This window comes from Diadema setosum, chromosome 16 (genome assembly GCF_964275005.1).
Source record: "Diadema setosum chromosome 16, eeDiaSeto1, whole genome shotgun sequence".
Taxonomy (NCBI): Eukaryota; Metazoa; Echinodermata; class Echinoidea; order Diadematoida; family Diadematidae; genus Diadema; species Diadema setosum.
The window spans coordinates 29,004,308-29,148,486 of NC_092700.1; the positions used below are offsets into that span (position 1 = coordinate 29,004,308).

The following is a 144,179-nucleotide window of genomic DNA, read 5'->3' on the forward strand; positions in this document are numbered from 1 at the left end:
AGAGCATTTTTGGTGCGACCTGTGATATGTTTAAGCCTTTTTTATGATCACCCCGGGGATCAAATGTTGGCAGTTAGATGATGATAACCAACCACTGAGTCAAAGAACAAACCAAAACAAAACAAAACAAAATAAAACAAACTGATACCTTGACAAAGCAACAGTGCAATGAACCAGGAAAAAAAGAAAGAAAGAATGCCAAAACAGGAGAATGAAATAAAGATGGAAAATGAGAAAGGCAATCCCAAAACATTTATGACAACAACAAAAAAAAAAAAAAAATGAAGAAAAAACACAAAGTTATGAAAGTGGAAAAGTGGTGGTTCTCATTTGCAAAGTGTTTATGGGAGGAACCATCATACAGACTGTGAAAAAGGCGTTAGAAAACTTTGTTAACCCATTGAGGGCGGACTGATTTTGTTACAACACGCATTTCCCATAGACGCTTGCCCGAGTATACTCGGGACTTGTTCTTAATGGGTTAACATTCATTTTTTGTGAAAGCTGCTCCACACCCCTGAGCCTGCCACTCCTTCATATGGCACACTGTGCCTGGGTGATGCTGGTTGCTAACTATCGCTATAATATACTCACACAAGAGGTCATTATCATTCGCCCGCCTTTCCTGACAAAAAAAAAAAAAAAAGATGTCAAGGTCGAAATGAACATGTGCATGTAGCTGATTCAAAGTGCCTCCTTTTATCTCTCGTAGCCCCACTTTCCCTTGTGGTTAATAACATTCAAGAGAAAAAAAAGACATTTACAGAAAAAAAAGTGTGATATGATCAAAAGGGCTTTTTACACTTGTGTTTCTTAACCCCGGACTTTCTCTGACCCAGGACTATCGTTAGTCCCGTACCAATTTTTTCAGCTTTTTACACTCGCCAATTAGTCCCGTACTATCTCTTGTCCGGGGCTAAGGAGAAAACTGACCTTTTTACACTCGTCTTTCTTAGCCCCGGACTTTCCAAACCACATGAATATTCATAATTACGCTGTGTACTGTACACGTACACGCACGCACCGGCAGCACTTGATTACCTCGTTTCTGATTGGTCAGTGAGGGTCGCACTTCGTCTCCGTCGCTTAGCCCAGGATTATTTTTTCGTTCTGTTTACACTCACTTGCTTGGCACCGCAATTGCGGTGCTAGCACGGCAATTGCGGTGCTAACCCCTGCTATTTTGCAGGGCCAGATAGTACCGTACTATCGGTGGGGCTAGCCCACTTTGGCAAAAACGAGTGTAAACAGAAAGTGGGCTAAGGATAGTCCCGTACTGTCGGTGGGGCTAAGGCCCCCCCTTAGCCCCACCGATAGTCCGGGGCTAAGCAAAAATTTACAAGTGTAAAAAGCCCTAAAGTGTCTCCTTTTATCTCTTGTAGCCCCACTTTCCCTTGTGGTTAATAACATTCAAGAGAAAAAAAGACAGTTACAGAAAAAAAAGTGTGATATGACAGAAGAATTACAGAATTGCTTTCCTATCTCACAGCCAAGAGCTTCTCTCAATCAATAGTCATTTAACTCTTTATTGTGCCACGTTCGCAAGTTCGGCTCAGTCGACGGCGTGCCGCAACTTTGCATATTCTGCTCAAATGCAGAAATCCGGCCAATCCAGTCGGTAAATCGCCAAACGCCGCAGTACAATGACAGTTTTTCTTGTGCTTTCGTTCCTCTCACATGTAGCTTGCATTTTATGTGGTGATTGACTATCAAGCAATGTTCCGTACTGGATTTGCATGTAAATTGTTAGTCTCTGTCGCTGATCTGTCCAAAAGGCATGCCTTTATGGTAATGTACATTGTAGCTACTGGTCAATTGAAAGAAAAGCAATCATAGATTTGTCATTACAATTCACATCAAAGCAAAGCTTGGCATTTTCTCAACAACTTAACTCACTATTTGTCCAGCTTAACAGAATTTTGTAGAAGTTAGGTCCTACATAGACTTGAAAAACTGAATGTTTATCAAAGCATAACTACATTTTAGTGTCTCAGAATAATGTGGCACACAGGGGGTTTCCACTATGGTACATAAAGAGTTAAAAATGGCTATTCCTCTTATAGGCCAAATATCATCTTTTAACTTGACAGCATTGAAAATAGACAGAACCTGCTGTAGAGAGAGAGAGGCTTGCATCCTTCGATGCCAACTGCAGGATTCGTTTTCTTCTTGTCGTCTGGCCACATTTTGTTTTCCACTTCAGCAGACGTCCAAATGTCACAGACATGGTCGTGAATATCGCTTGTTTTCATGATGTTCTATTTTTTGTTTTCTTTATCCTTCCATGTTTCCTCGAATCTTGTTATGTCTGTGAAAAATAGAAACATAGATCTACAGTACCTAATACTTTTTTCCCTTTTTTGTGTGTGTCTTCATCTTGTTTTATGTTTCTTTGATACTGTAAACCCCGTTCAGGACGAGTCCCCGAGTATGATACTTGGGCATGTGTCTATGGGAAATGTGTGTTGTAGCAAAATCATACCATCTTAAATGGGTTAAGTGTGTTCCATACATGAAATGGAATACAAAGGGACTGTTAAGCCATTGAGTGTCTGGTCATAGAAGTCAATACCTTTGCAACTTTTACATGCTCAACCCATTGAGGAGAATCTGACCTTGCCATAACACACGTTTCCCAAACGCATCTGTCAGACTATGCTTGGGGCTACTCTTCAATAGGTTTATTAGACAAATTCCCAGCCACCTCTACACAGTGATTTCTATTTTCTTGTGATTCAATGCAGGGTATAACTTTTTCCTCTGATACAGGGGCATAGAGAGTTTGAAATAGTTAAACTTAACTATGTCAAGTCATATAGATGCTCTGTTAATGTGCCATCCACACAATATCCACACATGGACTTTCATTAGGCAAAAAAGACTGCATTCCAGAAATCAAAGATGGAAGAACATTTTTTTTAATTATTTCAAGAAGGAACTTATGAATAACCCAAAGAAAAACAGGAACTTCACTTTGTATAAACCAGATAAAGATGGCTGTAAAATCCAATCCACTGGTTGTTCCCCCACATTTTTGTGCCAGTGTACATCAGCAGCACTGCAACAATATCAATGTACAAAGTCTTACGGATATTGGTGTGATCTTCAATCTGCATTTAGTATCAATGTAGATCAAGATTCATGCTGCTACTGAGATTGAACTGTCAGTATGCTGCAGGAAAAGAAGAAAAAGTGGGGAGGGGGGATATTTTTGACTTACCGCCCTCTGTCTCACATTTAGATTTGCCTTGTCTCTTCTTCTCAAAACTTTGGCGCTTGAGATGCGAGAGTGACGACGAGCTCTATCCCATCTACCCGTCTTCGTTCCTAACAAGATCTGAGAGAAGAGATTTGCCAGAATGAGCAGAGACAGATTTAGATCACTGTCCTCATTTTCCATGGACCTGTCTAGATCAGAAATGTGGTGCATGTTTGTTATGCCTATTAAGTTTATTCAATCAGTATGATTTTCTGTACCTACACGTAGGATCTCGTACCAGCTCTGCAAGCGCTTCTGAGGACTAGACAGTATGCATTACAATGTTGCTATCTTCACACTGGTATATATTATCAGGGACAGTGTTGCTTGATAGGAAATTGACAATTCTATACTGATGTGAATGTGATTTTGATTTTGGCATACTATATATCAATTTGAATTGACTTGTCATGGTACTTGGAGAAAAGAACATAGAAATAAATCATATCAAACCAAACCAAACTAAATAATAAATTCTCCTCAAACCAATATTGTAGCATACACATGGGACTGTGAATTCAGTGGGCCATGCCATAAGAATTAGAATATAGAATGGATTCACCTTCTCATTTATAGCAAACAAACTAAGGAAAAAAAAAAACTAACCAAAACACAACTTACAGAGGCATATTAAAGATATCTTCTAAATACATATTAAGAAAATATTCTTTTTTTTTTTTTTGGTAAGGTCAAGCTCTACATATTGTTGTTAAAATTCTAATGACAGTGCCTGCATTGTTGATTAGGAGTTCTTTTTCCTTTTTTTCTCAGTGTGGGCTTTGCAAAGAGTTTTCCTACAATAGTTTCCCAGCTGCCCGACGAACCAGCAAATCGTTTCTTGAAAGGATATATTAAGCCGATGTGCACACTCACTGGGAAAGTCCCGTTCAGGAGTGAAAAATTCCTTCAGTTTCCATGATTTCCTTCCAGATCTCCCTTTGCACCATTAATTTTTTGTCTGCCTCGTTCGCATGCCCGACTCAGTTGACGGCTTGCCAACTTCACTTTTTTTTCGCTCAGATGCGCAACCACTCCCAAAATTGACTGATTAAATGCCAAATGCCACAGAATAATGAAAGCGTCACTCGCGATGCTATTCCTCATAGAGATAGCTTGTGTTGCTCAGTTATAGAATAGTGGTGTTTCATGTTTTGTTTTGTTTTTTGTTTTTTTTTCTTTTTTTTTTTTTTTTTTTTTTTTTTTTTATAAAAGCTTGTAAATGTGCAGATAATCATGACAAAGAATATAAATTTTTCAGTCTGTTTGGGGCTATGTTTGATTACTGGCCATTTACAAGTAAAAAAAAAAAACAAAAAAAAAACAAAGCTTTTTCGTACAAGACATCATGGCAAAGCTTGGAATTTTCTTTTACAAATTTTGTTGTACTACATTTCTAGCATAACTGCTGTCATTAAAAAGTTACATGGCTTTGAAAAACAGAATTTTTTTCCAAAAGTGTGCATGTATTGTGGTCTCAGAATAATGTGGCACACAGGGGGTTTACATTGTGGACGGAAGTATGATCGAGATTTGCAATCAACCTGCAATTCAGCATATTCAAATTGTGTGATAAACGGTACTGTTTTTAAGTTCTTTTGTGAAACAACAGGTTAAGGGCTGAATTTCGTTACTTGGCAAGTCCTGGGCAATTTGCTGCAGACATGATCATCTTTCCATCATCAAATTGGCAACACTGAATTTGAAATTGAATGTGTATCTGATATTGGAGAAAAGATTAGATGGAACAGGATGCCTTCACCATAAAATCTGGAAAAAAAAAATCAGAATGAGATTTACACAGATGCCAATTTTTAGTAGAGAAAACAGGAATTTGTTACCAATCTGATAATGAGTTTACAAATTTTGCAATTTAGGGGCTTTTGACAATTCTGCAATAACAGAAACAAGCAATGATGCATGTACAAATTATGTTAAAAAGATGACAGCGCCAAACCAAGTAAATGTGGTTTCTTAGACTCCACTGGTTTAAAAAAGTAATTTTTTGCGGCGTTTTTTCTGGCAATATCAGGTTTATCTGGTGTCAATTCTCCAATTGATCTCCACATTTTAGATAGGTCATGTATTACAGATGAGACTGACTGCGTAATGACACAACATCTATAATGTTTACGAAGCTTCCTCGTTAAACAGGAAATCCAGTGTTAATGTGAGTGACCACCACCTTGACAAAAGTGATGTCCAGATACACCAGGATGCGGTAAATAGATTATCTTTGATTCTCCACTCACTCTGCACCTGTTCATTAAACTTGTCTTTGATAAATAAAAAGAGGAAATAATTGGCAAGAGGTGTGATGTTAGCGGCGAGTGGGGACAGCCACCTTTCAGCTTTAGGGAGTGACGAAGCAGTGCAAATTGTGAGATGCAACACAGGTAAATTAGATAGTGATGACTACGTGGCCTATAAACAGAGTCACAAAATGACAAAATTATGAGTCATGATGGGACCTAAATGTCTGGAGCATCCTTGCACTCCCCTTACCTTCTTTTTTTTTTTTTTTGGTGGGGGGGGGGGGTACATTTTTTATACCAGACTTTATCTATATCAGACAAAATGCTTGCATAGGTAAGCATGAACTATACAAGGAATAGATCTAGTAAATGCAAACAAATGTATAGACAGCTGCAACAGAACTATCTCACAAATTGCATCCTGAAAATTTCCCTGAAGGTACACAAACATATTATTCTGTTTGTCATCTTGGAACAATCTAGGAACATGTACACCCACAAAATCACTTGCATTATTTTGAGTGTATGAGGAATAGTCCTCTTTTCCACACACTTGAGAGGTGATAGAACTACAATGTATGTCCATAGCTTTCATTTGGTACTCCATAAATCTTTCAAATATTGTTGGGCCAAACTTTATACAACTTCTTTTCTGGAAGTCAACATTAGTACTGACAGAGGAAATGAAAACCTTGTGGGCCTGAAATGCACATGTGATGGATTGTGGACACATGGTAGTAATTTTTAGAGGAACCATTTAATATCTGGTTCTCCATGTTTGATTACACACATGGCCGAATGTTTTGCTGACTGTGCGCATAAAATCTACCCATGTTTGTATGTTTGAGGATATGTGGCTCAACAATGTGCTAGTGTGATTTTTCTCTCATTTCTATTGAGTATTCCAATCAGACAATGCGACATGCAGGATTGCTTTAAAAAAGAATGTGTTTGGATTGACTTTCTTGAGCGAATACTTCACATTTGACAATGCCCTCGATTATATGTTATTGTGGGAATAAGGATGATAGCTTTAACCCATTCCATACTGAATTTTGAAATCCACCAGGTTTCCATATGAAATGGATTAATAATTGTCAATCTGTCTTGCTCCATGGGGGTTCTCCACAACCTTACCTGCACTCAAATCAGGTTTTGTGGTTGGTCTACACTGAGAAGAAGACATCTATTTTTCCCTCTCACCCTGCCCTTGTTTTTATTTGGACATAAAATCTGATGATTGTGGGCATGCACACCCCCTATCCAGACGCAAGCCAGTTTATACCAAAACTCGATAAAGAAACGACGTATAAAGAATCATCATATAACCGATAGACCGTTCAGACGTTAATTTCGACCATTCCGGAAAAACGTTGTATAGATGTGCAGTTTGTCACTGCTCATGTTGTTATGGTCATGAGTGACAGGTACAAGGTCATCTTTCGTGCTCGCTCCCATCAAGCCCCGCCCAGTTATACCGTTCTATGGTCACCATACGTTCAGACGCACAATGGACACGATGGAATGCTAATTCGTTATCGAGTTCTAGTTCGAAACGATGCTCTAACCGTCGTTTCACTATACATTGTTTTGTTATACGTTGTTTCGTTAGTCAGCATTCAGACGTATGAATTCCTCGTATAGCTATATACCATTCTAGTATAAATGTTTTTCATCTGAATGCCCTGTCAGTTGCCACGTGATTTTTTCTACATGTAGGTTGTACTGGGCAAGCCCATCTGATGCCCTATTCAAAGGAGAGTAATATGTATCTCATGCCCACAATATAATTTGATTGGCAGTTAACTAGCTCTACATTGTTGATCTTCATATTCAAGATGGCACCAATTTTCATGACATGGAACAGCGCCCTCTTGAGTTCTGGGCCTCATTTCATAAAAAGTTGATATGATAGCAACTCTTGCTGGAATGGCAATTGTCATGACAATGACAAGAATCCAGCTTCCTGATTGGCTGTTGCTATTGGAAGTTGCCATTCCAGCAAGAGTTGCCATCCTAACATCTTTTATGAAATAGGGCCCTGGTTCTGTGTCCCTGTAAATCCTTTCACTGCTGATGGATGCACTGTAGACTTTTCCCCTTGGATTCCACTTTTTCCTTCCCCCTCCCCATACCCCCAGTCCTCTTCCAAACTCCTAGGGGCCAAAACAACACATGACTGGTTCGTAACCATTGAGTGAAGTGACCTCATCTGCTGTCACGCAAGACGTGATCTCCCCGAAAATTGACCGTCAAAATTTCCCTCACCTGCGCAAATTATTCTACTACATACGAAAAAAAGAAAACAAGGAAAAGATTGTCATAGTGATGATAATCTTTGCAATATCTCCGAGGGTTTGACCCCAAGAATTTCCTGCACCTCTTGGCAAGATTTCAAGAAACGGAGGAAATTGCAAATCAGAAGTGAAAATTTATGAAAACAAGTTAGATCTGGGAAACTTGCTCTTAAGCTGTAAATCCATGTTTTCGTTCAACAGTGGGAGTTTCCAAACAATTTTGTTGTAATTGAATACTGGCAATGACTTCCATGTTTTTCTTTTGTTACCAGGCTTTGTTATTGTATTGCTTGTTTGTTGCTTTTCCATGTATCATCTTGCTCATTCAGCCAAGAAAATATCAGACTAACTTTTGGAATACTTATGGAATACAAATGGAAAGTGCCAGAATGGAATGGGATATTAAGGCAACAAGGAACAGTTTTCTTTTTTGTTTAATACTAAAATTCACAGTCCAAATTTCAAATCTTGTGTTTAGTTCTGAGGACTAACAATTATCCAAATCATTTTTCCCTCACATTTATCAGTTCATAATAGGAAATATACAAATTTCTTTATGTATTGATACAATGATGTATTCATGATGATACTAGAGGGAAAAAAAAATGTTTGTACAATTACCAGACCTTGATGCATGTAGGCCTACTGCCCGTAGCCTTCCCTTCCATTTCATTTTAATATATTTTTTTTTTCAAAATCTTACTGTAATTTTATAATGATGATGTCCAATGATGATGATGAAACAGCATTCATACAACACTTTTTAACACTGTTCATTGAGATTAAAAGATTTTAATGTACTTATCAACAATTTCAAAATGCTTACGATTTTGTATTATAGACCCAGAGGTAAAAAGACATGGTAAATTTCTTACGTGCGGGAACCTGTTATTTATAGTGATGGCATGATCAGTTGCGTCATTCACGCAAGAAACAAAACCAGGTGTGTACATTGATGCCTCACTCAGCAGCAGATCGCTGCAAGAGATTATAGCCGGTCACGTCGTGAGGATATGCAGAGAAAAAAGTGCGAGGATGCGAAAGAAGCGCACACAAGCAAATTAGCCCGTCATTTTTGCTGCAAGGTTCTTCGCCGGGGAAGTCCCTTGCTATCTGATGAATCTGACCTACAGGTAGTTTCCACCAGAGCAAGCAATGTGGTCAGAGTCTTAAATGTCAGTGATGTTGGCACTGGATCTTGCAGAGGTTACAATGTTTTGGCTCATATTTTTAGAATTTTTAGCATTCATATGAGATTTCATTCTAAGACAATCATGGTTACATAGATACTTTCATGGAAAGGAGGGGGGGGGGGGTAGGTGATGACTGTTTATGATGGTAGATGTTCATTATCACAAGAGGAATCCTACCCAGGGGATACTTTGAATAAGATAAGCAAAATGAAATAAATCTTTATCTTGAAAAATGAGAAAAGGCCTGGGGTGAGGAGATTTCACAATCTGTTAGGAAATGGGTTAAACATGTAGATTTGACATAAATGTTGTCATAGTTACCTGGCTCTCATTCTACTTCTTTTACTTTTAGCAATCGTCTTTTATATGAGAATTATGAAAAGAAAAACAAAGTTATGTGAACTTTCTTTATATTGACAACGATAGAAAATGAATTGCTCTGACAATTCTCCTTCTCTTATTTTGAGCAGCATCAAATATTTACAGTGTTATTCACCAATATAATGTATGATGCTTTGTGTATCAAATGATATGAACTAAAGAGCATGGTAGAAGTGATTTCTCGTTCATGTGACCAAGATTGTTATTTGAGACCCCACAGAACTTTCTTCATCCTGAGCCAGAAACATTTCAAAATATTTGTATAGCCATTCATATTTGTTATGATTTCAAACCAACTTTTTTTTTTGTTGCTAACCACTTTCACATGTTGTACTGCATGTTTTGTTTTGTTTTTTGTTTGTTTTTTGTTTTTGTTTTTTACTGAAGTTTTCCATTGAGGATATCCTCTTTTTGTACATGGAACAGTTAGGATTCCTCCAAACATAATTCCTTTGCTTTCCGTGAAAAATCTATTTGAATCTCACTCCATCACATCATGCTCTACTATTTCTCATGAATTTCAGAGAAGCTGCAATCCATTTACATTTGTTGTTGGCCGCCAAATCTCTTGAAATTGAATCGAGAGTAAATGAAAACCTGAAATATTAGATTTCTGTCCGCGCCTCAAGACCCCCATTGTTTCAAAGTAATTGTTTCCCCCTTGAGGGTAAAAGTCGCATGCGCAAGCGACGGATTTCAAATATTTCAGAGATATGAAGCAGAAATGAAATTAGGCCACTTTTGGATAGAAAGGGGAACAGCAAAATGAGCGTGTCTGATTTAATCTCAAATTTCTGGGCCATGACCTTATTTTCTTCCCGGTTAACAACTAGCACACATACACAATGGCCCGTGAAACACCTATGATGCATATCGCCGGTTTATGAATGACCAGTTTTGATCTTATCAATTAAGTATATCCAAAGTGAGAGCCATACATCATCGGAGAAAGATGAACTAACTCAGACGAAATACGAGAAAAAGAGATAAAAAAGGAATTTTTATGAGAGAAAAGAGAAGCAGCTGGGAAATACAACACTAGCCTGAGAGAAAGACAGATAAAAAGAGAGAGAGAAAAAAGATTGATTACAATGTGTAGCAGAGCAGAGAAATGTGATAGTCAAAGGTTCTGACTGTTGTCTCAATTGGAACTAAAGAAACAAAGAACAAATGTGACAAGAGTCTTATTTCTAAATCTTTTTCTACTGTATTTGAAATGCTGAGAGGAAACTCTACACTCTTGGGATGCTTTGAATCTAAATGTCAAGAGAGACATGGAAACTTGAAAGGCATTTCACAAAAATATGTATAAGAAACTGTTTTAATGCTGGTGCAGACAACCAAGAGTTGCAAGAAGCTCATCTGTGTCTTGCGACTGTGGCATCATTCAAGCAGTGCTCCACCCTTTTTGTGCATGAAACATCACTTAATTTGATTTGATTCAGTTTGATTTGATTTGATTCGATATATATATATATTCTCTGTATGACATCACTTTACAATTCCTAATGTTTGAGCAATATAATCAAACATTATGATTACTACACACCATGGCTGTTTCCCACAATTTCAACAATTTTCATCACACATACAGTATATTACATCTGTTGTAATTACATGAGTTGTGAATTTCCATACAGAATAGTTGGCAACAGTTAGCTAAAAGCTTGACTCTTTGGTAACCAATGATACATAACAGTAATATAATGAAACAAAGGGTTTCCAACTTATGAAAAATCTTTTCTTGAAAGCTTGTTTCTTCTTGACACTATTCAAGTTGTAAGTGATAATATTGCAATATTGTTATGTTCAATACCCTCTTGGACAGACAGACAGACAGACAGACAGAAAACAACAACAACATCAACAACAACAGCAACAGCAACCACAACAACAACAGTATCCCTGCAAATCAGCATGAAGAAATGAATAATGCCATCTCTTGTCGTGGTATGATTATTCACTGAATCAAGATCGTTACACAATGTCGCAGTCACTTTACCAAGACAGCAATATCCGTCAGCCAGTTGTGGTATTTCATGTTGAGCGACAATTGAAATCATTGACGTCCATGTACATTTCAAATAGTGATAAACGGTGTACTCATAAGTCAGACTGTATCCCGCCCCCCCCCCCCATAAATGAGAATATCTGTCATTTTGTCTCCCACTGCCATGGTTTGAATTGCTGGGGCAAGATGGCACCATGCGTCAATTACATGTACTGTTGCTCATATTGCACTTCTATTCGTCATTGTAGATGGCGGAAACTTAATAAACCGTCTTTGTTGATTGTTCTCATGCAATCCTGACCAAACTTGTGAAAAAAAAAGAAAACAAAAACTGAACTCACTTGATTCAATTTTTGAGAGATTACATTTTTATGCGCATCATTTGATTTGATCTCCATGGCAACTAATGAGATGGATGCAGTCATCAATTTATACCATATTGTGTGGTTTTGTCTTCCCAAAGTGTAATGACATTGTTTTCTGCTACAGGGCATTTGAGGCTAGCAGAAATATTGCAGAGCGTGGGAGATAGCAATAAAACTTTATCTGGGAATCTTTGTTTTTTCCATTGCGCATTTCTCAATATTTCTCAATATCTGTGTGATATCATCTGCCAAGAGAGAATTACTGCAGTTTTTGCGGAACTCCTTTATCACTGGAAATAATTCAATCAAGTGGATTTGTGTGGCTAGGGGGACCCAAAAAATGCGGGCTACCGCTGAATTCAACTTGACTGGAAATCGCCATTAACTTGCTGCGGGCGACACTCTTAAAATGCTCTAGGCATTGTACATGAAGGTGATGGTGACAAGATTGAAGGAGTTAAATCTCATTTGTGTATTGTGACTCAATCTACTCTTGAGCATGATTTTGCATGACTTTGGAACCATTTGATTATGGATTGTGATGTCCAATAGAAAGCATCCTTACAGCAGTAAGCTTTGATGCAGTGCTCTTGACTTTCAAAGAGGGTATGTTATTCTGTCAAAGCTGCCTTTACTGTAAAACAAGGAATGTTTCCATGCATTTTAATTTTCATGAACTTCGCGTTAGCCAAGATTTGCGAAATTAAAATGCACACAAAAGTTCTTGTCTACACTAAGTGCATTAAATGCAAGTGGCCATTCACGAAAATTTTATGGCGCAAAAAAGGCCGTCGGCTCCAATTTGTGAAAAATTCATGCTGCGAAAAAGGCCGTCATCTCCAAGTTGCAAAAATGTCATGCCACGAAAATATCTTTATTTGCAGTACTATTTGTGACACCCAAAATGAGCATAAGATTTCATCAAATGGAATTTAAAAAAGAGCATGGTACGAATGGCCCATTATTTGATAGACTGACTTACCAAGTGCTGACATAAAACAGACATAAAAACACAATTATTTTTTCTCTCTTTACTTTTTTATTGAGCTGTGACAGAACATTGGTATTCTGATTGACAGGTGGTACAAAATCATTCAAGGTACTGGGTCTCCATTTCAAAAAGTGAATTAGGTAACAACTGTGAGAAATTTATCATGACTGTCAATTCCAGGGATTTTTTTGACATGAAATATGACTGAAAAAAAAAAATCTGTTTTTTTTTTCTTCTTCATTCTTATTTTTTTTCTCTTTCTCTCTGTGCAAACTCTGGCAGTTCAAGGGACGTATGAACTGTCTATAATCGCTATTGGTGGACAATTGACTCGAGAATCAAAAGAGTTTTCTGTTAGTCGATGTTTTCGGGGAGGAGTGGAACTGTGCTTCATTTGCCAGCAGTGCACGGCCCATTGGGCATTCTCTATGATATCTATTGATTCATTGATGGTACTGGCAGGAAATTTTGATGAATGACCATTTTTTTTTTTTTTTTTTTGTTGGTGTGTGTGTGTGTGTGTGTGGTACCCATTCAGAGGAAGTGGTGTTATGATGTGTATTGTTCTCAGGAAATTATTTGTGCAGATAAGTGTCAGCGTAAAGTAATAACATCTGATTTCCTCATAATAATATACGTATGAGTGGAAGTTGTCATCCTGTAGTACTCCGGTATCCGGTACAATGCAGAAGCATGTATACCAATTCAGGTATGTTAGTTTAACCCGTTGAGGACGGACTGATTTTGCTACAACAAACATTTTTCGCAGACACCTGCCCGAGTATACTCGAGACTCATCCTCAGCGGGTTAATTCAGGCTCGATCCGAGATAAGCATATGTTATTGTTAGTCAGGGTGTATGTTATTGACATTCACACTTAATTTGAATAGAAAGAAAAGTACATACCATGTACATTAACGCTTCTATTCAGCATGTGGAGGTAACACGCATTTACCTCTGTAATTGTACTTTCTGGATCTGTGATCCTGTGCTTCTGTTCTTATAAAAATATTTACGTATGATATGCTGTATATTATATACTGAAGATCTGTTTACGTAATTAGCATCGGTTGTATTTATCTGACATCACTTTCTGTATTTACCCACTGTGTATATATATATATATATATATATATATATATATATATATATATATATATATATATATATATATATATATACGTATTATATTTATATATGTATACAGTACATGACATCTGTTTCTATATTAACAAGCTGTGCATATATTTGATATTTGCTTCTATGACACTGATGTGCTGTAATGATGAACTCTCGGGTAATTGAACTTTGGTTCAAATGTGAGAAAAGAAAAAATGTTGGGGGTTTTGCCCAGCTCGCATTTTCAGTAGAGAATGAAATCAACTCCTCTATGTGCTACAGTAGTTTACAATGTGTATACGTGGGCTGTGTGGTTGCATCCTGCTTATTTAACCCAGTCACCTTACTAGTAATATTGTTTCACTTTCGAAACATGTTTTTTTTTTTTGTTATTATTCCTTCATGGAAGGAATGTAATTTTTTTTAATAGAATAATAGGATGTGCTCCCTCTCACCTAATTACCTCTTTCTGATTTTTTTTCCCCCTTCTCACTCATGTTTCCAGAGAGAAAAATATAAAGACAGCGACGACAACAACAAAGTGGCACCCAAACTACGCTTGGGAGTACATCCTGGTGGCTTGTTACTTGATTCATTACGTCACCTCGCCTATTCATGAGGGACTCTTTGCGGTTCTCATCCTGAATGACAACGACCGCGGCAGGAATTGCAGCTGATTCTACGTCATTAGGAAGGCGGATCGGCGAACGTCGCGCCATAGAGGCTTTGTATTGATGCACGACGACAGCGCCTCAAAACGTCAAATGACAACCGACAGCGGCGGGGTAATTGTTTCTTCGTCCCAATCGGTCCCGGCGTCCCTGTACCCCCAGCGGAGAGTTTGCTTCTGATTCAGCATGCGCTGGCCCTGTGCCTTCAAATATCGAGGAGGAAATTTTCAGTTTCAGTACAGCAGTGAGTTTCCGTGGTCTCAATTTCATTAGCTTACAGGTAAGTTACAGTATATATCAATACATTTCTAGATACATATACATGTATGTAGATAAGTCTGTAAAGATATTACCTCCCATATAAAGTCAAGTACGTACATGTGTACTGTATGCGATGTATTTGCATTTGGACATAACACACTTTTGGAATTCAAGAGTTTTATTTTTCCCCTCATGAATATGGTCATCCTCGTGAAGACTTCACAACCATTTGAGAAACTTGTCCATGTTGTGTTCCTTAAAGAGTATTTTTCTGTCTATCAATATGCTTCTTTTTACTCTCTATATATAACTAAGTGTGCATTTATGTGAACTTTTTAGAATATGTTATTTCATTTTATGCCTTTTATATATGTTATCCAAATCAAAAAGACAAAAAGACTCTATACGTTAAACATGAAATCTGTCCCCGTCCGTCAATCAATCATTCATCACCTGACTTGTGAATAGTGAGTTTATTTTGCTAGCTTAAAAACTTGATACAACTTCTTAAAGAGTTAAGGCATCAAAAAGAAACTTGAGTTAAGATGGCAGGGTCTGATTTTACTCAGGCAACATTGAGCAATCTTGTGATACTTGTGTGTTCCCAAGTCCTGTGAATGTGAGAATTTGTCCCTGCTGCCTGTAATACACACACACACACACAAAATCATCCTTACACTATGCCAAACTGTTCTCCTGTGTCTAGTTTTTTGGTGCATCTCATGAAACTCAATGAATTTCACTTAGCATTATCTATCTCTCTCCCCTCGACATCTACATCTGTCCTCTTTCGTCTCTCTCCAACTCTCATCTCTCTCCTATCTCTCCATCTCTCATATCTTTCTCCTATCGCTCTCTCCTATCTCTTTCTCTCTCTCATCTCTCTCTCTTATCTCTCCAACTCTCATCTCTCCAACTCTCATCTCTCCAACTCTCATCTCTATCCTATCTCTCCAACTCTCATCTCTCTCCTATCTCTCCATCTCTCATATCTTTCTCCTATCGCTCTCTCCTATCTCTCTCTCTCATCTCTCTCTCCTGTCTCTCCAACTCTCATCTCTCCAACTCTCATCTCTATCCTATCTCTCCAACGCTCATCTCTCTCCTATCTCTCCATCTCTCATATCTTCCTCCTATCTCTCTGTCTCTCCTATCTCTCTCCTATCTCTCCATCTCTCATCTCTCTCTCCTATCTCTCCAACTCTCATCTCTATCCTATCTCTCCAACTCTCATCTCTCTCCTATCTCTCCATCTCTCATATCTTCCTCCTATCTCTCTGTCTCTCCTATCTCTCTTCTATCTCTTCATCTCTCATCTCTCTCTCCTATCTCTCCCTCTCTCATCTCTTTCTCCTATCTCTCCAACTCTCATCTCTCTCCTATCTCTCATCTCTTTCTCCTATCTCTCCAACTCTCATCTCTCTCCTATCTCTCATCTCTTTCTCCTATCTCTCCATCTCTCATATCTTTCTCCTATCTCTCTGTCTCCCCTATCTCTCCATCTCTCATCTTTCTCTCCTATCTCTCCCTCTCTCATCTCTTTCTCCAATCTCTACAACTCTCATCTCTCTCCTATCTCCCCATCTCTCATATCTTTCTCCTATCTCTCTGTCTCTCCTATCTCTCCATCTCTCATCTCTCATCTCTCCCTCTTATCTCTTCAACTCTCATCTCTCTCCTATCTCTCCATCTCTCATATCTTTCTCCTATCTCTCTGTCTCTCCTATCTCTCCATCTCTCATCTCTTATCTCTTCAACTCTCATCTCTCTCTCCTATCTCTCCCTCTCTCCGTATCTCTCTCCCTATCTCTCCCTATTTCTCTCCTCTCTCCCCTCTCTCCCTCTTGCTCCATTTCTCTCTCTCCATCGTCCTCTTGTAGCCATCTTGCGTTCTCGCGTCTCACGAATTTCTCGCATAGCTCTCCTGTCTCCCTCCAGTTTCTACCGTCCAGCGTTCTGTTCTGAGAGCGCACATGTGCGCCACAGTAAAGACTTAATGACACTTGCAGACGTCGAGCAGTTAACACACACACACACAAACACACACACCCACACACACAGGTGCACATAAATGACCATATTCTTTTTCTCTACTTCTCCAAAATCTCACAGATGTTTTCTCCGTCCACGACCGGGTAATCGCCTGGTGCAGCACTCACACGTGGAAGTGTGTTGAACTCTCCGGTCGAGGCATTCGACAGCATTTTGAGCACAGCTCGCCAACACAGTAGAGTCGCTTCTTCGCCCTGGTCGACAGAGCCAGACTGAATGCTATCATCTGTGCTGGAGTGTATACCGTGCTAAGCTTCTTCAATCCGACTTTGATCCCCTTGGATTTCACTTGGATTATATTATGATCATGGAAAATATGGAAGAGAAATCATTTAACAACAACAGCAACACAATGGATGGAGTCGGGAACGGACTCAACGGCCATCCCACGCACGTGCACACCGTCAATTCCAGTAACAATGCCAGCTCGGGGATTAGGACGATTCGTGCGATAGCCCCCGGTGAACTGGACGTCGTCATCCATGAGAAACCATCGAGCAATGGCTACATGTCTGTGCAAACTATGAGTGGTTTCCATGGCGACAGCATCGATAACCTTAAGGAGGATGATGATGATGATGAGGAGGAGAATTTGTGTGGATGGGGGCAGGCTACACCTGCCTCCTTGCAATCTTGCGCCACCATCCCTTGGTTTCTCGTATTCCTGTGTATATTTGCGATAACGCAGGGAATCACGGTGAACGGACTTGTTTACGTCATCACGACGACCCTCGAGCGACGCTTCAAGCTGCCCTCTGTGCAGAGCGGATTCATATCGAGCTCATACGACTTTTCCGTAATGGTCGTCATCATCTTTGTCACATACTTCGGGGAGCAGCGCCATAAGCCCAAGGTACTCGCAGTGGGCGCTCTAATTTTTGCGCTGGGCTCATTTATATTCATGCTGCCGCAGTTCACGACTCCGCCCTACGAGTTCCGCTCCACAGACTTCGAGTTCTGTGACGCGAGCCGCAACGGAAGTGATCACTGCGACGCGGCCTCCCAAACCGATGGGCTTTCATTATACTTTTGGGTCTTTGTCCTTGCCCAGTTCTTACACGGCCTCGGTGCGGCACCGCTCTATACCCTGGGGATAACGTACATTGATGAGAACGTGAAACCAAAGATGACATCCCTTTATATCGGTGAGTAAAGCACAATCAGCATCATCATCATACTGTTAAAACGAGGAATGTTTGCATGCATTTTAATTTCGCGAATTTCGGGAGAACCAAGATTCACAAAATTAAAATACACACTAAAGTTCTTCTTTACGCTATATGCATTGAATGTTAGAGGCAACTCCCAAAAATTTCATGCCGCAAAAAAAGGCATTGGCTCCAATTTGCGAAAATTTCATGCCATGAAAATATTGTGTTTTACAGTACAATTTCTTGAAGCTGCAGGACATGTAAAAACTTATATAGCTCAAATTCAAAACTAAATACACATAATTATATCCAATGCTACAGTGTATGCCTTCCTTATCAACTCTCAGTATCTTGTACAGTTTGTCTTCACCTGTTGAGGACAGGCTGATTTTGCTATAACACGAAATTCCCATAGAAACCTGATAGAATACTGCCAAAATATAGCAACATAACATGAATGTGATTATATTGATATATTCCACAATTTAGACTGAAGCTATAAGAATCTGAATATCAGGAAGATTTCAGACACTGTAATCCACTGTTCCGCCATCTGGGATGGGTACAGCTGGGAAAACTTTCTGGAGGTCTTTTCTTTGTTTTGTTTTGTTTTGTGCTCACAAGGTACAAGGTACAAGGTACATTTAGCTGATAAAAGCTATTCCTACAGTATAAAAACAAAAAGTTATTTATATATAACTAGCACTGCAGCTGAAAGTATTTTGGGAATATGTCTATCAAGTTCCTGGAAGTAAGGATACATTGTTTCTCCCCCCCCCCCCCCTGCAGTCACCTTCCAAAGATAGGATACTGAAATAGATGATACATGTTGTATATATTATGGAAGCATGTGATTGTCATGAGCTTTGCTTTCCATGGTTGGTGTGTCAATCTAAGCTACACAGTTTGCCCATCATCAATGCTTGAGTGAGACAGGAACAGCTTTGATGGTACTTTGAGATCCACTGCAGATGAGGGTATAGCTCCTGGAGAAAGAGAGAAAGATAAAAAAAAAGAGAAAGATAAAAAAGATAGATAGATAGATAGATAGATAGATAGATAGATAGATGATAGAAAGAGAGAGATAGATGGATAGAGAGATAGCACTAGACATGTACACATATATTATGTCGAGAGAGAGGAAGATATTTGTAGATAGGTAGAGTGAGAGATATATGTATATACACTCATAGATAGATAGATAAATAGATAGATGGATAGATGGATGGATAGAGAGATAGCAATAGGCATATATATACATATATTATTGTAAGGGGGTGTTAGCGTATGAGTGTGTAGAATAAAGTCACTTGTCAGGATGGCTTATTCTCACCCCCAATACATAATTTCATCCAAATGGATATATCACACAGAAGTATTAAGCAAACTAAATATGTGGGCGTCAAAGCAGTGACAAAGACAATGTAGTACACATTGGATTACATTAATCACCTTGTTGGTGTTGAGATTTATTCAAAGTCAGGCATCAGAGCAACCAGTTTGATCTCTTTTAACCATGAAAGATAAAAAGAGTTATTATACATATACCAATGACAGAGATAAGAATGTACTCACATATAAGTCCACTCTGATATTCAATGAAGGGGATTGGGTCTCTACCATTCAATATTCGCGCAAAATACTCATGGATACAGTCCTCGCGGTCGAATTAACATGCTAACTGATGGCGAATCTCGTTGGAGCGTCAGTTCATGAAGTGAAGAGGGTCCGCAAACGATGACCAGAGGACATCTCTGCGTTGAGTTGACTCACAGTTGGGGGGGGGGGGGGTCCTTGTCCAAATGAAGGTTACTTCGGGCTTGCTGCAAATTCTTGAAGCTGTATGTCTGGTCCACAAAGCACTAAGTAGTCGTTTGACTTTTTCTTAGATCGACCAACATATAACAGACCGTTTCGAATGTACAGCAAAGCGTCCATAAAATATTCAAAACATCTTATCAACTTTTAACTGACGTACACTGGACATGACTTGGTTATGTCAGGACGGAACTTCGTGTATCAATGCAAAAGGTTGAGTTTCTCCACTAAAACATTTAAGTATAACAGCTTGGTCTCGGAGAAACTGGAACACGTCCTTCTACTTCACAGGGCTTGGGGAGAGAGAGGCCGAACAGAAGTATCAACTCCAATATATACTATGTACATTCTCCTGCTCCTACTATCCCATAATACTCATCTCTTGAAGCATACCCAAGCTTTTCTGACTAACCCTTCTCAAAGAAAATTTATACAAAAACTTTATACAAAAACTGACCATGAATAGTAAGGGAGAGAGAGAGAGAGAGAGAGAGAGAGAGAGAGACAAAGAGGCAGAGGGAGAGATAGGAGAGGGAGAGAAGGAGATTGAGAAAGAAACTTAATACAAAGCATTCTACGTGCATGCTGTACTCTGGTTCTTTGTACGGCATCACAAGGTGACAAACTTCAAAGTAACATAGAACAATACCAGCCACTTTTATGTGGTTTTCTACCTCTAAGTCACTGTCCAGTCATTGCCACTGTCCAGTCATTGCTACTAAATCCACTATTCAAGTAGGGTGGCAGTACCTCTTTTGTTTCATAGACTCATTCAACCTTTAGGTTGTGTGGTGGCACTATATAATGCAGTGTGTACCAAGCAGCTATTGTATCTTGGTAATGAATAGATTCCAGCTTTCTGGTTCTACAAACTCTATGTACAGTAAAATGGGCAAGTTGCTCCATAAACTTATATTACATGTCTTGGCATGAAAGCTACTATATTCCAGCCTTCCGCCATTACAATCTTTACAGTAAAGTGGGCTTGTTACTCCACCACTTTACATTATATTGAAAGAGAGAAAGATATTTGTAGATAGGTAGAGTAAGAGATATATGTTTACATAATTACCCTTGCAGAGGGAGATATACGTATATATTCAAATAAAGAGAGAGAGAGAGAAATATACTTGCAGATAAGATAGACAGAGATAGAGAGGGAGAGATATACATGTAGACAGATAGATAGAAAGATAGAGGTACTTGTAGAGAGAGAAAAAAAGAAATAAAGAGGGAGAGGAAAAGGGTGAGGGGGAGAAGAGACTGTCCTCTCTGTAACCTCTTTGTGTGTATCCTTTCATAATTGTTACCAAATATCTGCGGTTATGTACTGCTGTGACAGCTGATATGTTTGCCATTCACGACAGTCTACAGACTTGCTGGGGGCATCCCTGCAGAAACTTTTTTCTCTCCCCCTCTCTCTCCACTTGTTTTTTTTTTTTTCCTCCTGTATCCTCTCCACTAGATGTTGCCTTTTTAGAGGTACTATGTATAATAAAACTTGGCATTCACATGTGAGTTATAATTATTTCCCCTGAAGTGTGCAGTGCTGAGAAAAATGTTATCTTTTTTGATAAAGATCTTTAGACAGTTGTATGAAAAACTCCAAAGTTGTCCGTGATATGCTGAAAATATGCACCAAGCTACTTTGTATTATAACTTTAACCCATTGAGGACGGGCAAATTTTTTGCTACAACATGTATTTCCCATAGACCCCTGCCCGAGTATACTCGGGACTCGTCCTCAAGGGGTTAATACATTGTACCCCTTTCAAACCCCTCAAAAATGTTATTTAAAAAAAAAAATGAAAATCACATGGAAGAAGGAAAACTGTTTTGAGACCAAAATGTTGATATAAGATGCAAACTCCATACTATTTTTTCTTTTGACAACAATTTATCATGTTTCTCTTGGTGGGTCCACTTTCTGATCCTATTAAAAGGTAGGTCCCATCTTTTATTCGGATCACTTTGTTTTGGACCATTTCAAAACCAATTTTTATCAAATTAATGTTGAATTCCTATTGGAATTATGTGCTCCCTTATATTTTATGAGAGATTTCATATTAACTCATGTAGAGTTAGACACCTGAAGCCAGGTCTCAAACGAAACTATACCATCCCTTTAAGCATAATAATCACAAAGTGGTATGATTTTTATCGGGATGTTTATGATGACGTTTATGCTGATGTTTATGCCAGTGATTCTCAGTAGTAGTTAATGTTCTGCTGGTTGGAAACTGACAATATTTGACGGAGTCGAGACATAATCACTCCCAGCTCATGATAAAAGAGTCGCTCATTACCTTCCAGTCGGAATTGCCATCGTGTTTTCTATAGACAAATTTGACACTTGTGTTTGGCCTGCCATTTTTTCTTACTTCTTTTTAATTGAATGCCTCCACTGTCTACAGGCATTTTGCCTCTTTTAGCACATATGTCATAAATGACCAGGCAATATGATAGTCAAGGGCAACAGCTGGGGAAGGTATGCTCCAAACACGATGATTTTTGAAAAGGATGATTCTCCACCGCCGTCATGTCTTATAAATAGCCTCGCAAGGTGGAGGGCAAGGTCTGTAAATGAGGATGTGGCACAGACTCCTCGCTCTCATCTCCAAGAATGCTCCCACAATGCCCCTTTCATACTGGGAGGGATCGTCGCATCACGGCAGCGGTCATCAATGTGTAAATATTTGTTGAGAACACAGATTGTTTGCCAGCTATCTAATGATAATCTGAGATAATCTCAGATTATCTCACCGCTTCCAAATAATCCTTGTGGCAGATTTCCTCTGAAAAAGAAAAAATGAATTGATCAAACAAAATATAATGAAAAACAAAACAAATGAAAACAGAAAATATGGACTATAATGAGAAATATTTTTTTTTTCTTGTGTAGAGAATCACAGTGTTTCAGGATCATGCAGTCTTTAAAAGCGAACTTAAATGCAGAATTTTCCTCAAAACATCCTTATGTACACACAGACTTGACATCACTTCATGTTACTCCATCTCGTGAATCATGGGATTTGCTGAAACAAGGCAGGAGATTAACATCCAGTCTGTCACTCGTTTAAGTGTGGACTTCCTTGGCCTTTGTCTAGCATTCTTATGACAGATGACTCACACGTCGCATTTTCCTTGTGGATGCACGCCATCCCCCTCGCAAATGATTTAAGTCAGTTTCAGCCATCATTCATGTGCGCCATGTTCACGCTGGGACTTTTATCATCAGTGAGAAGTTAAATTGCTCTTTAACCCATTGAGGATGGGCTGATTTTGCTACAACACCCATTTCCCATAGGTACCTGCCCAAGTATACTTAGGACTAGCTATGAGTTATGTTCACGTGAGGTTGTCATCGATGGCAGAATTTGTAGTTTTACAAGCTATTAGTGTAGTTGCACTTGATATAATTAAAAAGCACAATGTGCTGTAAGGGATCGCTTCTGTTCTTCGTGTGGCTTCAGATACATTAGGCCTATAGCTTTTGCAAAGTGAAGTTAATTCATGGACATCATTTTGTCCGTGCTGGAGGATGTTTTTTGTTTGTATCAGTCTCTTTTTCTTTGTACAAAAATAGGAGTTGGTGGTTCCAAATATGAAGAGGAAAAGAGCAACATTAATTCCACCCCCGAGCTGGTTGTAAGTAGATTATATCCAGCGATTCAGTCTCAATAATCAAAGCTGAGCATAACATTTCTTTGCATTGCTTGGTTTTATTGTCATCTCATTTGTAGTGAGTTTCACTTTATTTTACATCTATAAATTGAGTGTGTAGATCAAAAGATTGATTCAAATTCAGACTATCCAGCTCAAATAGAAATACTGTGCATTCCCGCAGAGGAAAAATGACACAGTCTTGATAATGGAGCCAAATTGGCAATTCCAAAGCTGACGACACAGAGGGGACAGTGACTTGGCAATTTTCTGCGGCCAAATCGAGTGATCATGCGACGTTATTGTGATTTTACATCCATGTTCACGTCCCTGAATATATTGGAACCATGTGAGAGAGAGATATATACATATATATTACATAAAGAGATAGATAGAGAGAGAGAAATATATCTGAGTGAAAGAGAAATATATATCTAAGAGAGAGAGAGAGAAATATATATCTAAGAGACAGACAGAGAGAGAAAGTGAGAGAAAGGAAAGGAGGAGGAAGAAAGAGAGAGGGAGATGAGTGAGAAAAGCATTTAACGCAAACATCGGTGCACACTCTTTTACTCGGTGGCAAACCACATACATACGAGAATAAGATGAGTCAAGAACAACTCTGGTGAGAAAACCAAAGCAGGCTGCTGTGAGGAAAGAACGGATAAGGACAAGAACCGTGAGAGAAAAAATAAATAAAGAAACAAGGGGGGGGGGGTAGAATGGATGAGTGATTGGATGACAAATTGGCCCACAGGGAGGTGGAAATTGGGGTTTCCACCCCCCAATTTGCTCCTCCGTCCGTTTTTTCACCAAAGATATGACAATAGGTCCGCCGAGCTCCATTACAGTCGAAGCTATGGAAGGGATCAGGGCGGGAATTAGCGTGCTCCGTTCGTGAACAAGAAAGAGAGGGAGGGAAGGATAGAGAAGAAAGGAGCCAGATGAGCGGTTTGCTATATTTTTTTGTGACTGGGGGGACATCCCCATTGTCTCTTCAAATTATCTTCCCTCTCACGCTCCCCGTATCTCCGTCTCCGCCTTTTTTTTCTTCCTACTCTCCATTGTTCGATATTGATGTGTCTTCCGATGCTGCCTCCCTTGTAGGCAACTGTTAATCCTTTGCTCATGAGGAGATCGGCAGAATCATGTCCGAAGTTTATTTCCACTTTTTATGTGTTTGTCCCTCCCTTCATACCTTCCTTCTGTCTTTGTTGCATAGCTGGAATCACTCACACCCTAAAGTCGGCGAGGCCATTGCAACTCTTTGTGAGGATGAAAACCAGAAATTGGTTGCCGGACGTTGGCAATAAAATCGGGGATTTTTATGCACTTTTCTGTATGAAATATGATAGGTCTTTGCACTTTTATATTCTAACTCTAAAACCATGAAAATGAAGAAAAAAAAAGAAACATTTTACTGCAATAAATGATGCTGGTGGTCAGGTACATGTATCTCCGGTCACTGTGTAATTTGTTGTCTCTGCAGCCCTAAATTGAAAGCAAGAGGAGGCGGTCACTGTGTCTTTCTCTGTCCCTTCCAGAACTGGCAAGTTAGGTTGACTGGTAGAAGGTAGCAAGTGGATTTCTGCCTAAATGAGGAGAAGCAGTAGGCCAAAGTGCCCTGTGATGCATTGGAAATTATGTTTTGGAATATATTTCTAATGCTCCCTCTCCTCTCACTTCCCACTGATGGTTATACATAGCAGATTAAAGGGTGTGTACAGTTCTGGTCGAGGTGAGGATTTAGCTTTTAACGTTTTGCAAGATATTCAGAAACCACTCTATGAGATGTCGAAGAGCATGCAATTCTAAGGGGTATCAAAAGTTTATTTGATGAAAATTGGTTTTGAAATGGCTGAGATATCCAAAAACAACGTGAAACAAAGAGATCCTAATAAAAGGCGTGGCCGGTTGCCTTATATCATTATCACTTTTTTTGATATCTCAGCCATTTGATAACCAATTTTCATCAAATAAACAATGAATACTTCTTAAAATTACATGGTCTTTCATATTTCATAAGAGGTTTCTCATTATCTCACTTAGGAATGTTCAAAACATGAATCCCCACCTCAACCAGTACTGTACAGTACCTTTAACTTGTTGTTGTTGTTGTTGTTTTTTCGTAAATATTTATTTATTTTCTTCATCCACAATAAGAAAATATGGAATTGAAAAAAAAAAGCTTTTCCTGAAATTTAATTTGGCAGGATTCTATTCTACCATTTTCCCATATTTTTAACACCAAAGCATGTTCTTGTCTTCAGAATATATACATGTATCTTTCTTTTTATGTGATTTCATGTATCAGTACAATTGTACATCGTATGTTTGCCAACCTGCAGAGGTTGACAGCCTCAAATGTTACTATTATTATCTGCAAATTGGCAACCATCTTACGATCTTATAGCAAGTTTAATCAAACTATTACAGCTCTTAATGATGACTTACATATATTTTGAGAGAAGGAAACTCGATGAAAGATCAAACAGGCAAGAATTAAAGATTTGGTCTTGAACATGCAAAGGTCAACTTTTCAAGAAAGAAAAAGAGAGTGAATGAAAAGGTGATTGAGAACGTAGAACATTCAAGGGGAGTAACCTTTTAGATGTGAGTGCAGTGTAGGAGGAGTAGACCTTGGACGCAAATCATGTTTACCAGTTGAGAATTCTTACTAATCAGCCAGCGATTCGTCGCATGCATGTGCAGTGACATTACCCGATACCTGACAGAATTGATCAGGGCGAGGACGCGGAGTCCCTCGCGCACGATGTCATTAACCCGAGCTCGTTTGTCAGCCGCTCATGATTTTGTTTGAGGAGGGGGCTGCCCAATTTTCGTGATTACTCCATCCATCGTCAGTAGAGTATTGGAGGGGCAGGGGGATGGATTGGGAGGTGGAGGAGGAGGAGGAGGAGGAGGCCAAAGGTGGTACACAAGGGGAACATGAGTGGGCGGGGCAAGGAAAGACCTCCATCCCTCCATCCCTGATTAGTCGCCCGTGCAGAATCAAGATGTCGGCAGGTGAAAGGCCAGGATTTATTTTCGGGGACCACCTCGTGCAAGTGGAGATAAGGGTACGAGTGCCCTGGGACGCTAGCCGTCATGTTGATAGTTTTGTGCGATTCAACGATTTGACTGAGGTTGTAATAGCATCTACCTTTGAGAGCAAAATAAGAAGGAATTGAATGGAGTAAGTGACCTCAAAGAAAAACAGATCTCATGTGGTGGGCTTAACCCTTTGAAGACTAGGCACGAGTATTCTTGGGCTGGAGTGAATGGGAAATGAATGTTGAAGGAAAATCGGTCTGTCTTCAAAGGGTTAATGTAGATCTCCCTGTAAGAATGATATTTGACACTGCTGACCACTCTTAACCCGTTGAGGACAGACTGATTTTGCTATATTGCATTCATTTCCAATAGACACCTGCCCGAGCATTCTTGGGACTCATCTTCAATGGGTTATAGGGTTGATGGGTTAATTAATTATCATATGAGTTTGATGCTGAAGTCTGAGTGTGTAGAGTAGTACCTTTTGTGGAAAACCAAGTTTAGAGAAATGTATGGGAAAATTTAGATTCTAAAAGTGACAAGTTTATCTTAAATCTGGATGTAAAAGAAGTATTAAGTGATGTTTTATGAACAAACTAACCTTCAGGTTAGTAGGACACTTTGGAAGGCAATATGGTTCTTTCATAACATTTGAGTAGTTCTACTAATTTTTCATCAACTTTTTCCTTTTTGATTTGGTCTGTATGGTTTCCAATAACTTTTTCCTTGGGAAGCATATATTCCCCTTAAAATGTGTAGGCTACAAGGTAAACGGTATTTCTTGGTCGTCCTCAAAAACGTGTCAGGTGGTTGGGAGATTTCCAACGCTAACTCTGCTCTTTTGCCGAGCTTTGATCAGGCGAAAATTTAATCTCTTGATCCGCCGCGGATTTTCAGCGTATCGGATGACGGCATTCCACTCTGCAGCCGGGTGAGTGATGTGACGAGAGCCCAGGTAACGCGAGACTGTAATCATATTTCCACACCAAGATTAAATGTTGGGATGTCTCCCCGCCCATATTGCTATGGTTGATATGTTGTAGCAAACACGATGCCAACACAACACATGTGTGTATGTGTGGGACTACTTGTAGCCTTCCACTAGGTTGTAGCTCCACACCCCTAGGGGGTGTTTCATAAAGCTGTTCTTAAGGCTAAGAACGACTTTAAGAATGAATGGTGATCAGTTCTTGCGCAGAATTATCGAAATTCTGATAAGTATAGCACATCAGAACGTGTTCCAGTCATTCTTAAGTCATTCGTAACTTTATGAACAGCTAGCTTTATGAAACACCCCTCTGGTTGACGAAAAATGAAAAAACCCTCAAAAATAATTTAATTGAGTTAGCTGTTGATGTCAGAATACCAAGGATCAGACATCAGGGGGGCATTTCATGAAGCATTTTGGTCGGATATTTTTCTGACAAACTGTTACAAGCTACAGAAATCCTTGCATCTGATTGGCTAAGAGCAAATTTGTCCGACAACTTTGTCGGACAAAATGCTTCATGAAATGCCCCCCAGATTACCCCTTTGTGTGTTTTGAGTGCTGATGTGCATGGAAAACCCAACAGTGTTTTACACACCATCCAAAGTCCCTGGCACAGAATCGGTTAACCCATTGAGGAAGAGTACCAAGTATACTCGGGCAAGTGTCTATGGGAGATGCGTGTTGTAGCAAAATTATCCCGTTTTCAGCAGGTTACACAGAAGATGGAGAAAATGAAATCTTAAAGTTTTTCTTATTTTTATGGACTACACTAAAGCTATCATGTTATTCCCAGATTCAATTAAGCATCAAATTTTCAACATGAGCCTTTTATAGATTACTGTCATTGATTCAAACCATGAAATGCTTTGTGAAATGTCAAACCAATCAAAGGCCATTTTCTGCCTCAGCGGCTCCTCCACTTTGAAACCCATGTCCCTACTTTGCATAGATTTATTCCCCGTGATTCCCGGTGGTTAAGGGCCTCTGATTGTTTGCTGAAACTGAACTGAAGAGCATGAACAAATCATGTGGTGATATCCTGTGTAGGGAGATTTGAACTTACATTCATACTTCAGAAAGGAAGCATGCATAGTCTTGTTCTCTCTGTATTAAAGGGATTGTACAGTTTTGGTTGAGACCTAATTTCAGGTTTCTAACATTTTCTTTTGTGAGATAATGAGAAACCTCTTATGAAATATGAAAGAGCATGTAATTCTAAGAGGAATTAAACGTTTATTTGATGAAAATCGGTTTTGAAATGGCTGAGATATCCAAAAAAAAGAGCGATTCTAATAAAGTGTGGGACCCACACTTCAGAGCTACCAAGTCTCACGCATTCTGCGTGAGACTCAAGCATTTAGGGTCCGTCTCACGATCTCACGCATGGCACCCATTTTTCTCACGCATTGGGTGAAATCTGCAACTTGGGCCTATTAACAATGAGCATAGCTCAAAGGATTAAAGTGATAGTTGCAACTGAAGGTATATTTCCCTTTTGTCTTTCAAAATAAGTAAAAAATAGTCACTTGAGTTGCTCCTGATCGCACCATTAAGAGCTAAAAATTTAAAAAGCTCCGTACTAACCCCTCCCACACCCTTGCTCGCGAGCACATGCGCGCGCCGAGACGTTGAGTCGTGAAAATCTCACTCATAAAAATTTTTCGAACTTGGCATCCCTGACACTTTATTACGATCGCGTCGTTTTACTTTGTTTTTGGATGTTTCAGTCATTCCAAACCCGATTTTCATCAAATAAACTTTGAATTCCTCTTAAAACGGTATGCTCTGTACTCTATCATTTAGTGTTTTCTTGGTATCTTGCAAAAAGGTAAAAGCCCAATTCTCATCTCCAACAATACTGTACCATCCCTTTAACCCATTGAGGACGAGTCCCGAGTATACTCGGACAAGCGTCTGTGGGAAATGCGTGTTGTAGCAAAATCAGTCCGTCCTCAGCGGGTTAAGTGGCAGGATCCCGGATACAAATACATGGCAAGGGGAGGGGGAGCTACAAGCTGTAACATGCTCAACTGCTCATGATTAGACTAGGATATTGAATCTGGAATTCTGGAACACACATGTGCAATGATAAATCGTTCCCAGAAAGATGTCAAGGAAATTTTGACGCCCATGTTTTTAAGACCCTCGCAGACATCTCCCTATTAGTAGAAAAAAGAAATGGCGTATGTACGTGCATTTGGACACACCCTAATGATGTTAACACGGACATCTGTGATGGATGAACTAGTCCAGCTGTTCTCAGCTCTTTGGAAAGTTAATGAGATCAGCTGTTTGACTCCAGAAATGTCCAATAAACCTTGAAATTCCTCATTGGGTAGATACCAAAGCTATTAAATGCATAGTCTCATCATTGTAAAGGAAGAGCTGAGGGAGAAGTAACCTCAAAGATTTTAAAAAAAGGTATCAAGGAAAAGAAGAAACCAATGCAAAACTGTGAAACAACGCAGCATTTACATATTAGAGTAGAAGTTCATCTGTATTGAAAATTCATCTGAGATTGGTAAATAATTGATATTGAGATAAAAGTTCTGCACCAATTTCAAAAGCACTTACGAGTTCACCTCTATTGCAAACTGACCCATTTCCAACCAAACTCTGACTTTCCAATAGAATTTACACAGGGTCCATCGCCTTCCTGTGGGTTTATAATTGGTTAATCCCCATCACCAACCCCAGCCCACAAACACACACACATACACACACTATGCAGATACCCTCTACACAACTGAGCTAAAAATGAAACAATGAATGAAGTGATAATGCTGTCACAGCAAACCAAGAATAGCTTTGCCACAATCAAAGTTGATATTATGCCAACATCATGATAAGACAATACAATTATCAAATCCTGAACACAAGACAAGAATAGCAGAGGAAAACTTCTTTGTGAAGAAATCAATGCACATAATTTCTTCAACAAAATATGATTCACAAACCCCTTTACCCTCTACACAAAACATATATTTGAAAAGAAAGAAAAGAAAAGAAGAAATATAGCAGCATAGTCACGTTACTGTGATTCTAATCTTGGGTTCCCCATGTTCTTGTTTTCATAGAACAGGAAGGATCAAATGCAATTCTTCTAATGTAGATGTGAAACAATTATCACAGGTTGAATGCCTCCGATACCTGAAAAGAAGTGAACTGCCAAGAATTTTACATTCATAGTATAACACCCCATTCACTGCCATAAAGATGAAGCTGAAAGGATGTTTGAGATAACATTTTAACCAGTTGAGGATGGTTTGATTTTGTTGTAACACACATTTCCCATAGACACCCGCCTGAGTATACTCAGGACTCGTCCTCAACTGGTTAATGTGAAGTCAATTCATACTTTATAGAAAGAGAAACTGAAATACGTGCAGCAAGTTTGTCAAATTGATATTTTTGTTATTATAAATAAATGATTTTTTTTTTCTTCATAATGTTCATGTCATTTTAATGAAATCAAAATCTAAACTTCAAGTGACATTTTCTACAGAGTTCAGTCAGATGTGGTGAGAGAGTTTATTTTTAGTTCAGCCCCTGATTTTGCTATAATATGCATTTCCTATAGACATTTGCCTGAGTATACACAGAACGACTCTGTAGTTTTCAAGGTCAAGAGCTGAAGTCCAACAGCCGTAATGCCATAAAGGGTGTGACCGTACAGTGAAGTAAAGAATCACACTGTTTGTCTTCATGGTTTGTGTTCAGATTTTAGCTCCTGGGACAGTATGGTGAATGTGATTGAAGGAGTAGGGAGCAAAAGCTATCCTGAAGTTGATCTCATTCAGGGGGCGTGCGCGTTAACTGCCTCCTACTCGGAAACGCTCGATGAAGGCATGTTGTAATGCATCATTAAGTAGGGGGCCTTTATTGTTAGAAGTTCTGTCGAAGCTGTACTATCTCATCAAAATTAATGACTGGGCTGCCCAGATACGTGCAGGCGTCTCACTGATGTACCACATCTTGTATTTCCCCAAGAAATTCAGTAAAATAACACCTAGTCACATTCATTCTATTGTTGATTGTTGCTCTTAAAGAGGAAACAAGATGGATATCTCAATGTGATTTTAAACTGTAGTTTGTGTCGAGTTCAATGTATGATACGTGAACACACATCAGCTCTTTATCATGTATAGACAAATCACTGTTCAGGAATTGCTCAATGTATGAATGAATACCTCTATTAAAGGCTATTGGCTGAAAAAAAAAATTCTTACTCCTTCCGTCATTGACGGATAATTGCCAGACATTTCCATAAAAATAGAGTACCCTATCCTTGAACCGTAGCGAGTGAGACATGCCGTTTGTTGAACCAATTGCGTAGTAGATGTCTTAATTAGACCAGAACATCCTTGTTAAAGAAAAAAAGGGAAGTGGGGGGAGGAATATTGTTGTAAAATAGTGTCAGTTTGGCTGGCATTGCGCCAATACACTCGTGGTCTCATCTGTACTCTGAAAAGAGGACTTACCGTACAGCAATTACACCAAAGAGGAAGGGTAAAAAGAGTTTACGGAATGTTTGCAAAAAAAGAAAAGAAAAAAAAGGGACTGCTAGAACATGACCATGTGCACCCATCTGATAAATTGCACATGATGGAGCTAAATCCGACAAATTGAACTCACAAATGTGCCGAGCAAAGATATTTTGGAGTTCCATCAATAACAGCTGTACTTTGTGGCTGATATATCTTTTACTCAAGCCATGGAACATGCATTCCATGACTCAAAGAGAGATGTAAATGAGCTATTCACAGAAGAATGATATCCAATTATTTATGATTTCTCAGCTCAATCTCTGTTCGGATCAGATATGTATCCAGAATTCAAATGTCGCTTGTCATGTGACATCACATTCTTCATCACCAAGAACCCAGGGAGATTAACAACAGGTTCATATGAATGACATTGTACATAGGACAACTAGGGGACATATCTTTAATTTTGCTGTCAAAAGCACTTGTAATCCTCCATTTTCAAAGGAATTCCTACATGTACTTTTGCAGATGTCAAACACAAATTTACTTGTCGGCCCGCTCACATTCTCATTCGTCAGAACTGTGCACTTTATGTGTCGAAAAGTCTCTGATGAATTTTCAATGTTTCCAAGCCGTTCCACTTTTCTTTTTCTTTCTTTTTTTTCGGGGAAGTGGGGGGGGGGGAGATAGAAAATTTGACTCTTGTTATGCCCACACAGGTGACTTCAAACTCAAATCTCATTTGTGTGAAAATTTGAGGCATGCCTTTTTTTTTTCCCAGGCATATGCCTTTCTCTCTTCTTTGTGTTCCTGGACTTCTAATCGATCCTGGCATCTGTTGCAAATGATGCCATCAGTGTGTTTAAGACCTGCCATCCCGTTTGGGCTGAATTGAATTTTGAAACTTAAATGGAAAAGCCATGTTGAGAAGATTCACTGGTTGGACACTCATGCAGCTGGACAGCAGATTGAGCAAAATAACAAAACAAAACAAAATAACGCTCAAACCGTCCCATCCTCAGTTCAGAGTATCATAGGATGGTGAGATTCCCACGAGGGACAAAGGTTGTCTTGTATAAAAGTTTACAACTAGAAAAGACAGACAAGGAGAGAGAGCTAGAGAAGATGAAAAATTGGAAGAAAATGATTGGAGATAATTGTCTGAGATGGTGAAAACTCCCAGAGACCATTCACGGATAGGGGAGTGGGATGCATGCCCGTTGCCATGGCAATGTAAGTGAGCCGCATCATCCCAATGGGTTGTGGCACTGATTGCTTTTCCAAGCGCAGACCCCCTCCCTGTCATGGGAGAACTTGGCCATGGGAATCCGGCCTGGGTCGGAGTCATTTGTCCCGGACAGCTGGGTGAAAGTCATCTTCTTCTGCTAATGAGGACTTGATTAGTCAAGATTTGCATCTCCAAGGTCTTTCACCCCCATTTTTTTCTTCTCCTGATGAAATCATTTTTCCCCCAGGATTTTCTCTCTTTGATGTACTAATGATGGGGTACATCCTTGGTGAAGGGGGGGGGGGGGGCAGGAGGGTTTGGGTAAGAAAGAGAAATGCCATGTCATCCGCTGGGGTGAGAAGACGTTGCATCTCAAAGTTGGGTGAAAAACACACTTTTTTGGATCAATTGTCAGTTAATTGGTTAAGTGTTGTCCTGCCCAAATCCTAGCTGTCAAACCCCCCAGATAAAGTCACCACAGTATGCCAAAGGGAAGGTGATGATCCCACTTGTCACGAAGCTTTGACTGCCATGTTTGTTTGTTTTTCGCTCCTTGGAACATTTGATATTTTTGAGATACAAGGTTTTGTCGCCCAAAAGCGATATGTCAGAATTAGAAAAGAGAACAATAATACTGTGTTCCTGAGTTGATATCAAAACAAGAACTATGGCTTATCTATTTTGTTGATCACTTTAAAATAGCCATTGTATTTTTTACATTGTCTATCACATTTCAAGTTCTTGAAAGAAGATGACAATTTTATCACACACAAAAAATAATCAGAGCTTCAAGCAACATTTCCCTTTGATGGGCTTAGCTTGTCCTGATATACAGTATATTTACCAAATTGATAAATGTTATCTGCATCAAGAAAACATCTAAAATCCCAAATACAACTTCAAAGAAGTTTGTGTGTGTGTGTGTGTGTGTGTGTGTGTGTGTGTGTGTGTGTGTGTGTGTGTGTGTGTTGATTTGTGTGCTGTCTTTGTATGAATTTGTTAATAGGAATGTGTGTGTGTAGGCCTATATTTAGTTTGTGCTGTGGTTGTGTTTATGTGTCATTTGCATGTTTTGTCTGTGTGTGTGTATGTGAATGTGTGTGTTGCTTGTTTATTGTCAGTGTATGTGTGTGTTTGCATTGCTTGCATATGTTTTGTATAGTTAATAATTCATGTAATGCTTGAATCATGCTTGTAGGAAGTTTGTGGTGGCACCAACTCTATACAGCTGTCAAATCACCTGTTATCACCGTCCCCAGCACCTCCCCATCCCCCCCCCCCCCCACCCCACACCTTCGTGATCTTGACTTGATCCAGGACTTGTCATACCAGTATGTGTGTGGCTTCAGAGTTCTATTCATAGACTTCCCCCGCGGGCAGTTGCCTGCCGTCAGGTGCGAGGGTGATTCAGGCCACTATGCCCAGGTGAACCATTTCCTACCCATCAAGTACGAGAAAGCCACATTTGTGCGGTTTGGTACTGAATCTTCCTGTAAAAGTGTTGTACTCTTCACCGATCATGTTTTACATGTAAGAGGAACATTTTTTTTTTTCCTTAATATGATTTGTCATTTCGGTTATGGAATTCTTAAAGCCTTGTTATTTATTACTAACATTGTGACTGATTCTTAAATTAGAAACGTGGTTCCGAAGATTAAAGGTCATGTTGCTCTGTAAAATTTATATATCTTTTTTAATTCCTTTGTTACTTTATGCAGATTTTATACATTGAACCCCTTCCATTTAATCTTCCTCCAATATAAGTTACACCTGTAGAAAAATTTAAGGGTACCAACTTAATGATGGTATAAAGAAAGACATTTGTGCAGCAATTTTTACCCTGGGAGTAGAGTACTCAGTGGACAAATCAAACATTATATATATCAACATATGCACTGTGTCATTTGGCAGGTCATAAAAGTATGGTGAATATTTGTGAAAAATGATGACAGAAGTTTTGAATGACGTCGGGCTGATGACATACAGAATAACTGTAATCACTCAGGTATCGGTTTATTACCTAGTATGGCATTCCGTGATGGAGTCAATTTTGTTGTAGTTGTCACCTAACTGTTGTTTTTGGTCATGTGATGACTCATTACATTTCTTTCTCGGAAAAAAAACAAACAAACCCACAAATTTGTTTATTTTACAATATGTTTTATGAATCATTCCTGCCATTTATGAATTGAGTATAACTATTTGAGGTCCTTGATATATTTGTAGTTGATAGGCAAAGCAAATAAAAATAGTTTCCCAAACATAATGTAGCACTTGGTAAATTTGTCTGAGTGGAATGAGTATGATGACAGTTGTTCCTTACAGCACAATGCCAGTTATTGTCCTTACTTGTAAAATAGTTTATGAGATTTGATAACAAAATTAATTTCTTCCATTGAACCTTGAACATTGACTCAACTGCTTGTTGTTGTTGTTGTTGTTTTTTTGGTCTGTATTGATGTTTTCATTCGGAAATGACATCCTTTATAAAATCTTTTTTGAAGGCTAAAAACACAAATTTGATGACAGTGGTATGCATCATTTATTCATCGTGTCATGCAAATGAGATCGTCCTACATAACAGAGATGTGTCCTTGGCACTGTGCCACACGTGCATCACAGTTGTCTTCGGATGCAGCCAAGCTATGTAGGTGAAGATATTGCCCCCCCTCCCCCCCCCCCCAAAAAAAAAAAAAAAAAATGTTCTGCACAGCTCTCCCCAGCCAGTTAATCCTCTGAACACCAACATCTCACAATATCTTTGGGGTTGTATACAAACCAAACAAACTCTTGTATATTAATGGAGAGAAAAAATTATGGCATAAAAAAACCAACTAGAAATCTAGTAATTTGGTCTCACGTCTCATTTTTCTGTTGGTGATATTATTTCTTTGTGATAATAAGTATTTTCCCAGATGGTAAAAGAGGTCCATGCATACAACATGTACTTGTGCTGAACTGCACTCTCTCTGAATGCTTTCTTACCAGCATATAATATATCATGGTAGCAACATGGAGTGGACGTATATTGCATTCCATCAGACAATATGGCATCATATTAGTATACTACATATCTGCATCTCTATCTCTCTTTTCCTTCTGTGTACAGACATGCATACAAACTGCTATAAATGTATACGTGATATATGTTACACATATGTTTGTAAGTGTATTATGCATTCATGTCACACATCTAGCAGTAGGAAGACATGATGTCTTGTCACATGACTTGCGTCACATGACTTGCATCAATGACATCATACAATCTGTTCTGTCGTCACACCGGGGATGAGCATCATCCTGTCGTAGAACGGTCACATTATACTCCTCAACTAGCATGAGGTATAAACACTGCAGGCTAAAAGTGACCATTCCAGAAAATGTTGGGGGTGGGGAGGGGAGATAGGTACGTAGGAGGGGTATAATGAGAAGAAGAAAAAAGGTGAAAGAACTATTAGAAGGAGCTCTTCACTGTGATGTCAAGTAATGATGGTTTAGGCAGCTGTCATACAGGCATGGGAGCTGTTTTCTTAATTCTTCCTCCCCCTCGCCCACCGATACTCTTGACTGAATGATGCGGTGGTCCAAAGTGACATTGATGGCTCACATCGTTGCTTGCGCTGATGCAAGGTGACAGGCAGCGGCGTGCCCCGGGATTCATCTCGCGACATAATAGTCCCATTCATACCCAGACCTACAGGCCTTCATCTTCTTTAATATTTTGTTGGTTGCCTCCTCTTCACGCTGCACTAATTCTCTTGGTTGACCTCCTTTACCCTGCCCCAATCTGCTCTGAGCAAGTCCGGTAATTCTCTTGATGAGTGGTTCTTATCCAATGCACTCAACGACCATCCCTGCACTACCAACAAATATGTTTGTCTCTTTTAACTTCTATGTTCTCAATCAAAATCACATTCAGGGGTGCTAAAAAGCATTCACATAATACAGCAGCAACCCACACAGTGTTATTGTTCCACTTTCGTCCACTATTTAAGGAAATTATACAAATCCATTCCATAAAAATACTGTATATCCTACCAGCTGTGCTATAACATGTGCTTCTTTTTCAGTCTTATTTTTTTTTTTTTTTGGGGGGGGGGGAGGGGGGTCTTTGCATTTCAATCTATTTTCTATAAAAGCAGGTCTTGATACTTTCGATTTCGATTCACTCTCATGGGACCTACATAAAAGTATTTCTGCTTCTACTTGAATACATGAATTGAAATGGTCATGATAACAATTATGAAAATAGCAGTGATACAATTGATGATAACAATTAGAAAAGAATAAAAAATACTTTTGATTTTTCTGCTCTGTATTTCAGAGACCACTGATAATCTGTAAAGGTCTTAATGGTATCTTGAAGAACAATTTCTTGTTTTTTTTTTAAATGAGTATCCTTTAAAAGAAGACAGGAAATGACACCACAGGATTATTCCGATCAACAATCATGTTAGAATGTTGATAGGTGTAAGTACATGTAACATACTTGGCGTACTGCCACCGCTGTCATGTCATGCAAACAACTGACAACATTGTCTAAAGTCTGTTGTCTGTCTGCAGACTTTACGTCTCTCGGTCTAATCCTTCCATGAAAGCTGACAAACCTTTTGAAAACAATTTATCATGATTTTATAAATATCAAGCACAGCAACTCGCAGCAACTTTACCTCCACACAAAAACCTAAGAAGCCACATGCAGACACACACTCACATATCCACGCGAAATGAACAGATTTTGATATTTGAAAGCCCTGAATTTGTGCGTGAGGATGCCAAAACAAAAAACAAATGTTAATTATTGCAATACGTATTGCGCTGCAAAAGTCAGTCCTGTGTGATTTCTTTGAAATATTGCAATAATTTGCCCTGCATGGTGTGTGTGGACAACATGTGGACCTTTAATAGATACGGTACTTGGTAAAAATTGGATGTCAGTGGTCACATTCACCATTGTTGTTGCTGTTGTTGTTGTTGTTGTTGTTGTTGTTGTTGTTGTTGTTGTTGTTGTTGGTTTTTTTTTGCACGTGAAATATAGTGATGATTTGTCTGGCGCAGGGTGGGTGAACAGTTGCATTTATTTCTTTTTTTTTCTTTTTTTCTTTTTTGGCATCATAAAGCAAAGATTGAGAACCCCTGTCAGTGAATATGACTAGAAACTTAGGGAGATTTAGAGGGTGAGGGAGGACTCTTAAAGGTATAATTTTGGTTGAGATGGGGATTCAAGTTTTAATTTTTCACAAGGTGATTATAAACTACTTGTACTTATATGAAATATTAAAGAGCATGCAATTCTTAGAGAAATTCAAAGTTTATTTAATGAAAATTAGTTTTGAAATGGCTGAGATATTTATTAAAAAAAAAGTGGTCCTGAAAAAAGGACCACTTTGTTTTACTGTGTTCATGGATATCTGAACCTGAGTCCCCATCTCAACCAAAACTACACTGTCCTTTAAAGATAATGAGAAACAGGGGAGATGGAAACATTTGGTCACCCAAAAATAAACAAACTGTAAGAAATATTAGGTGAAATGACAACTCCAACTGTAGTAAGAAAACTTTGCTGTTTCGGCATCTGGGAAGGGACCTCCTGGCAAGCAATCATAATGTTGTTACGATCTTCATCGGTGAGGGAAGATGAAGGCGAATGTGCCATGCTTCAAAAATGTGGGTGAAGAATTTATGGAATGAACATCCATCCATCCATCCACCCACTGAATTGGGACGTCTGCATCAACTATTTTGCGCCAATTGTCGGGGGCGACTTTTTTTTTAACGCGACCTCTTTCCGTTTCTGTGAAATGTTGTCAGTAAAGACGGCACTCGCAGTGTCTGCTTCAGCGGGGAAATGAAGATGGCTGTTGAATCAGCATTGGCACCGGGTATCTTTACAGACATAAACGCTGCGAGCGGACAGACGACTGGCCCGATTACCCTTCCACATTCCTGGGTCTAAATGTCACTGACATGACGCTCTCCAATAATCAATGCTGCCTTCTCTGTTAGTTTGTGCTATGAGGTCAACATATGGAGCTAGCCGAGGTGCACTTGAGTAGAACGTGCATTGATGCTTAGTGACGTAAAAGATTTTATGTCTTTTTGCAAACACTTTTTTTTGGCCTCATTTTTATTGGGGGGGGGGGGCCAACTCCTGTGTATCCAAACATTCACAGAGTGGAAAATGCATTGTTGAGTTTTTTTCTCAGTACCAGACTGTAAAGAAATGATGACGGGACTCTCAATTTCTGACCCTTTCAGGAGAGTGCATCACAAGAACAAGATATAGAGTTACAACAGCTATAGAAACATGTAAGAATGTCCATTAAAAAAAAATACAGAGGATGAACGAATAGACAGAAAAATAGATAGACTATAGATAGATGGATAGATAGATAGATAGATAGATAGATAGATAGATAGATAGATAAAGATATATACAGATAGACAGAAAAGACAGTAAATAGAAAAATAGATAATGAAGTAAAATGAATAGATGAATATATGTATATGAATAGATGAATATGTTTGCAAACCAAGCGAGCTGTCTACCAAAATGTGCTGGACATGAAGGGGAGTGATGTTGAGGGAAGAATTCATTCTTTAGTCCTCTCTTGTCTTCTTTTGTCTCATGCAGTTCACTCAGCATTACACCCCTTAACCCATTGAGGATGAGTCCCGAGTATACTCGGGCAGGTGTCTATGGGAAATGTATTTTGTAGCAAAATCAGCCCATCCTCAACGGATAAATACTGAGCAGTGCAATTTAGGAAGAAGTCATGGTGGTACATAGTGTTCATAGTGTTCCCAGGAAAAAAAAAACAACAACAACTCGGTAGAAAACAAGGTTGGGACTCTGAACCTAGTAACATGCCAAATATTGCCATAGCAACTGGAACATGATGCCCTCCCAGATCACCAGGCAAAACTATTTTGCTTTACCCCCGGATTTATGAGAAGCGCCTATTGAATGAGACAGTCCAATCATTTTGATAAGATAGTCTTTTTAGCTAATGCCAGTGTGCTGAAAGATTAATGGTTTACTGAGCAACATGATGGTTTCTGACAGGTATACCACCAGCTGATATTAAAGGTGAACTTCACATTGCATTGTGGATGAGAATTTATGCATAATTGGCATTAATATTCAGTGGATGATAGCCAGGCCAATAATTTGTCTGCAATATCTCACTGCATGAAACTTGTAGCAGAGCAAAGAAATTACAATGTTGAGGCTCCACATGATGTTTGAATTTCAACTTGTAGTTCTTGAAGGAAAAGATACTGGCAACATTCCCATTTTTTTTTAAAGGATTGTAAATTTTTGTGAAATGAAATAATTTCTTCAATTGAATTGAGTTAAGGTACAGGACATAGTGATGGATACTTTTATATGATTGGCCTGAACAACTAAAAGTGTGACTTTTGAAACTTTGCCCCAGCCTTTAAATCTACTGAACACCAAACTGCTACCCAGAGTCTTATCAAAGCAAAACAGTTTGTAAGATTTGTTGTTTGTCAATAGGAATGTGCTGGTCTCATATTCCAGACAATTTATTGATGGTTGCTGCTTTTCTGTAGGTTGATTTGTTAGCCAATTCCTTATTTCAAAATGCTGTAGCTTTAGATGACCTCCTTTTATCTAGGAGGTGGGGAAGTAAAGTGGATTCTCACTTTCCTTTCTTGTTTATTAGGAATTAAACAAAGGAGCACGCAAATACCATCAAATTTCACAGCAGATGAACCCATTTAGGTCCATGGGCTATTATACCTCAAATTTGTTGCAATATTCCCAGATGAAAATGGATTTGATCAGTAACACAGCTTGCTTGACAAAGATAATCTATGTCTATTTCTTATCCTGATGACATCTAGTTTGATTACATCTCATATTTGGTGAGTCGTGATATATGGAATGTAAGCAACATTTTTGTCGTGCCAGACAACCAGGGAATACTCTACATGGAGTCAGGAATGTCTTGAATTCATCATAGTCTGCTTTCTTGTAGGAGTCATTTAAACTTCAGCAGCCATTACTCATGGAGGAAGATAAATATTTGTTTGCTGTCTTTGAGACGGCTAGTTTCATGTTACTTCATTGATGAGTTATAAGATTAAATATTTGACGTTTGAATTTTCTTCAGTTTGTCTCCCTCTAGAAAATTCAAACCTCAACCGTCACCCCTCTGCTAAATATTCTCTTGCATTTATGAGCATTCTTGTTATACCAACAGCCAGAGTACATACCTCTTAACTGGGTTTAAAAAAAAAAATGGCTTGTTTTGTCTTTATTATTGAGAATGTGCAGATTCATCTTAAAACAATGACGAAAGAAAACTTTGATTTAATGTGATTTAATGTGATGAAACCCATGAAGGTCATAAAGTCATAATTATGCATGCATCAACTTTTATCAATTTTCTTTCGAAGGGAGGAAAAAATCCTCATAGTACATGATGGCAACAGATCCAGGGGCCTGCCTTAAAATCAATATGGTATAAACAGTATTCACTTAACCCAATTAGGATGAGCTGATTTTGCTATAAAACATATATTTGCCATTGAAATGTGCCCGAGTATACTCGAGACTAGATCTTTGAAAGTGTTAAGGATACTTGGTACTCTCTTGCATTCAAACAAACAAAGAATAAAAATCTCAACCACTGTTTAAGAACTTTGATATAGGATATGATACCAATTTCCATGCTAACATATTTATAGTAGAATCATAAACATAGCCTTGTGAGGCAAAAGCAGGAAAAGTCAAACATAGTGTAAAAAAAAGATAAAATTAAAACATCATAAAGTAAGAATGATGAAGAGAAAGAAAGAAACACCAACTATCCAATACAGAAATTTCACTGTTACTTAATTGATACCCTTCTTCATACACTCCAGTGGAAATAAAAGTTCATGATTCTTCACCAGGTTTTGTGTACATAAGGTACAATGTATATGACAGGAGTTGAAAAGAATGACCAGGACAAATTGAGAAGAAGTACTGTATTTACAAACCAACCCACAACTCACCCTGCATAAAGAAATCCTGATATATACTTTCTTTTAAACAACCTACTAGACCATTATGTGTCTGACAGATAAGATATATATATATATATGACAGATATATATTTTCTTTTAAACAACCTGCTAGACCACTATGTGTCTGACAGATATATTTCATTATATCTGCTCAAAGACACCCAAACAATGTAGTGAAAGAAACAGACAAAGACGATATTTTGATAAGGATCTGCGGTCTTTGACTGGCAAAACTCGCTGGCTCCAATGATTTGCTTCGTATTCGCAAATGGAGCGTGCGTCATCAACCCACGCTTGGTTTCACTCAGATACATGTAGTGCCCTCCGACAAGGACAACTCATAGCTGTACATGCGTCTTGTCACCTGGAATTGATGCCTTTTACAATGGTCTCCCTGAATTTGGAAGACAGGAGGTAAATGCTAAATGGAGGCAAGGAGACCTCAAAAAAAAAAAAAAAAAAAAAAAAAAAAAAGAAGAAAAGACTGAAAGAAAAACAAATGTCAAAATCATTATACATCTTTGGAGTTGTCATTTGTCACAGAGAGAGCTATGGCAGACTTTGTGGGAATTTGAGACTGAGAAAAAAAAAAACAGAAAAAAAAACACTCAAATACTGTCAACAATCATCATTGACTGTTGTTGCGACTGTTTGAAAAATTTTGTGCAAATGCCCTCAAAGCCAGCAGAGCTTCATATGGTTGATTCACAGTGTTCTGAGTGTTTTCTCGTTTGGCTGCATGAGCTAGATATTTTGTTTTTCTGCAGTTGAAGATGGCATTGCACTGCATCTGTGGTTGTTTTTGAAAATGGCTCAAATCCACACCCTGCAGATGAAATGATGTCATGAATGTTCATGCACGACAGACATAAAATTGCCTTTTTTTGTCTGTCAGCAGAGAGTGTAGCCCCCCACCCCCCACCCCATCACCCCAGGTGGAAAAAAAAAATTTACAAGGCTTGCGTGCAGAGAAAGATGTAATGTCACCTGACCAGTATTCAGGAAGTTAAAGGGAGGGATGGTATAGTTTTGGTGGAGATGGGAGTTCAGTTTTCCAACTTTTTGTGAGATAATGAGAAACCTGTTATGAAATATCAAAGAGCATACAATTCTCAGAGGAATTCAAAATATATTTGATGAAAATTGGTTTTTGAAATGGCTGAGATATCTCGCCCCCATCAAAAAAAAAGAAAAAAGAAAAAAGAAAAAAAAAGGTTCTAATTAAAGGTGGGACCCACTTTTTATTAGGACCACTTTGTTTTACTTTGTTTTTGGATATCTCAGCCATTTCAAAACTGATTTTTATCAAATAAACTTGGAATTCCTCTGAGAATTGTATGCTCCTTCATGTTTCAGTAGTTTTTATCTTGCAAAAACTTAAAATCATAATTCCCTATCTTAACTGAAACCATACCATCCCTTTAAGACCATTTGAATAGTTGACAGGTTATCTGCGAACTGTCACTGAGCATTTCAAACCTTTCTGCATTTGTTGAATTCTCATATATGTTTTTAAGACTTTCTCATTTAATCCGTCACTTTTGGGGTTGGGGTGTGCATCACAGTAATCATACATTGTATGGGCAATCATTGTATTACAGATTTGAAGGGTTTAGCGTCTTCATATAAATAATTTTTGTGTTTGTTTGTTTTTCTCTCCCTGCAAACCCACAGGAATCTTCAATGGAGCGTCCCTGCTGGGCCCGGCCTTTGGCTACGTTCTTGGAGGAATGTTCCTCAGCATCTACACTGATCTGGGAGTGGATCACGAAAGGTACGTCATTTTCTTCACTCACTTCCTATATTTCGATCAGTCCGCACAATGCGTTTTCAGCCAGGCTAAGTGCACTGTGTTCAATTTGAAGGCACCTGCCATGCTTTTACCATAAGACTGCAAATATATACCATAAGACTGCAAATATATACCATGCCTGGAATTTGCTGCTAAATATTCAGTGTAATTTTCTCACTCGTAAGCAAGTGAAACAGTGTGGCAAAATTTCTGTATCTACTCTTTAAAAGGATTCTCAGCCTGTGTCTGCCCCCACTAGTTCATGTGCACGCAAATCTGTCTTTCATTAAGATTCCTCTTCTCCAGTGGAAAACCCCAGCCAAGATAGGCGCAAACTTGATTATGCCTCGCTAATTCCCACAACCTGTTTGGCTAGAAGCGCACTTTTTTTTTTTTGTTGGGGGAGGGGGCTGCTGGTGACTCTGAAGTACCAAGTGCAGTCATATGTTCCACAGGGACACCGAATTTTTAGAAAACGGGGCAGGATATCTTGGCCGAAAATGGCCGAAATTGCTGGATTTAGCAGTTAACAATCTTTTCCTGCCAAAGTGTGGGGGTGAACAGTTACTTTGAGTCTGTTTCGTGTTTATTTCTGTGAGTTTGTCATGAGTAGCAGTTTGTATACAAACTAGATTAATTTGACCTTCGTTCATGAAGTCTGTTTTTTTTTTTTGTTTTTTTTTTTAGTGCTGCTGTTTCTTGGTCTGGGGCCATCTTTCATAAGCACATAGCAATATGAATATGTCAATATATATCTTTATATTGACCTCAAGAATGACATAATTGTCTTTATAATTAACACATTTATGTGCAAAATTGAGCACATGGTGACATTGAAAGCAATTTTTTCAGAATTATGGCTGTTGTGCAAAATATATATATTTTTTTCCCACATATTCATGCACTTAGTCTTCAACAAAAAAAAATTACAATGCAAATTTTTTGTGACATGGATATGATATACTGACCCTCAACCCTATTTTTACATCATAACCCGTAGAAGGCGAATCCTGAGTATATGTACTCGCTTAAGTGTCGGTGGGAAATGCATGTTGTAGCAAAATTAGCCTGTCCTCAAAAAAAAAATAATAATAATAAAACAAGAACAAAAAACGAGCAACTCATTTAGGTATTACTTTCAAACCGATATGTGGCTGATGGGTATGGTAGTGATAATGACTGTGATTATGATCATCATCATCAAGATGATTATTGTTGTCATCACCATCATCTGTTTAAAGATATAATAAAAGTGGTGATAATGATTATAGAGATGAAAACAAACATTGTATTTACCTCAAAATGCAATGTACATAGCATGAAAGAAAACAGGATCTCTCCTGGAAAACCAATTATGATGATCAATTCGTAAGATTTCAGTTACCTCTTCGATTACGGCATTTTCTTTATTGACTTTTGCGAAGTATAGGCTTACAGCTCCACCATCACTTGTAGAATTAATTTGTGTGTGTGTGTGTGTGTGTGTGTGTGTGTTTGGGTGTATGTGAGAGACAGACAAACATACAGACAGACAGTGTGGGAGACAAAGTGAGCACAACGATTGTAATCGTTTAGGCGTTGTCATGTCTGTCGTCACCTCGTTAGACGAGGGAGACTTTGCAATGGACGCCAACTGCTGTTCCAGTTCTTTTAACCCATTGAGATCGAGTCCCGAGTATACTCGGGCAGGTGTCTATGGGAAATGCGTGTTGTAGCAAAATCAGTCCGTCCTCAACGGGTTAATCCTCCTATCCCCTTTGCTACCTGCTTGCATTAACAATGTATATAGTGCAGGAAGCCTCTGCGGGAGGGAAAAACAAAATATGTGAGGGCGCAGTTACAAGCTGGGGTTGTTGACTGCGTCACCATGGCAACCCTGTTCCAATTGGATATTGTACAATTACAATTGTAGCTTTCCCTGTATTATGACTTGCACTGGAAGAATGCCAGAGCATTCTGAGAGTATTTTTTGAAGGAACTCTAGGTGGTTTGTGGTGGCTGCTGTGCAGAGGGCACGATGCCAAAAGCTAATGTTTTGACTTGTTTATTGTTACGTGATCGTGAGCATCCAGTCAGTGTCAGCAATAACGGGGACCATTATCGGTCATCAGAGCTGTGGGTGAAAATGAAGTTCATTGGATAAGTAGTGTGATTGTCTCTTCCTCGTATTCCTCCTTATCTGCCAAAACAGCATCGACCATTAAAAGCCAACCCATGCTGATGAATATAAAGCAATGTAAACCTCTAGCTTCATACCAGCTCAAAACTGATGAAGAAGGAAGAATATATCTTATATATAAAATATACTCTTGCAAAGTTTCCCTTCATTTACATGTGCACGGACTGAGTTTAAGACCTGATTAGAAATTCATCTTCTTTAAAATGCTACTCAAGTCTGAATTATGTATGTCTAGACTCTTTATTTTGTAATTTGCAGTAGAATATATGATTATGATAGCTGCACAATAAAATATTCATGCTACTTGATTTCATTATTATTATTATTGTTATTATTATTACCATCATTATTATTATTATCATGATGAAAAGACATATGTGACAAAGTATTTGAAACAGTTTTCATTAGGACAAAATTGGTAAAGCATCAAACTTTACAAAGAGATGAATAGGAACAGGTGTCTTCCTTTTAAACCACATGTCAAACAAATCAGCATCTTCCTTTGATACTAACAATATTTTGTTAGGGTGTTGTGCTCCATCAACAGCAAGATTTTTACATGTAGTTGTGGTTTCTTATATGGCAAATCCAATATACTAATAAAGCAACCGATAGTCTTAATCTAATTTATTTGCAAACCTAAACAAACCTAGTTTTTATGTGCATTCTATCTGTGGCCTTTAAAAGTAAAATGCCAGCAGAGTAGAAGTGCCAAAACCACATCCAAATAGATGATATCAATGTTTTTCAGTAGATGGGGGGGGGGGGGGTGGTTGGCTGGGAAGTACAGGGAGATAGCTCTAGAGGTCCATTTTCTTGTAACTGCACACAGGATTTGGTTCATTATTTACATAAGGAGTATGTGTATAGATGTGTATATCTTATGTTCAAATTGTGTGTGTGTTTGTGTTTGCATGCATAATGTTGTCTATGCGGTGAATTTTCAAACCTTTACCCATAAACAAAGAGTCAAATTCAATTATATCATGAGGTGATCGAGTCCACCAGGTGTCTATACAAGAGTCAACATGTAACTGTTCCGACGGGAAGTTTTACCCACTTCAATTATCTTGTTGCAATACCACAAATAATTTGCGTTTTTTATACTTTGGTGTGCTGAGAATAGAAACTAAAAATGTTGTAATTCTATCTGTCCGAAAAGACCCCCCCCCCCCCCCGAACCTCTTGCAAAGTGAAATAGTAAAAACGTGACATTAATAGTTCTGCTATCAGCTTAAGCAGGAAGTGCCATGACAGGCAAGTTGGGAAGATCACACAAGAATAAAAAATCTTTTTCATTTATGTATCATACCTTTTAATATCATTCTTTGTTTTTCCCCTATGGAGAACAGCAGTGCTGATGTAGAGGTTACATTGGATGACATGTCATTATTGCCAACCAAATTTCGCCATGTGGAATGAATTTTATAAACGAAGACATAAATGCTTCCGGCCCGGAGACTCCGGAGATTATCATTAATATTTTCAGTTTTTAACGACATGTGGGCAGAGCTACTTACTGTAATCACTCACAGATTTCGTTCGGGATCATGGGCGTTATGAGTGTGCAGCATTCATGGCGAGAAAAGTACTTTTGCCTCACGTTGATAAGATATTCAGACTCCAGTGTCATTAGTTTTTCTTTCTTTTTAATGGCAGAATTTCATTCGCAGTAAATTCAAAACTGTCAAAATTGTCTCCCGAATGTTGACTGTGGAGATTTTCTGTTTTTGTGCATGCTCTTGCTTCATATCGATGTAGCAATTGGATGTATTTTATGCCATGATACACAGGAAAAGACATATGTGTACTGCACCTAATTTTCCCCCTAAATCATGTGTAGTAGAGATCTACTAAAAGGTAGCGCCATTTCCTTGAACCAAGTAGGTACTCGGCAAGTTTCACCTCCTCGGTCCAACCATGCAAATAATGGGAAATGCCACGGAGAGAATGATACCGGTATATCCTTTCACTTTACTCATCCCCACCAAGATAGTTCGTGACTCGGCCTGCATTGTACTAAAGAGACTATATAATATAAGTACATAGTTGTTGTTTTTGCATTTCCTGGAAGTAAACCACTGTGTTTAGTCTGCGAGATTATATGACTTGGAAATTGATATCCACACTTCATGTGAAGGATGTCATGTATGAAACATGCTCTTTGACATGTGGCGATTCAAAGAATGGTACAAAAATGGAGTAAAAAAAAAAGAAGAAAAAAATCAGAAACCAAAAGCAGCATGACTCTTTGACTGCAGGAGGAAATGTTGGGAATGTTCTGCACGTAATTTATCGATAAGTTCGGTCACAGGTGGTAGAGTAAACTCTGACACTCCTCACGAATTGCCTTGAGAATAATTGTTGTGTTTATGTTGAATTTGCGGCTTAAAGGAATGGTATTATATGTAGTTTTTGACAAGATGGGTATTCAGATTTTAACTTTTTGTGACATAAGTAGGAACCACTCAGATGAAATACATGTAATAAAGAGCTTACAGTTTTATCAGAATATCAAGTCAGAATTGAATGTTTCTAATTATCTGGAAAAGGAAGCGATTACAAAATCAGTCTCTGAAATGTTACTGTAAAAAAAGGGGGCTTTAAAGTAGAGAATCTTTCTTTTTAACACATGACTCAATGTTTACTGCTCATGCAATGGGGGATTTAAGTCTCCATAGCAACTGGTATGAAGGGATTATCAGATTATCATGATACGTGATTTACTCATCAAACAGACTGTATTCACAAAGGATAGTCATAATACCACGGCTGACTGTTACTGAAAGTTTATTCAGGATTTTCATATTTACTTCATGTGCCTCATTAGGGGTAAATGGAGAAAAATTACATCACATTGAGAAAAAAAAAATGTGTCTATACAAATCTGTAGAAAGAATCAAAACATTACTCTTTTCCAATGTTATGTCTCTAAAATGTATATCCAGATAGAAAAAGGACTGTTCTTAGTTAAAAAAAGAGTGAAAATCCTAATAGTTAATTCTCAACATGCATTTTAGGCCTACTGCAAAAAAGTGACCCTGTAATCAGTTGTTTGACTTCTCTTACACAGATGTTTTGTAGTAAAGACTGTAGTCAGGCATGTCCGTGAGGCAGCTATCACTATTTCGCGCCATTGCGTGTGTGTGTGTGTGTAACATGCGCTCCTCTATTAAGGATGGGTTGACGCATCCTATTATTGTGTGGATGGCACGTCAGTCCTTTGTCTGCCGACTTTCCTCTTCCCCCGACCCGATGTTCCCGTGGGGACGGAGGAAAGAGAGGATCGGGACCTGCCCATCATCAATCCTCACTAGCGAAGTCTTCCTTTCCGTCTTTAAAAAAAAAAAGAATTATGACAAAATGACGGAAGAGTCGCATACTCGGGAAAAAAGAGGAAATATGAAACAAAGGATGGACAATCACGAGATAATGGGAGCCATTGTCTTCCCTCGTTAGTTTCGATGAGCGAGAAGGAGATGGCGAGAGAGAGGGGCAGAGCAAGAACCGGCGGGGTCCGGAACCCCGTGAATAATTGTTCTTTGTCACCCGAAATGTATCCTGCAATTACGGGCGGAATGTGATGCAAGGTGCCTGATTCATCGCGCCTCTGGGAGGCACCGCGAAGGGCAGTGTCCTTTCAATGTCTGCGAAAAAAAAAAGGGGGAGGAGGGGGGATATAAAAAGATGAAATAATTGGCTTTGATCACAGCACCTCTGACTCAGTGAAGGGGGGCAAAAAGGGACGCGGGAAGGGAGGAGGAGGTGATGGGGTTAGGGAACAGTTTGGACAATCTTTTTGGTCATCCTCACTCGCCAAAAACAATTGACCTAGATGTTGCCGGGCAAGAATTAGAACGGTCCAACCCCTCTGGATGAAATGTGAACCAGCGATCGTCATGGCGGAGCCCCTCATAAGGTATCAATTCCTGAGTAGGTTACGTAGGGTGTCACTTTAGATGGCCTTTGTGTGAGTGCATTTTGTTGGTCTTTTGCTCCCTACTCGCAAGGATAAAGTTTTTTAAATCATCTGTTTTTAATCTGAAGGAAACCGCACAATGTGCCTGCAATTTTCAGTTTTGATCAGCTCATCTAATATTTCACGTGCAAAAGAAAATGTAGAAAATGACATGGTGGACAGTGAGTTATCACACATAACCTCATTCTGGTTAGAGTTAAAGGCACATAATTGAAAAAAGCAAACTTAAAGATCTGATGTACCATGATGTAATATATTCATCACAAATGAGCAACCTGTGGAAAGGAAAGCTTGTGTAACAATTAGACTGTTGTATTAAATGTATTCCATAAAGGCATCAAGTAATCTGTCTGTTGGAAAATGATTCGAAATATAACTTAAATTGATTTGAAATGGAATACATAGGCATACTTATATTTTTGTCTTTGAACAGAAGACACCAAGGTCTTGACGCATCTGTTGTCAGTTTGTTTGGAAGGGCATTGAAGTCACTTTTTAACCCATTGAGGACGGACTGATTTTGCTACAACACGCATTTCCCATAGACACCTGCCGAGTATTCTTGGGACTCGTCCTTAACGGGTTAACCCGTTGAGGATGAGTCCCGAGTATACTCGGGCAAGTGTCTATGGGAAATGCGTGTTATAGCAAAATCAAACCGTCCTCAACGGGTTAAAGTAGGTGAGGGGAGGACTGCATGCCAGGAATGCAGACAAACTTTCAATCAAAAAAAAAAAAAATTGGGGGGGGGGAGGAAAGAAGACATTGTTAACCCTTTGTGTTTCAGGACACTTAAATGTAATTTTCCATAGAGTGAACATGTGGTATGCCTGGTCCCAGTAGACACTGATGGGTGAGATAGGGACCATGAGGAGGAGTTCACATCTCATATAGATTAGATGATGTCATAGACAACCTGATGAATATTCATGGTGGGTGGGTTGGGCGAAGGAGGATACATGCAGTAATCATGAATGTGTAGAGTTAGTTATAAGTTTTCACACATTTGATTGGATGATTGAGGGCTTGCCCATACAGTGTGAACAACTAAAGCAGAAAGGGAAAATGTTTTATGTTGTTTGAAGTTTAACCTGTTGAGGATGAGTCCCGAGTAAACTCGGGCAGGTGTCTGTGGGAAATGCGTGTTGTAGCAAAATCAAACCTTCCATCAAGTTTGCTCTGTATTTGATTGGTGTTAACAGTATGAAAAGGCTGAACCTGTCAGATATTCATATGTACAATGTTGAGATGGAGCTTAGAGACGAATCATCTGCAGTGGAGCAAGAATGGACACTAACAGGCTTTCTTCTTTGAGTGATCAGCTGCAAAAGCTCTCAAGTCAATATTCCCTGTGGGTTTACAACCAAATTTGCTAACAAGGGTAACATTACGATGGCTTCTCCTTGACAGTCTCAAAGAAAGCCCACGGCGTAATTGAATGTTATTCTGACAAAAATAAAAAGCAAGCCAACAAGGTGAAGACAAATAAAGAAGAGTAAAAACAAATCCAAGAGTTCAAGGAACATTCACGATTCCTACAACAAGAGTTTTCTTTACCCTCTTTAGACCATAGCTTCTTGATGTGCAGACCTTGTTATGTCTGGTGATCTCTCACGTGTGCTGTTAACCTTTGACCCCGTACCCCAATTCAAGGACAGTTCAAGAGAGGGGCTGTTCAGAGGTGATGCTTTGAAAAAGTTGAGTACAGTCTGTAAAAAAAAAGCCAAGAAACTAACAAACAAACAATCAAATACGTAAACTAACAGCCACCCAAGAAACAGCAAGAACAAAGTTGGGCACATATTCTTTTGTTGTTATTGTTGCTGCTGTAATGAGTCTGCCAGATATTGAATTTACTAGATTTTCACAGTGCAACCAACCATAATGAACAGAAATGAAGTAAGAGATTTCTCGGTTTGAATAAGAACCAAGTGGATATCAGAGGATAAGTTATGGCCTGTCCCCTTGGGAGATGTAACGATTGTCCATTGAATCTAGAAATGGCACACCCTGAGAAATTGAAACATACAATTGTAGCCTTCAATTCACCAACGTGGAAGGAAATGAGAAAGCTGTGTGTGCTAACAGGTCCTTGTGAAAAAAGCAGGTTGGTCGTTTCACCTCTGATGCCTAGCCCACTTCTAGTCATGTCATGCACGTAGTCGGTAATGATGTGTTGTTTTTTTCTTTTTTTTCCCCCTTTTCTTTCTTTTTTGACGGTTCCTTTGCTTTATTGCCATGTCCGTGAGCAGTTCTCAAAAATCCAGATGTTAACCACAAATTGGTCTTCTGTTATTATGGCAATGTCCCAATTTGATTTTCTAATCAGTATTCATTTGTATTGATATTAAGTGCTTTTTCTCATCGAAGATATCAAATAGAATGTTTTAGATTGCAGAATATGTTGGGGGTGTTTTCTTAGATGTTTCGGCACGCTTGAGATGCATGAGTTTTTCTAATTTAACCAAAATGTAATTTTTGCCTTCAACATAGTATGGTGCATCAGTTATATATATTTTTTCTTTAATCTAGAAAGGTGATAGACAGCCCTAGTACAGTGCCATGGGATGGAGAAAAAAGAATGAAATAACAAATCTTGCTAAGATTACTCACACTGGGGAGCAGTGGAGAGAGGTTCCATGATATTTTATAACTAAAAGAAAATAGGATTGTTGATTTCAACTAACATATGGTTGGGGGATACAGTCAGTACAACGCACTTTTCTGGCAAGTTCGTTCACCTCTTGTGAAATGAGATTGCCTTGCGTTTATAAAGACAAATGGGACATCGAGCCTCAGAAGCTGCTGCTAAAGTTGGTAGACTTGGAGGGGGGATTGACATATTAACCCAACAGCAACAAAACATTAATCAGGAACAGTCGACTTGCTTATCGGGGTAGAGCCCTAATATTTGTATCTGCCGGAATGAGTTTTCTGTCCATATAGTGAAAGTCTTGAGAGTGATTGGATTAGTCGTATCTCCTCGTGGGATTCTATCTGAAGTTGAGTAATATGTCTTGGACCCGTCTTCACTTTATCGTGCCTTCAAAAGTTTGTTGTCTGCCCCGTAACCTCTCAAATCCTGGGGGAATTTAGCAGGGAGAGACAAATCATTGTCTTCTTATCATGAAATTGGCACCTCTAGATTTTACTGCTTTGTCAAAATTGGAGAAAACTTTAGATGGAAGTGGTTTAAAGTCATAACATCTGCACAAAAGCAGAGAAGAAATTTACACCCGAAGACCCATTGCAGCTGTAATCATGACAAGGCTACAATTCTTTTAAGGGTAGGATGCAACTTTACATTCTTTATAATAAGTGCATGTCAGAGAAAAGGGGGAAACTGGTGAAGACTTAATGGACTGTTCAGTAGTGAGCTTGTGAAGTAATGACATCTCAATTTTGGATTAAAAGATATGTTAAATTATGAACTTTTATTACTTTCTTTTAAAAGGTAAAGTCAAGTTTTGACTAAAACTTTGATTATTTTATTATGTGTGTCTGGTTTAATTGTAGCCATTCAAGCCAACCATCCAACCTGAAGATGATGTGGGTTATTACCCATAGCATATTGTCAAACCAAAAATGTTAGTGTTCAATTTAATTTGACAAATTTCCTAAGAGCCAAGATTTGTAAAATTAAAATGCACACAAACAGTTCTTGTATACATAATATGCATTGGATGCCAGTGGCAATTCACAACAATTCCGTGCTGTCATTGAGGCTGTCCATCAGCTCCAATCCGTGAAAATTTCGTGACGGGGAAAATATTGTGCTTGACACTACAGTACCTGCCCTTACAAGAGACTGACACTGAAGAATCAAAACCTTCAAGTCTTCAAACAAAACTTGTGCATTGATGTCCTCCCCAAAGCATTCTCGTGCAATAAGAATAGTAGTTTGATCCCACCTGACGGCAAGCGGGCCAATCCATTAAACCAACACACTGGAGCCAGCTGTCAAATTGCCATTCATTATGGACACCAATTGATCCATCATGTTATTTTGGATCCAATTTGCTGATGGCAGCTCCTGATGTGTTCGTTAATTTATCTTTTTCTCCCCCTTTTTTTCAATCATACATGGGGAGGCATGGTACACCTTTCAGACTAACTTGTCGCCCTTGACCTAAGGTTCTGCTCCCTAATAGATATAAACCAGCCAATCATCCATCATTAAGCCTATGATTATACCACTACCAATACTTATGGATGGGAGTAGTGGGGTGCAGTAGAGGGGTGAAGTTTTTAACCATTGTAGACTAGACCAGAGTATACTAGGACAGGTGTCTATGGGAAATGTGTGCTATACCAAAATCAGCCAGTCCTCAACAGGGTAAGATGTGACTGTGACATTACGCTGTAGAGTTAACCCATTGAGAGCGAGCTGATTTTTCTATAGCACACATTTCCCCATAGACACTTGCCCGAGTATACTCGGGACTAGTCTTCAACGGGTTAAATGTGACACAACAGGGCTAAATCGAACAAGAAGAATACAGCAACAGTTTCATCAAAATTACATCAAAAAGTCATGCGGTTATGAATTCTAAAGGAGATTTTTTTTTTTTTTTTTTTGCTGTATTTGGAGGAAAATGATAAGAACTTACTGTGATAGATTTTTTGAATAAGTGCACACTTTAAGGTCACGTGGCCAAAGGATCAGGATGGAGCTCATTCAAGAGCCACTTAACTGTGTAATGTATTGTTAATGAATCGCCCGGTATAATGAGGACCTCGATAATGAGAAAACTTTGTCGTCGTAACGGTATCGGTACAGGAAGCTATTAACGCTTTTAATACATCGCCAATCATCACCATCATTACATCCCTCTCAAAATACCAAAGAAGGTCACAAAAGTTTGTGATATGGATGACGAGTTACAGGTATAGTAACTAATGGTGATGGCGTTTGGTAGCTGCTGGCTGTGGGATCCAATTTGGAGCGACTCAGTGGAGTTTGAAATGTCAGCAGACTGTCAGTTCAGTGGATTTCAGCATCACAACACCATCAAATATTCTGATGGTGGAAAACATCTTGTTGCAATGTGAGCAGCCACCATACTAAAAAAAAAAGAACAAAAGAAAAAGAAGATCAGATAACAGCACGCCTTGTCTGTGATGCTTTACGGCAGAATTTCAGAAGGCAGCACAGAACAGAAGTACAGGCGGATTTTCAACACAAAAATGGCCAGACATGCATTTGTTACCATGAACCACAAAGACTACACCCCACCCAACCCCTGCCACCCCCCCCCCCCCTGCATAAAAAAGGGACATGTTAATTTTGCAATTGGCTGAAAATGTTCAATTTTGTGTCAACAGGGACCATAATACATGTTGGTTATAATTTGAAACAAAAGTGACCTTTCTCCTATGTATGTGTATATCTAAAGCTTGAAAATTGATAAAATATGATACAGTGTAAGTGGGGTTTGTAAAACTTGGAATACCATCCACTACATGTTTGTAGTAGATGAAAACATGCTTGGGAGAGCCCTGCAGAAAACTGCAAAATAGCCATCAGTGACACTTGTACTTTAGAATAATCATGAATAGAAGAGCTGTTATGCCAAGTTTTCAGAATAATCTAATAATTGCATCAAAGTAGTTGCTATACATGTAGTTTGAATTCATTTTATCCCCCCCCCCCCCCCCATGTACAATAACGAGTCAATCTTTGCACTTAAAGTGAATGAACAACTTACTTCAAAGCCCTTTGTTTTCAGGGTGACTTTTCTAAAGCTTGGATTTTTCTGTCTTGTAGAAGTATTTCATTTTGGGTAGGAGCATCCAGTTTGAACAAACTGTTTTCATTTGAAAGCAGAGCATCATTCGTTGCATTCTACATATTATGTTTGTATTTCCAAACTGTGTAGTATGGTAACTTTTTAAAAGGTGATAGGATGCTAGGGCATGCTTTGACTCAAAACAAAATTACAGGTAATCATGTCATCATCATTCAATTTTGAGGACTGTTTCACGATCTAAGATCCATGGTATGATTGCATTAGTATGATAAAGGTATTGAAGGAAATCACAGTCAAGCCTTATCTTGAGAAACATGCCTATCTTTTCCTTTACCAGTGTTTCATTCATGTACATGTACATGTACACTTTACACTGTATGTACGAGACCTTTAAGTTGTAAAACGTGATTATATTGTAAGCCTACCCGCCCTGAGTTTAGGCTAATTGGCAACTGATTAGACTACAGTACATGACCTTGTGTGCAAAAGTGATGAGAAACGAAAGCATTAACATTTAATTAGTCCATCAATTAGAGTCCATGACCTTTCTATTTAGCTGTCAATTGCATTTGTAAGACAGTCCATATATCATAGAAGGCTTAACGGTTGGCTTAAAGGTACTGTATTGTCAAAGCTGTTAGTCTCTTTTCAAGCCCTCCAAGAGTTTTACCTGGAAATGATGCTTGCCTAGGTTTTGTGTAGTACACATATATTGCATAATTTGGGTTCAAACTTTCATGCGCAATTGTCCTCGAGGTTCCTCGTCAAAGAGAGTCCACTCAAGTGGCTAAATCCTCTATCTATGGTTAAACGTGAATCTTAACGCATTGACGATTAGTCCCAAGTATACTCAGGCAGGTGTTTACAGAAAATGAGTGTTATGGCAAAATCAGCCCATCCTCAACGGGTTGAAAAGATTCCCCATAAGGAACTATCATAGAATGGGTAGTAAGGATCCTGCAATCTCTTTGTATGGTCAGAGCTGTGTGTTGATTTTTACCTGCTGCACGCTGCCTCACAGTGGTAGGCATCCAGTCTTGAATATTCGCCACCTTCAATGGAATCTACATGTAGTCAGAATTTCAGAGGTCAGGTCTGAATTGAATTGATGCAGTGCAACTCACACCTAAACACATACACATTGATTTTAGATGAAAATTTGATGCCTGTGAACCCAAATGGAAGTAAATGAAAAAAAAAAAAGAGAAAAATGTTGGAAATCATGAGATCTTGGAACATGGAAGTCTCTTCTAAGGAAATAATAGAGGTCGCGATCCCTGTCGCGTAATGCATTCTTTCCACTTTTTTGCACTCACGGCGTAAGCGAGGAAATCCACAGGAAATTGTGGCAACGTAAGAAAGCAGAAGAAATCAAAACCTCCAAAGGTCCCCTCTAATTTCACGACCAGCATAAGATTTAAGCCAGAGCTGCGGTGGTGGATGCAGGAACCACGCACCCCTTAGATCAGTTTTGCTCACGTGTGGGCAAAAATATGCTCTCCTTTAAGTTATTACTGGATGATTCACTCTTCAATTTGGGTGCAAGAAAACCAAATTTATTATTAATCTTTTATTATTCAATTTTATAAATTAAATTGATAGAATCTATTTTGCACCTCTCTCTCTAGGGCTGTATCACTCTACAATAACCATAATTTGCATTGACTCATATTGATATCAATATGATAGTATATCATAATTCATAGGGATTGCTGTATTACCTTTGTTATTGATATCCCTGCCCTCTTTTTGTTCCTGTTTATTATTGTCATCACCATTGTCTTGCAGCAGTTCTCTTAAAAAAAAGAAGAAGTGATGATGATTAAGATAATGATATCCTGTGCAGTAATAAAGCTTGACAGTGCTGACATTTCTCTGGAAGAGAAAAGGCGACTGGCACGCCACTGGAGGTCGATACACTGTATGACGTACAGTATATGCCACAGTGACAAGGATCATGAGTAGTACTCTTAACCTTGTGTTAACACCCTGACAACATCTCTATAGGATGGGGTCAAAGGGAGAGGGGCAAGGGGGGGGGGGGGGCGGAGGGGGGTAGGGTGCAGAAAAACCTAGGCCGTGACTGATGGAAAGTGTTACGCTGGGGCCATTTGGGCGCATCCCCAATAAATTCTTCTGATAGCTCGGTGCCAGCTCGGAAACCTCCACTTCCCACCAACCAGACCCCTTCCTCAAACTTTGCATAACTGTCCAGCTGGACTTCTCCCCTCGGGTCATAAACCCTGGTCACATCCAACAAGTAAACAAAACAAAACAAGCGAGTAAATAAACAGGCTTACAACAAACAAGAAAAATAAACATAATGGAAGTACAGCTTAACAGTTAATGCAGCCGACAAATCTTTTCCTCAACCACAAATTCCCCTGAAACTGTTCTGCATAAAGAGAGCAAAATCTTGTATCCTCTGCAGATGGTTTCAATTTTTGATCAATCTTTTCCTTTGTGCTTCATTTCATTTTCATAGCAAATGAGGAGCTGTTGCCAAGCAACCGTGTGATCATGTGACCTTAACAGCGCACAGGATATCAATGTTACACGTATACTAACAATAGTGAGATGCTACACCAGACGGTAGACTGTACTTCACAAGAAAAAAAAGAAGAACAATAATAGAATATTCAACTGTCGTGGTGTTATCATTATGCTATATAAAATATATATCCATCAGTTTTTAGCCATTCACTGCTTTTAAGGAATAGCTGTGTTTGAAAGTATCTTTTTTAAACCAATTTTTTATTTTTTGTAAATTCAAAAGGCTACAGTTGAAATTTAAGAACACTACATCTTGTAGAACAAGAACTCCCTGATAAAGAAGAAATTATGAGCCTTGAATTAAGGCTAGTCTTGTCACAAGGTGCATGACATCTGTCATCTAAAGCTTTTGATGAGCATACAGCATTTACTTTAAAGTGTGACCATCAATCCTATTGCTATTTATCAGTTTCAGTCCCACTCATGTGGTTCTCTGTAAGCCATTGATCTGCCCGGCTCAGCCTCACGGAGCCTAAGCTTAATATTGATGGGACCCTACGCTTGACATTTCTCCCCCTCTAGATTTTGTAGATGCCCTCACTCCCTCTCTCTCTCTCCTGCTTAAACCTGAGAAGGGTTTTAGTGGAATTAACCCTTGACCTTTGCACTTGTGGCGTGATCCCCTTCTCCGCCCTGCTCTTGTCCACTACATCTGTTGTCATTTTGTCTCGCATCCAGAGAAGAAGCTAGTTGGTCGCCATCTACTCTTCTTCAGAGAAGAAGGTCATCACGGTGAAGATGAATGCCCTGATGCTGGTACTTCGGAGCACATGCTTCGATCTCACCGATAGTATAGTGCCCTATTTGTCCTCAGAGAGGGTCACCGATCCCCTTTATTGGAAATTGTAAATCCAGCGGCCATCATTTTCAGTCTCTGAAAATGGATGACATTTTTTTTGTGTGTGTGAAAGTGGCGTGTTACAGATCAAAACAAATTCATCAACAGGTTCTCGAAACAGCAAAAACAAAGTTTCTGACATGTCATCTCCATGGCTGTAGGATTTGCATCCCTTTCCTGCAAAGAAGAGTAATTGTTTTGCAGTCTTCTTGGTAGCAGAGGGGAGTAAGTCCTCAGCAGTCCCATAGTTTCTTTTCAGTAATTATGCATTCACAATACAAGTGGCTAGGATACCTTGGCTTGGATCACAAGACTATTCATTATTTCACTGTATGTATTGGTCACCAATAGCAAAAACTAGGGGAAAATAAAGAAGCAACACTCGATACACATTTTTGTTGATTGTGTAATTAGAACTTTTTGTGTTTACTGCGAGTAAGTTTGATGTCAGACATGTCCACATGAGCAACTATATGCTTTGCATTGGACAGTTGTTTGTAGTATTAAACAAAATATGGTTATGCAGTGCAGAAGAAGGAACTTTTTCCAGATGTTTGAACTTTTCAGGGCTTTAGATAGGAATGTGGTAGAGCAAAAGAATAATTGTAGTGAAATGTGATATGACTTGTCAAGAAATGAAATTATTGACATTGCAACTCCAGAGGGAGCTATTGATCTGTAGATGTGGGGAAATGCATGGGACACCATTTCTTCATTCCCCTCTCCCATATTAGTACTTGATCACAATTAATAATACCCCATTATGGAATCAGTGAAGAAGCATTGGTCTTAGTAGAAGCTTTACTGTCACTGAGGTTTGATAAATCACAAAAAAGTGATTTAACAGAACTCTATGTGGTATGTTGGGTTACAATAAGCAGTGGGCTAAAATGACAGAAAGTATCAAATTTATTTCATAGTGTGTGTAAAGGGTGATTCAGCACCACCCAAAAGCTCACTTTATGTGACTGGAATTTTTATTTCTCAACTAATGTGTGGTATTTCATTTTCATGAATTCTACAATGCAGGATGTCTAGCTTTGACGTAGCATTTCTTATAACTGTAGCAGATGGTTTATGATATTGTTTTTTCAATGAAGAATATCTTTTCTTTTTCTTCTTTCCTTTCGTATTATGAATGTATCGTCACAGAACATTGAGTTGTATTTTTTTTTTTCATGCCTCGAGATATGAAGGGAAATATATCATAATGTCTAGACTGGCCCCAGAGGGATGCTATTTGAGGGATTCAGTTTCATGAAATCATGATGGAAAGGAAAATATTTATTGCCTAATGGATCAAGCAGTCAGAGCAGAAAACATACTGGAAGGTAATATATATATATATATATATATACATATATATATATATATATATATATATATATATATATATATATATATATATATATATGGATATTAGGGGAATGTCTTCTTTTTATCCCTCATTACATCTAGGGAATGTAGGATTCTGCCCTTCTCTTCTACATCCCATCTGTCTCTCTCTATATCCTGTCCCTCTCTCATCTATTCTTTGGTATATTTATACATTTGCATATATCTCAAAAAGAGTATTAGTATGATATATATATATATATATATATATATATATATATATATATATATATATATCTCCTCTGTTTCTCCATCTCTTTCTCTCTCTCCCTCTCTCTCTCACTCTCATCTCTTTTATGTCTACATTTTCCTCTCTTTTCCAATGTCTTTTCCCTTTACTCTCTCATCTTTTCCCCCTTTCTCTGCCCCACTTCCTCTGTTTGTGAGGATAGTATCCATTGGATAATATTCATCTATTTGCTTTCTGTATATCAAGCTGTTCATAAATATATCACTCTTTGTGTTCTATGTTTTATATATTTCCTGCACCTGTTTCGTTGCTCAAAGTTATGCCAAGTATTTCTGGAAGGGCCTTTATAGACATCAATCCATGAATCCAATAAATCTTTTTGATCTTAATGAGGAATGTTTTATTTGTTCTAAACTTTTCTGCAGTTTTGCAAAAGTTTCATTGGAGCTTGTGATCCAAGCCATAAGCGTTATTCTTTTTACTGTATCTCCATGACTGTGTTGTACATTAGTTAAAAGTAAAATCTCTTCTGTATATTGTTTATCTCATTCTATTTTTTCCTTTTTTTTTTTTTTACTGCTCTGAGCATGCTAGTTTACAGAACAGGATTTCTTCAGAGTTTCAGTTGATGGAATATCTTTTTTTTTTTTTGACAAGTTGCAAGTACTTGCATCAAAACTGTTTTGAAACAGGTTTGGTATTGAGCCGATTCATCATTTATACCAAACATACATTTGCTTGTTGTTGTTAGAGTGTAGTGTGTTTAATAGGCTCATTCAAGGTTGATTCATATAACTACAAGTTGGGGCAGTGGTTTGGGACCTGCAAACCTTGGAGACAAATCTACTGCCTACTGAAGAAATTGAAGCACATTATTAGAAGAGAAGAAGTAAGGAAAGCTGATAAAACTTCCCCTATGGTGGATCAAACCTCTGCCAGTGACTGAATGTTGACCTCATCAGAGGTTAGCCTTGCCTCAAATGTTATGTATTTGTGATTAGTCTAGCATCAATGTTACCTTGCACTCCAGTCAAGTTCCCTACAGACTCTCCTCCAAATATTCTCCAAGGGCAGTCACTACAATTTGACAGAAAGAATGTCAAACTTCGAGAGATGGCATTACCCTATCAGACCTTGCCTTGACGAGCACCTCAGTCCCATAAGTGACAACATAGCTAGCCTCCGTCAAAGCCTGTCATGCTATCAATTTGTGTGAGCTGACAATTCACAAGTGAAGTCTACTAAAAGGCCAAGTTTGTCAATATAGGGGCCTTTTTAGAGCTGTAAATGCGATTACTATTCATGAGCTAAAAGAAAACATTATCTGGCACACCAAGCCTACTGAATATTTCAGTCACTAAATAATTCAATATACTCACTTTGATCAATTATATTTCTAGCTTTGCTCCTAAGACACCAGCAAAAAACACATTCATAAGCTTCTTTGAATAGACTTAGTTGTAGAATTCACTACCAAGAGCTAGTACAAAATACAGTAACTCACAGACATCTATACAGAAGTCTGGATCGGTCAGGTCTCCAAAAACCCTTTTGGTGGTGGTTTGAGTCTAACATAAGTCTGTGTGATTCTCTCGCAAATAAAACAGTGGGAGTGTCTGTGACAAATGCTATCTACCATTGCTACATCAGTGGTTTGGGCACATGGTGCAGTAAATGTCTAGCCTCATCTCAAGGGGATAATCCTGTCTGATAGTTATCGAACATTAATTCTTACCCCCTCCTCCCTCTCTCTCACGTCCACCCCTACCACATGCTTCTTATTGAGGTTTATTGCATTGTGTGAAGATGTCAGACATCATTTCTGCAAAGTTCTAGAACAAGGAGTGTCACAAACATGTTCTACAAATGAAGAACAACTTGTAAGAGAAAAAAGCATATGAATTGAACCTTATAAGTGGACCTAAACATCGCATTTCTCGTGTGTAGATATTTGTTAAATGGATATTTACACTTGTGCGATGTATATGAACAACACTTTTACCCAAATTTTGGTCGAGGGTGAATGAGTCCAGAAAGCATGTAACAAAAACAAACAAACACAAAACACAAACAGCCAATCACTGCCAGCTAAAGTGAACCTAGACATCACATTTTTCTTAAGTAGATAGGCCCCATTTGTTAGACAGATATTCGTACGAAAAACATATTGCCAGCCTTTATTGTTTCCTATATCTTTCTAGTACATTGGTTTTTAAAATTTGATGTACTTAGATCTGTCAATGACAGATGCAAAAATTCAGGTGTAGGCAAATGCGTTTTCGTGTTTGTTTGCGTGGTCTGGGCTTCAACCATTAATAGCAGGGGAAAAATAAGAAACAAAGATGTGCAAGACACATAATATTATTCTTGACCCATAGAGAGACCTGGGGGCATTTCATGAAGCATTTTGTCCAACAAAGTTGTCGGACAAACTTGCTCTCAGCCAATCAGATGCAAAGATTTGCAGTTTGTCAGAAAAATGTCTGACCAAAATGTTTCATGAAATGCCCCCCTGATATTCAATATTTATCGATCTCAAAGGATGATGAAATAAAAAAAAGTTGGTGATAAAAGCTCAGCATGTGCTGGCTAATATCTAGTTGATACTGAAAATAAGATTGGTATTCCAAGGCAAAGACGTCTTTGGAGTGCTTCATCCTCAACTTCTAGACCGATGATGTCGTCTGGCAACAGACCATTCTGCCTCAGTTCTTATAGCACAAAGTGAATGGAGGGAAGTATTCCTTGAAAATTTTACAGTCTTGTCACCCCTCATTTCAAAGTTAATTATTCAGTTTTTATCTATCTTTGTTTGAGGTGTGGTCTCCTCGACATCATTTTTGTCACCTTCCAAAGTCCTCCACAGTTGATTTCCAGGTCAGTCAGGCAGCAAAAATTAATTTGTCCCCCCTCCCCTCCAAACATTTTTTCTTTTTGAAAATGTTCAATGGTGATGCATAATGTGACTCACTTCCACACACCCACTGGTTCAGATTTTACCAGCGAGTCGAGGGGAAGTCAGCCGTCTCGGACCTACAGCGAGGAATTTCAGGAGTAATTTCTGGGATGCCCTGCTGAAATGCATGATGTGCATGTACTTCTCACCTAGAAGCAAGCACTCGGTAGCCGATTAATTATGCATTGTTCTGCTTGTTGCTATTTTCTGATTGGCTGTCCTGTTCAATGGTTACTTCATCTCAGAAAACAGATCTCATTTGCTCCTATCCTGTCCAAAAGTTCATCATTGTACTAGATTTATTCTGTCATGTACAGAGCTGGACTAGACGGGTAGCAAATCTCTGGCAAGCTGCCATATCTCTTAGATAATAGGTTGATAGAAACATATGATATTTGGGATGATATTGAAACAGTACATCATGTTTAATACAACAGGTTAATAGAAACATAATATTGGAAACAAAATTACATGCTTGGTACAACATTTTTATGGAAATATTGGAAACGGCATGCCATGGTGAATGCAAAATATCAATAGAAATATTGGAAACAACATACCATGTCTAATGCAATAATATGATATGTCAATATAAATATATGATATTGGAAGTAATATCTCATTCCTAAAACAACAGCTCTTAACAAAAATACATATTTGACACAGCTTGCCATGTTTAATGCAACAGGTTGATAGAAACATATATTGGAAACAATATACCTTTCTCAGTGCAAAAGGTTAATAGAAACATTATATTAGAAACAATGTATACCATGCTGTATTTTGTAGAAGAAGAAAGTATATTCAAACATTTATAAAGTGTGCAAGAGTTGCTATACAACCTGACTCTTAGAGTTTCATAGACACCACGTACACATATCAAACATCATTAAAGATGTTAGGCTGGTGGTGCAAAGAGGGTGGAAGAAGGATGCCTCTAATTCTCCACTGGAAAAGCAAACTTGCCAATCCCTGATTTTTTTTTTATGAATTGTTACTTTCAATATTCAAAACAAATTCCATGCAGAAACATCAAGAAACATCTAAGAATAAACTTTTTTTCATCATGGCATAAGTCAGCATGTAGCGCGTTTGCACCACAGTGGAAAAGTGTGATGAATATTTGGTGTTATCATCATTACAAGTACTTTGTATTAATGTGCTCTTAAAAAATGCAAAATAGAATGACTTGCAACTTGAGCTCATTGCCCCATTAGTCAAGTGCACCATGAATTATGTCTATAATTAATGACAGCATCTTGGAAACAATGAATATTTAACCCGTTGAGGATGAGTCCCGAGTATATTTAGGCAGGGGTCTATGGGAAATGTGTGTTGTTGCAAAATCAGTCCGTTTTCAATAGGTTTAAACAAAAATGTTCCCCCCTTCTCCTCCAACAATTAATGAAGCTATGATCCATCTTGATACATGCAGGCTTTGGGTGTGTATCACTAAACAAAACAAAACTAGCCATTAGAACAGGGATTTCCCCCATGAAAATGTGCAATGGCCACTAGGAATTCCTCAGTGGCAGTTTCCTTGTTACGGGAGCTGGAAGTGAGGTGTAGACTAGAATATAGAAAGTGTTCTTTTTGAGTGACCAAGTTTTCCGGTAGCAAAACTCTGCATTATGTGAAACCAAAACATGATCACGCCCATATGCAATGTTGCCAAAAGTCTGTCACAGAGAAAGAAAAAGAAAGAATGAACTAATTAGACAATTATATTATATCATTGCAATTCATGCATACTGGAAAGTGATGGTATGATTATTTCACTTTCAGAGATTTTAACCCATTGAGGATGGACTGATTTTGCTACACACATTTCCCATAGACACTTGTCTGAGTACACTCGGGACTCGTCCTCACCAGGTTAAGTGTGATTTAACCCCTCTTATACCAATAGTATTTTGCAGGAATAAATAAAACATGGCATCTGCGTTAACTGAATACTCATGCCATTTTATGTATATCAATATTTACCTGCACTCTACATGTTTCTTTGAAAAAAAGAGACAATATATTCAAATAACGTTGATTCATGCATCATATATCTATTCAATTTTTGTTCTGTATCTGTTTGTTTTCATCTTTATTCTGCAGCCTCGGACTGCAGCCGGACAGCCCCCTCTTTGTCGGCGCGTGGTGGATGGGCTTCATCCTGACGGCCATGCTAGCTCTCAGCGTCATCATTCCATTTCTTGCATTCCCAAAGGCACTTCCAGGTAAGGAGGGTCAAAGGTTACTTTTCATTAAATGTATATACCAAATATTTCGCGAGGTTTTTTATTTTCACAAATTTTACGAGTCGGGTGCTACACTTGTATTTGTGAACTCAAAAACACACAAAATTTTAACTCTGATCTCATCATGAATGTGACGTGCAAGCACACCTTTCTCTGTTCAATACTGTGCTCTACAATTGCACAATCAACTACTTGCGAAAATGTCGGGAAGTCCCGATTCGTGAAAAATTAGACTTGCTAAATATTACAGTATTAACCCTTTCTGTGTCATTGAGTCAAATGTGTACAAATTTCACACACATCCTTATGGACAAGAAATCAATGTGGCAATCAATGGGTTAAGGTAGAGTGCTTGTACTAGAAATTATCAAGTTTCTTTGAGAACTGGTAGAAGCAGGACTTGACAACTCTTTTCTCTGGTTGCCCATTTGGGTCACTAAAATCTTTCAGTATAAAATTTTGATGGCCAAGAAAAAGATGTAGTCTTCAAAATAAGAGCTTAAGAGCAATCTGTTTTGAATCTTAGTTGCCCGATCGGGCCACCATAAGATAACTGAAAGAGACAGATATTCTCTGTACAAACTGACAATATTATGTTGATTGGATGGCTTTATCACAGGATATAGAGATAGAAATCATGAATTTTGTATAAATGTATTGTAATAATGTACCATAAGTGAGGGGACTGCATTATGCAAGTTTACTTTCTACCAGCCCCTCAATTTTCATTTCCTGTCTGTAATGGAAAAGGATGCATTTCTGTGCGATATGATGTTACATGAAATTGGTGCTATCATTTTGATGGTTTTAACACTCATGTATATTGTTTGCAAATGAAAATTAAAAGGGGATAAACTGAACTTAATTAGAAACGTGGTTGACAATTTCTGTTATGTTTTAATAATTTGTTTGTTTCTTTATCTCAATTGCAGGTCAGAAGGAGTTGGCAAAGGCGCGAGTCAACGAGGCACACCGCGGCGCCGAATTCTCGTCGAGGGCGGGCTTCGGCGGCAGCCTGCGAGACTTCCCGCGGGCCACCCTGGCCCTGGTGCGAAATGCGCCCTTCATGTGCATCTGCGCCGCCGCCGCCACGGAGTGGTTCCTGCTGGCGGGATTTGCAGTGTTCGCTCCCAAATTCCTCGAGTCGCAGTTCAGTCTATCGTCAAGTTGGGCAGCGCTTCTTGTTGGTGAGTTAGGGCATGCACAGCCCCCCCCCCCCCCCCATCCATCAGCAAAATGAGAAAAACCAGCAATCAGTCGTATATTACAGCTACAAATTGCTGTTCCATTTTTTACAGCTCTGTTCTGATTGGTCAATTTTAGTAGAGCACCTAATTTTAGTCGTTAGGCTGATGATTGCTGAGTTTTAAAGTCATGAGGTCAAGTGTACTGCCAAATGCAAATTTTTCATTTTTTTCTTTTCTTAGACATTTCCCCCCCCCCCCTTTCTCCAAATTTCTGGTAATAAGCAGTGCGTTTTAATCTCCATTCTCATAATTCTGAAGCTGGAATTCATTTTGGGCAGTTACATTGTAGTTATTGCTAAATTAGTCACAAATCTCTCAAACTGCTCAACAAATGTTAGGATCATCAAAGGTGTAGGTTGTCATTCTGACTAAACCTTAGCAGAAAAAGTCGGGTTGTAGCCTGGTAGTCAAAAAGTTTTTCCATACCCCTATAAAGAGGACAGTAACGAGGGAGCTCCTGTAATGCATACCAGATGTCCAAGCTATCAGTTTCTGTGCCTGCATTGAGAACATTGCACTTTTTTCAATAGTTCTTCATAACCTCTGCAAATTTTTGAGCTGTTGAACATCGGAAGTTATTCATCATGTATGTCCTCAATACACAATCTTACATTATTGATTATATCAAGAATTTTTCACTTCGTCAGAGATAACAGTGTAAAGCATAAAATCTTTGTTTTGCTGAAGTGTTCTGCTTTACAGAATTTTTTGGCTCTCTCAATACTAGCAAGTGAAGTTTAAAGGAGGTGTAGTTCTAAATATTGGAAGGTAGATTTTATATTTTAGATCCATTAGGTACCAGACTATAATGATTTTGTTGATTTACATTATTCTGTGAATTTACAAACATCTCTTATTGCTCTAAATCAACACAAAGAAGTTTGTTTGTCTATGATACCTTGAGAAGCCAGAACACTTTGGTTGTTTTCGTAAGTGTCTACAGATTAAAGTATTAATGGTCTTCTGGGAAAACATGTGAATGGTGTTAGAAGGTTTCAAAAGTTAATGTTTAGTGGGCGCACGGTATTGGCTGGACATTACTGCTCCACCCCCAAGGCGCCTATACTATTGTAGAATCAGTCCCTAATGGTGTTTTGAAGTAGCATTAGAGTTATTTTGTCTAGTGATCTGCAGACCATGGAGTCATTCGCTTTGTTAACCCTTTCTTTGCCAGGGACTTTGGACAGTATGTACAATGCTATGGAGTTTTCTGTGCCGATCAGCACTCATAGCACACAAAGGGTTAATTGCCAGAGTGGTCTTGAGGTGTCGGCAGCCGGATTTAAGCTGTTATTCTTCTGTGCGTTTGTCATTCTCTTGTTATTTAATAGCTGGTTGTAGTTTTGTAGACACATTATCAGATTCGGTGACTTGTTGGGCGATTTTCATTGACTTTTGGGGATTATCCCACCTAATGATCACGCTATTTCTATGAATGCATTCAGTGTAATTGCTAAACTGGTCTTGAAGTGTTGGCAGATATAGGTAAACATGATTCAATCTAGGAGGGTCCTTCATTCAAGATTGGAGAAAAACTTTGTCATAGTCTTGTGGTCACATTACAAGCTTGGGTCCTTTGTCTGAAATTCGCTAATTGTTTTGATTATTTCATCTGATGATCACCTCGCAAAAAGCGCATTCTACCTAATTGCCCGATTGGTCTTGAGCCTTCCACAGCCGAATTGCATTATCTCGAGGGCGTTGGTCATTTTCGCTTTGTGGAAGACGTAGCCTCCAAAACATATTGCAGGATTTGATCTTTTTGTAGGGGGAAATTCGTTGGTTTCTCTCCAGGCGGCTGTTTAATCTCCATCGTTTCATTCTTTGTGACAGTGCCAATCTGGCCATTAGGAGTTAATCCTAATCTCATTTCCCCCCTTTTAAGCTGCTTATAAGTCTAATGGGAGGTTATCTCAGATTTCAATTTTGTTGGTGTTTTTGTTGTTGTTGTTGTTGTTGTTTTTTTATGAGAACGTCCAGTTTCCCATCTCTCAGAGAGGAATGTGAGTGGTCTGGAATAAGACTGAACCTGATTCAAAACAGAGCCTGGGAAAGAAAAGAAACCCTCCACAAACCAAAAACATGATGGTCTGCCAATATCTTTCACATTCCATCACAGTCAATATTGCTCTCTTTCCAGCTTTTAGCAATAAACACTAAATGGCACCATTAAGTTTTCCTCCTCCCCCCCCCCACCCCATAATCTCTAAAGTTTGTTGGTACCACACTGCTTCTCCACTGCAAACGATGTCAGTGATACTGTGAAAGCAGACATATTTTGCACTCCGCTGAGTAAAATGAAATGTGTGCTTTTCTATTTATGTAAAATCCAAACGTAAAACGAGCAACAATAAAATTGTGTGCTTTTATTTTCATGCTAGCTTTTTGTCAGGGGAAACACATTAAAATTTCCACTTTAAAAGTATTCTTTAAGTATATGGGACAGGATTAGTATGGCATTGCTTCCCTTTTAACTTTTGTTTGTGTGTGTGTGTGTGGGGGGGGGAGCTGAAATACTGCTCATATCAAGATCTGAATTTTCAACCTTAATCAGCAGGTTGTTGACTTTTAAAGAAGAGCTGTGGATTGACAGGAAATAAGTCTGAAAAAAAATCATTGTTGTGTCTTTTGGAATCAATATAAAGTCAGTCAACCATGCATCTTCATGGTGGTATGGAATCGAATTGGGGCCATAGAGATTAAATGAGTGAATTGATCATCACATAAACACAAAGACGCATGAAGAGGAGGCGAGTGTCTTACATCATTTTAAGATGATTGATGGTGCAGGCAGTTGTACATTCCGTAGCTGCTGCTGCTGCTAAATGCAGACCCACATAATACAAGCATGGAGCTATGTAGCTTATATGGTACACATATATCTGTCTGGTTTGTGTTTCTTGCACAATTACTAGGTAGTTCTGGCAGTTTCTGACACCGTTTCTCAAGGTGTTTGCGCAAACGGCACACGTGGGACCAATTCTTAGAATAGATGGGAACAGCTGTTAGGAGATAACTATAGGATTGTGGGATTATTTCAGGTCATAAGTGACTCACACTATAAGAAGCTGTAAATCCTTTTTGTAACCATGGAAACAACCAACAAAAAGAAAAAAAAGAGGCAAGTAAAGCCAAGGCAATATTGTCCTCTCATCAGAGGGGGTATTGTAGTGATTGACATCAACATTTGGCCCGAAGTTTGCAGTAAAACGATGACTGCATCCAGGTATGATTGGTAAAAAGAATCCCCCCTCCCCCCCCCCCAAAAAAAAAAAAAGGAATAGAAGAGTTCCTTTAACCAGAAACCCCCTCACTGTCCACATGTTCAGGTTGTACTTTGATGTAGATTGATGTCCAGTCAGAATACATTGCTAGGTCAAATTCCAGAGGATGAACCTCGAGATGAAAGCTGTGGTCCCACGAGAAAAAAAAAAAAATCCTTGAAATGTTTCTCCATAAGCTACTATCTGCTCAGCCCATGGTCTTGGAAATGAAAAATTGCAAAAGGAAATAATCATTGATATTGCCATTTGTCACTTAAATGTCATGGATTTACCATGATGTGTTAGCGCCCCCCCCCCCCAACCCATTTTATACATGTATCTTCAACCACCCCTTCCATAAGATATGAATTAAAAAAAAAACATACAATGTAAACAAAAAATTAATACTGTGTACCCCCAAACAAAACAAACAAACAAACAATATGAATATTTCCTTAGCACTCTTTCTTCTTCAAGTCCCTATAGATTTTAGATCCAGCTCCAACCCTCTGCCCCAAGGCTGTGTTATTTATGGAAATAGACTGCCCACCCTTTCTTCAGTTAATGTTGACATCTTTTTTAAAGCTGTGCCACAGAGTGAAAAGGCAAAATTTTGGATTCATTCTCATCTTCAGCCAAAATGTTCACATAATTACTTCATGAGATAAGAACGCAAATTATAAATCTGAAAAAAAAAAACCAACAGCATGCTGATGTAAACGGCATTTTCAGAACTATTGTATAAGAGCACTAAATTTTGCGAGGGTGAGAATCAGAAACACAAAATGTAGGTAACGATCCCTCAAAAAAGCTAGCAAATAAATTCATTACAGTTCGAGCTTCTGTTTTTGGTATGTGTTTATGTATCTTTGCTTTATTTAGTTATTTATTTTTTTCTTTTTGTTGCTGTTTTCTGATTTATGTTTCGTCTTGCATTGTTCTATTTTGTTTTATGGGGGAAGGGTTGAACGTGATGTGCCAGTATTTGACCTGAACACAATGCGACTTGTCGCTAGATTACCAACGAGGGAGTGAGGAAAAGTCAATGACACGCTAGACAAGCGCCCTCGTGTGTTTTGTAAGGGAACCAGCATGACACCCAAGAGAACCAGTTGGGTAACTTCATATCTAGTGCAGATGAATTGTGATGTCACGTTCTGTGGTTCGGGGATACATTATACTTCCGCACATTTCGAAGCCCCGTCTGGATTGCTGCGTTATGTTTTCTTTACAACAGTGCTTCACAGCTGCATGATTTATGTGTGTGAATTCTTTCTTCTTTGTCTCTTCCCTCAAGGTTATTTTGCTTAGTCCCACCTGTGCATATGTGTGTGTGTGTTTGTTTTTTTTCTTTTTATTTCAACTTTCTAAACTGATCAAGGGCATTGCAAATATGTCACAGGAATTAGGCAGTGATAAAGAATGACAGGCGTGACTAAACTGTCACCACAGTTTCCTGTAGGGATTGCAAGGTGTGGCCACGTGTGTGTTCTCAGCAACACTATTGTGAGACATGTGCATTATTTTACAGCATTTTTCATTGTTAAGTGTGTGTCACACACAACCAAGTTGGTAGAGATGTCACACGAAAACCAAGTTGATGTGAATTGATTGTATCCCAGAATGTAAAGCACAACATGGCCTACAGGTAATTTAATATAGTGACTTTGCTTCCAGCAGTGTGCTGTCAATGTTTGAAATGTGATAACTGCTGAAGGATGTTAGTAAAAACACAATAATATTATGCCGTGTGGCCAGGGGGTTAAAGGCAAAATGGTGACCCCAGATTGCCTCCCTCTAGTAACTTTCATACCATATGTCAGATGCACTTTTGAGATGGTTGGCCTCAGGGGGTAAACGTCTCTAGTGCTCCGCATGAAAGCATTAAAAGAAAAGAAAAGAAAAGCAAGCAAACAAACCAACAAAAACTCTTCTGTCATGGCTGTTTCAAACTGGCAGCAGTTATCTCAAAACTGATGCTTCTTTCATATATATGTGTCACCTGATTTTTCTTGCCCATTTTGCCTTCGAATGCCACTTTACTACTTTGAGGAGTTAAGTCTTTACAATGAATGTGCCACATTTGCACGACCGACTCGGTTGACGGCGTGCCAACTTCACATATTATGTGATATTATAATATGATAATATTTGAGCAGAATATTATTCTGCTAAAACATACAGTAATACAAACTTGCACAAACCCGCACAAACCGATCAATAAATTGCCAAATGCCACAGTACTAAGCGTGCATTTTACATTTTATGAGGTGATCGCCTATCAAGGGGTGTTCCCTACTGAATTCGCCAGTAAATTCCAAGTTTCTGTCACTGTTTTGTGTACAAAAGTCATGGCTCTGCAATAATGTACATGTAGCTACTGATCAGTTGAAATAAAAACACTCATATATTTTTCATATAACACTCATATGTTTTTCATATATGAAAAACACTCATATATCTTTTATATATTTTTCATATAATTTACATCAAATCAAAGCTTGTTATTTTCTCTACATTTTTGCTCTTCACATGTCCAGGGTAACAAAAATATATAAAAGGTGCAGATATTTGAAAAACAGAATGGTTTTCCCAAAGCATGACTACATTGCAATCTCAGAATAATGTGGCACACAGGTGGTTTTGACCATGCCACATAAAGAGTTAATATTTCTAGAGTGCATACAACCCACAGGCTGAGAGCATCAAAAGGAAAGGAAACCCAACCAAGAAAAAAAACCAACAAAAAGCTAGCTCGGGACATCTTGAAGCTGCATGATGCTCCTCGTAATGAGTCGCCCATTTTGCCACTGAATTCCAGCTTATTACCGGGAATTACGAGAAATATGGGCAGAAAACCAGTCACTTCTGGGAGTATTGGCCTTCTGAATGTCACTATACCCAATGTGGCATCAATCTCGTCTCTCAAGGTCGCCAATTTACCGGTAATTGTGCCATGATGCGCTCATTTCGGAGCAGTGAATCACGCAAACTGTTCGGCGGTGATAATGGCTGTCGAGGCGAGGGTTTCACTACCGGGCTGATAAAGAATTTGAACTTGTAAGCAGGTAATGAGAAAATTTTTCTCATCTGCCAATTGAATGACATTCTTATTTTTTTTTCTTTTCTTTTTTTTTTGTGTCATAACGGGATGGCCTTTTACAGATGTTTTGCTGTAAGCTAGTCATGTGTAGTTCCCCGTAAAAGGACTGTATGGATTCTCACATTGATACGTTTGACAAAAGAGCTGTAAAGAAGCATTTGGGTTTGGCATTTGGTTCTTCTAACAACTTTACCATCTTCTCCACCTATGTCGCATTTTGCCTAAAGGCAAAGCCAACAGAGTCGTGGGACAAATTTGCTTGCGTGTGTTTGTTTTGGACCATTTTTTTTTTAATTCTTGTGAGGAATAACAGGATCTGTGGTTACAATTACCTCAATCTGGTTAGCTTTAGAGAGTTTGGTTACTATATGGACTTTTAGAAAACTTTTTGATATATCTAATTCATTTGATTGACATTTACATTCCAGGTAAGGACGGTAAACCGATAAGAGTTTAGGAGGAGTAGAGGAAAAAAACAAAACATACAAGTATACAGCTAACTCTAAGAACTAAATATATGGGATTCACATGTTTTCAAAGGGGGAGGATTAACCCATCAAGGACGAGTCCCGAGAATACTCGGGCAGGTGTCTATTGGAAATACGTGTTATAGCAAAATCAGTCCGTCCTAAACGGGTTAAGAGGAAGAAGGGCTGAGGTCATGGTTTCTAATTTAATTCTCAAGTTTTATGGGAAGTCATTTTTTTTTTTTTTTACTAATATATGTGAAGAAGAGACAGCCACCTCAAGATGTAACACAACCTTTCTGCTTGTAAAAGTCTTTATTTTCATCAGATGATTCCTTCATACAGCACATAGATAGATAGTGCAAAGCTTATTTGCACTTGGACATTAACCCATATAAGACTAGTCCCGATTTTCTCCGAGCATGTGTCTGTGGGAAATGGATGTTATAGCAGTAGTAGCTCGTCTTAAATGGGTTAAGCAAGCTGACAGAGATACAGACCACCACCACCACCACAACAACAACAACAACAGAACAACAATAACAACAACCTTACAAGGCATCTCAGTACCCTCCCCTCCCCCCCCCCCAAAAAAAAAAGTTAAGTGGTTGACTTTAATATATCTAAAGGTCCATGGTTGTTTCTATCCCTAACTCGCATTTTAGATCTGTTTTAAAGCACTAATGCTGGGTTTTTGTTTCATCTGCAAATGGTAAATTATGCCTTTAACAATGTTCTTTCTCCATCTTATTTCCACCACCACCATCCTCTACCCACACCCCCTCCCTCACCTTTCCCTCTCCTCCTCCCATCTCTTGCTGCCGCCCTGCAGGCTTCACCGTCATTCCGGCCGCGGTGGGCGGGTCCATCATCGGGGGCTATGTGGTGAAGCGGTTCAGCCTCAAGTTCCGGGGGATGATCCGCTGGTGCCTCGCCGTCATCACTGTCTCCTTCTTCCTCCTCTTCGCCTTTATGATCAACTGCCCCAACGCGCACTTCGCCGGCGTCACGGTGGATTACGGACACGCGTAAGAATAATATGCATTTATTTCTCTGGGAATTGTTTGTTCAGATTTTGACTCCAGGTTCAGCTGGACTTTCATGTAAAGAAATATTAAATCAACTTGTACAAAAAGAATGGTAGAATTTTTTTTCAGGACATGAAAGTTGTGAAATTTTCTAATTTTAAAGTCTTTCATTTGGAACACTGACTTTGGCTTCAACCACCTTGTATACTGTAAAGATAAGTTGATAATATCCCTATCTCACAATTGTGAGACTCTCCTAACTGATATACACACAAAATGATATGAATGTTATGTTCTTGGTCAATAAGTCTTCAACTACAAATCCTTGCCCTATTAAAAAAAATATGTAATTTTTAAGTTTTCTTTATTTTCTTTTTTTTTATGCAAAGTATTCACCCTATAAGGGGATTTTTTTTCTGCATGAAAATAAATGAGTGCAATTTTAGGCTTACTCATAATTATGTTGTCATGATGTCTTGCAATCATAATCATCATGTTCAAATGTACAGATCTTTTTTGCTGACAACAAGAAAAAAGTCTGCCTTTCTCTTGCTGGAATGCCAATAAATCCCAAAGTGGACCAGACAACAGAAAACTGCCTCAAATCCCATCCTTAGACATTCACCATGGAAACTCAGTTCCACTTCGTGGGAGAAGACAAAACGTTTGTCTTGAAGAGTCCTCTCAACGAATGTGCAACTATTTCTGCTCGGATGAAAAAAAGAAATTTGACTACCCTTGGCTGATCTCTTGAAGCAAATGCTAATAGTTTGGCATCTATTTAATTGACCCCTCTCACATTCCACTTTCTATTTTTCTCTACCCCCCCCCCCACCACCAACTTTCTTTGCAGCGATGTGGACACCACTTCAGCCCCTTCAAGTCTGAATCACACATGCAACGGAGCCTGCTACTGTGACGACATGTTTCAGCCAGTTTGTGGTGTGGACAACATCATCTACTACTCGGCCTGCCATGCGGGGTGCACGACCGGGCAGCAGAGTGAAGTAAGATACTGTAAAACGAGGAATGTTTGCGTGCATTTTAATTTTGCAAATTTTGCTAGAGCCAAGATTTGCAAAATAAAAATGCACACGAAAGGTCTTGTTTCCACTATGTGCATCGAATGTTGAAGCAACTCGCGAAAATTTCATGCCGCAAAAAAGGCCGTCATCTCCAATTCACGAAAATTTCATACCGCGAAAAGCGCGAAAATATTGTGTTTTACAGTAGACCCCCTATGCCACCCATCCCCAATTCTTTCCACACATTGCTCCAGCCCCCCTCTACCATCCCATCCCTTGTATTGCCAATGATAGTTGTCATCAATTTAGACACAGAAGATTGTTGACACTTTTGGAAAGTTGAATGTTCTCTGCTGAAGTAGAAAAAAAAATGTGGTGCAAGTTAGTGGACATGAACATGTCTTTAGCTGCATTCACACTTGCCTGCTAGTCTAGCAAGACCAGTCATGGGGAAAGATCTTATCTTTTCATGGCTGTCGTCCCTCTCTCTTTCCCTTCAAACTTCTTCAGAAATTTATTCATGTGAGTCCAGTTGCCATCAGGTCAAAGCGGGACGGCTAGCCTGTGTCTGTACAGATGGGCAGAGGAAGCTGTTCTTTATCTTCAAGATAATGCACATGCGTGCAATATGGAGGGCATTCACTGCCTAAGGTGTCATTCTCCCCTTAGATTTGACCCCCCCCCCCTTCCCTTTTCTCCCTCCAACCCCCCCCCCCCCCCCCCAACAAATTTTTCGGTGAGAGGAATTAATCTCTTAGAGTGTTTAGGCATAGAAATTTGAGGAGTTAAAATCCTCGTTGATATATTAAACTTTCTTGCAAATTCAGAAACCAGTGTTAATGCAGGCTGTGAGACAACTTAATGTATAGTCTGTTTGATGCACCGCTTTTTGTCTGATCACAGTATGAATAATAAAAGTCCAACTTATATCTGCTTCCTATTTTTGCTGTCAGAACCGGTATATGAAATGAATGACATTTTCTGACAGCTTACATTTTCTCCCTAATTCTAATTTGGTTTTGGTTTTGTTCTGTTTGTTGTGTGTATTGTATTAAAAGAAATGGAAATAATATTCTCAGTTACCATGCAATGAAACCAAGCAGAGCGAATTAGTTGTCACTTTTTTTTAGATGGATTTGAGGTTGTAAATTCACGGAGTGTGACATATCCTGTGGAGAGTGCACAGTGTACAGACATAACTTTTCAACTTGCGATGACTTTTACTTGAAAAGGGAAGCATACACTGTATCATGAACAAATCCTGTAGCACTAAATCATGAAATATTCTTGGTGAGTCATGAACCATATTTCATTTGGGTTCAATTTTGAAAGATATGTGTGAGGTGAGAAGGTTTTTGGTCCATGACAGAACAGGACCTATTGTATCCATATGCAACATTTTTTTTTGTGCCACATGCCGATGTCTGTGTTTTGCACGGCTGACATGTGCGCCTAGACATTTGAGGCTGATTGCTTTTGATGCTTCCCCAGGGCTATGGAAACTGCAGTTGCATCAGCACCCCCGACAACTTCACGTGGGACCAGCCGATGGCCACGCTAGGGAAGTGTGATTCAGAGTGCGAATGGCAGAATCTCTTCCTTGCGCTCCTCTTCCTCGTCGAGTTCTTCACCATCCTCGCCGTCGTCCCTTCGATGACTGCAACTCTCCGGTAAGCAAGCAGGCAGGCAAGCAAGCCGCCCCGATCAGCCGCCATCAAGGCTCTCTCAAATTAAGATTGAAGCAAGATCAAATTTTCTTGAACATCTCTGAGATGCACATCCGCTTATGAAGGAGACAAACTGAAAATGCATCAATCTCCCTACTTTCCCTACTCTTGAGAGTTAACCTTCCCCCCCCCCCCCCTCCTTGCTAAACCTTTTCTTTTAGAAACGCTTCTCATACAATGTTAGCCAGGATTACTCAACTTAATTCCAGCTCTACTGGCGTGATAATGTATGCTAGGTTTCATGCTAAAAAGAATTGATCAAAGCAGAATCAAGACATAACAACATTTCAAAGTTTGATAAATGTAAAAGAACAACAACAGCAACACAAAAAACCCCCTCTGGTAGCATCTTTTGCATGTATGTATGTATGCATGCATGTATGTACATTGTATGTGTGCATATACACTGTAGTATAGTGCATGTATGTATATACATGTGTCTATCTTTCTATATCTATCTATCTATCTGTCTATCTTTGCATTCATTCATTTATCCAACTATTTATCTATCCATCTATTTTAATCTACGTATGTATGTGTCTGTCTATCTATCTATCTATCTTCCTACCTATCCATCTACCTACGTATCTATCTATCTATCTACCTATCTATCTACCTATCTATCTATCTATCTATCTATCTATCTATCTATCTATCTACACTGTATCTACACAACCATCTACATATTGTCTCTACTAAAAGCATAACATTATATGTCCGGCAGTTTCTCCAGTTCGGGCTCCTAGCTTGCTGTGTATGATGCATACCTTTACTTGGGTGGCAGTACGTGAGCTACGTGCAAAAGATTTAGGATGTCTTGTCATACGAAGGTGTGGAGCATCCCTGAGATAGCTTTCAGAATACCATGATTACTTCCTTCCCTTGGCAGGTAGTGGGTTGGAAAGCCACAAGTGTCGTCGGCCTTCTCAATGGTAAAAAGAAAAGAGTGCGCCCCCAACTTGACCTTGTTTGGATTGGCTACATGGTTTCGAGTTTCACGTCTCAAGCAATGATTTGCCGGAACAGTGTCTGAAAGTTTACCAGGTGAAGAATTTTCTCATGTCAGGCAAGTCCTCCAGAGATATGATTGAAGAAGCAAGTGAATTTATTGGAAGTTTGCATGGTTCAGTGGCAACAAATGGCGACATTAACGCAGCTTGACAATCTGGCAGAAATCTGCCTCCACTGTGTCTTGTTTTTGCAGTAATGTTAAAATGTTTTCTTTCGATCATCTCATCTATTATGTTGCGCCAATTCCAATGTTTTTGCCAAGTTGATTTCCCAGAGATCGTGTTGTTTTGCTGCGACCACCTGTTTTGTCACTTTGTATTGATTTTGCATCGTGTTGCCATGGTGATTTCGATGCCAGTGCTGGGAGCTTTTGGGTTCGCAAGGCCGGCAGTTGACTTTTCAAGATGAAAGAGTGTGAATATTGCAACTCCTTTTAATCAGAGTCACTCCAATTTGTGTCTAATCAAACTTTATTTGTCACTATTCAACATCCACATGAGTAATTAATGATTTTGATTTCGGAACAGATTTGATAAGGACAGGAAGTCAAGATTAAAGTGAATGTGGGCCGTTTGACTGAAGTGAAAAATCATCATTAAATTGCAAGATGGATAAAAATTCAATTCAGTTCAATTCAATTCAATTCAATTTTATTGTCCATTTCTGGAAATTTGTTTTATTTGCATGCATACCCGATTACATCGATACATTATACATATACAAAGCACACATATAAAATAGATACATAAACATGATAGACATACAAGAGATATACAGCAATACAATATCACCTTGTGGTATTCATTGTGGTAATTTGATTTACTTCATATGAATTACACATGCGAGCTTTTATTGTCAATCTTGTCCTGAAAAACCACCCACTGCACTGCAGTGTATTACTCATGTGACCTGTAAAACACTTAACCCGTTGAGGACGGGCTGATTTTGCTATATTATGCATTTCCCATTGACACCTGCCCGAGCATACTAGGAACTAGTCTTCAACAGGTTGATATGCTGTGCTTAACTTGGAGAGGTGTGATTTTGGGCCAGAATTACCACGGTACTTTATGAATGATAATGATGCCAGCTGAAATGCTACAGATGATCGTGGTATATTTTGCCGATATGAATAGTGACAAGAATTTACTGTGGTATTGAATACCATCGAAAGTATGTGTACATGTAATTCTTAATGTGAATGCACCTAGAATATGGAGTTGAACAGTTCTTCAATTATCCACTAGTGAATTCAAATTGTCACCAATGCCATTTTTTGTTTCACTTTCTGTTCCAGGTGTGTTCCTCACTCACAAAGGTCATTTGCCCTCGGCCTTCAGTCGTTACTCTACAGAGCACTCGGTAAGTATTTGTCCTCCCACCCCCCCCCCCCCCCCCCAATACAGGCTGAATATGTAATCTTTCTCTTTGGAGGTACAGTCAACTTTGCCTTGGTCAAATTCAAAGGGACCAGAGAAAGGATTTTCTCTTTGACTTAATGTACCTAGATTTCGACAATAACATGCTCAAGAGAATCAACACATGTCTCTATCCATCAGAGGAGAATTTTTTTTTTTATAATAATAATAATATAATAATAAGGTCTTATTTACCCAGGGTAGCCTCTTCAGTGTTGCCACTGCTCTACCAGAGGGCCCTGCCATTTTTATATACTTTTTCATTTTTTGTTTGTTTGTTTGTTTGTTTGTTTGTTTTTTTTGCTTTAGATAGCCAATGTTTTAACTTGTGCAAGGTCGACTTCAGATAGGCGAGGTTGAATTTATATTCAATGGCTGGATTAGAATCCAGTTCTCTCTTGGAGAAGTTGTCTCCTAATCAAAGGGACATGATATACTGCCTACACTCCCAAAATTGCTTTGCTATGTTCTATGCGTCTGTCTCTACTTCTTTGTGATAGACATGATGAGGGTCTTACTTCAGAGTGGTGCTCTAACTGCCACCACCTTGATTGCAATTTTATTTTAAAGCTGAGAACAAGAAAAGTATGAAAACATTTCAAAGACTACAGCACTGGGGCCCTCCGAGTACTTGACTGATGACAATGATTCAGCATTTAATTTGGATGATGTTGCACATAATCTTATCATATCAGGAAGGCAAAAGTTAGTGAAAATGGGTTCATTATTATTTTTATATACTTGTTTACCCATCATAATTGCTTTTTGTTCAATCATCAATTTTCATGGCATTAGAAAGACATGATGATATGATTCCTGCAGACTTAGACTCTGTGTAACCTTCAATCTTTCTCACCCACCTTCACCATCGCCCCTACAGAGTCAGAGCAATGCTGTTGCTTCTTTTTTTCCCCCCTCTTTTACGGAATCTATACTTTTGCTGCTTTCCATGCGTCATCTGCAATTTTGCCCATCGCGAGTGACTTTGGGAAATGCAGCTTTATGCACTTGACACAACCAATTTCCTGTCCCAGGATTCCGATTGTATGTGGTCACCTGGTCTAACCCCTTACAGATATTATTCCCTCTTCTCTAATTGGTCATCTTCCCTCTTCTTTACTACCTTCCCTTCCCCTTCCCCCTTCTCCGCCCCTTTACTGTACCCTTCAGGGGTCCCCACGGTCATGGCAAACTTGAAAAAGTCAAACGGAATTTTGAAAATATCTTCCCAGGCCTGGAAAAGTCATGGACATATGTAAATTTGTTTATGTTTTGACTTTCAGTGATCTTCTTTTTTTTTTTTTTGAAAATTTATTTTTGTTCATACGGAAAACATTTCATCAAATAAAGTCAGACCCAATTGTCAGCATTAGAAAGAAGGGCCTATTAAAGTTGACTTTTTTTTTTTTTTTTGCGGTGAAAGAGTGGTTGAGAATGTGTTTTTATGCCTCCGCCACGAAGTGGTGCCGGAGGCATTATGTTTTCGGGTTGTCCGTCCGTCCGTCCGTCCGTCCGTCCGTCCGTCCTTCCGTCCGTCCGTCCGTCCGTCCGTCCGTCCGTCCTTCCGTCCGTCCGTAATGAATTTTGTGGACAAGGTAACTATCGAAACCTGTTGAGGTATTCTAATGAAACTTGGCATGTATGCGTATTAGGGGGTGAAGTTGTGCCTATCAACTTTTGGATGCACATGCTCAAGGTCAAAGGTCAAAAGGTCAAGGTCAAATACATAAAATTTCACTATTTCCACCATATCTATTGAATGCCTTAAGATATTTTCTTGAAACTTAGTGTATACATGTATTACCCAATTAAGATTCTCTGGTGAAAGTTTGGGTCATGAGGTCAAAGGTCAAAGGTCAAAAGGTCAGGGTCAAATACATAAAATTTCACTATTTCCACCATACGTGTATCTATTGAACGCCTGAAGATATTTTCTTGGAACTTAGTGTATACATGTATTACCCAATTAAGATTCTCTGGTGAAAGTTTGGGTCATGAGGTCAAAGGTCAAAGGTCAAAAGGTCAAGTAGAAATATTAAAACTTCTTTTTTTCTCTGTACCTTGGAAAATTGTTCAAGGTATCTTCATGGAACATATACATGTACTGACTGGAAGTGATTATCTAGAGAATGTAGGGTTCATGGGGTCAAAGGGTCAGGGGTCAAAGGTCACGTGCAAGACTTCAAAATTTTACTATTACCTTCATATTTATGCAATGCCAGCAGGGTTATTTTTTTACACTTGGTGTATGCGTGTGTAACCTAATAGAAATTCTCTGGGAAGTTTTTTTTTTCTCTTTTTGCCTCAAAGGTCAAAAGGTCAAAGATCAATTGGAAGTGCTGAACTAACTTTTTCCTCCATATCTCGGAAGTGGCTCAAGTTACCTTGAAACTTAGTACATATTATGCATGTTCTACCTGAAAGTAATTATCTCATGAATTTTAGGGTCAAGGGCCAGATGAAAATGGTAACAATTTACTATTCAATTCAGAAATTGCACTTTTTCTCCACACCTGTACCTTGAAAATTACCCAATGCCTAAATGTATGAATGGTTCAAAGTCAAGTTAAAGTCCTCAAATCCCTAGATACATGCTCTCCTATTCATCCAATTAAACCTACGTCAAGGAAGGTGAACATTCACATTTGTGACAAACTTGTCATTCCAATATTTTGCCAATTTTGTGAAAATGTAATCACACAGTGTCCACATGTACTATCTAGACCTATTGGGAAAATCATGCATTATGGCGGAGGCATACCAGTCGCCAAAGCGACATTTCTAGTATTATATACAGTTGTAAAACTGTTTGTTAAGTCTGCTGCCAGTTGCCAGTTGTGTTGCCAATGAAGGATCGTTGCCATCAACAACTAATAGACATTTTTATGGAAATATTCCACATTCAGCAAATATCTGACAATAAAAATAGTAAATCTCCCCTTCAACTGAAATCTCAGTGGTATCAAATGGTAAAAGTTACATGCCTTTCCACCATTACCACAGCATTGTATGCCTACGTTCTATTAAGTTGGGTTCCCTTTTTGAAATCCCAATAGAGGATGGCTGCTGTATGTGCATAATCACGCAACCATATTCTTCTTTCCCTTGGCCTACTCAGGTACGGTTCCCGGCCCGGTCGTGTTTGGTGCTGTGATCGACAAGGCGTGTCTGTTGTGGGAGCAATCGTGCAGCGGCCCGGGCACCTGCTGGCTGTACAACAACGCCACCTTCAGCCGCTCCATGCTCATCCTGGCTCTCTGCATCAAGGCGGGCTCGCTGGTCTTCTTCACGGGGGCGCTCTTCACCTACAAGCCGCCGCCCCAGCCGCCGCGGGGCTCGGCGGCGGTCGCGGCGCGCTACGCTCAGGGCATGACCAAGACCAATGGCGTGATCCCCAACGGCGTCTACAGACCAGTCACGGAAGAGTCCAGTTTGGAGGATCTCAGTAATCATAGCAGACAAACTACAGTGTAGGAAGTATAGACTTATCTCCAGCAGCACTGTCCACTGCTGAACAATAGAGGGAGTACTCTCAAACTTTATCTTTGTACTGGATGATTTTTTTGAACTGTTGCAGGGAGCAGGAAAGGCATTGCTTCCTTCATGATCGTCGCCGGATTGCTTTCAAGAGGCATTGGATCTAGAATGGAGCCTGGTTGTGCCACAAGTGATTGGAAGGAATTTAACCCTTTGAATGCCAGGGCCACCCCTTCGATGCCATGGATCAGAGTCTGCAAGACATGCATGCCACCAAATGCATGCAATGGATGGAGTTGGTTAATAATATACCTTGAAATGTGACCTATGTATTGCAAATGGAATGAGATACTTTGATTTCTTTTTGAATTCTCATACATATCTACATTTCATATGAAGTGAAAGCAGCAAAGTGGTTGAGATATCCATGTAGGATTTTTAAAAAAATGTAACAAAATGATTTTGTATCTAGCAACTTCCACTTTTTTCCACTTTACCACTTATGTCATGAAATACATCTGCTTTAAAACTAAAGGATACTTTCCTGCATTTGAAAAGTTAGAAAGAAAAAGGAACAGTGTCTCGTACCTTTTGAGAAAATGAGAAAAAAAAATAGCAGCATAAAGGAGGCAGGGGTAAAACTTAGAATGCTAGCTGCTTGCTATGCCAACTGTTAGCCGATGCTTTAGCCTGCTGTCTAACTGTTCTGGAAACCCAGGGGTGTGGTAACCCAGGGGTGTAGTAACCCAGGGGTGTGGTAACCCAGGGGTGTGGTAACCCAAGGGTGTGGTAACCCAGGGATGTGGTAACCCAAGGGTGTGGTAACCCAGGGGTGTGGTAACCCAGGGTTGCAGTAACCCAGGGTTGTGGTAACCCATGGGTGTGATAACCCAGGGGTGTAGTAACCCAGGGGTGTGATAACCCAGGGGTGTGGTAACCCAGGGGTGTAGTAACCCAGGGGTGTGATAGCCCAGGGGCATCGTAACCAAGGGGTGTGGTAACCCAGGGGTGTGATAACCCATGGGCGTGGTAACCCAGGGGTGTGGTAACCCAGGGGTGTGGTAACCCAGGGGTGTAGTAACCCAGGGGTGTGATAACCCAGGGGTGTGGTAACCCAGGGGTGTGGTAACCCAAGGGTTTCGTAAACCCAGGGATGTGGAAAATCAGAAGTGTGGCAGAGGGAAAAGGAATGTTCTCTCCTCCTCTTCATCTTCTTCCTCCCAGATTTATTGATTGCAGCTGTATTTGTATATCTCTGTTGATTTCTATAAAAGTTATGGACCAAATTCTAAGATATTGAATGGTTTATAGGGTGTAACATTGTAATGTTGTTGGGAAGAATATGAAAGCTTAAAACTTGCAGGCATTCAACCTAGGCAAATCCATGAGCTTTTGCTATCTCTTTTGTGAATAAAAAAAGAAGAAAGCCAGTTGATTGAATGGCATTTATCGTGGTCATAGACTATCTCAGAAAACAGGGTCACAAGTGTACAGAACAGGGTGACCCCTGCTTCACTTCTCTCTGGGTATCGGATGCATTTCAAGCCTTGTAAAAAAAATAAAAGTGGTATCATACAGGAGGCACACAGAATCTTTGAGGTCCTCTAAAGTATGATGATGCTAAAAGTAGGGTTGGGGATCTTGCTGGTAGTGGTGATGGTGATGGGGGGGGGGGTAGGATTGGTTGATGGGTTTGTGGAAGAATACAGTGATCTGATCAGATCAGCAAGCTTATCAGCCTTGATGATGCATTAGTGCTGAGATGAACAGTTTGGATGGGGTGAACAGATGTAGCTTTTTGCACATCTTTGGTGTAGAAAGGCAATCCCACCCTGAACTCCTTGAATGATTGATTTCATTTCAGAGCTTCACAGCAAATACATACTTACTCATGGTAGGTTGTGCTTCATGCAATTCAAGCTCAAGCATTATATCTAATGATTTGGTCATTGGGACACAAATGGACCTATGTATACTTTTATGTCAAAGAGTCATCTTGACATAACAATACAGTTACCTCTACAAAATTGAAGTGAGGGTGTAGAAAAGTGTCACAGCTGTGAAACCTGTGTGGTATTGGTGTCTCACTCATTGAAAATGTCCTGGGAGTGGCTGATGTAAGGCATGGAGAGCCCATGAAGTGATGTAAAATACAAATATCACTCGAGAGTCAGACCCAGCCATATCCAGTCATAGTCTCATTCCCAGACCCTCACCCGTCTTCCCTCGTGAGATGGAACTGAAGTGACTGTGATTCCACCGACATTTGAACTTTGCAGGAAATCAGGTGGCTGATGAAACAAATTTGCTGTGTTGATGAAGCAATGCAAGGTGATGTCCAGGAGGAGAATCTTGAGGGGAAAACAAGTGAGAAAACAGAAGTCTTGTAGCTAGACTAACTTTTTAGCTGGGGCTAAAAAGAATTATATACTTCTTCAAAGAATGCCATGCTGTCATAGCAAGGATTTTAAAAAAGGAAAAACTCAGAAAATTATTTCAGATTTCTGAAGAAAGTGGACTTCCTAATACTGTGGCATGTCAAATGGTTAGACTGTTTTGAATTTTTTCTCTGGCCTGATGTTACCAGGCATTGTTTTTTTCAAACCAGTAGCATCTGTAGTTTTCAAGTGTACAAGAGTTGCAACATTATTAGCTAGATCAAACTCAGCCTGTGTTCATATTGTCAGATATGAGTGATATTCTTTGTCATGCAGCATTCCTACTTAATACCGTTAAATGCAAAATCAAATGGATACACACAAAAAAACATAGCAAAAAAAATCTTTATTTTTGAAATCAATTATGCTTGAATGAATTTATTAGAGGATAGAGTGTACTGTTTGTATATTTTTGAAAAATGATTTAGATATGAAATGGCATTATATAATTATGATTTTAAGGCTCATTACTTAACAAATATATTTGCAGGGATGTGTTGCTCGGAGTACATGTTTATATTCAACGTTTTCTGTTAAGAAGACATCTTGGATTTTGCCCCGCATCCTGATGTTGCCTAGCAACACAGGAGCCACGTCTGCCGTGTATAATACAGTATCAAGAGTATGACATGGAATTGTCTCGTATTGTTAGCACTATAATTGTATTCTTTGGTAGAATGATCACATGTTGTCACATGCAATCTTTTTAAAGGTCGTGTATCCCTTTCGCAAACGTCCCAAAATCTGATACATGGTTTGAGAATAATGTCTCCCAACATTGTTTATGATGTCTTGAGGTCATACAAATCAGATTTTGAGAAAAGAAAATGAAAAACTAACTGCATGCCACTCAAGAACATATTTCCCCATGTACCAAGAAGAACTGCTGGAATTTGTTCATAGTCTGAATAAATTTACAGGAAATCTAGAGTATTAATTCGCATTCTGTCATAAAGAAGTTTCCAGTTTTGTTGTTCTGAGGAAAGGTCTAAATTACCTACTTCTACAATATACCAGCTTTTTATGAACGGAATCAAATTTTTAGGGTTGCAGAATGGACACATGATCTTTGAAATACCCCCGCCTGCTCACTCGATATATTATATCTTTGCCCACACGAATTTTGTAAACGGTCATAACTGCGTGTCTGTGTGTGTGTGTGTGTGTGTGTGTTTATATGGTTAATAATTATGCATTATTATTATAATATGAATGTGAGCCATACAGGAAGCCTTTAAGGGCATGGGATGACTGATGCTTTTCAGCAGGTTAGAGAAGCTTGGTGTGCTGTGGGTCATAATCACTACCAATAATCATTATTATTTTGTATTCATCCCAGGTAGACCAGAAGATACCTAATGGCCCTTATTTTGTCCAACCTGTATCATTTTGTTTAGACTGTGTACCAAAGCGTGAACCATCCCCTCATTCCCTTACGTATCATCACTTTGGCTGCAAAAAGTCATATCTTCTCACTGTTTGTTGTGGTGCACATGCATGTCATTGCTATAATGTTCCCAGTGGTCTGCGTTCTTGAAGTATGATGGAAGAGCAACATGGTATACCTGCATGTACGGTGCTCTACCATTATGTCTTCTGATCCATCTTTGGTGTAGACGAGGGAGAGATTTTGATATGATATCATGAAGGTGGAAAAGAGATGTTGGTATTAAAGACAGCACTTCTGGTTTTAGTCACAATAGAGAGAGAGAGAGAGAGAGAGGGATAGAGGGATGTCAGCTATCAAGTGTCTTGTTAGTTAGTTATGCTCATACCATACTCTCACATTTGCAAATATTACAGCATGGAGTGTATGCGACATCATACTATCATGAATCATTTAGTCCAGTATATCACTGTTGATAGCTGCGAGTGTGTGTATGATTGGGTTGCAGTAATATGCATTTCCATGGTTACCATTAATTCAATATCTGTAATAGTTTGTTTTTTTCCTTCTTTATGCAGTACAGGTGGTCAGTAAACTTCAACCATATGCCTGTAAGGTGGAAAGGGCATGTAATATATGAATTATGAGATGTTATAAACTGATGTTCTTTGCACTCTGTATAAATGTGCACTGTCCTTGTATAGAAAGCGTATAGAGGAAATCACATCTTTGTTACACCTTGTATGCGGTAATCCTATCTATTTATCTCTTATTTATTTGTGTTTAGTGGTTTAAGGTGAACTGAAATGATGCCGTATATTATTATTATTACTATTATTATTCGTATTATTATGATAAGGTTAGTCAGTATTAAAAATGAGTTGTGCGTACCTCACTGCCACAGATGTGATCAAAGTTAAGTGAAGTGCAACTTTAAAATCCAAAGCATGGTGTGTGGTAAGGTGTTGCCAATTTGCTAAGTGGTTCACTCTTCGTTATTTTGTCAGCTTCTCTTTTTTCTTGCTTTATGTTGTTTAGCTTTTTAAGATAGTGTTCACATCTTCCAAAATAATGACTGCAATACTAATACTAATGGTGACAGTAATGTGTGATGATTTTAATAATAGTGATTAAATTGGTGATGATAGTACTGGTTATGATAATGATAAAAGTTACAGAGATATTGCAAAAAAAAAAATCATCATGATAAAAAGACTTACTAGTCAATCATTGTACTAAACTTATAGGAAGGAGTATGATCTGTTTTGGGGGTATTAAAAATTGTCTTTGTGCATGGGCTTATGTGGAATTGGAAACTAACCGTAGTACAAGACTCCAATGCTATCTCTGTTTAAGATGTTCAGGTGATCTAATGAACCCTTACTAGTTTATGGTTGATTAACTATAGAGCAAAAGGAGAGAGAAATGGGCTTATCATACAATGTTGACGCCTCTCTGCGAATCACGTCAATTTGCTCTTTTTCGACAGTCAGATTAGAATTTCAATGGAAAAGTGTGTCTTCAGCATTTTCTTTTCACAGGGACGCTTCTTAAAGGTATTAGCCCACATTTGTAAACCTGCAGCAATTGGTCTCATAGTTAGCATGGAGTTTGGGTATGATTGCAGTAACACCTGTGCAAAATTTCGTTCCAATTAGTCCATTACTTTCATAAAAATAAATGAAAATGCACCGTAATCCGTATGCATGCGTATAACGCTCGCTAGCTCCGGTCCACGTACGTGTTACATGTACAATGTACGTAGCTAAGCCCGCGCTCGTAATTCGATTTTGGGTCGGGTTGACCCGGTTTGAAAATTGATTTTAAAACGATGATTTTCTCTCTTTTATCGAATGGTATAGACATAGAGCGACAGGTGAGGTATGTTACTGTTATAACTTGTACTTGAAGTCATATTGGACCTGTTTTATGCAGTTTTGATTTTCGTGGGTTTGCAAATGTGGGCTACATGTAGTACCTTTAAGTGGACCTATTCTTACAGGTTCACAGATCTTTTGTGATTGTCACTTTATCTTCTGCGATGTAACTTTCAAACTCCTCTATTTTAATTCATTTAAATGAATACTAAATGACTGCTCTCCTTTTATTTCTCTTCATTTGTGCAAATTCTACAGCTTTGAATTTTTAAGGCACTAAACGGTGAGTCCTACTTAATTAATAGCCTGTATATACACTGGTTTTAAAATTGGCAACCCTTGCATAATTCTTTTTGTGATGCAGGTTTTAGTTTAGGAACCTACCTCGCTTTGAGCATTTTGCAGTGTCTGATTATACCACAGGGAAAACAAAAAAATGAGGACCTTAAAATGACATTTTATCAGGTTTCTAACTATATCATGGTACAAATGTAAAGAAATACAAAGAAGTTGGGACCTGTAAAGTCAACTTGTTATATGAAAGTTTTGTGTAACCAGGGCTCCACACTATCTTTTATTTTTGGTGGCCCAAAGGCAAACATCCGACCTTTTTTGGTGGCCCGATCGGGCCACCATATTTAGTGGCCCGACGTGTGTTTTTGGTGGCCCCGGGCCACCGGGCCACCGTTAGTGTCGAGCCCTGGTGTAACTGACCTCTTAATAACAAGGTTCCATTGTAATGTGTATTCATCATGTCCATTTTCCTTTTTTTTTCCACTCTGGTGGAAGTTATTGACCTCATCCCCAGATGAGGTCCATAGAACATGATATACAGCATTAGATGTACATTAAGTTGGTTTTATGTGCCTGTTTCATTTATACTTAGACACTCTAAGACAGCAGAAATGAATGTAATGTGCATGCAAAGAACCGTCTGTGTACTGCCTAAGTATTCATATTTATGCAAATGAGGAAATTATGCATATTTATGCAAATGTGGAAATTATGCAAGCCAGTAGATGGAAGGTTGGATGAAAGTATGTGCTATATTCATGTAACGGTTATGGTCACAGATAATTTTATGGCATAATTTACGTGTGAGCAAAATATATTATATTTTCAGTGAAATGTTGTCTTTACAAACTTGACTAATCCAGTACGGTGTATGTCATGTTATTTTTTTTTTTTTTTTTTGAGGTTGATGTCAATTTAGTGTGAAATCATGACATAGATTGTGATCATATAGATGACTTAGGAATTAACGTGGTGCAGTTTTGATGCAAGTTGCTTCCTAATCAAGATGTTCTCCTCCACACTTCCTTTCTCCATCAAATTCACCGCATCTCCATGAAAGAGAAATATGTAGATTTTCCCCTCTCTCTCAGCCATAGACTTGATAGTCTCCCCAGTGTAAAAACGTGATAGCACTCTCCACCCAACTTGTACACCAGAATTAATGTAATTTCTAACCCCTTCCGCTGTAAAATCCCTTTGTGCATTTAGCACCCTTTGAAATCTCCTCTCTTCTACCCATCCGGCACCTCCGCCTCTTCCCCTTTTGTGCCATTATTATCTTGTAGACTATTGCTGACATGCTGGCACTTACAGAGGAATTCCAATTATAAGGTACTCCAGTTCAGTTGTAACAGGGAGGTAGCCTCACCTCCCTTGGTAGTCTGATAAAAAATAGAGTAAAATCTTACGAGTATGACATTGAAAATTTGATTTAAAAATCAGATTAAAAAGTATAGGGAATTGCATATTCATAATGACTGTTCAAGAACTGTTTCCTGAAAAATCAGCAAAACTTTGAAATGTCATAACTCCCTTATTTTTTCATCTGATTTAGGTCAAATTCTCAATGTTGTGCTAAAAAAAAAAGAAGAAGAAAATTACTCCTTCTTTTTAGATTAACTTTCAGCTGTACTATAATCCCCTTTAAGTTCCGCCATCCATCCATCTATGCCAACCTTACAGCCCGTACGCAAGCACTCCATTTCCATCAATTTACTTGAATTTGTTTCCACCAACCTGTTAGATTACCTCGGTTGAAAGGGGGAAGAGATGATAGTGTTTTCTTTTAGATTGTTTTCTAAAAGTATGTTCATTTTTATCAATGTTCTCGATATCATTATTGGAGGCTTTTATGTGAAACCAGGATGGCGCCTCCTTCCCATTTAACATCGTACCACCTTCTACACTTGCATTTCACCCCTGAATCGCGGGTAGTAAAGAATCTTTCTTAACATCCAACCATCTCACTCCTTGACAGCCCTACACCTCCCCATTTATTGTTCATCATCTCATCTTTGTCCTCCTCCTACTCCTACTCCTCCTCCTCTTCCTCCTCCTCTTCCTCTTCCTCCTCCTCTTCCTCCTCCTCTTCCTCCTCCTCTTTGCACGACCAAAGCCTCTTCACATATAACATTTAAGTCCGCCTTTTCTTTCTTTCTTTGTTCCTAATTCCAAGGCAATTAAATTTCCACCAGTCATCAAATCGTGTTTTTGTTTTTTTGTTTTTTGCAAGGGAAAGGAGAAAATTGCTGGAATCAGTAAAAATGTCGATAACACCACATCCTACGACATATATAGCATATGCGACAATAGTAGCATCTGCACACGGCAATATGAAAAAGAAAAGCGATCTTGTATGAATTTACTAGTATTCGGATTACGAGGCAAATAGGTCCTCGTTGTCATGGTGAAGGTAGATTTGTTTCCTCCACAAGTCGATGGTCAAGTTTTTTATGAGGTTTTTTAGTTCAACTATTAAAGTCCGTTCTGTCCAGGTTAGCTCCCTGTCGAGTGCCTTGATGCCTTGCTACGAGCTGTGTAATAGAAGGAGAAAATACTATCGTGATAATATTATTGTGAATATTACCGAGATGCAATAAACATTTTTTGAATTAAAAACTAAAAAGGACATGGAAAAACCCAGAGTGTGATGACAGTGATTATTGTTGTACGTGCTTCGTTTGGCGGTATCTCTGCAGATCAGAATTGATGTGGTTGTACTGGATTTTGTCACTGCGTGATCGACGTTCGTTGCACACTCGAAATTCATTTTAGTTATTGTCTGAAGTTCAACATAAATTCATTACATCTTTTTTTCTTGCATGGTGTGTGTATGTATGTGTTTGTGTGTGAGGGTGTGTGTATGTATCTGTGTGTGTGTGTGTGTGTTGGTGTGTGTGTGTTTGTGTGTGTTTGTGTCCTCATCGTCTGTAGTGCCAGAATGCTTTCAACTCCTGTAAAACGTATGTTCAGATTTCAACCCATCAAATACAGAAAACTCATGATAATCAATGATAATCATGATTATTACGATTTAGTGCTACATCTTTTACATGATATATATATATATATATATATATATATATATATATGTGTGTGTGTGTGTGTTTGTGTGTGTGTGTGTGTGTTTATGTTTGTGTGTGTAAGGCTCATCTGACACCCCTTAAATTAAGTGATTCTTTGAAGTATCAATTGATTTTTTGAACAAGTGCAATTTCACCTTTTGAGATGAGGGAGAAAAAAAAATCTGAAGTTATATATGGAGTCGAATGCAGCGCGATTGCTCCTTATTTAAAAGTGGGAGCGATTGTGATGAAGCAGAGTGATAATCGACTTTCGTTATCATTTTTTTTTCTCTCTCTCTCTTGAAAGCGGGAAAAGCTTTCCATGAGCTCTCAGAGTTCTCTCTGAGTTTCCACTTTGCTTTGTGTAAAGTGATATCGAGCGGCACTTTTTTTAAACGGAACGTCTATATCAATCGTCAGTTTTGATTACACGCCAGCCAGAAGAAAATAATAAACTCACGAGGGAGGGAAGTTAGCTACTAAAACAGATACACACGAAGTACCTGACAACAGTACAAATCCATTTTTATCTTTTTCTCTCTCTTTTTTTTTAATTTGTTATCCTATCTGTCTGTGCGTGATTCTATTGATTATACTGTCACGTATTTCTACGCATTTTACCCCCGCCTGTGCAATTTTGCTCCTTTCTTTACTGATAACAGTGATTAGTGCGCTAAACTCAATTTCATAATTGCAAAGTTTCTCTCTAATCAGTTGTATGATGATTTATCATTTAAAAGCCATGCACTTAACGAATATCTTTATTCAGCGAACCCATCACGCCGCGTTCCTGGATCCACGGTGCCATGAAGAAAACACTTCGTCGTCACCAGTCCAAGCCGACACGAACTCCTGAGTGATGGTGAAATTAATTTTCTGATTGCCCCGCTATTCTTTTTGTTGTTACTGTTGCTGTTTTGCCTGTGGTTGTTTCTTTTCTCCTTGAGGTATGATGAATATCCGGCCTATCGTTTTCCGTTGTAAAATCAGCGCGATCTCGATGCGCGCGCGTGGTTTTGATATAAGATTTAAAAAAGGTGTTCAGAGGCAGAAAGGTACACACCTCACAGATTCCGCCGACCATTGCCGACGAAATACCTTCGCTTTGTCAGAGCAAAGGAAGTTCTTTTGTTTGAAAACTTTTTCTTATAGCGGAGTCAGGACTTTGAGCCTCCGGAGAAAACCAGACTTTATTTCAAAAAGCATGGATCGACTCACAGCCTTTAACCTCAAAAAGGTTCGTTATGTCATTTTCCTGCTTTAGTTATCGTGACATTTGAACTCATCGCAGTATCCTTAGGAGTTGTTTCTCCTTTTATGCTGACAAGTGGCTTTCCTGCAACCTTATAGCCTTCCAAATTAGATTAACTCAAACATTTGTTTCAAAAGAAAGGGTTATCGAATAGGATATACCGCAATCATGTTTTGTAAACATGTTTTATAAACTTACAGCAAGGTCAGGACTTTGAGCCTCCGGAGAAAACCAGACTGATTTCTAAAAACATGGATCGAGTTCAGCCTTTAACCTCAAAAAGGTACATTATGTCATTTTCCTGCGTTAGTTATCGTGACATTCATACTCCTCACAGTATAGGTATAGGAGTCCTTTCTCCATTAAAAGATGTTATAATAAGTATTATGCTAACAAGTGGTGTTCCTGCATCCTTGTAGCCATTTCACCTAAATCAACTCAAACTTTTGTCCTAGGAGAGTGTTGTCGAAAAAGAAATGCCACAATCAGGTTTTGTAAATATGTTGTATAGATTATGAGAGGCGAAAAGTGAAAATGGTATTTTATGTACATTTTTAATATTACTAATATTATCCATCTTTTTTGTTCGGTATTATTTCAGAAGTCTTCTCGTTTCTCAGCCGATGTTTTTTGAACTCCTTACAGCATTAACACTTTGAACACAGTGTTAACTAGTATATGGGTAGGCCCGTAACTATCTGCTGATTGATTCATTACTACATTTTTAATACAAAAATGCCAACCGTTAGCTAAATTTGTGTGATGTGTGGCTGGCGGAGGAGTAACATGTATATGTAATCCAAGTTATTAGTATCATTAGTATGAACATAAGTTGTCAATATTACAGCAGTAATAAATATGCAAGTGCATGCTAATTCAGCGACATGTCTTTTTCTTCTCATAAGTTCTTCCTCTTCTTCTTCTTCTATTTTTGTCACTCGGAGAAACGAAAAGCCCATTTTCGTTTAGATTCTCCCAATGCACTTTGAAACTGATACAGTGAAACTCCACATCACACTCAAATTGTCTTACTTTAAAAGAATAAAGTCCGACCACAAGAATTGCAAATGTTCCATCAGACTCAGACATAAGGCAAGAATTTTGTGGTCATTTAGTTCTTCTCATGCAAAAAAAAAAAAAGAAAAAAAAATCCTTGATATTCATCCTCAATCAATTATCTTGGGCTAGGTGGTGACGTCATCATATGCACTTCCCTCGCTCCTCTGAACTCATAATTGATCTTCGATCTCGACGAAACATCTATCCTTCCGTTCGTCTGATTATAAAGTTAGTTTGGGAGAGGAGTGGAATAACTCAAACCGTAATTAGATTGTATATATATATATATATATATATATATATATATATACATATATATATATATATATATATATATATATATATATATATATATATATATATATATATATATATATATATATATATATATATAAATATATTAGAAGAATGAGTCTCAAATAAGCCATCTGTAGATCCAACAAGAAGGTTTTTATTCACAAAATTTTCAACCTGCCTCGGGCCTTCGACAGTGTAGTGTATACTGGTACAATGATAAATCTTTGCCATATATACATATATATATATATATATATATATATATATATATATATATATATATATATATATATTCCTCTACTCTTAAGCGTTTTTCGGGGCCTCTGAACGTTGCTGACCATCCATCTCCAGTAAATAGCATCATGATTCATACAGCGAGTTGTTTTTGTAATAGTACTTTCTCACATTGTTCCTTCTCCAAAGACATGATGTTTCAAGGATAGATTTAATGAAGAAATTCCGTTTCTGACCCTCAGAATGCATGGCTCATCATCTGCATCAATTCTTGTGTATTATTCGTTGACAGGCCATCGTCATCTACTGTGGTCTAGTTCTCACCGCGGTCACGAGCTCGGGTACGTAACAAAATGTATGTCGTTCCGTTCGCCCCCTTCAGCGTGCTTGTTCCCCAAACCCTCAGCAAAGGGGCACTTTTCGCACGACGAAATCCGGCCCAAGAATTGTCAAAGGATGGGATGTTCGTTTCATTTTGACATCTTTCTTTTAAAAAAAGGGAATCCCTTTTATAATCTTTCTCCTTGGAGGGTTGTTGGGGTCGAGAGAAATTTTAAAAAGAGGTTAGATGGTAGATCTATTTCACACACACACACACACACAAAAAAAAAACCGACGCTTTTGCCAGACTCTGCCATTACCCTATTCATTCATTAGATACCTCGTTTGAACGATAGGTATGGCAAACACAGGTGGTTCACCAGGTCCTGGGATGGGGAGGCGGGGTGCATTTAGATGTTGTGCTCCAAATTTAGGGGCGTCTCCAGGGCAAGAAAAGCCGAAACGAGTCCGCGAAAAGGGGTTTGTAAGTTTACTCTTATTCATATTTGTTTGACGTCATTCTTTTGTTTTTGTTTTATTTGTAACGATAGTTCAATGTGAATGTAGGGTGGGGTTTAGCACCCTCTCCCGATTTCCTCTTTGGGGGCGTCTTTTAGAGTCCATCTTTAACATGTTTAACGATCTTTTGCAGAGGCTGTGGACACTGCTGTCACTGGAGGAGACGCATCATGCCCAGTCATACATCCGGGTATGGCCGGTGCCTGTCCGGCCATTTTCCCTGAAGAGACCGATGAATACGTCCAGCTTGTGGTGAAGTGCGTCCCACGTGACCACTACAATGATTCCATGATTCCGGAAAACGCCAGGGAAAAGACGATTCTTTACTGTACACGTCCTGGTAATTTTAGACAACACCATATAATACATTACGTGTGTGTGTGTTGGCTTGTGTGTGTGTGTGTGTGTGTGTGTGTGTGTGTGCGTGCATGTATTCTTTTAAAAGCAAATGAAAAAGAAAGACCGAAATTAGAATATGTATAGCAATACATATACAGGTATGCTCCCTTCCATGACCAACTGCACCAAGTAGCTCACAATAAAAAGTACATTTTTTTATTTTTACAAAAATCGTTCAAAGTCTTCCTTGTGGTTTCAATTTTGCAACATGTTCTGCACGGCAATGACTAAAATTCGTCCACAAGTTTTCAGGTGTTGTACTGCATCTGTCTTGCTGTTGCGAGATTGTGCACTGTTCATGGAAGTTATTACATCATCCCGTATGGTTATGCTTATTTCAGCTAATCTAACTGTTGATGACATCACGAAAGGCGCGAAAGTTGGTTTAATAGGCATAGGTAGAGCTTATTAAGTGCAAAAAAAAAGTGACGTAAATTTTATGAAATAGCCCTAGAATATGTGTGATTTCTATACCCTTTCACAGCAGCAGAAGGCAACATGAATTTGGACGTCAGGAGACACTTAAACTTAATTAAAGTCTCATTGTATTTAAGATAAAAAAGGAGACTTTAAATGCACAAACTGTCTGTCTCCATCTACTCGTAACCCTCTATGCCCGGCCAATGTCCACACAACAGGGTGGGTCAGAACAATTGTGGATTCGCCGGGGGGAGGGGGTGATTTCTAGCTGTCAGACAAGTAAAATGACGTGAAAACCAGTTGTATGTATCTCTTCAAAGTGCGTCGAAAAAGGCCTGGGCCCGAATTCACGAAGGTGGTACAATCTTGTTAATGGTTTAAACCATGGACAAAGACCATGCGGCTCCAAGTGTCGTATGAAATATTAATTCGTCATGAAATCAGTCATTTCGTCGACCAAATGATTATTTTGTAACGAAATGGTCATTTCGTCGACGAAATCGAAACATTTAAGGCGACACTTGGCGCCCCATGGTCTTTGTCCACGGTTTAAACTGTACCACCTTCGTGAATTCGGGCCATGATGTGTCTTGAATCGTAGTCCAACTCGACTAGGTGGTATCTGCAACGAAGGTCGAGTTTCTAGAACACGGATGCGCCGTTCAGGGCTTCGAGGGTTTCTCTACTGATCGCTCTCTGATCTGACTCCCTCATTGGCACGTGCCATGTCTACACATAGGCGTACACTGTATATCGTATTCCCCTCCCACTACTAGACCTGTTCCTTCCCTTTATTATTTTTGTGAAGGGCATGCGCATGTGAAAGGAGGGGGGGGGGATGGAGAGATTGGGATGGGAGAAGTCACGCACTTCCCCTCCCACGAAGGGGGGTGTGAAAACCCTCTTCGTTTTATGTCATTAGTAGGCCCTATACATTTCTTTCATGGTATGACGTTCTATGTTTTGAAGCCTGTGTGCCGTCACCCTGCCTCAATGGAGGGATCTGTGAGGAAACGTTGGAGTCTTTCGTGTGTCACTGTACCGAACCTTTCTACGGAATGACTTGTGAAGAACGTGAGTAGTCCTACGATCCGTAGAATTGTTACAACGTACATGTAAATGGACAAGGTGAAATTACGGTGTCATGAAAGAATACCTTTCGTTGATATACATATCATTTTCATCTCAGCCGTAGAAACCAGCAAAGCATACTAACTTGAGACAAGAAAACGAAAAATGGGTGTTCAAAATATGTACAAGAAAAGGAGTCCTTGTAAAATTAGGTTACCCGAAATCACAGATAGAATAGAAACACATATGCACACGCACAAAACATATGAAATATTGAAGCTTGACTTTTTTGTTTTTTGTTTTTTGTTTTTTTTTAACGTTATGAGTCAAATCACTGCCATAGGTTTTATACGTCAGGTTCAAAGTCTAGATATACTGTATGAATTACAATTATTTCATTTTTACTGAGAACAGTGAAGCACAGCTAGCCATTATTGGCTTGTTATGTCTTCCCTATATAGTCCACGAATTTTGTCGAAAAGAGACTAAAATTAAGTTTGTCATCTGTTCCTTTACTTCTCTAGTAAGTGAAAGTTTATCCCTTTTCTTTTCAGACAAGAGAGAGAACGAACTCATTTTATGTAAGTGCAATGTTCCTGTGTGCCATATTGAGTCAATGAAATTAATGAGATCAACTAATATGCTGCAGAAGGTCGGAAGTCTCGTCAAAGTCAATGTGAAATATGAGTTAGTAAGATTTTACATTTTTACGCGGTTTCCTTAAACAACGACAATTAAAGCAACATCTTATGTTAAAAAAAGAAGATTAACGATGTTATTACTTTGTCTGTTTTAACTCTTCTGCTTGTTTGTTCACATTAGATATAGCTGCTTGTTTGTGTTTGTGTTTGTTCTTGTTTTTTGTTGTTGTTGTTGTATAGATACTTCCGAGACGGTGGCTCCCACATTACAACTGTTACAAGGTAATCATTGGTATCCTCATACAACCTTTCGATCTTTTGTTGCTACAGAACCAGCCTATATGAGTTTTCTTCAATCCTTTATATTTCAGTCGAAGGAAATATCTTCTAACTTTTTAGTGAAGTATAGGAGACTTTGTATATGATGACAGCGTCTTTCCCTATAAACAACGAAATGATTACTGTGGTTGCAGCCAATTAAAAAAAAAAGAGTAGCGTGTTCTTTACTATCAGCGTCGGCTAGCATCTTCATTTTCAGTTTTTGCAATCGCAGTATTCCTATTTGGACATTTATAGTAAGCGAGTTTTTACCTTCTTCAGCAAATCCAAGTCAAAATGTATGATTTTGTACATGTGTCCCCCTGGTTCTCGCTTCCGCGCAGCTTCAACCAAACTGTTAACAGGGACATGCCCAAAGAACTGGCCCGCTAAACCAGCTGGTGCCGACTCCTGTTACCTGTACAGCGATGGTTCTTTACTTTCCTGGTTCGAGGCGCGTGACAAGTGCGTCGAGCTCGGCGGCCACCTGGCCGCCCTCGATGCGGAGGGCGAGCAGGAGACGGTGGAAGAGTTTCTCCTCACTGCTTACTCGACCTCGGATTTGTATATGTGGATGGGTTTGAACGACCTAGAAAGCGAGGGACACTACACCTGGACGCATTTTGGAGGCACTGTGTCTCCATCTGATCCGTTTTGGTTTCCCGACGAGCCGGATGATCAATATGGTTTCCAGAACTGCATTGAATTCAGAAATGATGGTATAGAGGACTTTGATTGTGACTACGAAAATGACTACTTATGTGAATATAACCCATTTCTATAGGAGGTCATGAATGGTAATGTCATCTCTGCGTGTGTCCTATTTATAAAGACCTCCATCACAAAGACTATTGGTCCCGTTCGTTTTCTTTATAATGGGTAATTGTGTGGTAGTCTGCATGGGTTTCAATCGGTAGAAATAATTTTAAAAAGTTGTGACCCCCCCCCCCCCCCCACACACACGCACACACTCACATATTATGTTGTTATTGTGTTTTCAAGAAAACTGAGAGAAAAAAATGGGGCCCGGTCGTACCTGTACAACAAATAATATGCCCCACACAACACTGACATAAATCAAACATGATAAATCTTAGAGATATCAAACAAGAATACCATTTCCAGTGAACAAATATATTATTATACAGAATTGTTATCTATATTGGAATTTTCCGCATTAAAATTGTGAAGATATTACACTCATCGTTTGACAAAGGCCAATAAGCATTCAATGGCAAATATTAATGTAATTGTATTTAACGATATTAGTGTGATAGATTTAATGTAACGAAAATGATAAGAAAAAATGAATATAATTGACATAATAATTACGTTTTATTTCTGGTTGATAATTATAATCAACTTGTGGCGTACATTGTATGGGGACTGCTAAACTTTGTATTTTTTCATCAATTGTTTATTTAATGTATAGATATCTGACACAGATTGGTTTCGCTGCAAGGTCTCAATACTCTTTACCAATCTGTAATGTCTCAAATACTGGAAAACTGATTTCTTACCGCATAATTCAGTATTGATTTAGTTATGTGTAATAAGATTTTGAATGATCATTTATCGGATGCTCTGCTCACTGTGAATGACCGATGAAATAACATACTGTAGGTTTGGAAGCAGGAGAAGTAGTAGGCAGTTCCTGTACTCTCTAAAAAAAAATCGAGTGAAAATATTCACTCTTGAAGGAGTGAATACAAAAAAGAGTGAATTTAGAGTGAAATTGGAGTGAATTTTGAGTGAAAATTTTCATTTTCACTCGTTTTGGAGTGACCTCAGGGATCACTCGAAGATTTTGGAGTGATCCCTGAGGTCACTCCAAAAAAGTGAAAATGTCACTCCAAAAAAGTGAAAATGAACATTTTCACCTAAAATCCACTCCAATTTCACTCTAAATTCACTCTTTTTTTGTATTCACTCCGTCAAGGGTGAATACTTTCACTCGATTTTTTTTTAAAGAGAGTATTTTCTATATTTCTTCTTTTTCAGCTTGAGACTGCAGATCAAGTGTATTCATGCATTTTAATGAGCATTCATTATATTTGATTGATTAGTATGAAATGAGGGAGTAATGTAGTGTTAGTATCAGAAATAAGGTGCATTTAGTAAACATCACAGCTCTATTTCTTCGTCTCTCTTTGTCTCTCTCCCTCTCTCTCCTGACCCCCACAAAACTTTAAAGAACTGATATCGATTGTTGGAATTATGAATGTGGAAATTTTTCGTATGAAATTAAGATTTTTTGAATATCAAGGGAGCTCACTCACTTAAATGGTGCCTGTTGTTAAATCAATGCTGTTATCATTGTTAATGTCTTGTTTTGTCCTGGCAGTGCAGACGCTGGCTATTGGCCGTGTGTGCCCAACTTAATATCGTCTTGTCTTCGTCCATGTTTTTTCCCGTGTCTTGTATGTGTTTCATGTCTGTGTTTCATGTGTGTGTTTCTTGTATGTGTTTTATGTCTGTATGTATGCGTTTCTCTTTCTCTTCTTCCAGGTCTGTACATTCCCACCACTGCCCACATAATTGCAGTCGCCTAGGTCTAGATCTACATGTAAATGGAACTTTTGTCGATACCGGTGTTTTTTCTTTATTCAATATGGCTAATCCAGCACTTGTTTTCAACTCTTGTCAACAATGGTAAATTTTATGATACAGTTGGGCGCTCTTTTACGTCCGTGCAGGAAAACAAAGCGTCCAATTTATATGAGGCATATAATCATATATATATATATATATATATATATATATATATATATATATATAAAATTCTAATAATTCGACACAAGAATGTGAATGAAATTTTGATCCACAAGATCCTGTGCAAAGGTCATCATGTGCTTATCTGTCTGAAACCAGTATAAAAAATGAAGGGGTCGGTGCAATATAGTGCTAACCCACACTTTTGTCAAAATTGAGTTACATGCATTTTCATAATCCTTGTCCTTCACTCTAACCTCCGTGAAAATATCATATTTAAAGTTAACCAATAAGATGGTAAAAAATGCTTGCATTCATGTTTTATTAATGTACAATGTATGGACTTTCCGAACATTCAACAGCGATTATCTCAAAATGACTATTGTGTGGGTTAGCACTATATTGCACCGACCCCTTCAAATATGTTACGAATGTTGATGGTGATAATTTTTGTTAGCTCATTTGAACAGTGTATGGAATCTGGTATTTTTCCAGATAAGTTGAAGATAGCCAGAGTTGTACCAGTTTGAAAGAGTGGTTCCTCTGATGTAATGACAAATTAAAGGCCAATATCAGTTTCATCTGTTTTTCCAAAGTTTTTGAAAAATGTATTTCCACTATGGTTGCTGAATTTCTTACGAAGTGCAATATCATTAAGAAAAATCAGTATGGATTTACACCGGGGCACTCCACATCTTCTGCTTTGATTGATTTTATTCATAACGTGATCTGTGCAAAAGATAGCATTAAAATTTTACTTGGCTTATTTGTAGACCTCAGTAAAGCATTTGACACGCTTGATCATAATATTCTTTTAGCTAAACTAAGTCTGTATGGATTTCGTGGAGTCACTTTGAAACTTTTGAAAAATTATTTGAGCAATCGTAAGCAGTTTGTGTCCATTGATAAGAATATACATGTATGACATTACAAAAACATAAGATGTGGAGTGCCCAAGGGGTCGATCCTCGGGCCTATCTTATTTCTTTTGTATATAAATGATTTACCCAATGTTTCTGATATTTTACAATGTATTCTATTTGCAGATGATACAAGTATATTTTTGTCTCATGATAATATTGATTCTCTCCAGGGGGTTTTAATAAGGAAATGCATTATGTTACAAATTGGCTGACAGTTAACAAATTATCAATCAATCAAAAACTAATCTTATGATATTTTCAAAGAAAAAAAATTAACATTGACACTGTATGCATTAACATGTGTGGTTCTCAAATTATGCAGACGTCTTCACTGGTATTCCTTGGAGTTCATGTAGATAATCATGTCTACCAGAATTAAACTACTAGGAGTCAACATCGTCCTTCAGTGGAGGGAGAAAGGAACAACAGCATGGAAACCTTACCAAGACTGAACCCCCAGTGGTTCAGAAATAAGAAGTAAAATGAATTACAGCTACATATTATAATCAATGTGAAACTGAGGGGGAAAAATAGCAAACGTTGTTTCTTTTGCGTTTCACATTGCTTTGGCACTTTCTTTATAAGCCTTTTTCCAATGTGTTTTCTATCCAAACTTTAAATCCCTCGGTTTGAAATTATAATAACATGAATAGGGAAAAACACCTTCGGTATATTGCACATTTCGGTATTGTAGTTTAATTTATAATTATGACTTTAAATTTCTGTCATATTATTATGAAGTAATATGAGTGGTTTTCTTTTTTCGGTCTCACCGCAAACCATAAACATATCGTACAGAGAATGTTTGATTTTTATGACCCTTTTTTCTTTTTGCTATATAAAAAAATGAATATCAATTAATAAAACGGGGAAGAAACTAAAACAGAATAAAACGAGCTTCAGTACTGGTACCAGGTGCACATGCTCTCACGCAAAATATAAGCAGAAGTTTACTTTTCCTGTACACCACGGCTGTGATTTTCACGTACAGGCTCATGTTAGCCGAACATACTGAACACTGGGTCAGAGTGAGGGATGTACAGTCTTATTTGTCGTTTTAAATCTGAACTTATTTGTCATCAATGATGACCCTATTCCACACTCTTGACAATCCCCGCGAAACGAATTTTTACTGGTGTACTATGCATTGCTTATTACGTTATTACACCCAAGGAAATTTATAACGAAAGAAAAAATGAATGCAATGTTTGATGTAGCAGAGAAATACTTCCACCTCAGATCGATTGGAGGCATGCATTCATTACACTCACTTTAGTGATTGTGGTACTGATGTTTATAATACCTCTTTTATACATATAGTGTCCAATTTGCTTCATACGAGAAAGGTCTATCTGATGAGTCAAATTCTCTTTTTTTTCTACTTGCTTGCCTTTTTTTTTCTATCGGCAAACGTAAGATCCCATTTACTTCCAAACACGTTAAATGTCATGCGTGAACGTTCCCCTCTATTGGGACGACCCATCACTCCTTGTAAAATGTGATGCTATTACATTTTATTCAAAAATCAGCTCAACATCACAATTTGTCATTTATTTATTCTCTGTGAATTGTTATTTGAACTTCGAGCATGTATCAACCCATTTCTGAGTCTTGTATATCCCCTGTATCAATCAATAATCTTATCCCCACAGCTTATACCCACAGCTTAAAACATGTAGTCATAATGTTCACACACTTCTAAACAGACACAGACGCTGTTTTCTCTTCCACGCCACGGCTGCTTAATATCTTCTAGGCACACTGGCCGTATGGAGGGGTCAACTATTTCGATACCTTGACTTTCATCGTTTATGATTAAGAACTACCCAAGGCACATTCATGTTGACTATCAGAAAATAAAAGTCAAACACATGAGCCTTGAAAGGAATGTATATTTGTTACTACAACAACAAATTTATAGCACCGAAATATTCCAAGGTTAGATTGGTTGAAGCATGCATTCACTACAGTAGTACTCTGACTTTAACGACTGCTTAAATATTTGCTTTTTGTGTTGTCTTATTTTTCGTAGTGAAATTCTGTCCAGTCGTTTTGAGAAAGGTTTGTCTGATAACTCTGGTCCTTTTTTTTTTCTTTCTATTTTTGCTGTCTTTTTTCTTTTGGCGAATGTAAGGTAGTCCTTCGCCTTTAAAAAATGTTGAACCACGTGCGTGAATCTTCTTCTCTACTGGCATAACCTTCCATTCCTTTCTTTCTTACTACGATACATTGCATTCAAAAGTACTTCTTAAAATCACAAATTATCTATTCATTTGTTGTGAATTGTTATTGATGAATTACGTTCGAGCTTAATTTAACTACCTTCTGAATTTTGTATATCCTCTGCATCAACCGATGATCTTATTCAGTAATGTCTGTAGCATACCTATACTTTTGTATAAAAAATAAACAAAACGAGATATGAAACTCGTCACACTGAAGACGAGTTAGGTGATACGCTTGGGTCATCAGATGTCGGTCATCCGTGATCGACAAAGAAAAGAATGTAATATAGTACCTTGAAGTTATAATGAGATACTTAGTTGAACTTTTTTGGGGGCCTACATTATTCAGATCACATTTGTATTTCTGTCACACAAACTATGTGGAAATTCTGTGCGTGTACGACTAAGTCGATTTACGGACTTTTGAGTACGTACAGTGCATAAACTTAGACCCTATTTACGGGCGGGCTGGGCCGAGCCGCGGCCGAGCCGCGGCCGCGGCCAACCTCAATTGCGCGCCGAGCCCCGCAATTTAGTCCGTTTACCACTGCCGGGCTCGGCCGCGCTTTTGATTCAAACCTTTCAATATTTTGTCGTAGTGGCGCTCTACTTGTAAACAAACGCAATTTGGTATTGTCTGGTTTTCAGATCCTTTGGCAACTGAATTCCGTGGCGACGAAGTCGCCGTTCCGGCAAAGGCCTTTGCCGAAGGAGAAAATCCTTTGCAGGACAAACCACCTTAAACTATACTAGTTTTCGACGTTGAAGTGGTTAATATCCTGATAGCGAAATAGTACAGGCGAGGGTTTGGAAGCCAGACTAAAATTGGCCCGCATTTAGCCCAGTTTACATTTACACTGAGACAAAGGCCGGGCGCGACCGCGGCTCGGCCGCGGCCGAGACCACCTCCAGAGCGTGGCCTAATGCGAGGCCATTTTGGCCCCGCATTTGGCCTTTTGCGCGTTTACACCGAAATGAAGGCGGCTCGGCGCGGCCGAGCGCGCCCGAACCTCGCACTGTAAACGGGATCCACGTGATCCTCGGCACGTACAAATAAAACATGACAATTAAGTGTTTATAACCATCCTGGCTTTAACAGTGGCCTTTTAAAACATGACCTTTGACCATTATTTACATAACCAATATGACTCCCTCTAATCTTGCTATCATAGTGATCAGTTCAGAGAGCTCTTACAGCTATATACAAGCCTGTGAGATTTACAAGCAGTAAAACCAAGAAGCCTCCGATACAAAACAAGGGATATAGAGCAAGTGAGTCTGTTTACATGAGAATGTGATTTATACCTGGACGAAAGTGATACCTCAATTAAAGAAAAAAGGGCAAGAGAAAAACGGGCCAAACGTACGGCTCCAGCGAAAGAGACATCGCCTTTAACCGTGTAACTATAGGTCTCCTCCAACTAAGAGTACACTTCGAACGTAAGCTTATACGTGAATGATAATTTATGACGATCTCACGTGATCGACACACATTCAAAGGGGACAGTTAGAAGTGGAAGGAGTGCTTAATCGTTTCATTAATTCCTAATCAATGACACCCCTACTTTAGGCATATCATAATTTCTCATCTAAAATCAATGACCTGTAGGACTCATGCACCATTACTTGTATCGTGCATATACTTTGTTTTTTAAGCTTTGAGTGAAACGTGTCATAACATAATTCTGTAATTCCATCAGCAGTGATTGACATAATAAAGAAGAAAGATATATCACCGTATTGAACGCTTAGAACCTAACCGGGGGAGGGGGGTATTATAGCATGATACTCGGTTCTTTACTGCCCAGATGCCAACAACACCCATCACCCACGGCTACGCATAGAGAAACAGCCATGGCGAAAATAAAACTTTGCTTTCTCATAGGCACAATGACACAGAACCCCATCAAACACACTTTTATTGGCAGGGATGGACATGAAAAAGTTCATTACTAATACTAAACAGCGTATGCATCCCATTCATGTGGCGCGAGATACCTCTATAGCAACATAAAGCCTGTCTTCAACTCCGTTGGTCGAACAATGACAACCTGAAATTTCAAAGAGATGAGCGAGACGCTATATACACCTGGCCTAGAGTTAATTTATTCAGTTCTCATTCCTACTTCAAGTTGGGTTATGTCATTGTAATAATTCCCATCTGCAGTATAACAAAACAAAGTGAGGGAAAAGGGGAGAGAAAAACGAGAGGTGGCAAAAGAAAAAAATGCATACACAACTGAAATCCATATCATTGCGTGTGACAAGTGAAGCAAATGTATTAGTTGTTATAGCAGTGTTCTATGAGCATAAACTGGCAAATAGACAGACAATGTCAAATTTCAAAACAATCAATTTAATGTAAAACAAGATGCATTGAAACTGTAACTAAATCGCTGCTCTTTTACTCGGTCACGGAACGTCCAACTTTATATCCAACAAAAAAAAAAAATATTAGGGGAAAGAAACAAATTTAGATATATTACATTCTTAAATTAAAAACAAGAAAAAGAAAATGTCCACGTCAGGATTTAAAAAAAAAAAAACTCCGCACGAACATGCATTATATTCTAGATGGGAATACGGTCTTGATGCAAAGGTCCAATGATTGTCTCATTACTTTAAAAGCAATCTATGGTTCCCTTACCATCACCAGTACCACACCACAACGACGTCTCTAAAATCAATGGTAGCACATTTATCATTGCATCGTGCATTAACTTCCTTTTCCTAAACTGCCAGTGGAACCAACGGCGTAAATCCGTACTGAGGAGTGGGGGGGGGGGGGGGGGGGGGATGGTCACCAACACCACGATCACAAGCCCATAACCGGACCGGCGCAGCCTTGGGGGGGGGGGGGGGGGAAGCTGTGTGCCCCCTCCCCCCCCCCCCCCCCACACACACACACACCTTTACAGGGATCGGATGTCCCACTCTTTTGCAGAAATATATATAAAGTGGGAGGAGAATAGCAGCAAAAATATGAAGACTTTTTGTTCTTGTTGTTGCTTTTTTTTTGCTTGTCAGATGACTTGCGGCGGAAAATCAGTTTGTTTTTGAAATATCTGTGAGAGGGAGCGGAGCGACCGAACGGGGGGAGGGTGTGTATGGGGGGGGGGGGTGTATCCCTCTCCCACACGAGGAAGATTTTGCATTTTTAAGACCTGAAATTCAGCGATCTGGTGCACACGTTTGGTGAAATTTTTGTGTTTTTTTTTTCTTTAAAAAAAACCACTAGAAAATGAAATATTCACAATATATTATTGAATGACTAAATCGTGGTATTTCAGCTCTTGCTCCGCCTGTGCGACATCACTGCGAAAGCCTACAAAATAGTGGGGTCTATCACCGGCGTAGACAGGATTTGATCTTACGGGGAGCGGTTATGAGATCGTGAGGGAGCGAAGCAAGCAAGGAGGGGGGAGGGTATGGTAGGGGGGTTTCCCCCTCCCACGGTGAAATCTTTTTGACATTTTACTGTCCCAAAACTGCCGTTTGTAGCTATATTCTTCGCTTTGGGAACTAAGGGGGCGGGGCACACCGGCGCAACTGCTGTCAATCACTGGCAGCAACATCAGGAGAATGGCATAGCGATTAAATGCGAGCGAGCGGAGCGAGCGAGCTTGAAAATTTTGACATAATACTTTTACAGTCTAAAAACTGCCGTTTGTAGATATACTTTTTCGCTTTTGGAATTAAGGGGTGCCGCACCGGGCGCCGCACCGGGCGCCGCACCGGGCGCAACTGCTGTCAATCACTGGCAGCAACATCACGAGAATGGTGTAGCGATTAAATGCGAGCGAGCTTGAAAATTTTGGCATTTTACAGTCCAAAAACTGCCGTTTGTGGCTGTATTTTTTTGCTTTGAAAATTAAGGGGGGCGCACCGGGTGCAACTGCTGGCAATTACTGGCAGCAACATCAGGAGACTTGAATGCGAGCGAGTGAAGCAAGCGAGCTTGAAAATCTTGACATTTTACAGTCCAAAAACTGCCGTTTTTTTGCTTTGGAAAGTAAGGGGGGGGGCGCACCGGGTGCAACTGCTGGCAGTTACTGGCAGCAACATCAGGGGAATGGCATAACGATTAAATGCGAGCGAGTGAAGCGAGTGAGCTTGAAAATGTTGACTTTTTACAGTCCCAAAACTGTGGTTTGTAGCTATATTCTTCGCTTTGGAAATTAAGGGGGGCGCACCGGGCACAACTGCTGGCAATTACTGGCAGCATGCAACATCAGGAGAATGGCATAACGATTGAATGCGAGCAAGCGAAGCGAGCGAGTTTGACAATTTGGACATTTTACAGTCCCCAAAGTGCCGTTTGTGGCTGTATTTTTTCGCTTTGGAAATTAAGGGGGGGGGGGCACGCCGGGCCAACCGCCGGCAATTATTGGCAGCAACATCAGGAGAATGGCATAACGATTAAATGCGAGCGAGCGAAGCGAGTGAGCTTGAAATTTTTGATATTTTACAGTCCCAAAAACTGTCCTTTGTGGCTGTATTATTTCGCTTTGGAAATCAAGGGGGGCGCACCAGGTGAAAACTGCTGGCAATTACTGGCAGCAACATCAGGAGAATGGCATAATGATTAAATGCGAGTGAGCTTGAAAATTTTGACATTTTACAGTCCCAAAAACTGTCGTTTGTGGCTGTATTTTTTCGCTTTGAAAATTAACGAGGCGCACCGGGCGAAAATTACTGGCAATTACTAGCAGCAACATCAGGTGAATGGCATGATTAAATGCGAGCGAGCGAAGCGAGCGAGCCTTAAAATTTTGACATTTTACAGTCCAAAAACTGCCGTTTGTAGCTATATTTTTCGCTTGGGAAATTAAGGGGGGCGCATCGGGCGAAAACTGCTGGCAATTACTGGCTGCAACATCAGGAGAATGGTATAATGATTAAAATCCGAGCGAGCAAAGCGAGCGAGCTTCAAAATTTTGAAATTTTACAGTCCAAAAACTGTCTTTTGTAGCTATATATTTCGCTTTGGAAATTAAGGGGGGGGGGGGCGCACCGGGCGCAACTGCTGTCAGTCACTGGCAGCAACATCAGGAGAATGGCATAGCGATTAAATGCGAGCGAGCGGAGCGAGCGAGCTTTAAAATTTTGACATTTTACACTCCAAAAACTGCCGTTTGTGGCTATATTTTTCGCTTTTGTTTGTCCCACTTTTATGGGGGAACCATTCCCCCCCCCCCATCGACGCCTCTGCATATGAGGGTGCTTTTGTTAAGTGAAAGATCTGCTGCACACTCTTTGATAAATTAGGGAAATATACGTCAATCTCAAAAGTGTAAGTCTATCGAAAGGGATCCTGTATAGCGGAGCTTTTGCATGTTTAAGATTGCAATACAACTATCTGGTGCATAGTTCTGGCGATATTTGGACAATTTTCCATTAAGAAGGTTCGAGATTTGTTCTCATCTCGGGAATTGCTTGGGGGATAAATGATTTGTCTGCCTAAACACTTCCGTAAGAGCGGACAGATGCCCCTTTGCCCCCCCCCCCCCCCGAGATAGATTCGACGCCCCTGACCTTCCCTGGGTATGCCCATAGATGTATCCTGACTGAGTCACCAGTCACTGTCGTTTCTCAGGAATGATTCAGGAAATGGAGGGGGTTCAATTATGGCGATATAGTTTTTTTTATTGTTTGTTTGTTTGTTTTCGTACATATTTTGCAGATGGTCCCAAGTTACTCGCGTCATAGCATGTTTACATGTAGGCCTATACTATGTGACGTTGTCAACGTCTGAGCCATACCTTACATTGTACAGTATCGTCGGCCTCATGCCAAAAGGGCACTAATAGTGTACAAAGTCTATGGTGTTAAGGCCCTTTTGGCATAAGGCCGACGGTTATGTCGATGTTACTTTCTTCGCGAGCGAGCGAAGCGAGCGAGCGCTTGAGAAAATTATGTATACATTTTCCTACAAGATTTCCTACAGAATACTGTTCAGCTCTGTTACCTGTCTGAAGGCCGGCGTACAAACGTCACGCAATATGCCAAAATTGATACAATCACATTTCTGCTTCCTCCATTTTTTTTCTTCAAAATTCAGGGGGGGGGGGATGATTGTACAGGCCATCCCCCCTCCTCCATTTCAGGGGGGGGGATATATCCCCCCATCCCCCCGGGATTTACGCCCATGGAGATGATGATAAACATCATCTGTTAAACAACCAATCAATTTTTTTTTTTACCTTAACTGTTAGAACACCTCGTTCGTATGCTATTATCCACCGTACACAGTTATAAATCACTCAAGAATGTCCCGTTTGCACTCTTGTAAACTTGTGAACCCTTTCATTGTAGTTTGACACAAGAATTTTCCTCCAGATGTACATTCCTCCTTCATGTCTCACCTTCACAAACTATCTCTACGTAAATGCATGAACGTTCGAAGGGGCTTGTCAGCATGACTCTGTTAAACAACCAATCTAATTTTTTTTTTACCTTAACTGTTAGAACACCTCGTTCGTATGCTATTATTGGAGTAATTCTATTTCTGTTATTACCATAAAGCGCCTTGTCTTCTTTTATAATCATTGTTATTTCATATTACGCATACGAATTTACCTCACCAACGTTAAGTGTAGGAGGATTCCATTTACTTTTGTAGACATAAATTTAGCGAGACTACATGATGTAACATTTGTTCTATTGTATAACATAAAAATTCTTTATTTTTGTCAAGACTGTGTCCGTGCACAGTTATAAATCACTCAAGAATGTTCCGTTTGCACTCTTGTAAACTTGTGAACCCTTTCATTGTAGTTTGACACAAGAATTTTTCTCCAGATGTACATTCCTCTTTCATGCCTCACCTTCACAAACTATCTCTACGTAAATGCATAAACGTTCGAAGGGGCTTGTCAGCATGACTCTGTAAAACAACCAATCTAATTTTTTTTTTACCTTAACTGTTAGAACACCTCGTTCGTATGCTATTATTGGAGTAATTATATTTCTGTTATTACCATAGAAGCGCCTTGTCTTCTTTTATAATCATTGTTATTTCATATTACGCATACGAATTTACCTCACCAACGTTAAGTGTAGGAGGATTCCATTTACTTTTGTAGACATAAATTTAGCGAGACTATATGATGTAACATTTGTTCTATTGTATAACGTAAAAATGTATCAGTATCATTATTGTTATTATCAACGCACATGCACTGCACACCCCCACACATGCACACACCCACATTTACATTCACGCACAGACACTGCAACGTACTACACAAAATACATGGCCCCAGAACAACCATTCTCAACTTTGCACTCAAATCCTCATGACTCATAACAACGATCATCCTGACCAGGGTATCATAAGTAATCACAGTAAATACTACACTATTTCGGATTTCAATAATATGTTCCAATCTTCACTTAATTCCACTGCAAGTCATGTTAATAATTTCTGTAGCAATTCCACAAATAGGAATGATGACACTAATTATAACCCCATTAAAGATTTTAGCTTATTCCACTGGAATGCTAGAAGCTTAAACAAAAATTTTGATTCATTTGAATTACTTCTTCTTTCTTTACAAAATTTTCCCTTTTCCGCAATCGGTATAACTGAAACTTGGCTAGGGCACACGTCTCCAAATTTGTTTAGCCTTGATAGATATAAAATATTTCGCTCTGATCGTAAGAGAGGTAGAGGGGGAGGGGTAGCCCTATATATATATATAACGAATTGCGAGTAAAAATAAGAACTGATATTGATATTGAAGGTTGTGAAAGCCCGTTTGTGGAAATCATTAATGATAAAATGAAAAATAAGATAATTGGTGTTATATACAGGCCACCAAATCATAAAACCGAAATGTTTTTAGAAAATTTTGATGAATGCCTCAACACGATTACACAAGAAAATAAGGAAATTTATATCATGGGCGACTATAATATTGATATGACGAAAATAGATACTTTAGCGGTAAAATTAAAAACTATTCTTTTTTCATATGCTTTCCATTCCCATATTGATAACCCAACAAGAATATCCCAAACATCTAAAACCTTGTTGGATAATATTTTTTCTAATAACTTTTCTGTAAATAAATTCATTAATGGTATCTTATATTATGATATATCTGATCATCTACCGATATTCATTATTCTTCGTTATTCTGAAAACGTCAAACGTATTTCAAAACCCAGGATTTATCAAAGGCTTTTGATACCATAGATCATGATATATTAATTTACAAATTAAAAAGATATGGTATTCGTGGTTTAGCACTTTCTTGGATTATTGATTATTTATCCAACAGAAAGCAATATGTACTATTTAAGTCATCTAAATCTCCGAATTCTAATATTGTATGTGGTGTTCCCCAGGGATCAATTCTTGGCCCCCTACTGTTCCTTGTATATATTGATGATATAATAAATACATCAAAAACTCTGAAATTTATACTTTTTGCGGATGATACTAATATTTTTTACTCCCATGAGAACCTCGAAACACTGTTAAAACTCTGAACACGGAAATAGACAAAGTCTCCCGATGGTTTATATGTAATAAATTATCCCTTAATGTCTCTAAAACAAATTTTATTCGTTTCAAACCTACTGCTTCACAGAACATTAACAGCAGTTATAATATCAATATTGATGGATTATCTTTAACTGAAGTAAGATCTACTAAATTTTTAGGAATCACAATTGACTCGAGTTTAACTTGGAACGATCACATTCATAAGATCCACACGTCAGTCTCAAGAACTGTAGGAATTTTATATCGACTGAAAAACTTCATTTCTCAAAATTCCCTGACTATTCTATACAATGCATTGATCTTACCACATATCACATACTGCAATATCGTTTGGGGAAACTGTGGCTCAACTAAAATTAATCCAATTCTTACTCTCCAAAAACGTGCTGTACGTTTGATTACCAATTCCCGTTACTTATCCCCATCCAATCCCCTATTTCGTCAACTAAAAACATTGAAAATTGAGGATCTTCACACCCTTCAAACTGCTGTTTTTATGTATAAATATACATTTAATTGTCTTCCAAAAATTTTTGATGGCTTCTTCACTCCAAATTTCACCGTTCATTCATATCCAACACGTCAGTCGTCCGATTACCATCTCGAAAACCCCAGAATCATTTTAGCTCAAAAATCTTTAAAGCACAATGGACCAGATATTTGGAATTCTTCACCCCCTAATTTAAAACAACGTACGTCGTTGAACATTTTCAAACGAGAACTAAAAAACACCCTCATAATCCAGTACACTTCTGACACATAAATATTCATACCACCTGGTCAACAAACACCCTAAACAATGAGTTCACGGCCATAACTGAAGTAATATTCACCTCATCACACTGGTACACAAAATAACACTCAACGTACAAACCAAGATTCATCCCAACACAATGCACACCGCACTGCACCGCACGCCCTTCGCACAATTACTTCCCACTCAGTGAGTGGCAAGATTTTCTTCATGTATCTCTTCGTTGTGCCCTTTGCACAATTACCCCCCACTCAGTGAGTGGCAAGATTTTCTTTATGTATCTCTTTACCTGGGGCCATCTTCCTCGTCAAGCTTAGCTTATGATGATGGTCCCCTGCATTTCATTTTTATCATTTCCTATTGCTTCCTTTCATATATGATATTCGTTCTTGAAAAAAAAAATGTATGTAAGATCCAAACGTTACGAATATTAGCTGTGTAAATAACTATGTAAGTATTTTGTTGATTTGTGGATTTGTATTGATTTTGAAATGCAGAAATAAAAACTGAACTGAACTGAACTGAACTGAATGATACAATTGTGTATCTGCCTGTCAACTGCTTGTGTTTTTCTCCCTCTCTGTGCCTGCGCGCTCGTAAAAAAACGCAAGATTATTATTGCAAATCGACATCATACTATGACCTACTTTAAGAGCAATAACTTGCGTTGCTGACTTGACGACACGCAGAATTCATCATTTGTACACGTAGCTATACCCTTTATTGAATGAAGTCAAGATAATTCACATGCAGCAGCTAGAAAAGGTTTATTCTTTACACACCGGTTTACCCGAATATACGCACAGAGAATATTCGTTTTGGAATAGTTTGGAAATAGGAAAACACCGATTCCAACGGTAGTGGTTGTATACCATTTCTCCGCAGTGTGCTGTTGCAGCGTTGGGATTCAGCCAAATCGAATTTGGTCACCGCTTACAGGAGGAGAACATCGGTAGTTTTGTCTGACTTATACGTTTCTCGACTCTCTCAGATTTTACGTGGAAGTTAGAGTCTGAAATTTCGTATACAGTTTTTTGTTTTTCGTTTTTTTTTTTTGCTCTAAAATTGTGAGTCTGGTTTACTTCACTACTAAAATGGTAAGTTTATAATGAATTCGTGCACTATTTTCGGCTGTTAAAACTTTCGCAATTGCCTAGTATGGACAGTTGAGAGCTGTATGCGAAAATGCTCAAGAAATGCACCCTCAACGTGCATGATTTCTTTTTGCTTTTCGACCTTTCTTTTCTTATTGTGTGAGCCCTCATCAGCGCTGCATAAACAAACAAGAGAAAAATACAGACCAGCAGTTGCGATCTTAACAAATTCAATTTGTAGAGGGAGATAAAATGAAGAAACTCGCACCTGAACCTCCACCCCTCTGAATAATATCTTTCTTTCAGAAAATGACTCGTTTACATACAGCACCACTCTGTTTGAAAACAATACCTGCGAGTAGACTAGCTCTATAATAGTCAGGTCGCTTAGTGAAATTACTGTTACACGGCGGATAAAAACACCAGATTAAAGAGATGACCCCTCAGAAACTACTCATTGATATGTGACCCGCTACAACAAAATGATCCTAAAGTCAGGCGAGGTCAATTATTTGAAAATTGCATGGCATAATTTCCTAATCTTTCTGCTTTAAATTGATATATAACACATCTTATAAAAATAATCGGCTGCGGAGATATCGATGTTTAAAAGAGAGCATGTCGAGACATCTGGGAAATCACTGTTTCGAGAAAAGCACCCTAAAAGTTTTCCTTGCGACGCAATTGCGATCAAGGGACACGCAAGTCAGGTTTCACCTCCGGACAATAGAAGGCAAGCCCTAGCGGGTCTAGGGCAATTACCCCCTGGGCAATTACCCCGCACCCTTTCCCTGTCTCTAATCCTAATCCTAATCTTGAACCTAACCCTAACCCTATTCCAAGCTCCTAAACCTAACCCTAACCCTAACCCTAATCTTTACTCTAACCTTACCACTAACCAGTATTTGGCCGGGGGGTAATTGCCCTCTGGGGGTAATTGCCCGGATACGAACCCTAGCAACTCCCGAAATGCTCATTCAAGCACAGCGTCGGCGGTGTCCTCACCGACCAATGATTATTTTAGTAGGAGCACTCTGTATTTTTTTTTTCTTTTCATGGTATAAATGCTAAATTTCATTTTGTAGAAAATTTCGCGGTCATGAAAGTTTCGCAAATTTTGCGAGGAGCTAATATTCGCGAAAGCAATTTTGAACGCGATTCTAAACAATGCATTTCATGCCAGTGGCAATTCGCGGAAGTTTCATGCTGCGCAAAAACACCGTCGGCTCCATGTCACGAAAGTTTTGATGTCGCCAAAATAACACCATATTTAAGTATCTGAGGGAGTAAAGTAACAAAAAATAGTTCACATTTGTTGTACTTTTCTTTTATTTTTCATGGAACCGAAAAACATGATCCCAATCTTGAATTCCATGGCCAAAAAACATTTTGAAACATGGAGGTGGTTGAATTAATTACCGATTTATATTGACTCCTCGCGAAATTTGCGAAAGTTTCATGCACGCGATTTTTTTTTTTTTTTTGCAAAATGAAATTCAGCATTTACAACATGAAAATATAAATTTTCCAGAGAGCTCCTACTCAAATATCAATGACTAGGTCCTGAAGGGTCATCTCTCCACATTTGGTGCTTTTGTCCGTCGTGTAACGGTAATCTCAAAATTTGACGTTAAGCGACCTGACTAAAGATGATGGAGCTCTACTCTCTAAAAAAAATCGAGTGAAAAATATTCGCTCTTGAACGAGTGAATACAAAAAGATGGAATTTAGAGTGAAATTGCGTTAATTTTTGAGTGAAATGTTCAATTTCACTCATTTTAGAGTGACCTCAGGGATCACTCCAAAATCTTCGAGTCATCCCTGAGGTCACTCCAACATTAGTGAAAATGAACATTTTCACTCAAAATTCACTCCAATTTCACTCTAAATTTACTCCTTTTTGTATTCACTCCTTCAAGAGTGAATATTTTTCACTCGATTTTTTTTTTTTTTTGGAGAGTAATGATAGACAAGCTGTTCTGTCGATAAAATACTAGCTGCTAAAATCTAGCTATACGCCTACCACTCCTTCGTATAACTCTCACTTTACACAGGCCTACCTAACACACGCATAGATTATTACATACAAAGTGACTGCATAATAAGTAATATCAGTCCATCTAGTAAGATTGGTAACCCTATTGATTTCAGTATACTAATGGGTCCACAATTTGCGTAGGCTACATGATTAGTGAGAAATATATAGAACTGGACATTCTCGAATTATAAGGCTGTGTAATGTGGAAATTTACATAATTGTATAGCTATTAAACTATCCTGGAGATAAAACACAGTGTAAAACTACTGAACTTGATAGCACATGATATAAACACCTCCCATTATACACAAAACACTTAAGCCTTATTAATAAGGAGACCAGTCCTCTGGATGATTTTTAGACTATATTTTTAAGACTACATTTTAACAACTATTAATTAGTTATACTGAGTACGTGATTGGTATGATAGTCCATGGACCAGGCCAGATATAGGTACAAAGAAGAGCACTGTCTTCTGTATGTTCACAGGTGTTCTGTTGTAGACGCGGTGCGCTTAGTCTTTATTCAAGGCACCGAAGGGAATATCCAAAGGTTATGATGTCCACAGCGCCTGGTCTTTATTCAAGACGGCGAAGGGAATAGCCAAAGCTTATGTTACAGTGTATATCCTTTTTTCTAAAGACAACAACAACAACAACAAAAGCAATTTCTTGTGAATTTTACCGTATTTTTCAATTATTTATCATTTTCCGGTGAAAGCGCTACGGTGGAAACGCTAACACCACGCCAATGTCACTTTATTTCCATCCAACATTAAAGGGGATGGCTAGTAACTGATCAGTGGGAATCAGTGGGAATGCTGGAGGATGATTGTTCCAATCCTTGTGGGATTCATTTAAGAGTCCATTATATATGATATCTATTGTTGTGTGAAAATCATTTGCTTCAGAATGGTCTCATATTCAAGTAATGTGCAGTTTAATGTTTCCAGGTTGGCGTGCCTGGTCAGTGACGGGGCATTAATCTGCACATTACTTGAATATGAGACCGTTCTGAAGCAAATAATTTTCACACAACAGTAGATATATAATGTACTCTTAAATGAATCCCACAAGGATTGGAACAATCATCCCTCAGCATTCCCACTGATCGGTTACTAGCCATCCCCTTTAAAAGATGTACCGGTACACTACAATACATTATAATGAATAATACTGTAAATGAACAGGGTGATTTTTGTTTAAAACTGATGTATTTGCTGAGAGGGTAGTATAAAAACAGTATAGATAATCCCTTTATGAGGAACTTTAGATATGATAATAGTACATTGGTCTAGATAAAGACTAAGCGCACCGCATGACAGCTATGGACATCATAACCCTTTGGATATTCCCTTCGCTGCCTTGAATAAAGACTAAGCGCACCGCGTTTACAACAGAACACGTGTGAACATACAGAATACAGTGCTCTTCTTTGTATAGCGGTTAGTTTCGATTCAGAAGTATAGGGATATAAAAACGAGACCAAATTGGTTAAAAAATCATTTATTATGACTAAGCTACTCATTTGCAAATGCTATCATAGCTTGATAAGCATATCTATGCCCGACAAACAAAATGACACCAAAAAAGGTTTTGCCACCTCAGGTGGTACCAAGAACCCATTTTTCGAGCCTTGGCCCATGGTCTATGAGGAATACGAATGTTTTCACAATTTTATGACAATGTGCAATGAACAAGGGTAATGACAAGGCAGCCTCACCATAAGAATGCATGTGTTGGGGCTGTAGGAAGCAGAACAAAAGAAGAAAGCATGCCTATAAAATCTACAAAAGTAAACTTGTTGAGCAAGCAGTATTGTAATGGAAATACACTGCTACATTTCTGAAATATGTGTGACTCTTTTTTCATCAACACTGTTCAGTGTAATTAAATTTGTTTAAGATTTTCCAGGGTATTGGTTTCTCTGCTCAATGACCACAATGAATTCCATAAATCTATTAACACAAAAACTGTCGATTTACGTACTACATAATGTGAAATTATAAAAAATAAATATCCAGAAAGCCCCTTTAAAGCAAATCAGTCATTGAAACCAAAGTAAAGGAGACCTTGCTTCGTAATTTTCACATGCTATCTTACTGGACAGCCAAATCAAATCTAAATACTGTATAAGCTGTCATTTTCGAGTGTTTATTTTCGCGAATTTCGCGAATCACTGTCAGTTTAGGATCGCGAATCTAACAACACGCGAAAATATCTGAAATTGACAAGCATTAGTGCACTTATGATAGCCTCGGAGTCAAACTCGCGAAAACAACATCTCCCGAAATTGTCCGTGACCTCCTCATTCGCGAACATATCTGTACGCGAAAATAGAGGATATCCAGCTGCCTCATCGATTTACCCTTTTTCGTCCCCTCCATCCCCCTTAAAAAAAAAAAAAAAAAAAAAAAAAAAAAAAAAAAAAAATCTGTTCTAGCCAATTAATCATTTCATCCGTATATTCGCGACTTTTTTCTCATCTTTATTCTATATCATCCTACTTAAACATAGAATGTTAAATTTTGTATGATACAAAAGAAAAATGTGCATAGATTTTATAGTTTCCATGTCTTTTTATGTATGTTTTCTGCTGCTTTAAACAAATCCCTGATATCTGTTCAGCATCGTGATATACATCTCTCCGACTGGACCCTACTATTCACGATAATTATGTGTGCGTGCAGCGTAGCAGGTGAGTTGCATTTCCGTCAAATATTGACAATAAAATTTCTGTTTAAACAACATCCATGTCTGAAATCACAACTCAATAATTATCATGTACGTTTTACGCCAGCAGATAATCGCTAAAATGATCATATCGGCCACTGTCATGTGACAATAGAAATTACATTTTTTTTTTAACACACAGATCACGTCAGTGTCCCACAAACTTTACCATAATCAATTTCTAATGATGTCATCAATATGGATGTCTTAAAATCACTTAGTTCACCTTAAACCTTGAATCTGGATTTCTTTAAAGAAAAGCAGCATAAGTTGTAAGGTACGTAAAACAACTTCCGAGGTTCCCTTCATATTATGTCTGCCGCACCTTTTATAGTACATGTATCACGTTTCTTTTCCCGTGAATGTTACTATCTGTGTGAAAAGGCACAAGCCCCGTTGCTGTGACAACGTAACTCTGGAGCTGCAAAAAACATTAATTTTGCAACGTTTTTCTTTCACTTGGCTGCCAAGAAGCGTGTTTCCACATGTCCATGAGAATAGTTGCTGTGGTAAATTTGTTCAATAACGAATAGTTTATGATAATAGTGCTCATTCTTTTTATACAGAAACAGCAGGAAAACAGCCAGTATTAACCCTATAAAGCCCAAGCTAATTTGACCCCTTCCAGGCCCATGGGGGGGGTGCACACTTTGCCCCCTATAGAACGTAAGTTTCATTTGCTGTATCACCGTCACATTTGGCATATGGGTGGAGCAACTCATACGCGCGGTTTAACGACATGGCGTCCAAATTAGCAGTTGGCCAGACTCTCCTAATATACGGCACTGGTTACGTGATCCAACATATGAAATTTCTCAAGGTCACATATTGAGAGCACTGTTCACAAAATAAAAAGAAATACATAGCAAATATGCTGAAAACACTTTTTTTTCAGATTTTAAAAAAATTCCCAGTATATATGTCCTTATTTTAGACCAATTACTTTAATATTTACCACAATGAAAGAGAGAGTCAATCTTTACTATTTGTAACGGTTGAAATTTCTCAAGGGCAACACATAGGGTATCTGTTTGTTACATTATTACGAAGAATATTGCATGAGACATAATCATGATTTATTGTTCGGGATAGGTAGGGATTGGCATCACTTTTAATAGTTCCATAATTTTGTAATTCTGAGTATCCAGATTGATAATAGTTTGATAAACAAATAATATCATAGGGAAAACTTGTAATAAGAGGGTAGTCTTTGGAAAATACTTAATTTTCAATTATCTCTATGATCCCAGCTATTCTTTAATGCCTTAATGCACATGAAAAGTGAATGATAAGAGGACCATTTCAGGGTTATTCGTAACCATAATTACTTCATTACAGCTAAGAAAACCCCATTTCAATCACTATTATATTGTTAACTGAAATTGGAAGAGAAAAAATGCAAACATTGACCAACATTTTGTCCAGTTAAAGGTTGCCATGGGAATCAACAATATCGCACATAGCTAAATCATTATATCAAAATGTTTGCAAGAAAATTTTAGGATAGTCGCCGATTTGGGCTGATATTGGTTTAAGGGCATAGGAGTGGCAAATTAAAATATGGTAGGGGGCACAGTCTACGCGCCCCCGGGCTTTACAGAGTTAACTTTTCTGGTATCGCAACTTACGTTTTCAAATTTGCGTTGTTTCCTTAACAACAGCATGATGAAACCTCCGTCACACCCATCCCCCTCCCCATTAAAAAACTGCAATCTTACCATAAAATCCCTTTCAAAGCACGAGTCTCGAGCTTATATACGTTTTTGTTTCTTAATAATATTTTCATCTTAGGGCATAATTTACCATTTGCAGATGAAACAAAACGCAGCAGTAGTGCTTTAAACTAGTTCTAAAATGTGCGTTAGGGATAGAAACGACAGTAGTAAAAATTTGAAGCCTTATCATTGCTGTTAAGTATTTTTAAAATAGGGCCTACACAAAATGTAAACAGTTATAATAAAAATGTTTCCAGATTAAACCGTCTACAACCATGGTTTATTTGAAAAAACACTGATATCTCCTTATATTTTAGGCTTATTGCAAAAAAGAAAAGACCTACAAATATGCATCAAATGTGAAATTTTGAATATGTTTAAGTCACTGCTCCCAGAGGTAAACAGGATCTTTAAAGTATAACTCCCCTTGAAAGAGTTAATACTTATCTCTCCTTTTTTAACTAAAGCACGAGTCTCAACAGTATCTCAGAAAAAAAATAGAATTATTACACCTTCGTGCATGCGTAGGCCTCATTCACTATGGGCTAAGTGTGATTTTGCTTGAAGAACCATTCTCAGTTTTATGATTTGAATATCATGCTTTTGAAAATTCTTTCATACTTTATTAAGCATAATAACAATAACGCTGATGTCATCTTTAAATATGCGACAAGGTTCCACTACAAACAAACGAATGTTTTCAGAATGATGGGTCGTTCTAAGGTGGAATCGATTTGGCATATTTTTTTTTTTTTTTTGTTTTTCAATGTTGTTGATGACAGGCAATTAAAGCCAGAATTGATTTGTTTGTCTGTTTGAATCAGTTGAAAGAAATTGGAGAAACAAAATATTCTTCATGCAATAATGATGGTCTTCATATTTTCATTTTCAGTAAAATACTTCTTAATATTCCTTCTTGATGTACCGCCGTTGAAGTTGTTGTTGATAACTAACATGGCTTTAATCGCTACTTCATTTTCATAATTTCACCATGAGACTTTCTTTTCTCTTTAAATGTATGTTTGCTATAACTATATTTTTGCTTTTCAAGAATCACCCCGTGAAGATGCAGATAACCATTGAATCAATGTGAATGTTTTCGAAAGAAAAGAGAACATCAAAAAAAATATCACAAGTGGCCATTTTGGCGTGCCCGATCATTTTTCTGGCTAGGGTAATTTATACAAAGTTATATACTCCTCATAATTATGTCATACAGAAATACCGTCAGAAGAACGTTAAAAGGTACGTTGATGTTCCACGATCAAAGCAGGCTAAAGGCCACCGCACACTACACGATCAGACTGGTCTGAAAGTATTAAGCCAAGCTGGGTCTTAAGACCAGTCGTACGACCGGACACCGCACACTATACGACCGAACCTTACAAGTAGGCTTACGACTGTAAAGCGCACGCAGTGCGCACTGCGTGCGCTTGCATTTAACTGCATTGTGAATGGCTGAAAGCCTACGACCGGTCGTAGAAATTCAACATGTCAAATCTTTACGACTGGCGCTAAGACCCAGTCGTACGACTGGAAACTGCCAAGACTGTGACGTCACACTTCTAGTCTTAAGGTGTTAAGACCGGTGAATCGGGGCAAAATCGTGTAGTGTGCGGCGGGCTTAAAGGTAGGGAATCCCATTTGCATACCATAAATGAAGAGTTGTATAAACACAGTGGTATGTTGAAGAGAGTATCATTTTAGAAACTCCCATAAAGTTTTGAAAGTGGAGGGTAACATTTAGTACATTTTTATTGACCGTTAGATTTTGATATGAATTCTTTTCGGGGCTCACCATAAATTCCAGTACATCACTAGGCTACCATTGCAGACCCATGCACTGCATGTGTGTCCATCATGTATATTTTGTGAATAAAGTTCATCAAAACTTACAAACATTTCTATATACATTCTTGCCACACACTCTATATATGTTATTACATCAGCTCTTATACTTTTAGATTTGTGTTTATAGATAAAAAAATACAGAATACTGCAACAAAAAGGCTTAAGTGTGGCTGACACACAGAACTACTGAGTAGTTGAGTTTTGTGCATTATTCAAATTGTAGATAACTGTTGACTTCCAAATTTCTAAGCAGTGGCCTAAACAAGTCCCCTGAGGTTCATATTTAATGTTTTGCCGCATTTTGGGAGTTCTGTAAAAGGTATCCCCTACCTTTAAGAGAGGATACATAAATTATTATACAAAGATATATGTTTCTTCTTTTTCGTATTCGTGTAGATATTGTATTTGTATAGATTATTATACATAAACATAGCGTAGATCATTCCAAAATGTACTCCATAATGGAGTACCTTTTTGAGTGATTTACGTTATGTTTAAACTATATTACAGAAACAGATAAGGCACGTTTTGAAACTTCATCACATATTCACAACCCTTTCAATATAAAATCTCCATTCTATGTCCTTGCTTCTTGTTTCGGGCAAACCTCGTAATGCAGCAGCCAGATCTCAGTGTGGAGCCAGCTACAACCTAAACTACACCCTCCATATGAACCGGCGATGTCCGGTAGCAGAGATCAATGGGATAGACGTGCAGCTTATACCAAAACTGACTGGACATCAAGCTCGGCAGGGAAACTGCCGGGCAAACGCGGATCACGGTTACCGGGTCTGTCGGCTACCGGGGTAAAAAAAGCATAATTTATTCTCCCATAAACCCCGATCGTGTCAAGGGGAATACATTAACGCCATGTTCAAGATGCAACAAAATAGAATAAGAAAGAAGTGACTTTACGTTTTCAGCTGTTTCACGAAAGAGCAATATGGGTCAGAATCATGTGATCATAGTTTATGGAAACTGGATGAGGTAACCATGCTGTTGCCATTAATTGATATTTAATAGCCTTCCACTGGCTTACACTGATATATATTATGTGATAAATTTGACCCACTATCAAAGGATTCAAGAGGGTTGTACAGTTGCAATTTCTTTACCCGTGACGACTTTCGATGTCTTTTCCTTCTAACACTTCCAGCTAAGGCAAATATAATGTAACAGACTCCCTCTTTTACGCTCTGTTTACAGGGGAAACGGATAGGCCGCGCACTAATTCTTTGGGATTAACGTTTGGAAGGAACTCAATGAAAAAGTAGATAATGAGTCAAAAGGCTGGTACGATATCATATGATAAAAACAAATAATTTCCCTACCTGGAATGATTTAAAGTTGTGGCCAAATATTTTCTCTGCTTGGGTGTGCCTGTGGGTGTGTGTGAAATTATTCAGACTGCCTGTCCATGCCGTGTAAGAACGGATACTGCGAGGAAACGATGTACAGCTACACCTGTCATTGCCAACCAGGTTACAAAGGGCCTCATTGCGAAACCGGTAAGTTATCTATTTGTGTTTAGTCCGGATCTTGCAAAATTTATCTGTAAAATAACTTTGTTTGTCATCGTGTTTCGAAATGCATTTTCCGAGCTGCAAAAATGTTATGTTTTAGCATACAAGCAAGAAAGAAAGTCGCAGTTATGGGAAAACTCTGGATTCAGCTTGATGAAGACGTTGTTTAGATTAAAAGCGGTTTCCCACCATCGATCATGGAAGTTTTGCTCAACTCACCTAAAATTTCACGTTTGGGTACGATGTGATGCGAGTCTATTCGTATCTAGTTTCCAGTTCAAATACGATCCCATAGGATTGAGTCCACGATTGGTTACGATCTTTCCATATTGTCTGGAAAATGTCCCAATTCTTTAAAAATTGCTAAGGTAAACCCAGTGTTTAAGAAAGACGATTCTTGTCAAATTAGTAATCATAGACCAATTTCCATTCTTCCTAGTATTTCCAAAATTCTTGAAAAAAATGATATAATAAGTTTTATAAATTTTTGCATAATCATGCAGTTTTGAATTTACATCAGTATGGTATCCGAAAGAATTATTCTACAGATTTGGCTTTCGTCCAGTTGTATGATAAAATTACAAACGCAATGGCAAATAAAAAACGTGTTATAGGAGTTTTTATGGATTTATCCAAGGCTTTTGATACGTTACAACATGATATTTTACTTAAAAAGTTACAGTTTTATGGTGTTCGCGGTGTTGCACTCTCGTGGTTTAGGGATTGTTTATCATACGACAGCAATATGTTATACATAATGACATGTCGTCAAATTTTTTACCGATAAAATGTGGTGTGCCCCAGGGCTCAATATTAGGTCCCCTTCTCTTTTTGTTATATATCAATGATATTATTAATTCGTCGTCTATATTATCATTTATATTATATGCCGATGACACGAATACTTTTTATTCCCACGATGATAATAGAGAAACGTTGGTATCTACACTTAATGCAGAGTTACCAAATGTATCAAACTGGTTTAAGAATAATAAATTATCACTTAATATTGATAAAACAAATTATATTTATTTTAAGCATATGAAAACTCACTCAGATGATCTTGTAAATAATATGAGGATTGATAATGTATTTCTTGAACGTAAAAGTTCTATTAAATTTTGAGACATTTTTATTGATGAAAACCTAAACCTGGAATGATCATATACGTTATGTTACAATCTGTATTTCTAGAAATATAGGTGTTCTTTCAAAGATGAAAAGTTATCTTCCTGAACATACTCTTTTTATGCTTTACAATTCTTTAATCCTACCATATTATGTATTGTAATCTAGTGTGGGCTACAAGTTCAAAAACTAAACTCAACCCTATTTATTTACTACAAAAGAAAGCCATTCGCATCTGTACTGGATCACAATACTTAGCCCACACCAGTTCACTTTTTTATCAGTTAAAAACACTGAATATATTTGATATAAATACATTTCATTCTTTGCTTTTTATGTTTAAGTATTTGAACAACTTACTTCCAAACATTTTTCACGATTTCTTTAAACTGAATTATACTCTTTATTCATATCCCACTCGTAATTCGCAAAATTTTCATTTAGTAAATCCCATATTATTAATTGCACAAAATCTATAAGACGTAATGGACCAAATCTTTGGAATACACTTCCAGATTATGTTAAATCATGTAAAACTTTATATTCTTTCAAGGCTAGATTGAAAACTACATTACTGTCAGATTACAATCTATGAACATAGCATTTGAATATATATTTTGTTTTGTTTGATCACATTTCTTTTCCTGTAAATTGGATTTAAGACTACAATAAATATACGCAATGTTTCTGTGTCTTTCATTTCACTTCATTCCCATTATCTTCAGCATCACCACCATCACTTTCATCTTCATTATCACATTTTTCTTCATCATTACCCTGTCAACATCATCATACATCATCATCATCATATTTCACGTTACTCTTATTCGTATCTATTCACTAGGAATATAAAAAACATAATGTATTTACAACGTTTTATATTTTGTATTATTTCTCCATTCCGCAAACAATATAATTTTTTTGTGTGTATTATGTAGATAGGTCCCTGGGCTGCCACGTGCTCAAGCTTTTGCTTATAGTGGCAGTCCTTCTTCCGCATAATTTCTCAGATAATTATTTGGAAAATTGGTAATACGATTTATAATTTGTTAATGAAATTAATTTACACATCGATTTTCCTTCTTTGAATCATGTACTTGTAATCTGCTTACTGATATTCCATGTGATATTACTGAAAATAATATTGATTTATGTATGAAATTGTGTTGGAAGAAAAATAAATCAAACAAACAAAATTAAACAAACATGACCATTACGATCTCGATCTCCGATCTGGTTATAGCCAACTGTGTGAACACATTGTGTACACACTGTGGAACACTGCATTCTTTCCAACAGAAATATAAACTGTCTCCCTTTCCGTATCTTATTTCATTTCTTTTCTTGAATATATATATATATATATATATATATATATATATATATTTCGCTTCCTATCGTGACCTGATATGCGCGTTCGTCGTTTTTGCCTTTTATCATACCTAGTTTCATCGTAGGTACAGAAATTAAATTATTACAAAAAGTCAAGTGAGGAGCTATAGGAGTACTTTCATAATTTGTACTGATGTTTTCTTAGTGATTGAGACGTCAAAACAACTGTATGTTAATATATATGTTTTTTCTTAATCCCTCCTCCTCCTCCTCCTCCTCCTCCCCCTCCTCCTCATCATTTAATCAAGGTCCAACATCAACTGCAGCTCCATCTACTGCCACCACCTTGTTGTCTGCAACATCCAGTCCTTGTAGTTCCCTTGAGGCGGTTACTGGTGACCTGACCGGTGAAGGAAGCCATGGTACAGTACTGCTTTTACTCCTTTCCAACTTATAAAGATCACCCTGTGTGCATTAGCTTTTGAGTGATCAGCGCGTAGGAGTACTGGCCCGTTTACACCAAGCACGGCACGGGGAACGGGCCGGGTTTTCGTTATGGTAAGCCAAAAGGAATGATGTCTTGTTCTGTTAAAAAAAAAGGATCAGTAATTCGGTACATAATAATCCCAAATGTTATGTTATGTCAAAATCAAGACCAACAAATCAGCAGTAGAAGGTTAGTCTTGTAACAAAATTATTAGCGGGAAGTGATATTGTAACAGACCCAGACATGGTTCCAGTTGGCGCACCATAGCAAAAACCCGGTTCCGTCGTGCCGGATTTGGTGTAAACGAAGCTTTAAGGACGCCCTTCGCAGGGCCGGTGTAGCGGCACATAGCGTTCCGCGACGTTTTATTTATTCATTTTTTCTTTTGTGCTATAAAACAGTATCCGCCGGCGGTTATCGTTTCAATCTGCAATTGTCGTTCCGACGTGGGCTAAAATCTGCTGCGATAAGTTACGGCAGATACTGTACAGCGGCGGATTTTGTACATACTGACTACTACGTTAGTATACAAATGACGCACAGGTCTGAGTGCGTCAGTCGAAATTGTGTGCATAAGGTAACTATGGAATGCTATGGAATGGGTTTAGGCTAAATTCCATAGTTACCGCATGCACACTATATTCCGACTGACGCACGAAACGACATGTGCGTCATCTTATTTATAGAATGGGTAATTTTCTTGTCAAAAACCCATTTTTCTATCGCGTTACCCGATGACAAAAATTACTGGATGCATTTCCTTTTGGCTTGCCGTAAACGAGCATGCATCAGTTTTTACTCGTATATCTTTTGTTAATTCACCAATCTTGTGTCCTTCTCACTCTCCCTCTTCACCTCCATATCCCTTCTTTCTCTCTCCTCTCTCTCTCGTCATATTTCCCTTTCTTTGTTTTTTTTTCACCATATGTCGTGTATATATTGTATATTTCTGTACATTTTTTTCTTTTCATCAATCGCATTTCATTCCTATTTTGTTTGTTATAGTTGTTTTGTACACTTTTCAGAGTTATTTGCAATTATTATTTATTGATATCATATTGTGCTATATATTTTTCATTGGAATCCGATACCCAGAGTTTGGGTTGTGAGTAAATAAACTTTCAACTTTCAAACTTTCAAACTTTCGAACTGGACGCATGGCCAACCTGAGTGCGCGAACGCTTGCTTTAGTGCGCGAACCTTTGTTGCAAGTACGCGTACTCTTGCTAAGTGCGCGATAACATGTTTACCACTGTGACTCAGCGTGCGGCCAGCAAAAATCAACACATAGCTCTCGACCAATCAGATCACAGGATTCTCGTTACCCATTCAATAACGTTGTTTATAAAATGGGTTCAAGAACGTAGCCAATAGGAAGCGCTGAAATGAGTCACGTGGGCTTTGATTACTTTAGTACCATTGCACTGCAGTACCAGTGCGCACTCAATCAGTCGTTACAAGTGCGTCGCGCGCTACTATACGCGCTGTCAGTCCTGTAAACTTCCAGTTCGGGCTGCCGGCCGGCCTTTCTTACGTGCATAACATATATATTATGTGGCGTACGTATACAGTACTCTTATACGTACAGTACTTATGTGCGGGATTTTCCGAGTGCGACGTGCTTGACTCGACTCTCTCTCGAGAGTGCTACATGTAGCTGACTGGTATTAACCCACAAGGGTACGTGAAAATGCTGTTAGTTTTCGACCCATTTTATAAAACAAATGATGCACAGGATTATTTCGTGGCGTTAGTGGAGATGCAGCTCACTCTCGGGTATTTACAATGTAGTGCAACATGCACTCGGCTTCGCCTCGTGCATGTTTCACAATTGTAAATACCCTCGAGTGCGCTATACGCCTCCACAAATGCACTCTATCCTGTGCATCATTTGTATATTATAAAATGGGTTCAAGAATGTAGCCAATTGGAAGCGCTGAAATGAGTCACGTGTGCGTGCATTAATTTCTTAGTAAATGCACTAAGAAGAGTCTCTCTTCCACCTCCCTGGCCTGACGTACGTCACAATGTTTACACCAGCAGTGCGCACTCAATCAGTTGTTACAAGTGCGTCACGCGATACTATACGCGCTGTCAATCCTGTAAAAAACTTCTAGTTCGGGCCGCGGGCTGCCACAACAGCCGGCGGCCTTTCATGTGCATAACACGTGGCTCCCTTATGGCGTACGTATACTCTTATACGTACGTGCAGTACTTATGTGCCGGATTTCCGAGTGCGACGTGCGTAAATGTTTGGGACGAACATCTTCGGACATCTTGACTTTTGAGCGAGTGCTACATGTAGCTGACTGGTATTGACCCACAAAGGTACGTGAATAATGCTGTTAGTTTTCGACCCATTTTATAAAACAAATGATGCACAGGATTATTTTGTGGCGTTAGTGAAGGTGCGGCGCACTCTCGAGTATTGACAACGGTTGCAAACATGCACTCGGCTGCGCCTCGTGCATGTCGCACCATTGTCAATACTCTCGAGCGCGCCGCACCTTCACTAACACACTCTATCCTGTGCATCATTTTTTTTTATCATTTTCCTGCCGCGTGCACGTGGTCTTCGTCAGTGACTGTCAGAATAGTACCGCGCTGCGGATTAAGTTCCAAGTGGCCAATAGTTGCGCGAGCTTTACGGCAGCCATTTTAGTGAGCAAAATGCTGCATGCATAAAACGTCACGCGATAGATTGCATTCTGCCTCCCTTTGAATACGCAACAGGGACTCATATCTGCCTCTCAACGCTACAGGGACTTACGGTTGACATTTTGAAAAGCTGCTGCGGACATTTTAGTAAGCAAAGTGCTGCATTCACCGAGGCATGATACCTGCGCACTGGAGTAAATTCTGCCTCCCTCTCATTTTCTCGTTTGAGGGGGAGGGGGGGGGGGATCATAATGTTGTTCAAAAGCAGCATTTCTGCCTACTTATGGAATAGAATTAAAGATTGCTCTTTATATTTCCATTTGTAATCTTTACAGTTAGAGCTATATGAAAGAAGTACACCTGTGTTCATAAAAGCGTTCTTATCCCATTTGTATTTTGCTCTCTCCCTACATATCTCATCAAACTTTGGTACAAGGCACCCGCATGTTGCTTTAGGTTTCAATAAATCTGAGACTTGCTCTTCAGCCATGTTCTTTGTATGTGAAATTGTCCCAAAGTTATATCAATCGAGATATCTAATGCACAATTGTGGACAGCCCCAAAATTACTATTTTTCAATAATATTTGAAGAAATTTGAAAGCTTTAGGTGACTTTGATATAAACTCTCCTTAGTATTTGACATAGAGTTTGCCGCTCATATTTTTCACTGCCCAAAAATCTCCAAAAGAGATCCTGACTTCAACATAACTACCATAATTATCTTTTCTCATGCGTGGCCGTTTCCTATCTTTTATTCTATGCTAATGTTCAGTTAGCTAATACATAGACCTATTGATTTAAATTGCTGAAATATTCCCCCATATGTAAAACTTGAATTCTTCACTTTACAAGTGGATTTCTAAATCAACATTTTGTGACCACTTTGTTTGAAGATAACCGTTAGAAGAGCAGAGAAAAATCTGGGAGAGCCATTAGTGTCCAATCCAGACCTTTTATTCAGAATCTGTCTTTTCTTTTTCTAAACCTTCTCTTTTGATGTCCAAATTAATATTTGGCAATCTTATACACACTGAACGATTTCATCTTCATTTAATAGACAAATAAAAAAGAAGATCGATGTTTCCAGTTTTTTTTTTTTTTTTTTTTTTACAAACAGATGGGCAATGGAAACTGATCCATCGACCACGGAATACTATACCTATGAAATCAATACCGGTCTGGAGTGTAAGTGGAGGCAGCGAGAAAGCAGCAGCGAGAGGCGGAAGCAGCAAATATAAATGTATTGTACGTGAAACACGAAATGGAACCAGCGAACAAGCAGGGGCGCATCAGCAGAAGCAGCGAAAAGAAGAAATCACAGCGAGAAGCAACGATATTAACGATACCTGCGCTTCAGTTTACAGTATCCGCAAGTATTAGGAAACGATTTGCCGGTATACCGGCACAAAACGTTCTGCGGCGTTTTTTGCTGTAAAACAGGATCCACCGGACCGATTCCCTTGGATGCAGCTGCTGTGACTTTAATAAAGCAAACCAATTTAATTTCATTGCCCTCGAAAAGGACTTGAAGTCGCGTTGTTGCTTGCTTAACCCTTTGTGCCAGAGATCCCTGACATTATTATGGGGTCATCCCACTAGACCAACACCCACGAGTTCGACGTTGAAAACAGGTCCATAAGTCATGCAGCTCACGAGTCATGCAGCCCATGAGTTCGACACTAGGCAAATAAATCCCACGAGTTTGGCACTACGTAAAAACAGCCCACGAGTTCGACAGATACAACACAGGGCTTAATGTGTCGGTCTCGTGGGCCTTGTTATCTTAGAGCTGTATGAGCTGTATGATTCGTGGGCTGTTTGACTTGTAGGTGTCGGTCTCGTGACGTGCAAACATTATTATTGCCTCAGCGTTGTCAGCAGTACCCAACACACGGGAGGATCCAAGTCATACAACAGGCCCTTGACGGGATTCGAAAGAATCAGGTCCTCGGGATGGAAAGGCGATATTCTTGACCACCGTACTGCGCAGTGCCTCCACATGTATAAAATAAACATTATTATCATCTATATAGGACGTTTTAGCGGCGCATTAAAAACGCGTATTGTAGTCCGCTCAATTTTTACCGCTCAATATCATAGCATATTGAACGAAACGCATAGGCCAACGTATTAATTCCCCATAGCTAGGCTATCGTTGTTACTTAAACTTGCCGTTCAAGATCATACCATATTCAATTCTGTCTTGTCTATCGCGCGAGCGCTTGCTGAATGCGCAAACGCTTGCTACTAGTGCGCGTCGTTTTTGTTACAATTCACAAGCGCGCAAGCATCTTGCTGAAAGTTGAAAGTTGAAAGTTTATTTACTCACAACCCAAACTCTGGGTATCGGAGTCCAATGAAAAACATACAGCACATTATAATATCAATAAATGATAATTGCAAATAACTCTGAAAAGTGTACAAAACAACTATAAAAAAAAAGAAGAATGAAAAGCGATTGATGAAAAGAAAAAAATGTACAGAAATATACAAAAATATATGAAGCCAGCTAAAGTGAGATGTGATGCTTGGCTGTTCCAAATTGCAGTTAGACCTAAGTTGTTAAATATTTCTTTTATCCTAATTACCCAATTGCATGTCATCGAATTTTCTTGCCTCGCCGATAAAACATATTAAAAATTATACAAAACATGCGCTATCTTTGACATATTACTGTTAACCAGTTTAAACCAAAACATTAACATCCTAAGGGTCACTGTTTTTTGTAATCTATCTTTACCTATTTCTCCGGAAACCATACAATTCGGAGTTCGCTTATGTAATCCAAGAAGTTCCTTACAATATCTACAAAAGAAAGTTTCGATTTGGGCGAGGTCTTCAAAACCCCAAATTTCAGTGCCGTAAATCAAAATAGGCATGATCTAATGTTCAAATAGCTCTAGTTTTATGTCGATTGGAAGGAGGAGAGGTAAAATTTTGCTTTTCTTGGAATACAACGCTCTTTTGGCTTGGGTTACTTGTTTGTTTATAGCTTTCTTCAAATTATTATTATAATTGAACGTCGTTCCTAAGTAAACATAATCATCGCAGACACAAATTTTGTCATTTCCGAAAAGAAAGGTAGGAGCTGTTCTAACTTTTCCACGGGAAAAAATAACTATCTTAGTCTTAGCAGTATTAACGGTCAGATGCCACAATTGGCAATAATCAAATAAAGCATCAAGAGCTAACTGGAGTTCCTCAGCATTTTCAGCCAACACAATCGTATCATCTGCATATAGTAATGTGAATAAATCAACAAACATATTCACTTCTTCGGTAGAACACGTTTGATTGATACCTGACGAAAGAGAATCCAGGCCAGGGTATCTCTGCGACAGAAATGACGAAAAATCGTTTAAATACAACGAAAATAATATTGGCGATGAATTCTCGCCTTGTTTTACACCTATGTTACTCTTTAAAAAAAATCTGATTTAGAATTGTTATAAAAAACGCAGGATTTTGACTTTCTATAGATATCCTTAACGACCCGGAGTAATTTACCATTAATTCCATGGTCAAACAATTTCAACCACAGTGACGATCTATCAACCAAATCGAATGCTTTTTTGTAATCAACAAAAGCTGTATACACCCTTTTCCTTTTCTGTAAATAAAAATCAAGAATAGCATGTAATGAAAATACATGGTCCATAGTTGAATATCCGCGTCTAAAACCAGCTTGTTCCTCTCCTAACAGGCATTGTGATTCTATATACAAACAAAGTTACTCTATTATTTAATACTGCCGTGAATAGCTTCCCAACACAGCTCAATAATGTAATACCTCTGTAGTTGTCAACACAATCTCGTGAGCCCTTCCCTTTATACAATGGTTTTATCAAACCGTTTACCCAATCTGTTGGGACAATGCCACTGTCGAATACAAGGTTAAACAATTTGGTTATCAACTTGACCAAATTTTTTGAACTATTCTTCAGAAGTTCATTTATAATCAAATCAAGGCCTGGTGCCTTGTTATTCTTAAGTCTTTTCATTTGGTTGACAACTTCCGATATTTCAATCTCTCTGTCTAATTCTTCATTTGACATATCATTAAGCAGTGCTTCAATACCAGCATCATAAGATCGTACGTTACCACTACCCAAACTTTTATAATGATCATAAAAATCATGCGATGATAGTTCTTGAGATGTTTCACAGTATCTATTATTCCTCAGTTTCCAATAATCTTTCGGATTTGAACTTTTTAAATTCCTTAACGCTGAATTTAATTGCCAGGTATGATTTTGCTTCTTTAAACGGATAACATTTTTGTACAGTTTACTTTTACGTTTCATTTCACTCTCACTACGATCAGTTTTAGTTCGACGGAAGACATTTCTTAATCGTATAAAATCTTTTCTTGCATCAGAACATTCCTTATCAAACCAAGGATTTGCGTGAAATTTGTTTCGGCGTGCCTTGAAATTCTTTGCTTTTGACTCAATAACCATTATTACACGCATCTGCAGCATCTAAATAGATATTACGTAGATTACCAGCGATGTTATCAATTTCACTTTGAGAGATGTTTCCTTTAGTAAGTGTCTCTACTGTAATCTATTGATGCAAGTATTTCTGCATCATCAAAATTTTGAACGAACATATTTCTTTTCTTATCCTCCCATCTGATCTTGATTGACTTTTCATCATTACAATTATCTACGTCTGTTCTAAAAACATTATAATTTCCAGTAGATCTTTCTACAGCATGAGCAAATTTATTGACAATTTCGAGTGAAATCGGACAGTGTTTGTCTGATAGAAATTTATCAAAAGTACCGATGGAGAAATGTTCAATTTTTGTGAACACTTCGGGAGATGCCAAAGCATAATCAACAGTACTGGCACTGCCACATGTTAAACGACCAATACCGAAATCATCACCGAATCTGCCATTCACTATATGTATATCCATATTTTTGCAAAGATCTAATAATCTATGACCGTTATTATTAATATGACGATCATTGTTGAACCTTTTAGTACAAATACCAAGCAATTCAAGTTCAGATTGAGAATCAGTTATATTCTCGGATATGAATGACAACCAATTTCATTTTGAATCTCATCTTCCACTGTAAGAAAATCACCAAGTATCCCTGTTCTGGCATTGAAGTCTCCTACCAACAAAAACGGGAGATCGTATTTAGCCCGCAGAGTGGTACAATCATTCAAGATTATGTCAAAAATATCGTCAGTATAGTACTTTGACCCTTCATGCGGAATATACACTGAGCCAATCAAAATAGAGAATCCAGAAAAGTCAAGTTTAATCCACAAAATAGAATCAGACTGAATCTGATTCAAAATTTCATAACAGCCCTTGAATCTCTCAGAAACAATAATTGCTAACCAATGAGTCCCACTGAGGGGGGTAGAGACGTTTCTTTTCTGGGCCGTCACATATTGATACCCAGGAAAATACTCAGAATAATTCAAATCGGTTTTAGTTTCACTGAGACAAATGATATCATGCTTTTTGACAAAATCTTGTAGGAAGCCATAATCACATTTCTTAGAAATACCGCAAACATTTAGCCCTGCAATCTTCAGCCTTGAAATCGATGAGCAATGATATTTATGGTCATCGGAGCAGGCATGTGCCGCGAGTTCCTAGATATCAAGGTAAACCCCCAACTTCTTGATGCGGTCCTCGTCCCATCCGATGTCGTGGAGATTGTCTAGCGATTCTAGAACTCTGATGCTCTGCCTCCCATCGGACTTAATAATGTAATGGATCTTTCCATCAATTGTCCAGACACGTAGTATGCCTGTGTCCTTCCTCATCTCTTGGACGACTTTGCTCCTGAGACGGGTTCAACGAGGTCGTCGTTGATGTAAACATGTTTCAGATCCTCTCTCTTTCTTAGACCTTTCTTGGCTCGCATGAAGGTTGCCTTTGCCTCACGCCTGGTGAAACGAGCAATGACGGTGCGCTCTTTCTTCCTTTGATAGTCATCCGCCGGTGTTGAGCCCAATCGATGGCAGATGCTCAAATCTGTGGCCTTGATGTCTACTCCCATTTGCTTCGCTAGGTCTAGCACCACTCCTGTCGTATTTTCACCCTGCTCCTCCTTCAGACCGTAGATTTTCACGTTCTCCTTCCTTGTGTATTGCTCGAGTCGTTCTACTTCGAAATGACCAATTTGAACAGACCTTTTCATTCTCCCACTAGCCCTTCCTTCCTCATTCTGTTCCCTCCAAGTCTTCTGTTCCTCAAGCAAGGTCTTCATTGCAGCGGTAACAGCGGAAGATAGGCTTGGACAATGATAGACTGGATAGCAACTATAACCTTGGCGACTATGTTGGCTATCAGCGCATCAGCAATTGTTTCATGTACACAGTTTTAGGGGCTTCCCCTTTTCAGCGCTGGGATGTGACTGCCGAGTCAACTTCAAAGACGAGTAGAAGCCGGGTAATTTTGTGCAGTTTACAAATGCTTGCTCTACTTGATTGTATAGATGATGATAATTATATTGGAAGGCCTTGATTCATGGAATACCAGGGATTATCATCTATATAGGACGTTTTAGCGGCGCATTAAAAACGCGTATTGTAGTCCGCTCAATTTTTACCGTTCAATATCGGAGCATATTGAACGAATCGCATAGACCAACGTATTAATTTCCCATAGGCTACCGTTGTTACTTGCCGTTCGAGATCACACGATATTCAATTCTGTCTCGTTTATTGCGTGAGCGCTTGCTGAATGCGCAAACGCTTGCTACTAGTGCGCGTCATTTTGTTACATTTTTCACAAGCGCGCAAACGCCTTGCTAGTTGTTTGTTTCATACGCAGTTTTAGGGGCTTCCCCTTTTCAGCGCTGGGATGGGACTGCCGAGTCAACTTCAAAGACGAGTAGAAGCCGGGTAATTTTATGCAGTTCATTGTTGCTCTACTTGATTGTATAGATGATAATAATTATATTGGATGGCCTTGATTCATGGAATACCAGGGAATATTGCACTCGTTAGAGTCAATATTGCACTCATCTTCGATTCGTGCAATATTGGCACTAACTCGTGCAATATCCCCTGGTATCCCATTCATAGCCATCCAATATAATATAAATATTGCACTCGTTAGGGCCAATATTGCACTCATCTTCGATTCGTGCAATATTGGCCCTAACTCGTGCAATATTCCCTGGTATCCCATTCATAGCCATCCAATATAATATAAATATTGCCTCCTTGCCTGTCACATAAATTGAATTAATCCAATACTTAAATAGTTCATCGGGGAGTCAAGACTAATTTCGTCTTATGTCAGCAGGCCTATATACTTACATTCTTTGTTTTGTAATATTACTTTCTATGTTTTGAAGCCTGTGTGCCGTCACCCTGCCTAAATGGAGGAACCTGTGAGGAGACATTGGAGTCTTTCGTGTGTCACTGTACCGAACCTTTCTACGGAAGGACTTGTGAAGAACGTGAGTACGATCCGTAGAATTGTTACAATGACTGTATTCAGAAGAACTACAGGTGAAATCCGTGTGCCCCCATGGTGGAATGCTTTTCATTTTAGGCCTACATATTATGATACCAGTATTCTCTTAGTCTAAGCTGTAGAGCATACCGGCAACACACGCTTACTTGAGACGCTTTAGAAGAAATGGGTCTCCAAAATATGTTTTTAAAAAGTCCTTGCAAAAAACAAAACAAAACAAATGCAAAATCAAAGATAGAATATAAACACACACACATACACACACATAATATAAGGTGAAATTGAAGTTTGCTACTTTTTTACACAATGTGTTAAGTCAGTGCCATGGGCCTTATACATCAACTTCAGAGTCTCGATACTAAAATTGCATTTTTTTTTTCTTTTTACTGTGGACAGAGAATCACATTCATGTTTGGCTTCTTACATCTTCTCTATAATCCACGAATTTGTCGAATAGAATCTAACATGCGTTTGACGGTCAACTGTTGCTTATATTCCTCCTAGCAAGACGAATTGACCTGACAGATTAAGTGCAATGCCCCTGTTAGTCAAATTTTTACTAAATGAAAAAAAAAATAATTGACATATTGTAGGGGGTTGGAAGTCTTACTAAAATCATTGTGGAATACGAGTTACAGTTTTACGTTTTTTTTTTTTTATTAGACAATGACATTCGTAGCAACATCGTATGTAAATTAGTAGAACGATGATGTCACTACTTCGCCTGTTCGTAACTTTTCCGTTTGATTTACATACATAAGTATTGTTGTTGTTTGTAGATACTTCCGCAACCGTGGCTCTAACGTTACAAGGTAATCATCGATGGCTTCATATGACCTTTCAATGTTTGGTTGCTATGGAAACAACCTCTGAGTAGTCTTCAATCCTTCACATCATTTCAAGAGAGGAAATGCCTTAAAACCTTTGAGCGAAGATCGGCGAGAGATTTGTATGATGACGTCGTCTTTACCTAATTAATTCACATAATTATAATCATGTGGTTGTAACCATTTTTTGAGGTAGTGTGTTCGTATCACCGTCGGGTAGCCTCTTCATTTTTAATTTTTGCAACCCCAGGATTGCTTTCCCTTTCGATGTTTTTAATCTGTTCATTGAGTTATTCATTCATTTATCTACTTAAAGGCACTCAGTCGTGGCGAGTGGTTTGTGCGACGAACGCAACACGCTGCCTCCCCCATTCTGTATCAAATGTAGTGACCCCGAATGAGAATAGCGCTGGCTCAATGGATCAGCGAACAAAACGCGTAGGCTACAAGAGCGCTCTCTGTGCTCGTCGCCTCAATGGAAAAAGGGGTTAACGCATCCGAGCTACGCGGGGCTGCGCGAAAAAAGTTTTCGAGATAATCAACTTTAAAGGTTTTTTGGCTTCAAAATTGGGTTTAATCAGGGTTGATTCCTTCATTTCTTATATATAGTGTAGATTAACGATTAATTACTTTACAAGCGTACTTTCAGCGATAATCCTCATTAAATCTTTGAGTAATTACAATTTTTCCATTAGTAACCTTAATACAGCCATATCTTCGCGTGCTTTTGAATGGCAAAAAGGGGTTAACGCTAAAGCGCGCGTCGATAACCCCTTCTTGCCATTTAACATCGCACGAACTGACGGTGTTGAAAGGGTACTGTCACTCCATAACATGTGTGCATTAAGTTTGTCTGTACCCAATAGTGATTTTAACGTAACTGCTAGGCTTTATCAATCGTGTCTTTTATATACTGTAGTGGGGCCTTATCCCCATTTTATTACTGGAAAATTCTAAATTATAGGATTCAATATATTATATTTGTGAGAAATGCATTAACCCCATGCATACCAGACCACATTCCTAAGAGGACATCAATCGCTTTTTAGTATTAAAATTAGCAACATAAATTTCTTCATTTCTAAGTCAATTCTATGAAAATGTATGCTTTGTGTATACAATATGGCATAAAAACATGTGGCAATCCTTTCCAATCGAAAAAGTTGCCAATTTGCACCTACAACAGTGTATAGAATTATGTTGCCAATTTAAGGATTTGCGGCTTATTTTGCCTTTAAATAATTCCTGCAAGCTATTTCAACATATTTTGCCCGTGACAAAAGGGGATAATATTTTACAGCATTGGTTATTTCATTTGGTACATAATTCATAATTTTTAAAGAAAAAAATAATCAAGAGTTACGCATAGATAATACATGTATATTGTACGAGAAAATTTTAAATGTGGTCTGGTACTAAGCACAGAGATAGTTTTGGGAATGAAAAACAGAAAATAAAATAGAACTTGCTCTTTATATCTTAAGACATTCTCGCAAGTGTTTCTAAATAATTTTCACGCTTTGAACAAATATTAGATTAACGATTTATTCATAGTTACACCTTGTAAACTATAGCTGATAATGTGCATGTATTCATTCGAATGCCCTCGAGACCATTCTTAAATAACTCACATAAATTATTTAGAAATTAATGAAGAAATTTAGAGCAATTACTACTGCTCAATGACTTGGCACAATGATCATGATCAAAATTAATACACTGTACTACAATTTTTTTGAGAAGTATTTTTCAAAGGTTTTCAGATTTATCAAAGCTATCTTTGTGCTTTAATGGTCTAATGTAGCTGACAAATGAAATACCAACAATGAAATCAAATCAAACACCATGTATGTTCAAATGAGTTTATTATATATATATATATATATATATATATATATATACAGCCAATTAACATTTAAATTGCGGCATCGGTCTTACTGACATGACACTTTTAAGCTATAATATTCAAAATTTGAAGTCGATAAGTCACGCGAAATTCAAATAATACACATAAACAATACATGATTGATAGTTCTTGCTCAGACAATTGACATGTTTATTTGTTGAAATAATAGGTTTCTGTGTATAATTTGAAAAAAAAAATGTTGAACATATTATTCATTATTGTAGAAGATATTTTGGAAAATATTGTAATAATATGGTAAAACTAAGGACTTCACACATCATTACATAATTACAAATAGGGACTGTAATACAGACTAATATTTGTTTCGAGGTATGAAAAAAGGTCGTTTGAAATTTAACGGCATAATGTTTTGCGTGTATACATCAAGATTCCAAACGTGAAAGCTTCAGATTGTCTAAAATTACATTTTAATCAACTTACGATGTTGCATAGCTATTCAAGGAACGAACCATCTTTAAGGCAGTTAATACAATTAAATTCATTTTATTTATTTTCTCAAAGTTACCTCATTTTTCCACAAAATGACCTCTGTGACCTTTGACCTTTAACCCAATGACCCCAAAATCGAACCAAAGTATTATCTCCCCCCCCCCCCCCCGATATACCCTCATACTAAGTTTGATGTCAAACCATCACGGTTCTTGAGATATTGAAAAAAGCAAAATGGGACGGACATACGTATGGATGGACGACCCGAAAACATAACGCCTGCGGCCACTTCGTTGGCGGAGGCATAAAATATGAAACAATGCTAAATATCAAAATATTATTCATTTTCTTGTTCATGCTGTGCAGATATAGTTACGAAAGTGAAATCGACAATTAGATTAATACATTTCGAATAATACACAGTTTTGCATTTATGCAGGACTTGTGATGACATTCCGCCAGGTATATACTCGCGTCTCTAACTATGATACTTTTTCAAAACTTGTTGACATTTTTTTACTGTTCTTGCCTTTATTTACATTAATATGAATTCATGCTCTCCTTGCTGTCATTGCATCGCAGAATATCCAAATGCTAATCACAATTATTAGTTATGTTGTGAAAGTAGTCTAAGAAAGTGAAATCGTGGCATTTCAAATTGCAACTTAGAAATCAATTTTCAAACAACACATTTGTAATTTTGCAGGGCATGTCACATTCTTCCAATACTTACATTTCAAAAAATAAAGATAATGGTGTAAATTAAGCATACATTTTCTTCACTTTGGGCGAAAAACCCCAAATCTCATCAAGTTCATCGGAATATTTTGAAATACGAGAAGACATGTATTCAAATTTCCCAAGGTTTGAGGATGCTCCAGATTCGATTCAATTCGTTTTGTAATTTATTATGATACAATTGTCACACAAGCACACATTATACCAGGTATTTCTGTAATCATTGTTAGTGTCCTTATTTGCACTTAATTTTGAATATTTCGAATTACCAATGGAAAAACAGAATTCCTAGAATACATTTTAATTCATCCAAAAATGTGTACATACTTACTGTATTTTCTAAGTACAGGCCTACGTGTTCAATCTAAGTAATGTCCAAGTCCAAGTCATTGCATTCTCCCTTCAATGTGGTGGCCTAGTTGGGCAAAACGAAGTAAGCGACAAAACTGATACTCCTTGTAATGACCAAAATGTGTCTCAAATTTGCAAGGACATCAATGGAATATCACAATGTATAACCTATTATATCTCTGAGCAAGGTGAGTGTTTGTGCATTAAATTTGACTTGGAAGAAGAGCACATTAGGTGTAATATAAAAACGTCAATTACTCAAATTTGGATGGTATGTCTCTTGATTCCTTTTACCAAAGTAGGGCAGTATGAAATCCAAAGTTCCATTCCATATGCTAATAGGCTCTAATGCAGTAATTTTACATCAGGTTGGCTCATGTTATATACTGTATGTGTATCTCCGCCTTAAAGTTAGAAAGTCCTTTTGCAGACTTCCCTAAATACACCAAACACTGTATACAACTAATGATACTAGTATTTGGATCATGTCTGTGAAATGTCGAAGTCGCAAGATGTGTAGAATTTAAACGATGCACAAAAGTACTATATGTATTTGTACTGTCGTCTGTGTTCAAGCCACAACAGTAGGCCTACAATATGATTCACTGTTCGGATGTTTGATGCATGTGTCCATCATTTTCCTCCTCCTCGGATTCATCACTCTGAGACTGTTGTACCTCTGTCGTGAGGTTTTCATAGTAGCTGTGATACATCGATGGGATAATGTTGTCCTTGCACAAACTAAGCAAATCTTGCTTCTTTTCCCTTGAGAGGGCGAGATGTTGCTTGTACAACAGAGGCAGACGCATGTCATTTCTTCGACTTGAGCCCGAGACGCGAACTTCTACGAAGTCTTCGTTGAAATCATGCTTTATTTTGATGACAGAGGGGTCTGTCCTCTGACGAATTTTCAACCAGTTGACGGGATTGCCAGCCCTGTCTTTCTTCACGTACTTCACACAGGGTGTTGTCAACTGACGCAGATCAAGGAAGTCCTCTTTCGTCATGTGGGTAACTTCATACCGATTCCTGTTCCTTGCTGTTTGAATAACTGGTATCCACTGGTCGGGGTGATGGATTGTCACTCCCCTTTTGTTCCTTTCTATGCAGGAATGCATCGCGTCACATTCCATTTGAGTATGTCCGCTGATCAAGAATTTATGGTCAATGATGGCAACATTAGTGTGCAGAACTTCCTCAATAGAGTCTCCAGAAAATTGCATGGGCTCAGTGGCCTGGT

At 38.6% G+C, this 144,179-nt stretch overlaps 1 protein-coding gene across 1 annotated transcript; it reads left to right on the plus strand.

Annotated features, from left to right (window-relative positions):
* The first annotated feature begins 14,383 nt into the window (after nucleotides 1–14,383).
* Nucleotides 14,384–84,331, plus strand: LOC140240314 (solute carrier organic anion transporter family member 4A1-like). Its single transcript, XM_072320097.1, has 10 exons — nucleotides 14,384–14,820; nucleotides 16,914–17,998; nucleotides 43,959–44,058; nucleotides 66,023–66,144; nucleotides 67,098–67,352; nucleotides 75,078–75,273; nucleotides 76,127–76,280; nucleotides 77,790–77,968; nucleotides 80,334–80,398; nucleotides 83,573–84,331. Exons 2-10 carry the CDS (start codon nucleotides 17,155–17,157, stop codon nucleotides 83,926–83,928), a joined length of 2,271 nt encoding a protein of 756 aa, XP_072176198.1. The 5' UTR covers nucleotides 14,384–14,820; nucleotides 16,914–17,154; the 3' UTR covers nucleotides 83,929–84,331.
* Nucleotides 84,332–144,179: the final 59,848 nt, after the last annotated feature.

Coding starts and splice junctions, on each gene's coding strand:
- LOC140240314 (XM_072320097.1), top strand. CDS start 17,155: ATGATCATGGAAAATATGGAAGAGAAATCATTTAACAACAACAGCAAC. Junction 66,145..67,097: donor ATTCCCAAAGGCACTTCCAG/GTAAGGAGGGTC, acceptor TCTCAATTGCAG/GTCAGAAGGAGTTGGCAAAG. Junction 67,353..75,077: donor TTGGGCAGCGCTTCTTGTTG/GTGAGTTAGGGC, acceptor GCCGCCCTGCAG/GCTTCACCGTCATTCCGGCC.